Source organism: Pseudopipra pipra, chromosome 11 (genome assembly GCF_036250125.1).
Source record: "Pseudopipra pipra isolate bDixPip1 chromosome 11, bDixPip1.hap1, whole genome shotgun sequence".
NCBI classification, from domain to species: domain Eukaryota; kingdom Metazoa; phylum Chordata; class Aves; order Passeriformes; family Pipridae; genus Pseudopipra; species Pseudopipra pipra.
Window position 1 is genome coordinate 6,160,670 of NC_087559.1, and position 102,073 is coordinate 6,262,742.

Below are 102,073 nucleotides of genomic sequence, written 5' to 3' on the forward strand. Positions count from 1 at the left end.
CTGGCCTAACCTTCAAGGTGCATGGTTATGGATCCTCCAAAACAGAATAGGGAATGCTATTGTCCAGGGTAACCAGAACAAAGAGGCTCTGGCCAAGGGGGATGGGAGGCAGTAATGTAACTTCCAAATTTTTCTCCAAGAGGGCTAAAGAGCAGGAAGAATTCCTAGCTGAATTTAGCTCCTTTCTGGAGAAACACAGCTGTGAGGCTCAATGGTCTATGTTGTTTCCTCTAATCTAAGAGACAAATTACATCATAATGAAGTGTTTTTTTTCTTTTTTTAAATTTGGGTGGTAGGGGGCATAACGCATCTTGTGCCTCCTCAAACAGTGCTGCCTCCAGAACACAAGCTGGTAACAGATTCAACCTCATTATTTCTGTATGAGCTCTTCCATTACAGCGTGCCTTTCTGCCAAGCTGATGGAAACTGTCCCCAAAAGGCAATAGGAATGTAATCTTCCCGAGATATGACAGAAACAATCATTATGTATCCCTGCAACTTCCTATGGTTGCTCACATCTTGTGGGAGATGGAGAAGGCATGTGGAGAGAAATGAGTGTCACTGAAGACACGCAGAGCTTATATACAAATTCCAAAACATCCATCACTGCATCTGAGGACAAAGTTGTCCAGCTACTGCAATGATGGTGTGATGATGCCAGAGATTCATTCATGTGCCATGGCAAACTCTCAGAGAAGTCTGAGACATTTCCATCTACTTGCTTCCCCCTGTTTCTAATTAGTTATGGCACTGGCATAAAGCAGGATCTGTGTCAATTAAGCCTTCATCTGCTCTTCCTTATTGCCACATGAAGTCACAGTCCTTCATGGCATCCCAACTGTGTACTGTGGGAGTGATTAAGGGTGTCTCAAAGCAGAGGATAATACTTCAGGTACTGAATAAACAGAATAACTGTGGAGGAAAACAGGCCTTGTGTCACATACTGTTTCTAAGAACACGTGTTAGCAGAGGGAGATGAGTAGAGAAGTGGAGGAGAGGCTGATGTATCCATAGAAGAATTTGAAGAACAATCATGAGATTTTACACATGGCAGATGTCTAAGATATTTTGAGAGATTCTTCTCAGAGCCTCTAAGCCACAGCAGGGCCCTGCCACATATTTTGTTCTTCATATAATGATGCTGTGCCATTTGTATTGCGCTATTGATGCACTCCTGGGTGGTACCAGCGGGACAAGAAGTGTGGTTAATAGTTGGCTTCAAGGGCCAAACAGAAATATCAGCCTGCAGTTCAATCCCTAGCCAAGAACGAGGCACTCAAGCAAGGAAACAGACTTCTTTCCTAAACAAGGGATCAAAGTATGATGAAGCAGAGCAGCCAGATGAAGCAACAAGAGACAGTTTGGTAGTAACAGCCCATGGTAATCACAGAGGCAGCAACTGAGTCCCAATAAAAGTTGTCACAAGGTATCTTGCCACATTTCCAGTATGGATAAAGATCAAGCACAACAGTTAGGAAAAACTAGCTCTGACCTGTAAGTCAGTCCTTGCTTGCCAGATGCTTCCAAAGTCTAACTGCTCTGGTCATTCTGCAGTCATCTTCCTCTAATTGTTATATGGGATCTGGACCTTTGAGAACAGCCCTAACTTGTGCAACCCTCAGCTAAACTTGCCTTGAAAACCCTGCCAGGCAGAGACCACCCTTGCTGATGGCACCCTTCATCTGTGCTATAAAGTCTGGACAGTGAGCTATTAAATAAATACTCATCAGCTTTTTGAGGGGGCAACCTGCACTTACTCCATGTGGGTTTTTCCTTATCTGAGCCCACAGAAAGGTAGGGGTTGTTTTGGGTGGGGTAGGTTACCTTTGTTTGCCATGAAAGTCACTCAAAGTCATCAGCCATCAGCAAGGAAATACAAGCTTTAATCTGGAAACACTTTGGAGTCCATTAGTCTTATTAAGCAAGCTGGTGGCTCATTTTCCCACTTAACACTGAGGCAAGGAGTTGCAGTGAAATAAAGCATCTACTATTTTCCAGCTGCACCTGAAGTCTCTAACCCTTTCTAGAGGAGACTTGTCTAGAGTGAAGAAATAGTTTTGATTTAAAATATCCCTATCTGAAATAGAGGTTAAACTCCTCCTCCTCCAAGATTTCTAATTTTTTTTTCTATTATTGTCTGAGCAGGGGCAGGTGGCTCTGATTTTAGCTGCAGCTGGATTCCAGCTTCTTTGCTCCACTTGCATCATTTCATCTAACACATTCCTCTGGGGCTGCAAGAACTTCACGCTTCCATCTCAGCCTAGAGGTGAAAGCAAGGAGGAGAAGTTACACCATGTAATTACAGTTATTATGGCAGTTAATAGAGCTCCTCAGCATAAACACTGTTAGCACGAGTCACTGTCGGGAATAGCTGTGTCTCCAGCTCTGCTCTTGCTGTCGGAGGCTCGGCACAGATCTGAGTCCAAGCCCAGATCTGAAGAGCAAACCCTAGTACCTGCCAGCTCACTCATGGGGCCAAATCTCTCCCTGGGCTTGGGCAAACTTCTGGATTTTAGAGCTTGAGCACGATTAGAGAAGAATAATGCCGTGCTGAAATGTGTGATCCAAGCAGACGGAGCTCAGGCTTCAGGTCTACCAGCTTTCTTTTTGCACTTGGAGTCATTCCACTGCCTTGTCTTAAAAAAAAAAAAAAAAAAGAAAAGCTTTTAAACAATTGAGTGTAATCTCCAGGCTTGAGTACCACAGATTTACATTCAAACCCTCACTCTTACCATATATTTTTCTGATCTAAATGGCAGGGAGTATTCCAGTGCTAACAGTCCCCCTTCTCTCTCCCTCTTGTCTTGAAAATAAACTGCTGTCATGCTATTTTGATAGTCTACTTTTAAAAAGATAAATACACATTTATACAAAAGTTTTAAAACTATTTCTTTGAGGGAGAGGGGGAGAAGATCAGAGGTGACAAAGTTGTGACAGAACTTGGATTTAGTTAATTGGATCTAGCTATTTGCACCATCTTTTGCTAACTGCCTGTGCCAGTCTCAGGCTGGGAAAGCAATTTAACTCATTGCCTGTGAAAAATGAAATGACAGCAGCTACTCGAGTGAACTTTCACATTAAGGAAGCATGATCTGGTCTTGATCAAAGACTTTATGTTACTGGAGGACCAGAGTTCAAGCACTGGCCTCTAATTTTGAAGGAAGAAAAGGTTTATGTGTCATTGTAAGGCAAACTCTTCAGAGTTTAAGCCCAAGGTAAACTTTCATGTCAGCACTGTTAGTGACCCTATAGTGAAGCTTGACTTGATCATCTCTTCCTTTAATTCTCACTGTCATATGCTGCCTCCTGCTCAGCTGCATTGGCTTCACCCATTAAAGCAGTGAGAAATGATGTTATCATTAGTTGCTGCTGCTGGGTACTTTTGGATCACGTCACGCATCTTGCAGGTTGTTCCAACAAAACGAGCTCTGAGGAGCAGGGCTGGGATCCAAGAGAGACAGAGACCAGCTTTGGGTGGCAACAAGCCATAAAATTGTCCTTGCAGATCTGGTGTAACCAGATCAACTAACAAACCTCTGGAATGCTGATGCCATGGTTGATCTGGTCATACCAGAGAAACCATCTCTCGCAAGCCACATGCCAGGAACCAAATCATGCAACATGCCATGAGCAGCTAATACCAGAGACCACTGTTGCTATGTATGAAAGTGGCCATTCCTGTGCTGAATAATCTCTGCGATCTCACACACTGTCCCCAAAACACACCTGCTGTAAACTTTTTGGGCCTTTGGCACCATGATAATATTGATTGACACATCAATGCAACAGGGTGACAATATAAGGGATTGTAGCCATGGGCATCAGTCATTTTGCGAATCTCAGCATCACTGGTGTTGGGTAGAAAGCCATCATGAACATTATTAGGAGACAAACGTTGTTATAGAGGGATTTGTGGCCCTGCAGATAGAAACACCAGGCAGGAGTGAAGGAAAATTTTGAAATGCAAGGATGGTCAACATGAGCAAAGGTCCGTCCTTTTCTATTTCACTGCCTCCATCTCTTGCACCAGGAGATGTCAAACACATCCCTCCCAAAGCCTGACACCATTGCTACCGTCCTCCATGAAGAATTTCACCACTGCTGGGTTGCTCTGCAGCCTTACCACAGCTCTTCTTCAAGACTGGCTCTTGCTCTGAAAGCCAAGGCATCCCTGAAAGGTGATCCTGCAGATCCCGGATGGTTATTAAAAGTTATTTAGAAGGTCTAGCTTGCAAATCAAATTAGAGAGAGATACTTTTGCAGAAACCAGGGGTTAGAAACTCAGTTGATGTTGAAGAGGAAGGGTGCCCTGCACTCAGGGCTCCTGTGAGTTCCTGGCTGCACCCCAGGTGTGTGGGGTTGCCTAAGGTGAGTCATCTGGGGCTCCGTTTCCCCAGTTGTAGAGCAGGGATAATACTTCTGTTCTCACCTCAGTTTGTCTTCTCTGTTTAGATTTCAAGCTCCTCAGGGCTGTGTCTTGATACATGTATGTACAGTTCCTAGCTTAATAGAGTCATGATCCAAACTGAAGCCTCCAGGCACTCCTGGATATTATATCACTGCTAATTTCACAGGAGGTTGCAATCAAATTCCTGTATCGGGCAAAAAAAAAATCCCAGAAAGGAATAAAGCAAGCTATTAAAAACTGAGGAGCATTTTTGCTGAAGTGGAAATAATGGTACTTTGTCCCAAAATGTATAAAATATGTATTGCAATTAAATTCTCTATTGGCAAATTGCTCTACAATTAAAAAACACAGAAGCTTGAGTGAGGCAATTAGAATAATAGTAGAGTGTTAATTATAGCTTGATGGATTCTGCATGCTGTCAGCAATTACCTTCCAAGTGTGCACTTCTGAACTCACTCCAAATCCACAAAAAGACACCAACAGAATTAGAAATATCTTCCTTGTTGGCATGCCTTCGCCATTTTAAAATTTGTTTTCATAATACTTTTGTAAGCTATTTAATTAGATTTAATGAGGTTCAAGGAAGAAACATCCTCCATGCTGTACACAGACTTCTCTCCAGCACAGGAATTAGTTTGGGGAGGAGGGAGAGCACAACTGAGAGTAGTTTCTGCTTCTATCAACTGCCCTTATTTTCAATGCACGGAGATCTTGTGCAAATGCAAGGTGATTTGGCCCAGTTTCCAGAAGAGTTCCTTCTACATTTCTGTTTTACAAAGGTTATCTAAAGCTCTTGGATCTCTTTCTCCATGGGAAACTCCATGGCCATCCTCTTGCCTCTTGCCCTTGTATTAAAAAACATTAATGGTTAAAATTAATTTAAAAACTTCATTGTCAAATCTGAAAACACTGTAAAAGAACCAAAAGTTTATTATTTTTATGGTGTCTTCCCTACTGGGCAAGAGAAATCCTCTCCATAAAAGTGCCTTAGACTTTGGGTTTCCCACATTTAGGAAATAAAGAAGTATTTTTTAATTGGTGATTTATTTGTATAAGACCACAATATTTTCTATAATACATCTACTCTTCCTGCATCAGGACCCCTCCCCAAGGACAGGAACTCTTGCTATTACTTTGCAAAAAGCTTTCAAATAAATCAGGAGACTAAACATCAGCTATTCTCCTCTTCAGTTCTTGAAGGCTGAAGTAAGACCCTAAACCATAATAATATGAATATATTTTTAATCTCTCCCCTCTTTATAATCAAAAGCTTAAACCCCAAGTTTTACTTAGCCTTTGCAATGACTGAGTTTTCTGTTTGTCATCAGTCTCTGCAATCTGATATATTCAAAGCTGTCCCAAAAGCCAAATAGTTCTTGTGCAGGTGGCTGCCAGGAGTAAATAGAGAGGAACAGGAAACTGCTATGCCAGTAACAGCAGTAATGTATGGTTGAGATTCAGGTGAGGATGCTGAAATCACAGACTGTTCCTTCCTGGAGCAAGATCTTGCCCCATCAATAAACCCAGCTTCTACATTTCGTATCATGTCATCTTCCCAAGCTAAATCTTCCTCCTTCAGGATCTCCAGACTTCTTTCCCTCTTTCTGATTTCTCTTGGGTATGATTTGTGTATGTGCATCTTTTCAGCAGTGCCTGTTGCATATGGTGATCCCAGAAGCTGAAGTATCCAGGAGGCACCGGGGCCTCCCCACACTGCTTTTGTGTCCAGCAGAACACTTGACTGCTGTCTGTAGCAGGCAGCACTGTCAGATGAAGTTAACTGTTCCATTCATTAATTTGTAAGAAATCTACAAGAAAAGAAGGAGAACAGGCAGGGGGAGAGAATGTCCTCATCCAGAGTGGTAGCTTCCAAAAATATGTCCTCTCACACCTTCCATCCCATCATCAAGGTAGGATTTCATCACTGTGATCACTAATGCTGTGGTAGAGAAGGGCTTTGCAAGATTTTTTGCCCAGATTTGGGACTAAAGGCTGAAGCCCAGACCTTTTTAGCTGAATTCTTCATCCCTCTAAAGACTGGCCTGTCCATTCCTCTTCTCCCAGTTGATTATAATGTTTCAATGTGGTGCTCCTTCCTGCAGCAGGCTCCCACACATGGGTACGGAGAACAGATACATCTCTATCCTCCTCGTGAGACTTGTGAGGCTGCCAAAACTCTGTGACCTGCACAGGGAAGAGACACTTGAGGACTTTTGCAGCCCATGGGCCAAATGTAATTCATTTGGTTGTGCTTTCCAGCAAATCCAACATCACACCTGGGTTTTGGTTCAGCTGACCCCATCTGTTCTCTAGGTGACACCAGTCCAGGTTAGCTGCCTTTCAGGATCCAGTTTTGCTGCCTTTCAGAAGGAGGTACTTTCAGGAGCTTGGGTGCCACCTTGAACAACCAGGAATGCCATTCCTCTTGTGCAGGCTGTTTTGTGTGCAGAGACATGGGACTCTTGGCAGAGGAGCAGCACGATTAAAGCATCCTCTTGTGCAATGCCCTGACCTATTACAGAAAGGAAATAGAGCTCTGTCCCCACAATGAGCAGAAATCTGCAGCAGAAGGCTGGAAATCTAAGCAAAGCTAGTGGAAGCAGGATTGGGCCGTGATATGTGTTTCTCTCCATAAAATATCCCCTTTCTCCCCATTCAGCTCCTGGTGTAAGGGGTTAAACCACACTCCCACCCGCCCTCCAAGAGTGTCCTCCCCTAAATGCTGTGTCAGGCCACCTCCAAACTTGACCAAAGTCAGTTGGACGCTCTCCACTAAGCTCAGGAGCAGCCTCTAAAGTCAGTCTTTGGAGTGTATCGATGCTCTGAGATGAGCTGTGCCCGTAATGCTCTCGGTGCGGCTCTGGTGAGTCACACTTCGACCCGGGTGTGCTCCTTTTACATCTGCCGTGTGCTGGGCTTCCAAACGCAGCGGCACATTTGGGAAGTGCAGCCTCTTCTTAGGTTTGGTCTGCAACACGCGTGGATCATTGATCCACTCACGGATCGCGTGGACCGGAGGTCGTGGCAGGACACTCTACGGAGAGTGTGGCCCCACAGCCACTTCGCGGTGGCCAGAGAAGGGCTCGCGGGGGTGCAGGGAAGCCCCCATTCCCTGGTGTTCCAGTAGATTGCCCAAACCCCAGGGAAGGAGGTTTGTGTCCCGCGGGGAGGGCGCGGCGGGCGCGGCCCCTTTAAGAGGCACCGCGCGGGGGCGGCGCGTTCACACCTGGAGTGGCAAAGGGAGGCGGGCCCGGCGCCGCTGATTGACGGGCGGGGAGCACCAATGGGACGCCGCGGCGGCGAGCCCGGGGGGCTCCCGGCCAATGGTGACGCGCCGGGGGCCGCCCGGCAGCCAATGGGCGGGCGCGCGGGGGGCGGCGCGGATACATGTTGCGGTGTCGCCAACGTGGGTCCGCGGTGAGCGGCGCTCGGGGCGGGCGGGAGCGGCGGTACCGGGACACGGCGCGGCGGGCACGGCCAGCGCAGCGGGCACGGCCAGCGCCCGCCGACTGAAAGGAGGAGGAGGAGGAGGCGCTCCCCGCGGTGGGGGACGCGGACTGTGCCCGCCCGGCGGTGGATGCCGGTGAGCCGCGAGCGCCCCGCGGGGCTGGCGGGCGAGGCGATGGTGCGGGCGGCGGAGCGGCGCTGAGCGCTCCCGCCGCCGCCTCCTCGTCCTCCTCCTCCCGCCGCGGACGTTGCCCCGGTGCCGGATACAAAATGGCGCTGCCGTCACGGGCGGCGGCGGCGCTGCTGCTGCTGCTCCTGGGGCCGCTGGGCTCGGCCGGCGCCGGGAGCTGCCCCGCCGGCTGCTCCTGCGGCGGGGACACGCTGGGATGCGGCGGGCTGGCACTGCCCGCCCTGCCCCGGGACCTGCCCCGCTGGCCGCGGCACGTGTGAGTACCGAGGGGGCTCCGGGGAGAGGGGGCGAGCGGCGGGGGGGACCCGCGGGGACGAGATGTGTGGGCGGCCGAACCTGCGGTTGTTGGCGCGTTGTCAGCGACAGGAAAACTTCCCGCAGAAATCGCCGCAAAACTCCGGGTTGTTTGTTTGTTTGAGCGGAGCGGACCGCCTTTTGCGGGCGCGGAGCTGCACGGTGCGGGGCTCGGCCCGCGGTGCGCTGTCCCGTCTGGATCCCACCCGGGGTGATGGAGACGCCGGGAGCGATGCCGGTCCCGCGTAAAAGGTGGGAGCTCGGGGCTGCCCCGCCGCCCGCTCCCGTGCGGGGCTGGCGCTCCCTCTGCTCCGTGCGCGCGTCCCGGAGGAAGGAAAGCTGGGAGCGGGTTTGGTCTCTAACGATGGGATCTGCTGGAGATAACGGCCGGCGTGGGCTCCCGAATCCTTATTAGGACATCATCCATCCATCCATCCATCCCCGCTGTCCCGGGGCTGGGAGCGGGGCGCGCCCAGCATCGCGCAGGGGTGGCCGAATGCGGACCCCCAGGACCGGGGCCGCGCTCGCCCTTTTGGCCCTTCCGTGCTGCCAACTTTTTAGGGTGTGAATTTCGGGGGAGATCGAAACGGAGTTGTGGGCTGTTGGGGTGTTTCGATAAAATCCAGGTGTTTTTCAGTAAAAGCGGCCCTCCCCCAATACTTGTCCGTGTAGCGAGGTCATTACCCTGGAGTGTTTTGTGTGTCCTGGATGGCAGCAGAGCTTAGAGCCCCGCACCTGGGGGTTGGGGCAGCACTGTGGTGGGGTGGTTTTTATCCCCAGAAGGGTGTTTTAAGGGGCTCAGGTACGTGCCCAGGCACAGGAGCGGTCACTGCCACTTCCCGCTCCGACTGTGGGACCGCTGCTCTGGGCTGGTAAAAGCTGAAATACAACATGAGACACCTTGAAGCTCAAGAGATTCGGGGGGAAAGTGTGCTCAGGTTTGACAGCTCAAGCCGTTTGACAGTCCAGGAGGACTGAGAGTTAAGCGTGTATGCGCTCACGAACTTATAAAAATAAGTGCCCTCGACTATGAGCAAAACTTGGGGAAATAAGGATCCGGGAAGAGGAGAGGGAAAACAATGCTTATGTCATGCGGCCTTTCTGCTGTTTGAACAGATTTATAGATTATTGAATCTATAAAACCCCTGGTTGTAATAGATACTCCTCAGCTCTGCCAGGAGAAAGAACGGTCACTGAAGTGTTGCTGGAGATCATCCAGCTCCTTATTGAGAAGAATTATTAGAGGTTTGTCAGGTCCTCCTGGTGGTATTCACTTCTGGCTGCAGAAATGCCTTGTTTTACTTGAAATTATCAGGTGTCATACCGAGAGGAACATGTGGCCTCTGCATTAAAACCCTGACTCATCCCATTCACCTGTTGCCGAGTGCTCTGAAGGATCCTTCCCTCAGCCTTGGGCACCTTTCAGAGAGAGCTTTTAGTCTTGTCAGCGTAATTCCAGCATTCCCATGCACCTCTTAAAATAGGACAGCGTATCTTTGTTCGGGCAGGGAAATGCGTTAATAGCCCAGACAGAACAAATTTATTGTTGTGTGTTTTTTTTTCCCGGCGTGCTAATACCCAGGAGTGTCTTTTTTATATGGAACAGATTTTTGAGTGTCTTGTGTTCATTTTGAATTTTATTGGTGAAGTAATAGCACGTATAAATCTTCTGCTGCAGACCTGTGGGCTGTTGGTCGTTTAGCCACTTAAAATATGGTTTGTAACTCTGTTCTAAACTAGCCAAAGAATTGGTTAAAGTGATGGGTTTTGTATCTGAAAATGCAAAATTAAGGCTTTTTTCCTACTCCATAGCTAGTATAAAAAGCAGACGTTGAAGCTATTGTAAATACTCTTGTTCTTAAAGTAATACTGTTTCTAATTACTAAAATTACTTAAAATTCCTTATTTCAGTTTAGGAACCAAGATGAAGCACGTTTTTCATGCTTGGTGGGACCATAAATGCTGATTTTTGCGGGGTTGCTAACTCACTTTTTTAGTAGTTTAATATCCTCTATAAAAGCACCACGTGCTGGAGAAAAGTTACCTCTGCAACTATCTGCTGCTTTTTTTTTGTTTGGTTGGGTGTTTTTAACATGTCTTTTTAAAGAAACAGAAGGCAAACGTGAGGGTTTGCAGTGGTCCATGGCTGATGCACGAGTGTAGTGCAGGGAATGCGGGTTCCCCAGCCACAAGCTGGGTTGGGATGGGTGATGTTGGAGCTGTGCATCCCTCATCTCCATCACTTCTGGGCAGGCTGTGTCCCGCCGGAGGTGTCGGCTCCCCAGGGGGGATAAGCTCGGGCATGTTCGATCGCTAATGGGTGACGAGATAAATCCAGTTTCCAGTGACTGTGCTTTAACTTCATTAAAGCTCTATTGAACAATCCCTCCTTAGCAGTTTATCTTTATTCCTAACGAGTGCCACAATGCTGGGGCAGTGCTTGGAGTCGGTTTTCAGTGTGTTGGAGATAAAGCTTTTGTTTGTAGGGGTGGAAATGCTGCTCGGCACGCCGGGGAGGGTTCTGGAACAGACTTAATCACGCCGCGTATTTTGTCAACAGGACTATCAGTACCGAGGAAAAGCATTGGAACTTCTGGAAACTATTGTTATTTCTCTGTTGGCAGTAGAGCCTGTAGTTGTAATTTTTCTCCCAAGCTTTCAAAAGTAATAACTGATATGCAGAAGGGCTGCAGTCGCTTACAGTTAATGTAGTGTGGCATAGATGTGTGGGGTTTTTTATTTTGTTGTTCTGGGTTTTTTGGGTGGGTTTTTTTTTTGTTTGTTTTATTTTGGGTTTTTGGTGTTTGCTTTTTTTCCTTAAAAGCAACAGACGCCTCAACACCGTGTGTCAGTTATATAAGTGTGCTCGACTTGCTGAGGGCACGTTGCAACACCCTGCCATGATCCCTCCTGTCCTTGCACCAGCACCCAGCTGCTGCGACCTCTGCAGCTGGGAAAGGTCCATGGGGAACGTTGGGATAGTCAAACTGTGCTGGGCAGTTGCTGTGCCCAGGACTCCTTTGCGGTGCCTCACTTGGAAGATGCTGAAGGCGCTTCACATCTTTCATTGTTTAAGTCTGAAATTTGTTTCTGTGTTAGAGTGTAAAGGGTGGCATAAAGTGTAGGGCCAAGCTTAAGTAGAAAATGCTCATGCTCTGAAAAGCCAGGGCTCCAGCAGCATTGGGGACATGGCACATCCCCTGCATCCTCTGCTTCTGTCTCTCCGTGCATCTTAATTTTTGAGGGGTGACAGAAGATATTTCCTCTAGGCATCATGTATGTATGAGGGTTTTTCCTTCCTATGTAGTGATAAAGCAATAGTATTTTAGGTGAAGATTTTTGGGGCAGTGAGACTGCAGTTGGATAGCTAATTCATTGCTGGTATGGTCTGCAGGAAAGGAAGTTCTTATTTTAAACAGATGTATCGTGTATTTTTGACCCAAATGACTAGGGTGTGTTTTTTTGGATACTGAGCATCCGTGCATGGACCCTTCTGCCTCTGTGTCAGTGTGCATGTGCCTGGCATGTCTGGGAAAATGCAGAGTCCTCAAGTGCTCAGGAGAGCTGGGCTAAGAGCTGCTCTCTGTTTCCCAGGGTTTGACTATATGGATAAGTTGCCCCGAGGCACCAGCTGCATGGATGTTGGCTCTTTGCACGGTGCTGCTGCTCTCTGGAGAGATCCAGGCAAAGTGTCTGGATGCTTTTTAAAGTCCTGTGGGTGCCTGTCAGTAGTTTTAGGGCCTGGAAATGCATTTCAGCTAGAAGTCATTAGCAGACTCTTGCTGTGTTCAAGTGTATACATACAAAGAGATATTGTTAAAGGCAACGAAACTGAATGTTTGTGCTCAAAATTACCTATAAACTGATATTTCTTGCTAAACTGGGGTTTTAATGTGTCAGGTCTTGTTGCTTTGCTCTCACATGTTAGAAGGTAGAAGCGTACATGGTAAGGGGCTGTGCTGCTGCAGGTTGCATGGGACTTTTGGAGAAGGACATTAGTTGCTCTTGAGCTCTGGAATAACTCATTCTCCTGCAGATGCTGGAAGAGGAGGTGGTTGAGAAGACTCTTCTGCTGACAGTTGCCGGGAGAGGGGAGTGCTGCTGGCAGCACTTCTGCATGTCCTACTTCCAGGCCCGCTGAAATAATGGAACAAAGATTAAGTAATCGTCACCCTGGGCTCCTGGTGCCTGACCCTGTGCAGCTGCAGAGACCCCACTGAGTGTTTGAAGGATGGCTTGGGAGAGGGATGTGGATTGGTGCAGATGGCCGGTCCCCCTCCTTCCTCCTGGGGTAATAGTAGAAACCCAAAGAAACGCTGCAAAGGCAGTGGCTCCCTCCTGTGTGATGCTCCAGGGAGGATTTCCTGCTCAGGTGGGACAGTGCTGGGAGCTGGTGGTGCGTGTAAAAGAAATCCTGCTTGGCTTGCTATTCCACACTTGGATTTGGTGCTTCCTGGAGCATTGTCCTTGTCAGTGGCCCTGCTTGGGGGTAGTCTTCAGGCCCAGGGCTGCAGGATGGCTCTGCACCCTAAGGGATTGCAGTTCCTGCACTGGGGCTTGGCCCTGGTGGGTAACGGCAGAGCCTCTCCTTGCAAAGCAGTGCCTCTGCGGGCCTGCTGCTTAAGCACAAATAAACACATGTGCTTGCAAGTGAATCCACCCCTCCTGTGAGAACATGTGTTGGTGGATTCGCTGACCACCCTCAGCATGCCGCAGTATTTATCAGCTCTTCCAGGAGAGCCACAGTTAACAGCAAACCCTCTGCATCTGCTGTTCATCCTGGACCGAGCCCCAACCGGGGCAGAAATTGGCTCATCGGACTAGGATTAGAAATACACGTGAGATTTTTAACGAGGGATAAAATACCGGCACCAAGAAGCCTTTTTGGCTCTCGCTGAAGCCCCTGGCTTCAAGTGAAAGGCTCTAGGACCCCCTCAGCCTCCTCTGCATATTCCTCTCTCCTTTTGAGAAACTTCATGGCATTTAATCACTTCGAGACTTTTCCTCTCTACAGTGACTGCAATTTGAAACGCAGGGGTCCCATACAAAAGGAGCAAGTGCTCAATGGGCTGTGTTAATATTCAGTGCAGTTTACAATGGGTGCAGTTTGAAAAGGGGAGAATGGATGGTCTGGGAGCTGGGGGAGGAGGAGCTGCAGAGGAAAAATTCCCAGGGCAGGGGAACCAGCATCTCAGTGGGCAGCTGAAACACACCATCAATTGTTCTCTAGAAAAATCAACTATTTTATGTGTTAGGTACAGTTGAATATTTTTTCTTTGCTTTTGCAAAGTGCTCTACAGTTGTGTGGATGTAAGGTTTGGGCAGGAGAAAATTTTTTGCTTGGAGTTTAAGGAGCAAATGTGAGGTTCTTGTCCCTTTGGTTGATGGCATCAGGAAGCTAGAGAGGTGGTAAACTGATAGGTTTGGGAGCCCAGACACTTCAGCAAAGCACTTCAGGTGCTTAAATGCTTCCTTGAGCATGGGTAAGGTTTCAGTTCCCTGCTTAAGTTAAGGTGGTGTTGGAGTCTTGTCTCTGGGGATTTAGGCAGGTGCAGAAGCACTTTGCTGAGATGGGGCTTTAGTTGGTGTGAGCCTCACCTGGTGCAGGGAAGTCTGAGAGCACTGGAAGGATGTTCCCTGCGTGTAGCTTCAGAAGAGCCAGCTGGAAGGAAAGGTTAAAGGTGGCTTCATGTTGAGGCAATCCCCCAAGAATTCTCCGTGCTGGAGAAGTGCCTTCCTTACTCTGTGCTTGCACCTGGACTCATGAATATATGTGCATCTGCCACTGGCTCTGCGGGGCAGCTGGGAATTGCTGGGTGCCACCCTGGGCATGCCCCAGCAGTGCCTGTCTTTGGGTTCCGATTGCTTTGATCTCTTGAAGGGGAGTTAAAAGTTGTGTCTTGAAGTTTGAGCGGCTGCAAATTGGGATGATGGCTTTCATTCCTCGGTAGCCAGATCTGCTCAGAATTTGTGTATTTGCCCCTGATTTGTGTATTGTCCCTGACTGGTATGGCAGTGCACCCAGAAACTCTCAATTAGGGCTGCAGGGCTTTTAATTGATCTTGTTGCCTGCCCCGCCAGACACCTTGGATTGAGTTAGCTCAGCTCATCAGCTTTTAACATAATCATTTTGTGCTGCTAACCTAATCACCCGGTGTGACTCCCTTGTTTTGCAGTGTGGAGCTGGATGGGGTCATGTGCATGAGTGGAGTAGAGATAATTTAGACTAATGTTGCTGCGAAGAGCCATCTGTGAAAAATCCAGGCTTCAGGTTCATCAGCTCTGCAGGACCTGGGCTGTGCAGGAATTAGTACCTCATTCTGGGTGAGGGGATCCATTTAACATAGAATTGGCATCGGTGAATAATAGTAAATAAATAAAGCACCTTGGTCTGGGTTGTGGTTTCATGCAAACCTGGGCATCCCCTGTAGCTCTTTTCAGAAGTCACTTGCTGGGTTTTAGTGAAGAAACAAGCAGAGTGAGGCTCCAGAGTGTGCAGGAAGAAACTAAAGTGTGAATCAAACCTGTTTCCTGATATGTCAGCTATTAAATGATGTGCTCTGAGATATTTTTTTCCGCTATGCTTAGGGGCCTAAGTCAAGGACCGGGATGCCGTTGTGCTAATGCATCACATGAAATACCTATTATTGTTGTAGCTGAGTCATGCATTAATAGTTAACCAAGTCCTGTGCTGCAGCCCAAGTCCTTCAACCCCAGCCTCCTCCAGCTTCAGAGCAGGACCACAACATATGTAATATGTTATGCTCCCTCATTATGCTTTCAGCACGTTGTCTCTCAAGCCACAACCATATAATTTTGGAGATGTCTAGAAGCAGGCCCTGCTATTTTAGGGACACCTCTCAGGACCTGATGACGTGTCACATCCAATTCCAGGAGCATGGTTCACTTCCACGTGGTTGCATTTTCAGTTTGAGTTGGAACTGAAGGACAGGTCTCCAACTGTAGCCATCTGCTTGGCTTTTATTAATATGAACCGTGCTGGACGTGCAAGCAGGACAGTTGGTTCTTTGCATCTGTCATGGCAGTTTTGTAGTTCCCCACAGTGGCTTTGCATGGATTTCAGGAGGAACAGTATAGGAGACACTTAACAATTGAATAATTTTATGTGGAGCTACAGATTCTTTAAATGTATACTTCAGTGTCATGCACACATTTGCGTTTAAAAGTGCATTGGCTGCCTAAAGCTTTGTGTTGGAGCTGAAGTTCTATGTGCAAGAGAATGTCTTGGGGTTTTTTGGGGGGGAGGGTAGTCTTGATATTTCTGCCCATAATGAGGCAGTAACTTCTGTGAGTTTTCCTTCGGTGTCTTTTTTAGACCCACTGGGGCAGCCTCATTAATTTTTGAAGTTGGCAGAGGTGCAGTCTTAAATGTAATTCTTTTAAATCCTACTCAGCCGTACTTGGTTGTGTTGCAAATGTTTCTGCTTTGAAGGTGCCTGTTTTCAGATGAATCCTTTCAGATTAGAGAACACTCCGCTTGAGTTCAGTGGAAATTTGGCTGGGAAATCTTGAATTAAGATGTTTTTCCTAGATCACCTCCTTCAGCTTGCAGTTTTTTGCTCCCTGCAGGAAGGCACACAAACCCTCAGGTACAAGAAGGAAATGAGAAATTCAGAATGCCAAGTCAGGGTTGTGCTGCTTCCCACTTGCCCTCACACAGGGACATGGATCCATGTTCACCACTGACATCTCCCTCTGGTTGTCCAAAGCCTGTGATTTTGGGACGGACACTTGCCAGAATGGGACCCTGTTGCCTTTCAATGCTGTGTATATTCCTCTGCTCTGGAGAGTTGACCATCAACACCAGCTACTCACAAGCCTCTCCAAATACTGTCCTGCGAGTTCCAAACACATTTTGCCTAGCTGGTGTGCTGGGCTGTTTTATAACTGCACTTAAACTCTGTTTTAGCCTGCTGCATGCCAGTATAAACACAGGTTTTCTGTGTTATTTGTCATCTAAAAAATACTCCAAAAAAGTGATGGCTGGCCAGGTGGGGCAGTGCTTGGCTGATCCCCAGCACAGATGGGTACTGAGGTTGAGTTGATGGAAGATATTGGCATGGAGATGATGGGTTACTGGGCATTGTCTTGTAGTTGCATTTAAGGATGTGATGCTGGAGGTACCCTGGGTGAGTAGGCCCCCCATTGGGGCTCAGTGTGGGTGATGTCCTTGTAGGAGTGGGGTGGTGGGAGACTTTGTGGATGGGCAAGCTGCTCTGTGGGTTGTATCACGGGTAATAAAACGATGGTCATAGGAAACGGCCTGGCTGGAGGCCCTGTGAAAAATTGCCCCCTAAATGTGTTCCAGTTGTCCAAACACTGGTGCCTCTCCTTCCTCCGCTGTGTGTGGGGGGAGGCTGGGGCTTGCTCTCCCCACTGTCTGGGGAGCAGCCCTGGGCAGCCTGTGCTTGCTTTTTTGCTGAGTCTCGGTCAGCTGTGACCCACCCGGCTTCCAGAGCTGTGAAAAAGCTCCAGAAGCCTTTCTTTAGCACAGACCTAAAAAATATCCTTTAGCTGTCTGGACAGGATGAGCTCTCACGGCAGCAGCCCAGTCCATGAGCAGGCAACCCGAATTTGGTTCTTCCCCAGCACAAGGTGGTTGCTTTGAGTTGGAGCTGGAAAGTGCCCCAAGCCATGGGGTTTTCTCCTTTCTCACCAGGCTCTGCAGCCCCAGGGAGGTGTGAGGATGGGGAGTATGGCAGGATTGGGTTTGTGGCCCCTGTTAACAGTGAGCTCTGTCGTTTGCAGAGGATGAGGAGGTGTCTCTTGATGATCCTGGATGTTCCTCATCCTGTTCCCCTTCTCTCATGCCCAGTTACTTCATCGCTCCTGAACCTGTCTGGTGATGGCACAGGCATGGGCAGGGCAGAAATGCCGACTGCTGCTGACACAGGGCAGTTGGCTGGTATTAAAGCTCTTTGCTGCCTGTGGTCTGGCCTTGCTGGGGAGCCAGGAGAGCATCCTGTGCTCTGTTTGTCTGTGTAACTCACCACAAACCTTTGTCCCCTTCTGAACCAGGGGCAGAGTCACATCCACACTTGTATTTCATTTGTTTTGGCAAAATGGGGAGACTTCTCTTGCTTTAGGAGATTTAAACAGACCATATGATGTTTTATTTTGAAAGGTGTCATAATATTTTGCACTTTCCCTTTGCTAAACATGTTTTTGTGCTCTTCCTGTCTGTTAGTCTATAAACAACTCTGTTCCTCCTGTTTTCCTCCTTAAACAAGTCTTGTAAGTCAGAATTCTTGGCTTTCAAACACCTTTGGATTCTTTTGGATTAGGGCATGCATTCTGCATTAAATCAGTAAATAAAATAGTGTGTATTTCTAGACTTCCACGATTTGGAAGCATTTGTGAGAGTTGTGCCATCTTTATTGTTTCATGTGGTTGTAAACCTCTTGTATATCTTCCCTCCCCCTTTCCAACCTTTGTTAGTGAGATGGTGACCACTCAAAAGCTGTTGAGCTTGATTAAATTAAGGGGGTTGAATGACTCTCTTCATAAGAGTAGATGAATAAACCTTTACTGTTATAGTAGGTTAGAAAACAATAATAAAATAGGCAGACTCCACCTCTGCTGTGTGAGTGGGCAAGGAGAAGTGTTCTGCTTTGGGGGGAGGTCTGCAGTGCTGAGACTTTGCCCCTGGTTTCTGAGCGGTTCCATCTTGAGTGGTGTCACTTGGTTGCTTGTTGGACAAGGAGCTGGCAGCCTGTCCCTGCAGCCCACAGGGGTGTGTGTGGAACTCCATCAGCTCCTGCAGTTTCAGTAAATGAATCTATTTGTGGGGCTGAGTCCAGTTCCCCAGTGAAGTTGCTTGGCTTTTGACTCCTTGGTGAGCTGAACCTTTTCCAGGAGCTCCAGTTTGATCCTTGCTGACCTTACCAGCAGAGACATGTACTGGTCTTTGAGTTAATCTCTTTGGACAGAAACTTGTACAGATCTAACAGGATGTGTTTGGCTTATACTGTCTACTTAGAACAATTTTAGAGAACGGTTAGAGGATTTGTTCCTCCCTGGTTTAATAACCTCTGAGGCAGGTTTAGCTGTTTAGCCAGGTTTCCTGAGAAAGGAGGCTGTGCCATGGTGCATATGTCTGTTCTCTTCCCCCAGAGGTTTTGATGCTGTTGGCCAGCTTCACTTTAAGGAGTGAACTCAAATTTGGAATGCCTGCCTCTCCATAGGCAGCAGGCTGAAGAGGGTGGCTGTATCCCCACTGAGGGAAGGAAAGCAGTGTGAGATTATCCTGTATGAGACATCAAAGAATCTCTGTGGGGAGGAGTGGTACCATTAAACCATCCCTGCAGGAAAAGTGGATAATGGAAACCCAACTGTGAGACAGGGCTCTGCTGAGGGCTGTGCTTACCTTTGTTAGGAGGTATTCAGAGTCTTGCTGGGATGGTGCTGGCATTAGCTAACTTCATAGCTAGGAGCTGAGGGTTTAGTGCTGGGTTACTCCGTGCTTTGTTCCCCTGAGCAGGGCATGCTGTGGAAACAGCATCCAAATTCTGGCCTCTTTGGGGACCAACATGGTTTTCTGTATATAAAGCAGTGCCACCTGTGCAGTGGGGGGGTGTCTCAGCCAGAGAGCAGCAAGGCCTTGTGACTGCCACGGCCATAGCTAGGAATTGTTTTTGGTGATTTGCTGCTCTTCTGGAAGCAGTGTTTCCATGAAGAAGGTGCCTACATGGCCTTGATGAACAATGGGCTGTGGGTGGGGAGCAGCAGCCCTGGGTGTCTGCGTCTCCCTGGCATCACTGTGGCAGGGCAGGGATGCCTGCCTGGTGTTCCTTCCCACTCCAGCTACCCAAGGGATCTGGGCTTTATGGCAGCTGTGAGGAGAAGGCAGAGCTGGGCAGCATCCTTGGGAGATGCCAAATCTCAGCACAAGCTGTTTACTGTAGCTTTTCTCTCTCATGGCTCCTCGCACTTGTCTCAAGTGCTACCACTTTGTGGTCTGCTTCACGAGAGCCTGAGCTGTCCTTTCAGCTGGCAGGGACACTGGGACCGTGCTGCATCCCTCTGCGTGTCTCCTGGGCTCACTGCAGCTTCCAGGCTTTCCTTTAATTCAGACTGCACAAGCTTTTTCCCCACACCTTCCCTGCATGCTCCTGTTGCCCGCCCCATCCCGCTCAGCAGCCCCGGTGTGCACAGGCTGCTGGCTGGGCTCCGGGTCCTGCTATTTACTTTGTTTGCTTCACTCTCCAGCTGCAGATACTCGAGCCAGCTCAAAGGCGAGGGCTTGAAGCACCCTGTGTGCAAGTTGTAATGCCAGCATGGGGTGTGCTGGGGAATGGGCTGTGCGTGATTAAGCCGTTTAGACTTGTCATAGATTTCTTTTTTTTCAAGTCAAAACAACTACCTTTTGGGGGGGGCAGCTGAATGCTTTTGGGGCTGCATGCTAATTAGTGTTGCTCTGTTTATGAGAAACATGGTTAAAAGAAGGAGAATTCAGTGCAGAGTTATGGGCCTGCGCGTTTGGAAATGGAATGGGGAAGTTTCCCTGTCCAACAATTTCCAATTGCTTCCTCTATGGTTTCCTGAGTAATTCTGACCGCCGGTTATAAAACCATGAGTCTGCCTCACTGTTGCAGGGTGCTTCACCCTCCAAATCTCATTCTGGCTCACTGTCTCCCCAGGCTCCTCCCTCCCCTCCCTGTGGGCTTCCTGAGCTGGTGGCAGGAAAATTTCCAACCCCCCTTGGAAATTGGTTTCCTGACATGTCTGATACACAGTCACAGCGACAGCCTTCATGTGACTGGGGTGGGATTGGGAGTGAGCTGAAAGTGTGCATTGAAATGTTTTGGGGAGGTTATTGTCTCTCACAGCTGAAATGCCTTTTGATGGTTTTCCTGCTTTTTAGGTTTGAAATGCAGAATTCCTCTTGGTTTGTTTGGGTGGTTTTGGAGCCATCTGACTGTCAGCTGTGGAGGAGCAGAGCTGGTCCTTCTGGCACTCCCTGGTGTTGGGAGTGGGTTGCGGGATGCCTGTTTAGGTCTGGGTCCATGCAAGTCAAAGGCAGAGGACAAGCCAGGAAGGAGCCCTCCAGCACTGCTCCCTCTGCCAGGCTTTCAGGTGCTGGCTCCTGCACCATCCTCTGTGGCCACTTCCACTGAGGGCTTTTGAGACAAAGTGAGCCAATGCTGTGTGTCTAATATTTGATGGTGTTTTGGGGCAGTATGTGGCTGTTTGACCCGTGCCCAGCCTGCCACAGTGGTTGTTTTTCACCTTTGGTCTGTGTTTAGCCCAGTGCCATGACACTGGTGTTCTGCAGCCAAAAGCATCCCTTCAGCCCACATCTCATGGTGTCTGTGGGGACTCGTTGGGGAGCAGGGTGGGAATAAATGATGAGCTGATGTGGCAGGAGCTGGGCTGTGCTTTAGCAGCCAGCGGGAGACTTGGCTTGGGCAAGACCCCTCAGCCTGAAAATGGTCCTGTAACTAAAGCAGTGAAGATCTGTCTCACCTGATGTCAGCCTGTAAACATTAGGCTTTATGGATAAGCTAGAGGTCTAGTATTCTCAGTTTCATGGAATGCAATGGATGTTTCCAGAGAACAACTCAAGTATTGTCCCTAGAGCCATGCAAGCAGAAGACCAAGTGCATCCTTGGCCTTTGGTGCTTGTGGATAGGGAGGCACTGGGACATGGGTGGATCCTGTCTGTGGGGAAGAGACTCTGTCCAGAGGTTTTTCACAGCATGATCATCTTTGTAAAGGCCAAGAAAATTTGATCTGAAAGTCTGTTTCATTTATTCATTCCTGACTCCAGCCCTGCTTTGAGGGGAGCACATGGAGACCATCAGCCTTGCTAAGCACGCAGGCTGTCCTGGCACAGCCACCTTCCCCTCCTGGAAGAGAGTGTTCAGGGCAATATTTGAAATGCAGCAGAAAACCCACACTTCCTTCAGAGTTTTGACTCTTGCATTTTTCATCTTGGGCATGGTTTAAAGTTTTCTGCAGCATTCAAGGGAACGTTTTGGTTTTCCTTTGCCCACATGTCAGCATTCCTGAACAAAGCAGCCTCAAGATTTGTGGAGCAGATTCTTGAAATTCTGCAAGTGTTTTGAGCCAGAAGATGTTTCCAGAAAATGCTTGACCTAAGAAAGAGTTGGTAGGACTTGGGCATGGCTTGGGAAAAATGAATAAGGCATTTTTATCCCTCTTTAAATGAACATCATTCCAGTCAAAACCACCATCCCCAGCCTTGGAAGCTGCTGCACTCTGCCACCTTGTTGCTCTTAAACCACAGCTGTGCTTATTTGAATAAGCCAGATAAAAATGATAAACATTTTAAAACTGAGGTTTGCCCTTCTCTTGCACTAATTTCCCCAGTGGTCTTAATGTCATTTGAGGCTAGATCTGAAAAGGAGTTTAAGTACCTAAAAGTGGACTTAAAGAAAGGGGAATAAAGGGTGTATGACAGCTCATCTACCTGCAGGCACTAGAAACCTGCTTAAGGCTCCTGGGAACGTTCTGAGCATGTCCAGAGGTGATCCAGTCTCGGGGCCACCAGCACCCCATAGTTTGCACCCTGCAGCACCCATGTGTTGCTGTCCTGGTCTGTCATGGATGCTCCAAACATACATTGACAATGAGTTTCTGTGGAAGAGCTCAGGGGGAGGTGATGCTGCTTTTGCCCAGAATTATGGAAGTGGAAGCACTGCCTTTTCCTTGGGGCTGGGTGACCAGTGATGGCATTTTGAATGGGGAATGTGACAGCAAGCTTTGCCTGCTGTCTCCTTGTTCTGACTTAACTGTGCTGTTGCTGGGATTGGGGCTAATGCATTGGATGTCTCTTCTCATGAGCATTTAATTACAGACCATGAGCATGAGTGACTGGGAAGGGGCCGTGGAGTGTCACAGTATCCAAGGGGAGGAGGCAGGAAGGCTCCTGTGTCTGGGACCAGTGGCTCACATGCCTTATAACCTCATTTCTGAAGGTGAAATCCCAGAGCAGACCCATTGTTATTTTGACCCAATTATGGATTTTGTTTTGATTTTTTTTGTTTGGTTGGTTTTGTTTTGTTTCCTTTCTAGCACATTTATAGTGCTGGGGGATTGCAGTGTTAACATTTTCTCTTCAGAGAAGAGGCTTGACTTGAAGTGAAATCACTGATTGATTCCCTATTTTTTTTTTGTGCCCTCCCCCTTTTCCCCTTGAAGTCAAGAACCACTTCAAAGGCTCAGATGTGTTGGTGCCAGATGCCACGCAGCTATTGTGAGAAGAATTTGAAATATAATTGAAAACAAACCTTTGTTCAGCCAGGCAGATCTGGCTGTGGGCTTTCACTCACGACAGTGATGGGTGCTCAGCCTCTTCTGCTGGATTTAATGTCTACACACTTGTCATGGCAGATGAACTGCCCGTGAATTTACATCTGGTAAACGTTTGCAAAATCTGGAAAGTGCATATTTTAGGGAGGTTTTTTCCTACCTAGGAACCCGCACTGACGTTCCAAAGTTGCCAGCATATTTGTGGAATTCCTTGCAGTAATAAAACACATCAGATTGGTCTCGGCAGCCTGATTTTCAATAGGGATGCTCCAAGTCCAGGTTTCTCAGCTTGGCAAGCAGAGCTGTCCCGCTTCCTTTTAAGACTTGTCTCTTCTGTGGGATATAAGGATACTGTTTAATGCAATATCGAAAACATTTGTAAAAGCACAGATGATATAGATGTCAGCGCTCATTTTACTTGTACTTGCTGAGAAAGCAGAGGTTGGGGTAGGTTTGTAGTCCAGCTCAGTTCTCGTGGTGAAGTCCACGAGCCTGGAGGCTTCTGAAGGAGCCCAGCAAACCTTTGTACATAGCAACCCTTGCTTGCCTGGTGCTGAGTGTGGGCTGTTGTCTTCACACCCCATGGGATTCCATTTCCCGACGTGGTACGTGGTTGCAAGGTGCACAGTGTATTTGTGGTTCCTGTTTCTTGTAGTTCTTTCCTGCATAAATTTAGAAGAGTATACTAGATCTGACTTGGATCATAGAATTTGAGCTATTCCTGTGCACCTTAACCCAGAGTATTGCCCTGGGACTCGTGTACCACCCCACGTTCTGTGTTGTGCACGTGCCTGGCATGACCACCTGGACAGCACTTTGTCCCTCCTTGCTCCAGATACCTGGATTGGGCCCTCTTTTGTGCTGGGATAATGGTCTGAGACCTCTTAAAACAGTAGAGTGTGGTGGAGGTAACTGGCTCCCTTGTGGAGGTTACTCCTGCAGCCTAACGTGGACAAAGGGGTCCCTCTGACATTCAGTAGGTTCTTTAGCTGCTATTAGGTTGCTGGATTTGGTGTTTCTTGTCTTTTTAATTTGCCTCCCCTACCAAAAACACCAGCCTCACTGCCTATGGTTGTCTGTCTGTTGTTTATTATCTCTGCTACACTGTGGTTAGTGCTCACACATGATATTTCTTTGGTTTCAGTACAGACTGAGCGGGTTGTCCGCCACTGGATCCAAAAAATGTAAACTATTTATAAATGAAAAATACTCTCCAGTTTGAAACACAGTTTGAAAGTGCTGTGTTGTCCCCTCTCCCTCCAGCATGTGCACATTTGTCTGCTCTCCTGTAATCCCACTGATGTAAGTCCAGATTTGTAACAATTTATGGGACTGGGGGCCATCTGGAGAAATTTTCATGGGACCTTGTGCTCATGGGAGGAGAACACAAAGCAATAGTGATAAAAAAGTAATGGAAAAATGTTACTTGGCTGTGCTGCATTCGGCACAGATACAGGCCCAAACTGAGATAAACCTTCCTTCAGAGTTCAGGGATTCTTGATTTTGATTTTCCAGTTGGGCTCATCTCCATCATAAGCAACTTTTGGAAAAATTGGGACGAAAACTTATTACTGTGGCTTAAAATGACCTGGAACTACCAGAGTGCTTTTTTTAGTACTCCTTACAATTAAACTCTGTTTGTTCTGTTTTGAGCATGTACTTAGTTTTATATTGAACTAAGTGCCTATGTTTAGTCTCCTAGGGAAGAAAAATAAGACAGGATTTAATAATACATTATGGGAGGCTGAGGTAATTTTTCTGTGCGTGTTTGGAAAGCAGGGCAGGAGGTGATGCTGGGTGGGCCAGGAGGGGATAGGCTGGACCAGAGGCTGAAATGGTCAAGCCCAGGGGCAGGAGGAGACTGTGAAGGAAATACAGGGTGTTTAATAGAGGAGCTTGTTAGCCAGCAGCTGATGGGCTGTTTTTTGTAGAGAACTACAGGGAACTTGAACTGACTTGGTTTCCTGGTCGAAATGAGTGTTGCTCAGTGATGGAGCTGGTAGGAGTGAGGGGTGTGGGGAGTGGAGCCGTTCAGAAAGTGCTCCCAAAAGACCAGAAATTATTTTGATCTATGGTAACATGGTTTTCCATGCAACCACGATGATGGTAAATGAGGCAGGACTGTCCTGCTTCCTGCTCAAATCTGGAAGATTAGAGGATAGCTGAAAAAACAGGTGGGATTTTTTGGAAGACAGTTCACAGCTCCCATTGAACCATCATTCAAATGCAAATAGTGGAAACTTTCTCATCAGGGTTGAGGCAGCCTTTGCCATGTAGCTACAATTAGTCAGTCTGTAAATGGTGCAAAAATTCAGTAGTGTAACTGCTGCATCAAGAAGTAAAGCATGAGTGGAAATTCCGTATAGTTTCCAGGTTTTCTGTGGACACTAGTGGCATTGATGGTGATAATTCCTTGTTCTGTAAAACCCAATTGGTGGGAATATTGTTTTTTAATTTTGACTGTTTAGGAGCACCTAAACACATTTGCACTTCTGTCCTGCACAAGACAGCACTTGCTGGAAAAGGCTGTTGCAGCCTGGCTGGGCCTGTGGAATGAAGCCTTTAATGTACTGATTGCATATTAATGAACAGCCAGGCAGGCGGGACGGTGCCAAAAAGCAGCGAGTGAGAAAGCCAACAATATCAGCGCGAACTTTGCTCTCTAGAAAGTGTGAAGTGATGTTGGTGAAAGGAGTTTATTGCACAAGTGGAACACTGTGGTCCTCTTTGATGCCCAAATTTCTGTGCTAGTAAACCGAGGAAGAATAATTGGCTGGTGGAGCTCGGTGGGTTCCTGTTAACCCCTTCTGCACCCCTCGAAATGTTCCCCACTCTCCAGTGTGTTTTGGCGGTGTTGGGTGCTTGCTCTGAAGTGTTTGACATGCTGTGTCTGACGTATGGAGCTGTAACACCTCTCAGAACGCATGGGGTTACCATCCACATCTGGTTTGTATCACCTTCAGTGGGTTTTATTGCAGGCTGTAGTGCTCCATCTGCACCCTTTCCCTTGCCCAGTTCTGTCCTGCAATCTCAGCCTGGAAACAGCTACAAAATGGGCTAGTGTGTGAAATAATTAATATAATGGCTACTGATAGCAGTGTGCTTTGCCTGGTATTTGGCAGAAATTGGATATCTTGGCCCTTGCTTCTTCATTAGCCAGGTTTCCTAATCCCAAGCTCATTACCAAGTCCCTGGGATGTGGTGTTTTTTTCAGGGGAGGAACCGGCAGCCACTGTGTGGTGGTTTGTCAATCACCTTGATTATGTCTTTGTTCCGTGCTCTCTCCAGGAATGTGCAGCATTCAGCGTGGGGGCTTGGGTGCACTGTGCAGCCTGTGACTTTTCCATCAGGAACATTGGGAGTATTTCAGATGATCTCACAAATATTTTTGAAATTTTTGTATTGGCTCTGAGCCAATTTTTGCTTGTCTCTGATGCATAAAGTGGGTTTGAAAAAATGTTGTTTCTCCCTCTCCCCTCATTTAAACATTTCAGGAATGTCAAGTCTTGTCAACCTTAGCTTTGCTGGGGAAAAAAAAAAATCCCTTGAGGAGCTTGGGGGGTGTGTATTTTATATGTGATCCCAAAACCCTGAGGGGAAAGTACGTGAGGGAGGGAAAGAGCAGGTCATTAACAAAAGCTTCCTTTATCCCAGACTTTAATGAGGCATTGCCATTAAATAGTAGCAACCACACAAATTCAGCCAACCTGACTTGGTTCCCTAATGTTCAGCCCCTTGGTTTATCTTGTGCTCTCAGTTTGCTGGTTCCCTGCTATGGCCCTTGCAGGGATTTCAAAGGCAGGTAAACCCCAAATCTGTAACATAAACTTGTTTGGTAACACGGACAAGATTCCTCATGGAATTTTTCTCCTGCAGTTACTCATACTCTCCAGTAATCTGCATGAAAATGGGCCCAAGAAGTCTGGTTTCCTGACAATTTTTGTCCCTAGGGCTGACTAAGATTTTGATTTCTGCAGTGTTCCCATTATCTGTGTTGTGTTTTAGCATCACCCTCCTTCCCACACTGACTGTCCGTGGTGTATTTTGGGGGTGTGTGGGGCTGCCTCTTTGCCACAGCATTGGGACCAGGTGATCCCAAGCCAAGGGTGAGGGATGTGCATCTCTCTCCACTTCCTACCCCTTTTTTTGCATTCTTGCAGGAGCTCACTGACCCTTCCCAGCCCTCTGGTCTCGTCCTGGTTTTAGACTGTTTGCGATGAAGACATGTCCACAGCCTTGTCTTCTCTTGGGAGTGCAGCTGCAAGTCTCACCCATTCCTCAGTTTTTTGTGATAATGGGAGTGATTTGTTGCCTGTGGTGTATTTATCCTCATTTGGTGAAGTAAGGGAGATGGATGCTTGGGGTTTCACAGAGCCCATGTCCCGTTTCCTAGGCTGTTTTTCATGGAAGACTGCAGTGGATACCTGCCCCCCAGCTTTCCTTCTGGTTTGCCCAATGCAGGGGGGTCTGTGTTCTTTATCACCATCACCACCACCCCCCATGGATGCTTTTGGGGGGCTGTTGGAGGTGGTGGGGATCGTGCTGAGCTCTGAGCTGACAGTTCCACCTCAGCCCTGTGCCAGCTGCTCAGCTGGACTTTGGAGCCGAGCTCTGGATGGGGCAAGGGGAAATCCCAACGAAGGAGGAAATGTTTGTTTAATTCCTGACGTAGCACAAGGTTCAGAGTGAGCAGATTGTGAAACAGTGTGGATGGAGCAGGGAATTGCTTTGCCTGTGGTTTGCAGATAACACGTGTGGAGCAGGCAGCCGACGTGGGGCTGGGGAGAAAAAGACAGCGAGGTTTATTTGTTTGTGTGGTTTGTTTTTAATTTAAGTAACCTTCATAATTCTCCCTCTCTCTGAATAGTATGTGATTCCTTACTTATAAAGGCCTTCCCTTATTGTTTGGCCTGAAATACAGGCTGTGCTCCAGCTTTTACGATTGGGATTAATTTTTTAAGATGGGCACAGGCGGGGGGGCAGGCAGAGTGAGCCCCCCGTGTTTGCGTTTCCTCTGCTGTTGTGGAGCTTCAGCTTCTCTATGTTCCTAGCTGGGGCCTGCTGCCCTCGCAGCTCTGGTGCTATAAATGAGGCAGCAATGTGTTCCCAGCTGGAAAAGGGCCGGATAATTGCTCTGGGCAGGTTTATGGTGGGGAGGTGTGAAGTGCCTGCTGTCTGTCTGCCCCCCCTGGGAGTTTGTCTGCAGATGGGCTGGGAAGTCAGTGGCTGGGAAGGTGGTGTGGGAGAAGGGATGTTTCCTCACTGTGGGGTCAGGGGAGCTGGTTAGGGGAAAAAGCAGTGGTGTTAACTATTTCTGGAATCATGGAATCATAGAAATCCTAAAGGCTTGGGTCAGAAGGGACCTTAAGTCATCTAGTTCCAACCCCCCTGGCACGGGCAGGAAAACTCAGAGTTCCATCCATAGGATCATCCCTTCTCTGGAAGGATGCATGTCATGAGGTGTGGGGCTCTGGTGCCATTGCCCAGTGAGAGCACTCACTTGGAGAATCAAGCCACGCTGGGATTTCAGGGTGCATCTCTGAATTTCACACTGCATTTGACTTATTAAGGAGGGGGAAAAAAAAGTGTCCAAGGAGCCATTTGCAGACTTTTCATAAATATCCCACAGATTTCACAGCAAAGTGCAGAGACTATGGAAGTTGGTTGGGCATACCAGAAACTTTATGAAATAGTTGGATTTGATCAACACTTAATCACATTCAGGCTGCTTGGCTCAGTCTCACCCGCCCTCTCCCCATCCCAGAGGAGACAGGGGGGTGCAGGAGTTGGCTTTGTGCCCCTGCTGTCAACTGCATGTGTCTGTGAGGTGGGTGATGGCACATGAGGACATCTGTCAGTGCCCACGGTAAAATTTCACAGGTGTTTGGTGCCATAACAAGAGAGCAGTGGGGCTGCACCAGGTTTCTGATGTCCCTTCAGGTCTGGGGCTGTAAATGGAATGCTCTCTGCCCTCCTCCGCGGTGGTGTGTGAAGATTGCAGAGGGCTTTTGCAGGCAGCCTTGCAGAGCTTCTCTGAAGTGTCTGGTTCAGGTGCTATTGTGGTAAGGCTGTATTTGATGCTGTCCCATCTGTTGCTGATGCACAGGAGCTGCAGACAAGCCACCTCATTGCCTGCTGCTTCATTGGCCAAATTGGCCTGTTGGCGAGCGTAGGACAGTGGCAGCTGAAGGTGGAGGAATGGTCTCACTGAATACAATGCCCTTAGTTTTATTTGTCAATAAATATTTTGGGTGTATGCTGTCCTAAAACCCCTTGCTAATGCTTCCTGTTTGTCCTCACGTAAATGCCTTCCCTCCTTGCTCCTGGCTGTCCAGGCTTACAGTGTTTCCTTTGGTTCAGAGGAGCTCTGGCTCTGCAGACACACACACACGTTTACACACACACATTTCTCTTCACCCAAGTCCTTCGCAGCCTGGAGTTGCACTGCTCATGTGGGCCAGCATCCGGTTTAAAGCACAGGAGAGATACTTGTTTTGGTTCTTTGTGCTAAAAACCAGCTTGCTTTTCCTATAGAAGAACTAAACAGAAAACTTCAGACGTTTCCAGGTGTTTCCAGTCAATTTCATGAAGTTATTAGTAAATAGAAATGGAACACTTTCAGCAGCAGCAGCAACATTTCTAAAAAGTTTACCTACAAGTGGTTTATTGATTTAGCAAATAGGTGGATAACACAGGCCCGGAGGTGTATGATGGTTAATGTGTAACCATTAAATAGACTTATTTGGGCACTTTTTATGTGTTCTCATAGCAATTAAAGCTTATAAACCTGTGGAGAGTGTTTTTATGTGGAGTAAAATGAGAACCTTTATCCCAGAGAAGGTGTTCATGGAAAAGGTACGGTTTTATGTAATTGTGTTCATGTGACTTGACGTAAGCGTTGGGCTGCAGGAAAAGGAACAACCTAGAGCTAATTCCCAAGGCTGATTGCAGTATTCCTGTGTATTGGCTTTCCTCCCAGTGGCTGATTCAGTATATCGAATTGAGTGTCATTCCATGGGGGGGGCATTTTATTGTGAACCTCCCTTGCTCTAGACAGATTTTTTTGGCTCTCTCCCCTATGGGTGTGTGTTTTGTGTGTCTTGGAGCAACTTTGGTGGTGGTGTCAAGTTTGCTGAAAAAAAGAACCTGAAATGGTTTCCTGCTGGCTAATGTGTTGGAGCAGTAAATGTGTTCTGTAGCTCTTGAGAAGCTCTGTCCTGGTTAAAGCAATTAATTACACAGGACCCAAGCTTTGTGGGGATGTGGAAAAGCCTTGGTTTCTTCTCCTTACTGTTTTTCTTCCCCATATGGTGTATTTAATGGAAAGTGAAGACTGAGTGAGATGTTGGGGATTCAGTAGATGTGTGTATATGTATATTACATATATAAAAAGCTGTAGCTCCGCCTTTTTGACAGAAGGAAATGAAGTCTGAAACCCAGACTTGTTTCCGGTATTTGCAGCAGCACCTTCTCCACACTGGGGCGTGTGGATGTCGGGGGAGAGAGGACGGGAGGGCAGCCTGGCTCAGTTTGTGGAATTGTGATTGCAGAGTTCCAGGCAAATATTGACACCAGATTTCTTGGCAGACCTGCTGTTCTTGAGGTGCCTTGGGAGTATAAGATCCTTCACTGGCTCTTGCTGCTGCACAAAGCAGCCCCTCCTGGGGTGGTGGAGGTGGTGAGTAAAGGGAGGAAAGCTCAGTGAGTGTTAGTGGTGGAGCTGAGAAATCTGATGCTAAAGGGGGTTTCACGCACAAATACTTGTGGGATCACATTATGAGATTTCTAACAAATGGATGGATGGTCTGACAGATGTGGAGAGGGATGGGACACCTTTGATATGTCTGCAGTGCCACTCTGGTAGAGGTCCAAGTGCAGGGCATGCAGGCATCTGCTCTGCTCTTCTCTTTGCACCACATCTTATAAAAAAAAATTAAACCCAACTGCCAGGCACAGAAAGGGAAAATTGGAAAATGCTGTTTTCCATCAGCAGTTGGCTGCCTGGGCTTTATGCTGTGGCAAGGGTGAGCATGTGTGAGATAACCTGCTCTCTCTGCTGCAGTTCTAGAGGATACACCAGAGGATTGTTAACATCAGCCAGATACCCCTGCAGTACAGCTTTGTAGCATGGTCTGGACAAAAGGTTAAATCAGGCAGTCATTTGTGCAGCGTTATTTCCTATACAACACTCTGGAGAAAGTTCAGTATCACTTAGTTAACTTTTGCAGAGCCATTTCCTGTAGGTTTTGTTAGAGAAAAGCAAGATTATGTGTTTCCAGTTGCAGTAGAGTTATTTTCCCCTATAAAATGCACTGCAATTTATTTTTATGCAATTTTCATTGGTTCTCAGAAGACTTTGGAGGGGGGAGCTTGTGTGTTTGGAAGATCTGGAAAGATTTTTATTTCATACCTCACTTGCTGTGACAAATTGAGGAAAATGTGTTTTTGAATGTGGTGTTGCTGCAGTCTGGCCAGGCTGGGAACGGGGAGCGCTCCCGCAGTGCCGCGGTCGGTGGCCTGTCTGACCCAGGGTCCTGCCTCTGGCAGTGCCTCGTTTTAGGAAGGACTGAGAAGACTGTACAGCTCACAGCCAAGGTGTGACTTGCCTGAAGGAGAGAAAACTATCTGTTCTCTGTGGCTGCACAGTTGTGGTGACTTGCATGGGTGTTCCTTTGTCTCATCAGTCATGTGATGTGCTGTTACCCTCTGGTCTCCTCAGGCTTGTCCCCTTTCATCTCCCCCATGACTCCTCTTCTGGGGTGTCTTGGGTTCTCCATTGTGGTTCACCTCAGGATTTCTTCATCTTTTGCGTGTGAAGTGCTACCTTTGTTTTCCCCCATTGCTGTCTGTGCTTAGAGCAGCAATGCTTTCCATGAGCCCTAAGAATTCATTCTCTGACTCCCTTGAAATGGTGACACTGCTTATTATTCTCTTCATAGAGATTAATTTATCTACTCTCAAAAGGACATGGTTTGAGTTCTCTAAAGCAGTGAGTACACCTGTGGCCCTCCATGTGCAATAACAAACCCTGGGAGCACCTTTTGCATTCATGTTTTCCAAATAATTGCGTTTTGGAGCACGAGGCCTTGGTGTGAAGCCAAGGAGCCCTTGGCCCCGTGAGAGGTGCAGTGTGAGTAGTGAATGGTGAGCCCCTGGCACAGTGCCTGGGCTTGCAAGGACCACTCGGAAGAGGGAGAGGGTATTTCTGTTCCTGGCTGAACTGTAGTGTTAGCTTTTCTATTTTCAGGTGACCACCCATGTGGAGTTTCATTATGGGACTTTTTTTTTTTTTTTAATGTTTTTAGAGGCCATTAGGCAGTTTTAAGATGGGATCTACTTTGGATTATGCTCAAGTGAAGTGGGCTCAAAGAAAGAGGGAAGGATCTGTCTGCCTTTTAATATCTCCCTGCAGAATATGTTGTTTGATGCAACATCTGTTCAGATTAAGGGGTTCTCTGTCCTTTGAGCTGGGACTGGAGCTCCCCTGGCACATACAGATCTTCTGGTGGGCAGAAACTAAGATAGTTATAACAAAAAAAATCTGATCTCGAGTGCCAGGTGGAGCAGTATAATTCCAGTAATAACAGTTGAATGAAGAAGAAATTAGCTTATCCAAATACCTTCTGAATCCAGCAATTTTGTAAGGGTTCTTAATTGTTTCCCATAGCAAAAGAATAGGGTAATGTTCTCCTTTCCATCCCTTTAGAACATGGAAAGGATGAAAGTCTATAGAGGAGAGAGTTTGTTCTTTGATTTAACCTTCAACATCTACCTTCCCTTTGAATTAGCTGTGATGCTTTTAGCTGAGAAAATGTGCAAATCCGAGGGAGTTCACTGAATAATAAATCAAGGTGTCCATCCAGCAAAGTACATCATAGCCCTTTGAAGTAGATGAAAAAATACCTTCCTGATCTGAAGGATAATGGTGTGCTTGGCTTTGGCGCCTGACTGATGCTAATGCAGGGTTTGAGCTCAGCTCAAGTGACCCCCAAGACGGAGCGTGCGGAGCAGGAGCAAGTGTGGGCTCATGAGCAGCTGCTTCACCTGGAGCCCTATTTGCCCAGGACTCCTGAAAGGTTAAGAGACCTGAAGAGCAAAAAACTGCAGCCACTGCAAATAGTCATTGTCTTTAAATCCTGCAAAGTCCCGAGATATCAGACCTGGGAAGATTAAGCTCATTTGAAGCGCTTTCTAAAATTTTATTGGCTGGAACTCCTTTTGAGACTTTCTGCAGTCTGAGTTGCACTAATACAGAAGTCTGGCTTTGTTAAGTGCAAGGAGCTGCAAAATAGCACCAATAAAAACTGTAAAGCTCTCAAAGATTTTTAAAATAGTGCTTCTGTAAAAGACGTGACATTATATGTTGGGGCAGAGTGTAATAAAAATTTTTTACTAGCGCTCTTCACTACTCAGTCATAAGCTGTACAGCTGTCCCAAACTCTCCTGATAAAGGTTTTCTAGCTGTATATATCACTGTAATTGTGTTGCCTCATGCATATGTGCATGTGTACATGTTTGTGTTTATAACTGCCAATGTGTCTGTAAATTCACGTAGTGAAAGTCACCTACACGTTTAAGTTATTTAAGTGTGAATATATGTTTTGTGACATTCTGCTGTATATAAGAAACATGAAAGCTGGCACGTTATGGAAAGCAGCAATAGATTAAATTGTTGCCTCAGTAACTTTGTGGCATTTTTTTGGGCAGAGACTTGAGCTTCAGCTCCATCTCCTTTGACATCCTTGCTGGTGTCCTGCTGCTGTCCCAGTGGCAAAAACTAATGCAGGAGTTATGCCAAAAAAGTGTGAATGCTGTGATAAAGTGAGGGTAGAGGAAGCCATCTCTGCTGTTCTCGGGGCGTGTGCAGAGAAACAAGTTTATCGAGGAAAATAGCTTTGCTTAGGACCTAAAATAGGGAGTAAATTAACTTGAAAGTCTTTTCTGGCTTTTCATTGTCAAGTGAAAGATAGTTTCATGCTATATTGATTTACTTTGTTATGTGGCAAATGCATTATATATAGCTTGGCTTTTATTTCTCTTGATCTAGGTGGAAATGGTTTCTTTTAAATGCAGCCTTTCCATCTTGAAGGTCAATTAAACCAGGTTGGAGGTCAGATAAAATAAAAGGGACAGAACATTTGCTTCTTCTTGTATCTATTTCTGTAACGTTACCAGTGCATGTGGTTTTATTTCTAGCATTTTGTTCCTGGGGCTTCCTCTAAGACTGAACAAACTGAATCAGTTGGATGCAGTACAGCTTCCAATTTGGGGTTAGAAATGCATTAAATTGCTTGGTGCTTTGTTGGCAGTGTAGAAGTGCTTGGAATGGAAGTGCATTGTGATTGGACATTGATTACTTGAAAGGAAAGAGGGTGGATGCTTGTGTAAACCACACACCTCCAGCCAGGATGGCCACCTTAGGTTTTTTTAGCTTAAAATCTGCAGGTTTTTGCCCTTTAAAATGCTGTTCTTATTACAAAGAAGAACTATTTTTAAACTGGAAAGGGAGAGCTGTCTGCCATGTGTTTCTCACACCTCTGGGGGATTAGAGCTGGCCTGCAACAGGCAGCACTGCCAGCCATGGACTGCCACTGGACCAGGCAGGGCCAAGCCTCACTCACTGTGGGCTCTGCAAAGGGGTGATTCCAGGTGTGGGCTGAAACTTTTGTCATCAAGGCCTGGTGGTCTCCCATCCCAGTGTGCAGGGTGTGCACACATGGTGCTGCTGGTTAATTGCACCAAAGTCTTGTGCCTGGTTGTGTATTTACTAAATTAATATTTCTGATAAACAGTGGTGTTGGAGTAGTGGAAAAAATGTTGTTTTGGCTAGTTAAGCACTCTAAGCCTACCAGAAATGCTTGCAGACATGATTGAAACCACTTGGATCCCCAAGGAGAGCAGAACGCACTGCAATTCTGTCTTCTAGGAGAAAACTTATCTTAAAATATGGATTATTGAGTAATTGACCTTGGAAGCTTTCTAAAATCGTGGATACTTCTGAACAGTGTTCAAGGAATTTCTGAATTCTCCTTCTCTCTGTGCTCGACTTGTAACCCACAGCTGGATTGTGCAAAGTCATGTAGTGGGAGGGCTCAGTTGCCAGCACTCAGGCGTTGCTGTGGGTCTTCCCAAACATTTGAAAAAGCCAAAGGTTTAACATGGTTTATCTGCTGTGAGTACTTGTGAAAAATTGCACAACATTCAGATGAAAATATTTGCTTTGCAGAAGGAGCCATTTTTGAAACTGTAAATAGCACTTATTGCTTATTTATCAGTGTAGCTCTTGTTATTAGTTAAAGGAGGCTTAGCAGTTCTAAGGTAGACATGTATAGTAAATTATATAGTTGTTAATCTTCAATAAATTGGTTTAACATGTTGAATACACAGTGGGAAACATTAATTGAAAATGTTACTAAAGAAGTCATGGCCTTTTATTGATTTACTGAAGAGACACAATGGTGATGGAAGCAGGAGCAATTTGTTTTGTGTTTTGTTTATGAGCTGGGCTATCCAGCCATTGCTTCAGTGGTTTAAGACACAGAGTGCTTTTCCTTGTTGGATGCAAAATCACCAAAAAAAATTTTCTATCAAATTAGAGAAAGGTGAGTTTGCTTGTATGCAGTGGAGCAAACAGCTTGCAGGGGTTTGGTTTTAGGGTATGTCTTTCTCATGACAGTAGTCAGCACTTTAATTAAAGCAATAAACCCTATGGGTGTTTGGGGAGATGAAGGGTGGAGTTTTATTTGCGGGTTAAAAAAAACCTTCCACATCCTGCTTTTCCTTCCAGCTTCTTACCTGTCACAGGTGGTAAAGCAGGATTGCTTTATGTGAAATTAAATACAGTTATTTTTATTTAGATGTCCATGCCCCCTTTGAAATGTGTTTTTGCTTTGATGCAATCCTTGGAGCTGATGGCTCAGTGTGTTTTGGAGAGGATCAGTCTCCTTCAGGCAGTGCAGCTTAATAGGAGAGGCAAATAAAGTGAAAAATTGCTGCAATTAAATACTGCCTGCTCTAACCCTTGCAGGATCCCCTATTCCCTACACACAATACTGCCTTTGACTGGGCTGCCTTGTCGGGAGCAGAGGAACGTGCAATCCTGACGGGAGGGTTTGTAGCCTCAGTGACTGTGGGCTGTGCCTGCTCATGGTGTTCTTTTCAGAGGCAGAGAAAGCGTTGTTGAATACCTGGTCATTCCTGCTTCCTTTGCCCTGCCATCTTCTGTTGGTTTGAGTCCCAAACTCGCTGCTGGGAAGGGCTGTCAGTGTCCCCAGGAAAGAGAAGGGCTGTAAATGCCATGAGCACTGCTGGGTTAGCGGGGGTACATTGCAGGTACAAGGGCTCACAGTCCTCCCTCTGCCACTGAGACCATTGGGTGACTTTGAAATCACTTCACTTCTTGAAATCTCACTTTACTCTTTTTGGAACGTGGAGCAGTTGAAATACTGGGAAAACTCTCAGTGAGTGGGCTGGAATCAAGCCCCCTCATGTCTCTTCTGATGTTGCAGAGGGATAGCAAAAGGTCCATAAACACCTGAGTTACCCAAGTGCTTTGTACATATGTTGTGGAGTATTTGCATATATGTATGATTATGTAGATTAAGTTGAATATAATTTTTCTGTCTTAAAATAGGGGTGTTCAAAGGAGATGATATTCCAAGAAAAAGAAAAAAAGCAGACAAGAACTCCCGTTTTGCTAAGGTTATTAAAATAGGAGGAAACGAGATCCTAGGTTTTGTCAAAACACATTTGTGTAAATCAAACAGGGCCTAAAATAAGGTGACACTGCCCTGTTGAAAGAGACAAACAAGGCTGTAAAAGTTCCTTGGTGCAGATGTGGAAGCCCCAGCAGCAGTGTAGTGTTACCCAGTGCTCCTGCGAAGAACTCCTGCCTTTCCTTAGACACCAGGAGTGTGGTTGCTCTCCTGTGCTGCCTGTTGGAGCCTGGGAGTCGACAATAATGGAAATATTTACATTTACAGCCTTGTGTGAACAGACCAGCTGTGGTGGGTGCTCACCAGGCTTATATGTGCAGGCACCTCTACGTGCCAGAAGTGTGGTCTGTGCGTGGTGAAAGAGCTGTGAGCACAGAGTGACAGAGCAAGGAGAAGGGACAGGGCTCAAAATGTACCCCAGAAAATTACTTAAAGGTAAGATAATTCCTGAATTCCTTGAGCCATATCAACCACATGCTAAATTAAATTGTAGTGTGGCATAATGCTTCTCAGTGATGTGGTTTTAATTAGTATTCTTTGCATTAATGGCCCCATGCCTCTGCTGGAATCGGCGTGGTACCGATTCTTTGGGGATCATGCTGCAGGAATTTCCTTTAGACGGTATCGTTGGTCATGACTGAGAGTGATTCATGGTGCAGTTTTCTTGGTGTCTGGATGACCTCTCAAAGTTTGTCTTCACTGTCAAATTAGCTCATATTATGGCTTGAGGGTTGCCCTTAAGTTGACTCCCTTCTGCACATAAAGCCCCTTATATGAGCAGGCTATTAACCCAAGCTAATATGATGCTGCTGCTGCTAATTTGAACAAGGACATAAGTAAAGCCTGAGTGAGCACATTTGCTGAGCTGCTAACAGAACCTCTCAGTGGTGGGGCACAGCTTCACCCTCGTGGGTGCCCTGTGTCTTCCCTGTGTCTGTAGAGCCTCCTTCTCTCCAAAGCACTTAGAGCAGCCATCTGGGACATTCTCCTCTGTGGTGCCCGGTGTTTTGTTGCTCTTCCCTCCTTTTGGGAGGTAACTGATGCTTGGTGTGGGATATTTCCGTGCTCCATTTCAAGAGTCTCTTGTAAGCTGGATGCTTTGCCCAGGCAGGCAGCACACTGTAGTCAGGGTACACTGTAAAAGAAATCACAAGGGGCTCAGTTTGGGGTGGAGTGGTTGGAAAGATGCCTGACTGAAAAGGACCTGGGAGTGCTGGTCAGCAGCCGCTGAACATGAGCCAGTGTGTGCCCAGTGGCCAAGAAGGCCAGTGGCATCCTGTGGCCAGCAGGACCAGGGCAGCAGTGATTGCCCCCTGTGCTGGGCACTGGTGAGGCTGCACTTCAAATCTGGGGTTTGGTTTTGGGCTTCTCACTACAAGACACACACTGAGGTGTGTGTGTCCAGGAATGTGTCCAGGGAAAATACAGTGGAGTTGGGGAAGGGTCTGGAGCACAAGTACGATGAGGAGCAACTGAGGAAGCTGGGGTTCCTTAGCCTGGAGAAAAGGAGGCTCAGGGGAGACCTTATCCTCTCTGCAGCTACCTGGTGGGAGGGTGTAGCCAGGTGGGGGTTGTTCTCTTCTCCCAGATAAGAAGCAATAGGGCAAGAGGAAATGACCGAGAGGTTTAGGTTGGATATAAAATCGTTTTCACTTGGAAGATGGTCAGGCATTGCAACAGGCTGCCCAGGGAAGTGGTGGAATCACCATCCCTACAAATGCTCAAAAAACATGTGGATGTGGCAACTGGGGATGTGGTTTACTGGTGGATGTGGTAGTGCTGGGTAAATGGACTCGATGATCTTGGAGGTCTTTTCCAACCTCAGCAGTTCTGTGATTCCAGGTATTGCTCAGCAGTGAGTGGGAGATCATGCTTGAGGCTGAACTGCAAGACACAGTGTGGATGCAGAGCCCTTCAGTGCAAAACATGTATTATTTCTGCTCTGTATCCTTCCTGGGGAAGGAACTGTGGGCCTGTTATGCTGCATTTGGGAGCAGTAAAATGGGAGGTGAGGGTGATGAAGGAAGAAAGGGGTGTAAGGATCTGGAGGTTTATATCAGTTTAGCAGGTGGATTCAAAGGAAACCCAGGAATGGTTGTGGTGGGCTGGGTGAGAGATTTCTCCAAGTCGAGGCTTTGACTTCTGGCAGTGCATCAGCCACTTCAAAGGAACCTGCAAGAAATCCTCCAGAAGGTAATTAAGGGCTGCATGTCTGGTATGTGAAAGCTCTTCCTGACTCTCATCACTGTGATGGCAACTCCATTTAGTGGTGATTCGTTTTAGGGAGAACTGAAAAATTCCCATTTCAGGGAATTGCTGTGCAGTGCAGATGTGAGCAGCTGGCACTAGAGGCAGGAGCTGTTTGGCTGCTCTTGTCTCATGAGAATAGAATTTGGACTTGTCCTGTGCACAAGAGTAAAAACTGGACTAAAGCTGCTTTTTTCTGCCTGACAGTCCATACAACTGCCTGCATCCATGAATCTCTTTGATCACTTAATGCTTCAGCTTGTGAGGACTCTGCCATCTCTGGCACCTTCCAAGCTTGTCTAAGAGAAATTTTGAGCGTGCTTTCTTCCCTGCACAGCTGTACACTTCTAGCATGGGCAACGTGCTCCCACTCTTTTTCCACCCCCTGGCCCTCATCCCCGGCTAATTCAGCTGCAGCCATGCTTTTCATACCCAATCAAGTGTGCATGGGGCCTCCGTTCCAGCGCTGTAAAGCCATCTACAAACATGTGGGAAGAGGATGGTGCCTATTCAGTAAGCTGCAGACTAGGCAGCTATCTTTCGACGGATGAGCCAGAGGAATTTCTGTCGCAGGGCTCAATTGTTCTGGGCTCTCGGCTCCCTTTTGTGCAGGAGCAATGAAAAGTTGTGTTATGACAATGGTTGACAAAGTGTTTAAATGAAAGCCACAGTTGGCAGTGGCAGAATTTCAAGCCATCCTCTTTTTCTTCAATGCCTGTCATCAAAAGGTGCAGAAGCGCTTTTGACATAATCTTCTGCACTGACAGATAAATGGTTTTGACGTAAGGGTCGGAAACCTTCACCTCTCTGAACAGAATTCAGCCATCGTCGTGGTGAGCAGAGACCAGGAGCCACATATGTCTCTATTCCTTTGTCTAGGGAGACAGCCACCTCTGTTCTCTAAAGAGAGGTGGCTTTCCTTTGCACTGGTCAGGTTCCCAAAGCAGAGCCAAAACCTGTTCATGAACTCCCAGTCTGCCCTGCACTTTGGCCAAGGAGTTAGGATTGGCATCTCATGGTTCAGAGAACTGTCTGATGCTTCCTCACTGGCAAGCAGGACTCTTTCTGTGACAGCATTATTACTTTTAGGAGGTGGTTTGAAGGCAGGCTACATATCTGGTTATTTAACAAGGCTTTCTTTTCAGTCTCTGCAGTGCTCAGTGATCCACAGTGCCAGTTTCTTAATGCCAGCTGAAGGCAAACATTGCTTTCTTATTTAGAGACTGGAATGGCTGAATAGACAGAACAGGGGCCTTCCCATATTGATTTAGCAGGCTCTCAGTTCCTGTTCATGGGCATCTTACTGACAAAAGGGGAAACCCCTGCATTGTTGGATTAGCCAATACAAGGAAGAATTGAAGTATGTAATGGATAAATAATATGCAGAGCACTTCTCATGCCATTAAGTCAGAATAAAGTTAAAAATCCCCCACAAACTCTCCCAGTTCAGTAGAAGCTGATCTGAAAAAAATCCAGCTGAATGTTAAGGGCCACTCAAGTTGTTGCTCTGCTTTATCTTCTCTGCCAGCTGCAGAAACTTCTGACCTTTGTAGGATGCTTCCCTGAACTCACAGCCCAGGCTCTTGTCCCAGATTTCTATTGGTTGAGTTCTGTTTTCTTTCCATAGTTGCCTTGGAGGGATCAAAATATCCTCCCATGAGTAATTCAGCAGAAACATGTACCCATGCAGAGGAGCAGGCAGAGCTCTGGGCAGTCTGTGTGGGTATGCCCACGTTTGGGCTCAGCTTAACCCTGTGTTAGGTGCCAGGAAATGGGCAGGACACACACCAAAGACATGGACTCTTGGGACTGGCATAAAACACTGTAGATGATGCTTTATAAACTGCCACTTTGAAGAGATGCCCAGGACGTGAGATAGCTCAGATGGTTTAGAGGAGTGCTGATTTGGGAAAGGCTTTGGGTGTTGATGGCTCTTTCTTTGAAGAAGACATTTTGGAATACTGATGGCAGAAGCATTTGTTCAGTGATACATTGGGTACTGCGTGGCATCATCCCAAGGGGCTCCTCAAGAAGGAATGCATTCTGTGCTACGGGAGAGCAGTAAATGTGACAGCTTTCAGCAGTGGGACAGCTGTGCCCCCAGGCTTGGCATCTCCACTCAGCTTGGAGAGACCAAACTGGTGGGAATGTTACGGCCCCTGCAGTGCTTCATGCACTGCTGTACATTTGGGACCCACGCTTGGGGTGGGGGAGCATCATGTGCACCCATGACCTCAAGTTTTGAGTTCCCTTCTTTATTTGCATTACTGGAGCCCAACCAAGACTGAGGCCTCATTTCATCAGCATCGGGCAAACCAAGACAATACCTACCTCAATTTTATTTACAGTCTAAATAGACAAGACAGACAAAGGGTGGCTGTGGAAACAAAAGCTCCAGAGAGGTGATGTGACATGACCCGGTCACACAGCAGGAGATTAAGAGAGCCAGGAATAGACGGAGGTTTCCTGACTTCCAATGATCTATCTATTGGAGCACGTTAATTCTTTCTCTCACTTAAATGCTGTGACTTGCATGCCAAATAGTGCCTAGTGAGGGAATCTGAGTTCTGGGAAACACATCCTTTGATTGCTAATGCTTAAGGCTAGAAATTCTTGGGTATTTTAATTTAAGTTTTAAAGTAAAGCTAGTGTGAGAAATTCAGTAAACTTTATTTTGGCATATCTGTGTAATTTCAAGTCTCCTGCTTATTTTGTACTGATTGTATTTCTAGCTTGCATTTCCCCACTGATTTTGGAGCAGTGTATTGTATGTTTGGTGAGGATAGGTGGTGGTCGGGGTGGGTAGAACAGGGAGAACTGAAGACTTGGGCGTACAAGAAGTCGGAGTTCACCTGCATTTCTGCAGCAACCATTGAAAATTTTGTTGCTGAAGCAATGAAATACGGCTGTGCTGTCTGAAGAGCCAGCTACTTGTGCAGTGACTTGGGTTTTCAAACATCTTGAATGGCAGCAACAATAATCAGAAAGTCATTTTGGATGATGTTAAACTGTGGCCGTGAAATCCCTCAATTTACGAAGACCTTTGTTTTTTTCACTTGTGAACTTCTGAGGTTCATATCAGTGTCACTCAGTTCTTGAGCTCTGGCTAAGCCAGGGATCTGGTCCTTTTGACAAATGTAGGGATGATCAGTTTGGTGCTTTTGATTCTCGGGGGTTTTTTTTTCTTCATAAAATAGCCCCTTAGCCTATTACAGAGGAATGTGTTGAGGAGAAATACATAACCTTAAGAAATGCAATGGTTGGCTGCAGTAAAGGCATAGAAATACATGAAAACAGATGGATTCATGCACGGTCATGTCCACAGTTGTATTTCCCTCTTACAGTTTGTCACTAGTATTCTATGTCGGCTTGGTCTTTATTGTGTTGAGCCTATGGGACGTTACTTGTTGCATTTTCTCTTTTGCCTGTGGATCAAGCAAGGACAAGCTCCAACCTGATCTTGCTGTGTGGTTTTAAAAAAAAAAAGTAGTAATGTAATCTGTGGGCAAATTGCACTTTAATTCGTAATTGTGCTATGAATATGGACTTGGCTTTCAAACGCACTCCGAGTTTAAACTGCAGTTTGACTTTTATTTAGATAAATGCCTTTGAGTTCATAGTGAAATGGATATCTGCTGTAGGCTGGTATTGATTTAAAGGTCTCTTGAGTGTTTTAAAAGACAGTAGGGGCTTACAGGACAGCATATTTTAAACCGAGATGCTTGGTTAGGTTTTACACTCCCATATAGCTTCAGTTCTAGATTCTGTTAAGAGCCAGCCTGTGTTGTTGATTTGTAGAGCCTTCTTCCACAGCAGCTGTTGGCAAAAAATTGAACATTTCGGGCAAGATGCAAGGAGCTGGCTGCTCTGAAATGGGGAACAGCATGATCATGAGAGCTATCAAATGATTCCTTTGTGCTGGGGAATGCTTTGAGGATTTCCCATAAATGCATTATAAGAGGGCAGGTGATCAATATCTGCTTTTTAGCTTGAAGGGGGTGTTGATCGCTTTGTGCTAATCATGTGGAGTTGTTAAGCTTTGTAGTCTTTCAAGTCTTGGTTATTTGTAAGGTTGCTGTGGGCCCAAGTTTTTCTTTGCATTCCCACAGAGTGCAGTGGGTTGGCACGAGTGGTTCAAGCAGGTGGTTTCCATCAATGCTGTTCTGCCCTTTTTTTGTGTGCCTCAGTTCTTGTGTCATGTAGCTTGGGTTCAGTAGGTGCCTCAGTGACTTAGGTCCTGTTTACCTGTTTGGGTTCCAGACCTGCTTGTATTCTGTGGGCCCAGTTTTAAAGCAAGGAAAAACACAAACCAGGGAAGATTGGCTGGTTTTCTAGTCAGACTGGCTTGGTTGTTTGAATAAGCAACTCAGTGTTTGAAGGCTTATCTAAAATCAGGCCATGGATCTTTTGGGTTGTGTTCAGAGGTGCAGTAAGAGGGTGTAACCTCCCTGCAGAGGAGACAGGAGGGATGAATTTTACCCACGGTAATATCCTAGAGCAGGGTGTGGAGCAGAGTAAAATTAAAGAAGGTCCCCCTCACAATTTCCTTACAATTCACTGTGGTTGCTTTTCTGCTACCACCCATCAATTTGCCTCCTCCCTCTTTAGATTACACTCTCACAGAAACATGCCAGCACTGCACAGATCACTTAATTACCACTTGTTACTTTCTGCATCATTAGTCACTAAGTCTTAATTGATCTGTGTTATCCTGGTTAGTCCCTGGCTGCAGGTTTGACCTGTCTTGTGTAGTGTGCTTGTCTTGGAGGGAAGACTCTGCTGTTCAGCTTGTGGTGCTAAAACAGAGTGTGGCAAAGCTCTTGCTTGTGGTTTTTAGAGTTGGTACTTTATTTGCATTATTTTGGCTGTTTGCTGGCCCTAGCAATCCTTGCAGTGTGTTCCTTCCCAAAGCATGGTGAGCTCTGGATGTGTTTCCAATCAGGGATGTCCTGTGAGATGGGTCTGCTCTACCACTGGTCTGTTTTCAGATAATTGAGCACAACCCATTTGCTGTCCATCAGTGAAGTGCTAGAATGTGATTGAGATTTGGGCTGTTGGGTAGCTGGAAGGTGTTGGTTGAGGTTGTTGAGAACCAAAGCATGTACTGCTGCAGGGCTGAAAGCTGTATTCACTGGTTAGAAAAACATTTACTGATATACTAATAATATAACCTTGTTAGAAAATGTAGTAAGTGTGTAAGCATCTATATGTGCACATTTTGTGTGTAACACACAGTGGTATGAAAAAATACTCCATGTGAATATAGCTATAAAATATTTAGTGGACAGTTTGTTGATTGTTTCAGTTCAGACTTTAATTTGTCAGGAAATATCCTATTCATCTGTGATTAGTTTTGTGGTTGTGAATAACCAATAGTAAAATAATAAATGTAATTGTGTAATACGAAGACAAATTAAAACCACACTAATCTAATGCAAAGGAGGGAAAAGCTTGGGGAGAGATAGATAATATTTCTGTCATGGAACTAAACTCAGTCTTGTATTCAGCAGGAAAGTGCTGCTCTGCCATTTAAGTTCTCTCTTTTAAAAAAACCCAAACCCTCCCAGTGTAGTCCAGGATAATTAAGATGACTGTGTTTTGCTGAGCAGGGGAACTGCAGTTTGCTGATCCCACTGTCTTTTATTTTAACAGAAACCTGAGCTACAACAAGTTGACAGAGATTGATCCTTCTGCCTTTGCAGAGCTGTCGAACCTGCAGGAAGTGTAAGTATTCCTTCAAATGTTTTAATTGTATTTTGCCAGGGCAGCTTGTGGGCCACAGGGAAATTTTATCTCGTTTCCTAAGACAGCACCTTCCTTTAGCTAACTTGAATGAGGTCCGACTTGGTGTGGAGGGTGTTTTTTTTCTCCATATTGTACCTGTCCTGTTTTGTTTTTTTTTACTAATCAATTAGCAGAACACAACATTCCAATTAAAACAGCAGAACTGTTATTGGAAATCATTGGAGTTTGCCTCCCTCAGTCTTGTGCAATGCTCCCAGGGAGCAGTTCAGCCAACACACCTGAACATACACACAAAGCTCCTTGCTGAAAGGATAACCCTGAAGCAAGGCAGAACAGCCTGGATTGTGATACCTGATGCCAACCTAGCCCAAATCTCCCAGGAAACAAAGGTGTAGTGTAGTGGATAACAAAGCACTTAACTGTGTCTCCTCCTTTCTCAGACATTTGTACTCCTTTTGGAACCAGAACAAATTCTGTTTGAAGTCTGCCAGGAGAGGCTAGAACAGCAGAGCTGTCTTCTGCTCCAGTGGGGAAGAGAAGGAGCTGGTGAAGGTCTCAGTGGCTCTGCCAGACCCCCCTTGCTGGCAAAATAAACTTTTTTGGGGGGGAATCGCAGGATTTCCAAGCTCCTGATCTGTGTAGAGGCTCAGCAGTTACACTCACAGTCAGCCATTCACAGGGATTCCTGGAGCTCCGATTTTGGGTTTGGAAAAACGAAAGTGACTGAAATTGCAGGCGGTGGGTTGAGGTAATGAGCTCGTGTTTGACTGGTGAATCGCTGGCATACTTGAGGTTTGGGCTCTGTTTGAAGAGCTACTGATGCCTCATGGGAAACTGAAAAAACATTTCCTTTCAGAAACAATACTGTGCTCTGTTTGTATCGTGCATTTTCTCTTGTCATCTGTCAGTTTTCATTAAGTTTTGGCTCTGGGGCTCAAAGAGGGGCCAGATCCTGTGATTCTCAAATTGGCAGAAGGTGGAACTCTGCCTGACTGATGCCAGATTGGAGTATGGGGATTATTGTAGCATCTCTCCCCTGACCTGATTGCCCCTGGCTCCCCTGCTTACACTAATAGTAGGGACTTGCTAGGAATCATGACTAAGTTAGGAATATGCATCAGGAGTGACTGCAGTGCTCTGAAATCAGTTCCTCATGATCATCCTCAGAGAGAAAGTGATGCAGGTCAGCAAAACGCTGCCTAAAGGATCTGTTTTCTCAGCTTCTCTTTAAACTGTGGAAAACTTTAAATTACTCTGGGCTTAAAGAAGAGAATTGCAGCCCTGATCCCATGAGACTTTTGAATTATCTTAACATGACTGTGGCTTAGCAATAGCTTTTATTCGTGGAAGTGCCTGAAGGCATGTGACTTCAGGGGAATGGGGTGAGAAATGTGCATGGCTGCTGATTCCTCGGGGAGGGAACTCCCTTGTGCAAAGTGCTGCACGTGTGGAGGGCAGGACAAGCCCTGCACTGAACAGTTAGACACTATAAAAAGGTGTCAGGGTTTTGGGGGAGGTAATGCAGCCCACAAAGTAATGGTGAAGATGGGAGCTGCTTGCTGTGTCAGAAAGGCAGGGTTAGGGAGCAGGGAGAGAGCATAGGACTGAGTAGGAGGGAAAGGGAGCAGTCAGAAATGGGAGACTGGAAGGGAGGCAGAGGTCTGGAGCAGAGCCTGGAAGGCAGGCTCTGGAAAGTGTGAGGGAGAAGCTCTATTAAAAGCCCTATCTACCAATCTTGGTTGCTTTTCAATAACAGCTAAACCACAGACCACTGAAATAAACTTCATTTCACAAGGAGAACCACATCTGTATTGCCAGAGCATCTCCTTTCTGAGGGTTTTTTTAAGCACTTTACAAACATTCATGAAATAAGCATCATGCTGTGGCATGTCTTGAGAACAAGTCAGTGTTTTGCTGTGCATGCTGCGCTGGGCAAACCAAGGCACCCTCAGGGAAAGAGATTGCCCCAAATAATAGATGCATTGATAAGACCTGAAACCTCCCATGATGCTTCAAACATGGTGTCTGTGGTTCCTGAGCATTACATGAGGCTTAAAACTCTGTGTGTGTCTCTCTATGTGAATAATTAGTGTGATGTATTTTGAAAACATCTTGCTTTCCCCTGATTTTAAGAAAATGTCTGCAGACCAAAGGATTTAAACTTTATAGCTTATCTTGGATGCTCTGTTGTGCTTTACTGAGATTGTGATAAAGTAATAGCAGAACTTACCCTACACTTTTTCCTTTCCCTGGGTTTAGGCAGTTGTTTGTGTGGTTTGTTTTGGTGGCCTTTTTGTGGTTTGAGCAGCTTTTCTTTCCTTTAAAGCTTTAAGTCTGTGTGGGATGAAATTTAGTGTCTCAAAGTGGCACGAAACACTGTGATCCCACATGCTCTGAAATAAGTGGTGGAAGCTCAGGGGGTGTGCTGGGGTGGAATGTTACTTTCCTTCAGGATGCCTGTGCTTTCTCTCATCTCTTTTGGTGGCTTCCTCTAATGACAATCCCTGGGGTCCATCCATTCTTGTACCTTGTTTGGAAGGGTGGGATGGAGGGTGCTGCTTTGGGGGTAGGCCCTGTGGTCCTTTCTGGGGTTTCCTCAGGTCATATGGATCATGGGATCCACAAAAGTGATGGTTGCGTGGCTCTGCGATTTTCCAGCCTCATTTGTAACAAAGAAGGTAGTAGCTGTGCTAAAATTCCTCTCCAAACAACTCACCTTTTATTTTCTAAAGTGCCTTTTACTGAAAGCTCTGGAGAGCTGTGCTATTTTTGAGCAGGCTCCATTTCAGCTTGACACCATCCTGGCAACTGGACTGTAAATATTTTATACGGGTGGCCCCCCCCCCTCCTCTGCCTCAGCATCCAGAGGCAGCGGGTTTGTGTCATCAAAGGCAAGGGCTGGGGAAGAGAAAGGAGACTGAAAGTTTAAATTCGTTGAGCCTGGCTGTTCTGGTTTGAGGTTTTTTTCCTCTTTTTTTTTTTTTTCTTTTTCATTCCTTTACATGGGAGAAGGGGAAGATGAGTGGGAAATCCCAGGCAAATACTGAACTTGGCTGTCTCCTCTATGTCAGCAACTGGTGCCTGTGAGCCAAGAGAGAAAACGAGGTGGGAGAACCACTTCTGACTGACTCCTGACATGACAGGAGGCTGATATATGAATATCACACTTATGTCAGAGGAGGCTTTACCAGTTGTTAGACACTGGTTGGTGTTGGAGCTGCTTAGCCAGACTTGACCCAGGCTAGCAGGGGGTGGGCCTAGTTATCCTCCTTCTCCCATGGCTTTTCAAAAGATGCTCAGTTAGATGTTAATGAAGACATGGCACAAATAAGCATTTTAATGCTCTGTCCAGCTTGCTCTGTAGCTTTGGAAGCTCTAGACCTTGCTGTAATATGAGCAAGAGTGATCTTTTAGTTGCAGAGTGGAGCTCCTTGCTGAACTGCAATGCATCTGGCTGGCTTTTTTTCCCTTACATTTTAAGGCATGGGCATAATGTCAGAGGCAGAGCTGAGGCTGAGGAAAGCTTTTATCCCAGCAGTGCCTGGAACAACTCGTGAAATCAAATATCTTGCCTCCTCTTGGAGGAGCCAGAAGGGAAGCTCTGGGATGCATGTACCACTGCCCTCTCCCACCTGCCAAAAGTAGTTTGAAAGGAAAGAAGAAAAAAAAAAAACCCAGCAACATAATTTAGGATTGCCCCAACGCCTGCCTGTGGCTTAGCACACCTGGGCTGTGCAGCTACAGGGTGCTCTGCTTCTTGCACTCAGACTGTGATCTTTCCAAGATTCCCCGAGGAAGGGGAGCAGTTTGAAGGCCACCAGTGGCTGATGGATGGGATCAGAGGTGGGTGGGGGTCCTGGGGAGCCCCCGTGTGCCTCCCACCTCAGCCTGGCTGGGGCTTGGCTTTAATGGCTTCAGCATGTGGTGGTGAGGGGGGAGCAGGCAACGTGGCTGAGAAATTAGGTAATTTTCAAGCAGCCAGACAAGCGACTGTTACAGTAATTAATTGACTAATTCACCATACAAACAAGGGCTCTTTAAACCAAGGAAGAGCCGGTCACATGGCAAGGATCTGTTTTCAGTCAGAAAAACACTTCAAACATTAGGCCATTGAAGGGGACGTTTTTTGTGCTGGCGTTTGCAGGAGTGGGAGGTCTGTGATTCCCCTGGGGGGCTGCACTGTGGTCCCCAGCCGGATGCAGCAGGTCCCCTGTTTTTGGTGGCATTACTGTGGCCAGCACCACTGTTTTGTATGTGTGCTGCTGGCTTTGTGGGGAAATCCCTGTGGGATTTCCAGAGGTTTTCCTGGTGTGGAGAGGATGCCTGAGGCTGGCACTCTCTTGTGCTCCCAGGCCCTGACCTGGCATGGAGGGACAAGTGAGGTTTGCTGCTTGGGGAAGGGGTTAAATCCATGTCCTGAGGCAGTGGGACCCATGGCTGTAGGTGCCAACAGTGTCTTGTCTCAGGCTTGCCTCTGTCATGACTGGAAACTTGGGCAGATGGAGGGCTGTGGCACAATGCCTTCCTCAGTGGCCCTTTAAGGGAGTGGGTGGAAGGGGGGGGGAAAAGCCTTGATCTTATAAAGACACTACTGTGGGACCGGTGGTGGTGGCTCTCATGCATTAAAGAATAAGGTGGGACCATCAGAGCCCCAGACAAATGTCATTTCTGCCCAAATATCAGTGTTCCTGGAGATGTGGGGGGCTGGATAAGGGAGTGCCATGGCCATCCCCTGCTCCCATAGGCCTGGTCACAGGCTGCTTGCTTTAGCCATTCATTTCTCTTTGTTGCAGGCGCCTGGACAACAACGAGCTGACCACCATTCCCTCCCTGGGATCTGCTGCTTCCAGCGTCCGCTTCCTCCACCTGTAAGTCACTGCAGCCTCCTCCAGCTTTGGGCTCTCTGTGGGTGGGTTTAGCTGCCTCTGAGGGTTTCCTGTGTGTCATCCTCATTGCTGCTGAGTCTAGATTTCATTAATGGGCTGTTGGCACCTTAATTAAGAAATCTCACCTGGAGTAGCATGATTAGCATGAGGTTGGACCCAGCTAATGTTGTTCATATGGTCAGTGGTAACTTACATCAGTAAACTCCACATGTTGGTTGCATATTGAATAAAACTTTTATTTTCTTCATCTGCCTTTGGGTTTCAACCATTATGTCACACTTGTGCTATTAAAGGAGTATATAATTTTACCTTTTCTTTATTGTTCTTTTTTTCTCCCTGGTCCTGTTCTGATCATTTCTTCTTTTCTCTTAAAACCAGAGACTGTTCACATCCTCATCTTTCATTCCAGACCTGTTTTTATGGTCTCTTTCAGGTCTTTTTTTTTTTTATTATTTTTCTTTTGAGAGAACAGTGGTTGTAAAGCTAGGTTCCAGCAGAAGGTTTGAAGTTCCTCACTTTGGTGTAGATGACCACAGAAGCGTTAGACACCTGAGAGCCCTTGTGTATCTTCCACAAGGATCTTGGATTGATGGTGCTGCTGAAGGGAATAAAAACATTATAATATCAAACTATTTAATACCTTAAGAGTGTGGATTTCTAAAATTATTTTTGCATGTGTCTGCTTGTAATGCACACCGAGAAGGAATTTTGCTGAGGTGTGCATGATACCTCCCAAGTTCCTGGGAAGGGGAAGTGTTCATAGCTAATGGGGACTTCAGCAAAGTGCTAGAACTGTTTGAGTGATGGCTTCCAGCCTGCAGTGTACACCTGCAGGCAGGTATCCATATTTACCATGGATTTGCTACTTTTTGTAGTGGAAAATACCTGTCACCATACGACCAGGTGATTGGCTTCTCATGCTCAAACTACTCTGACTTACTCTGAGACAGCCTTGATCTGCTGACTAAAAGTACATTCCTGTCACTTAAATCAAGGACAGAATTGAGTGAACTGGCACTCTTCCTGCTCTTCCATTAGGCAGTGTTAAAATATGCAAAACAGAACAACTCCCTCACTGCCTTAATTCAGTTTAAGGATCTTCGCTTCAAACTGGTGTCCATATCTCACTCCTGGCATGAAGTGAGTTTAGCTTTTGTTGGAGATACGGTGCCTTTGATGTGGTTCTTGGGAATACCATGTTCCTGCAGGGCTTACCAAGAGCCAAAGTGCTCCATCAGTGCTGGATCCAACAAGCATCTCTGTTGGATGCATAAATAACCACTTCACCTCCTGGGCGCAGGGGAGGGTTGTGTCTCTGCAGTTATCGGGCCTGTCAAATGTCACATGGAGTTGGTGTGAAACCATCTTGTTTGATTTCTGCCCCTTGCCACTGCCTCTCCCTGCTTCTGTGACCACAGGTGCAGTCTGGGTGCATGGTCTGGGGGCTGCAGGGCAGGGTGGTGCCTCCCCTGACACGGGAAGGCATCTGCCTGCTACTTGATCTGAGCTCACCAGGCTGCTGCATAACCCTGTGTGTTGTGCATCGGGATTCAAAAAAGAGCTCCAGAAATCTGATTTATGGGTGGAAAGCTTGCATAGAATTTGCCATTCAGGATATAGTTCTAGGCCCCCCCAAGATCGACTTTTCTTTCTCATGAAGTCTATAAATGATCTGAGTCTCACAAGCCCCTGTTGTTATTTTTGCTATTAATTTAACCCTTGGCAAGGGACCAAATTGCTGGAGCTTTGGGTTTTTTATTCTTGAAATGAAATGAGTAGTTTGGAAGGGAGGAATAATCACTGGTGGAAGGCAGTAGATTTACAGCTCCTCTGAAATTTCAGAGTGGTGCAGAGGGAAGGGGAAGGTACAAAGCCAAGTGATAAAAGGACGGTATTCTAAACAGACCTGCTTAGTATCACTTTCCAGAAATCTGCATTGCTCTTCTCAGCTGCTACACATAAATAACTCTGATAGTGGGATTTGTAATGCTGCTGTCATACCTCTGCAAGAAGGATCTCTTTGTTTAGCTTGTTTCAGAGAATGCCACTTTTTTTTCTCCCTTGCATTTCCTTTTAATTTTTATCAGAGATAAAAATAACTTGAAAGATGTTTTAAAGTACCTGCTTCAATCGATGTTGCTGACTAACTCACATTGGAATGATTTGCTGAGGAAGTGAAGCTTTCTCCATCGTTGGGAGTCTTTAAATCAATTGGATAGCTTCCTAAAAGATGGTCCTTCAATTCAACTCCAAGTTAATGGGCTTGATTTGCAAATTGGTGGGTAAAGTTATTTAGCCTTGTGTGATGTAAGAAATCAGATTATATGGTCATACTGGTTTCTCCTGGCCTTCAAATGTGTGAAGTAATAATTGGGGAGGCTGCCAAACCAAACCCAGAGTGAAGACTCATAATGAAGACTTGTGTACTGAGAAACTGGTTTATGTTTGAGTGTATAGTGTTACAGTGTATTCTTACTGCTGAAGAAAAATAAATACATTTCCTTTTTTTTCAGTGTTTAGAAATGTGTGAAGTGTGTTTACCTCACAAACCTCTGAAGTCGGTTTTGTATATTGCATGTGGTTAAGGATTTCCAAAGGGCTGTTAATGTATTATAAAAGCAAGGGTTGTATATTTGTCACTCAAAACAGTCCTTTTGAATGAGTTACTTCATCTCTTACTCTTCTTAAACAGGGGAAGAGACTTTTTCTCCTTTAGGATATGTGGGAAAGAATTCTACCATACTGCCAAACTCACATTTTCCATAAAGATTTTCTTTAATGAGCTTTACTTTACATTCCCTGCTTTTGGGTTTTTCATACCTGTCTCCATCACCCAAAACTTGCTTGACCCCACATGTGTGTGGACCCTGGGCCACTTGAGTATTTATGTGAGAATCTGTTGCAGAGAGAATTCTCAAAGCTTTCTGCAAGTGTTTGGATGTTCTAGGCTGCAGATGGACACAGACATAACATATGTATCAAAAATGCTTTGCCCTAATAGACTGCCATGAAGTTTAGTTCAGTTTAATTATTCCTCGAAGAGTCGGTTTGTTTGCCTTGCACGTTGAAAATGCTGCCAAAGTCGTTCATCTCAACAAGAGCAAACATAAGGGACTTGATAAAGCTTTTAATAGAACAGAAGGGAAAAATAATCTATGTATGAGTTACCAAATAAAGACAGACATTAAATGCAAACATCTGTTAGTGCAAACAAAAGCCAGGAAATTCAGCTGGGAGGGGGAGAGACTGAATCTGGATTCATTCCGAAATTACATCGGAATAGCTGAGAGGAGAACCTTGCCTGAAATTCCCACAGCATTTGTAATTTAGCTGCAGTTCCTAGACTTGGACATTTGGGAGTTGATGGCAGGATGTTTTCACTGACATGCTCTTGGCTGAAGGTTTCCCATCTGAATGCAGCAAGAGTGTGTTAACTCTGTAGGCTCTCGAGGAGACTCTGTTACCTGATCTGGTGAGGAGGGGGGGAGGATGGAAGAAATTACCTATTTGCAGCAGAAATTAGTCTGTTTATCTCTAACTTCCTTGCTAACTTGGCCTGGAAGGACTCTTAGCCTTGCCTGCATGCCAAGTAAGAGGAGGACCTGAGCTACAATCAACCCTGTTACTATGAATTTCCTACAAACCCCTGAGCTCAGCCCTTACTCTGGGCCTTTCTCTGTTGCTTTGTCTACCTGCATGTGGCTAAATGCATCCTGGAAGGTTTTGGGGATGTTTGCACAGGATGATGGAGGTTGGATCCTTGTCCTCTGCCCTGGTTCCAAGGTGGCCAGCCTGGTTCAGGCAGCATCCTCTGACTCAGGCTCGCCAGCACAGGCTGTTGGGCAGCTGTAGAGCTCAGCCTGCTAACCAGACCTCTGGAGCAAGCATGGTAAACAGAGCACACTGTGCCACATCCTTAGCTGGCTAGGAATTAAGGAAGTTAACAGATTAAACACTTAAAAATAACTTTCTTTTGCTGGAAGTCTTTTAAGCCCCCAACCATTCAGGAACAAAGGGGATGGTGAGCCACAACAGTCAACTGTGTGTTAGCAACACCCAAAGCTGTCTGAGATGCTTTGGCCCCATCATCTTGTTCTGAATAAGCACAGATAACAAGGAAGTCAGAGAAGGGATTTTTGGAGCAAAAGAGTGTGAAATAGGATTAGCTGATTCACAAGAAGTGAATCAGTGACACTGCAGTGTATTTACTGGGGAAAGCGAAATCAATAGGACTACTCTGCTGCCAAACTGAGCAGAAAAGTCTCTTGAAGAAAATCAATCTTCTTTACAGACTCATTAATGTAAAGATCAATTCACATTAAACTGTGATTAAACAGAGGGCTAATAGGGGAAAGGTAAGTGATCTACTGTGCCACAGGCAAAATATATCATGTAAAATTTGAAAACGAAATACATGGAGAATTGGAAGATGGGAGTGGCAGGGAACATACGAGGGCTTCTTGTAAGGACTAGTAAGCTCAGATGCTGATTGGGGCAGCATGGTCCTCATGGAAAGAAGGGTACTCTATGGTATTCCATCTGGATGTCAGGAGTAAGATAAGTCAAAGACTGCAGCCAGTAATTTCTGCATTGAAGTCATTGCCATTTGACTTGCATGGTTTCTTGGAGAGCTTTTCCTCCAACTGTTGGGGACTTTATTATTTTTTTTTTAATGGCCAGTCTTCGCGAGCGAAGATTTTGGGAAAGGTCATTAACCCTTCCAGCCTGCGCAGTGGATTTTTTTTTTTTTTTTTAGGTGAGACACAGCGTGCGCTGAACTGAGCCCACCCTTTAGTCCTGAGGTTCATCTGCCGGGGCCGAGCAAAGCTTGGACAGTGGCAGTGAGGTCCCCAGGATGTAGGTTTGTTTAGAGTGACCTTCTCTTAGGTGGATTGCCTACCAAGGCTGACGAGCTCCACCTGCCCAGGGGGCCGGGAATCGAACCCGGGTCCCAGTGGTGAGAGTCAGGCACTCTAACCACTAGACCACCAGAGGCCCCACTGGGGACTTTATTATAGTTCTGGTTAAATTAGTCACATAGTTAGTAACATGACCCTTGTTTCTTGTCTGACTTTGATTTTCTTTGTATCTCATTAGACCTTTGTACTAGATGAGAGTTGACTGGTTTTTGCCCTAATATGGCAGAATCAGGATCATGCTATTGATCTTACTCCTGGAGCTCATCCTTTCAAAGTATAAGGCTTGGAAAAGCAGCTGTTACTTCAATGCTGCTTGCACTATTTCACTCATGTTTGCAGAGACTCTTTCTGAAGACCCATATAGTCATTAGATTCTTTGAGCTGCTGTTTTCCTTCCACCCAAGACAGACGTGTATTTCGGCGTGAGCTGAAACAATGCAAGCAGTTGTTGTGCTCTGCTGATACAGGTGGATCTTGCAAGTAAGACTTTCCTTCTGCAGGCTTTCTCAGGATCTGTTGATGTTGAGATGTGTGACTTCAGTTCATCTTTGCTTTTCAAGTTAAGATGATGAAGACTTGCTTGAGCATCAGAACAGCAGCTCCAGTTCTGCCCATGGCAGCCTTTCCTGGTGATCTCAGAGGAAAGAGCTCAAAACTGCTGCATCTGTGCTGTTTATAGATCACAGCTGAAGCCTGAGCTGGTCTCTACACGATTTGTGAGCTCACTTTGTGTTCCCAGCTAGGCCAGAGTAAAAACTTCTGTGTAGGTGCTGTTGATAGTTGGGAAGTTTGGCTTAAATGAGGAACGGAGGTTTGAGCTGACACCATAGTACAGACATAGCCTTGGAGGCCATTTGTGGCCTGGGATCCTGCTGTGCTAATTGCTATACAAACACAACAACTGTCTTGACCCCCAAGAGATTTAATCTGCAAGTCATCTTTGCTGGAGTTAAAAAGGGATGATCTAACAATTAGAAATAAGGAGACTGCTCTGTTAATTCCATCTGGGTCGCAGCAAGAGGTTTTGTGCTCATAAGCACAAAATCCAGATGACTCAGACGCAGCCGTGTGCGGGGTCTGGTTGAAGTCAGCAGGCTCTGATTTTGTGCAGGACGTGCCTTGGGCAGCTCAGAAAACCACGCTGACTGATTACTGGCACAAAGAAAACTCTCTTGGAACTAATGAAAGTGATACATGCAGGTTGTAGATACATAACTGGGAGCAGATTCACCCCCACCTCCTGTTTGCATTGCTTATGGGGTGTAATGTCTGCAGGGGCCAGTCCTCCAGTGTTTACTCAGACAATACCCCTTGGAGCTGGGAGAGAGGGTTGTTTTCTGAGGGTTTGGTCCACAGTATAGGCTACACTACTGAGCTTCTATTTTTGAATGTGAATGTACTGACATGGAAAGGGGAAATAGAGTAAATGCTGGCAGTCAGGCTGTTCAGTGTGCAGCAAAGATACTCTGAAACCCACCTCTCCTGGTTGTTTTGCTCAGAGTTTGTAATAAGGCTGTGGTGTGTAAAAGTCTGCAAATATTTGAGGCCAAAGACTGCAGGAGCCTTTCCCAGTGGAGGAAATTCTCATTAATCATGTGCTCCCAGTCACCAGAAGAGATGCTGTTTTGACTTCTCTTTTGGGCTGTTGGAACTGTTCTAATCATTTGCATGTCCTCTTTGAGCCTTTAGATATAATATGAGCACATGGAAATGGCAAAGGATCTGAGGCTATTCCAGGGAAATGAGTAATCATTTCTTCTAGAAAAGCAACAGCAGTACAGCACTTAATTATCAGACTCAACAAAAGAGCATCAGAAAGTAATCTGGGCACTTATAGAGGAGTGCAAAAATTGTCCAGAAGAAAAAGATAGTGGAAGTTGGTGGCAGCTCATGGAATAGCAGTTACCCCTTGAGGATAAGCATTTTGTGCAGCTGTGGCAGCTTCTTCTGTGAGTAGAGAATTGCTTTGAGCTGGGTCAGGTCTGCTCTGGTATCTGTGTGCTGCTTAGCACATGGCTGGACTCATATTTGTCTGGAGGAAGGAAAGGACACAAGTGGTCTTGTGGGAGAGAGCACAAGGTTAGGAGTTGGAATACTAGAACAGGATCTTTTTGTGTGTGACCCACATATTCATTACACCCCAAGAACAAGTAGATTCCTTTTGGGTGGGTCTGCTTCCTGTGAGCTGAAGAGGATCTACCTCAGGGCAGATGTAACTCATGAATGTAAAGCATCTCCTGATGCGTTTTCCAGGGGCAGGTACATATTATGTGCAATGAAAAAGATGGTTACCAAGTTCTGTCCCTCTACAGATCAAGCCCAGATTAGTTGTTAGGGTCATTTGCAGCCATGATCTTTTGTTAAGGTCAGTATGAAAAATAGCCTCATATTTGAGCCTTAGAATAGGCCAAACTCTACTATTAATATCTGTGGTAGAGTGACTGTCTCATTTAATGGCATATGGCAAATAAAGCACATGTCTACAAAAGCAATTCCTTTGTTAGTCTTCACAGACTGAGCAGATTTCAAATATAAATAACTTGCTGAGTTGAAAGTTTCTTTAGCATGTTGGAGTTTCCTGCCTAAAAACTGCTAGTAATGGATATTTAGTTTGCTCAGAGGTGAGTAAAAGCAAAGCTGAAGCTACAAGAAAAGCAAGTTAACATAGAAGTTTTCTCTATGAAAGCTTGGGAGGTTCAGTTTTATAATTGAATTTAACTAAAGTAACTAAAATTGCACAAAATCAGGAATCTATCAGTATGTTTTTATGCTTCCTTCCCCATTGAGATTGCCCAGGTAGAATGACAGCTGGCAGTGAGGACTGTCTTGATTGTTAGACCAGTGGTGCTTGCTCAGAGCATCAAATAGATGCACAGAAAGAATAGGGTGGGGGTAAAATTGTGAATTTTATTTTTAAGTAGGGTGGCATAAAGCACTTTCAAAATACATCCATTTTGTTACCCTTCGAGCACCCTGGAAGGCTTGAGAATGGGCAGTGTGGTTTAGTTCCTTTGCATATAAGAAGGCTCAAACTGCTCTCATTTTACAAACTGGGCTTTGCACCACATCAGTTTTGCAATTTACTTTATCCTCTCTACTACTCTTAACACTTCCATCATGGCTTCCATGGCACCATTAGAAATAGTGTAGGGTAAAAAGCATTAGTGTAAACAGTATTCACTAAAATGTGATCCTGCTGTGTGCAGGTTGGAAAAAATTAGCAGAAGAGGTCTATAGAAAGCTCATTTTTACATGAATAAAAGCTGGCTATGTGCTGGATTTCCTGTTATTTGTAACCCATGTCAAATCCCCCAATTAATTGCAGAGGTGAACAATAGAGATCGTGTCAGAAGTTATTATCTTCCTGTTGCAAAACCAGCCCTGCTGGGGGTGTGCAGCGTGGAGAATGTGATTGCTGGTTAAGGTAGACAAGAGAGTGATCTGTCATACCTTTAATGAAGTGATCACTGAAGAGGCCACCCTCCCTTCACAGTGTGTGCATAACTCTTGCTTGTTAACAGGAATTCCACGTGAATATTGATTGGGAATAAGTGGTTGGGTGAGTACATGTTCTGCCTGTCAAACCATTTAATGTTCAATTGCACGTGGGGGAAAACAGCAAAGGCAGCTGGAAAGTGAAACAGGAGCACAGGGTGAAAAGACAACTGTTAGTGGTGGGATATGAGCAGAGAAAAATGAATTGAGGAGAGGGGTAGAAAAAGAATCTATAAATGGCTCATTTTTAGACTTAAAATAGCATCTCCAGTCCATTATACTGCAGGTCACACATTGCATGGAAGCAGTTGCTGAAGTGCAGTCAGGTCAAGGCATTGGACTTTCTGTAATCCTTGGTGCCTTGGAAAAGGAACAGTTTTGGTGGTCTTACTGAAAACTTTTTTACCCTCTGGATTGTTTTATTGAGAGAGCTGTCATCTTTTTCAAAATAAGAGGAACTGAAGAAGTAAGTGGTCTTATTAAAGAAGCTTGAAGAACTTATTGGCTCAGTGGTGGTGAATGCTTACCACTGACTTTACAATATCTCCTCCAGGAAAGCTTGAACAGAGAGTGTTTTACACCAGCCTGGCTTAGCACAGTAGCAGTTCTACTCCAGAGCTCAAATTTTCAGTTCCCTGGATCTTTTGGCACCTGGTTCTGGAGTTTCTAAAGCACCCTTCCTACTTGACAGGCTTTATTAATAACAGGGTGTCTAGACTTGTTAAGAGCAGCTATTTTCTTCGCTAGCTTGACCATTGCTTTTCCACACAGGAGCTGCTCCTTCTTGCAGGCTGAGCAGTGTGAGCAGAGCTCAGTGGAGTCTGCCCAGAGGCAATCCCAGTTCCGGTGACCTTGCTGACAGGACAGATAAGCCCTTTCAACAGAGCACAAGTGTGTGTCATGTTGGAACAGACTAACCCGCCAGCCTATCTGCATCTCTCTCAAGTGTTAACAGGAGTTTGACTGGCCAGTCAAAAATGTGTTTCTTCAATTGCTGCCTTCTTCCAGGAGCAAGTCTTTTAGCAGCTTCTGCTGCAAGTTCAATGAGACTGATGGTCTGGAGAGTAGATATATTCAAGTGTGTTGTCCTTTATTTACCTCCCTTAGCATCAGCGCTCCTGTGTAGTTAAATCCATGTGGTTTTGTTGTGTTCCTGTCAAAGGTAGGAAAAGCCCCTGTGTCACGTCACAGCTCAGAGGCACAGACAGTGCCTATCAAGAAGTCTGCTTGCAGTTGCAATTTGGATTAATGTTGCAGTATTGTGGGCAGAGCCATCACACTTGGGTTGCACTTCAATTTCTTCTCTGCCTGTGTATTTTCCCCTCCTCACTCCTGTGGAGAGACAAAAGCAAAACAAAACCACCCACAAAACGCATGCACTCGCTAGGCTGTGGTGGATCTTCTTTGATCGTTTATTACACAAAGAGAAACTAAAACCAGTATCAGGATTTAAGGATAAAAGTGCCTCCATGCCTTGTGCTTTTGGACCTTCTTGGTTGTCAAATGAAAATGCCATCCTTGTTGATTAAAAGCACACAACTCGCTTGCAATGAAAATGAAAGAGGGCTGCTGTTTCTGCCTGGGAGTGGGACAGGATTACTGCTCTACATCTGGGCTGGATCTGATTTTTAGTGTCTGTTCTTCCTTATCACAAACCTGCCTCACCTTTGAGGCCGTTGATAAGAGTGGGAGGGCTTGGGCTGCAGCCCTGACATGAGTGCTGTGCAAGTGTGGGGCTGTGGAGAGCAGGAACTCCTCAGAGCAGCAAACTGGTGGGGGTGCAGCTGGCCTCTTTCTTGGCTTCAAGGAGTGGCTTATGCATTTAATTTGTGATAGAAAATTGAGTTTGGCTGGCATGTATCAGCAGCAGAAGAAAGCCCTTAAGTTAAAAGTGCAAGAGGGAAAGCCAGTGGCAGTGTAAGAGAGTAGCAGACTGAAGATATAAGCTGCAGAACATGGAAACATTGACCTGACTGTCATCTGCCAGCAACTGTGAATGACCCCTTTCAAATATTGATGCAGCCCTTCCTTCAAAGAGGCTCTGCTGAGCCCACGACCCCATTCAGGCAGCTGGTGCAGAGCCATGTGGTTTCCTGCATTCTTGTATGAAAACTGCTGTTTACCTTATATGACTCCCCTTCTTTTTATTCCCATAGGACAATTCTTGTCCTTAGCAGAGTTCACCACTCAGAAGAGCCTCTCCTCTCCTTTGCAGCCCTTCTCAGTGCTTGCTCCAGACTGAGGTCAGGGAATGTGAGAAGTGACAGGAGCCATGGTGTGGACTGAGAGCTGGAGAAGGGGGTGAGGGACTAGCACATCTATGAGTGCTTGCAGACTGGCTGTTTCAAAACCAGCACTGATGTGCTCAGTGGCTTAGAGCTCCTCTCCCTCCCTTGTGCCAGAGAAGTGGCCAAACTGCATTTCAGATTGGGCTAAAGATACCTGGCCCCAACCCTCACAGGTGCATCATCCACTGAGGGATGCACTCAGTGGCTTTGAAGACAATCACTGATGAGATGGTTTGAGGTAGAGCTGCACACAGGGCCATGAGGTTGTGCTCTGGTATTGAGTTCATAAAAGTTCAGGGAAGCTCCTTACAGGGAAGCTGTGCCAGACAATGAAAGATGCTTTGCACAGCCTGTCTAATGGATCTGTGCCCTTTGTGAATACATCATTTAAAAAGCTGCTGCAGAGCACAGTCTTGATGAAACATCCAGTGTAACCAGAAGAGAGCTGGTCCTCTTAGAACCACCCAGCTGCTGATGGGGGTACTGTGCCTGTAACAGAGACTGTCTTGTCTTCAAGAATCTTAATTTGCTTTGATGTCATAGCAGGTTGTGTAATCTGCTGAAGAGATAAGACAGCTTCTGTTTTAAAGATGACTAACTTCTAATCCTGCCTGTCCCACACATTTTGCTCTCCTAATGGAATGAAATTCTGAAGGCTTTGGAACTTGTGTATTGCAAAAAATATCCAACATCGTTTGGTGGCAAGTCAAGATCCAGTGAGAGTAAATGGAGATCAAAGTGAGGGAGAGATGTTTTAAAAACTACATGGCTTACTTCAGTGGATCTAACACACAGCATAAGGTCATATAAGAGTCAGATAGTTTTACATAAACAGTGCTAGTGCAGAATTATTCAAAGAGAATATGTATCTCAGTGGATGTGGTGGGTTTGGTTACATTAGGAGAAAGGCTTTCTTTCATGCTGTTCATACTGAACCCAACAACACCCCTTACTGATCATCAGATCCAGGCCCTTGCTTATGTCCAGTTGGTATGAAAGTCTCTAAAGAGTACGCTTGATCTCCACCTCTTATCCATGTGGCTACCTTATGAAAGAGCTGTGAGAGTGTGCCTGGCAGGAGGATGACATCTGCCCATGGTTGGGTACCCAGGGTTCAGGGATGCTCCGAGGCCACACTTGAACTGCTCCAAGGTCAGCGGTTGCAATCTGTCAATGTGAGAGGCAGATGAGCTCGGTCCTGTGAGTGACCACAGAGAAGCCTTTAATAGACAGTGAAAACAGAGCCCTTGGGTCACACTGGTCTCACATGAATAGTCCTGTTGACTGCAGTGGAACTATTTGCGTGAGTAATAGTTTGCTTGTGGGAATAGAGAGTTCATAGCACAGCCCTTTGCAGGTGGCCACTGCTCCCGGGCCCAAAGGGGTGAATTAGCAAATCTCATCTCCCAGGCTGCTTTCTGCCTCCAAACATCCATGACCTGGAACAGAGATGTAGTCACTTCACTGTGAAAGGTTGCATTTTTTCCACCCCCTCCTCCTTCAAAAAAAACCAACAAAACTCACATTGTTTTTTGAACCCCCTGTCTTGTCCCAGCTGCATGGGGGTTTATGCTTCTCCATCCTCTAAACCACAAAACAGGGTGAGAACGTGACCTGATAAATAAAGCCCCCGACATATACTTGTTTTGAGGCTGATGTACAGCAGATGAAGAGATGTCTGCCCTAGTTTGATATAGTTGGAGTAGTTCCCTCAGCTTGTTCTTGCGTTACTGTTATATATGATGTGAATTGGAAAACTGTAAAACAGTTATGGATTTTGTTCACTGTGTCTTGGAAGGGCCTTTTTTTGAAGGAATACTAAGGAGAGGGAAGATCCCGGCATACGGTCTCGGGCAGAGCATGTAAACCTTTAAGGGAAAGTTTGGATATCTGTAAAAAATTGTACAAGTGGGGATTTTTTTGTGGTTTGGGTTTGTTTTTTTTTTTTTTTTTTTTTGTGGCTGACCCTAAAATGCAGTGGCTGCCTGGCCTGCCACTGCTCTGCTCTCGTTGTGCGTGCAGCCAGCACCTGAACAAACAGAGCTGTATCTGCCACAGCCTGGGAATCCGCCAGGATTCCTCAGGGAAGGAGTGATTCAGAGCATCTGAGAAAAGTGGGGGCTGCTGCCATACATCCTTGCTTCCTGCCCAGACAATAACCCATGCAGCCTTACCCTGAAAGGACAGTGGTGCTGTTCCCATAAGAAATACAGCACATGTTGTGTTGGATAAAAATACAAATTCTTGTAATGGTCCAGAATCTTGTGCCTCGTGGATTATTGTGGAGAGGCTGATGTGACAGTGCAGAGTGTTAGACAGTGTCAGTGGGGCTTTCCGGAGCAGTTGGGAAGTGTGAGGGCTCATGCACTTTGGAAAGTTCAGATTTTCTGGGATGGTCTCTTGTGAAGAAATAGAGGATGATGTGCCACAGACTTCCAGCATGTCACCTGCATGTGTTTACTTCACCTTCTACTGCAGGCAGAGCTTCAGCACTGCAAGGTAGATATTTCACAAGTTACAGTAAAGAAGAAAAATCTTTCTGAAATAGAAGTCTTTGGAAGTAAAAAAAAATATCTATGAGTAGATGTTAAAATCACATAAGAAGCTCTGCATTGATAAAATGTTTGAACTTTGAGCCAAAGCTGATGTTCAGGTCCTGATGATGTTCTTCTCTTTCCTTCTTTCCATACATTAATAAAAACCACTTAGGAGATCTTCAGTTATTGACTGTAATAAGGTGACCAGGAAAAGCGGAAACATTTGTGTTGTTGCTGTTGTAAACACAAATTCATCTTCCAGATTATCAGCTACCCTTCTTGCTTGACAGGAAAATTGCTTAGGCATTGCACTCTACTCTGAAACCACGATTTTATTTGTTATTTTGTGTAGCAAGTGATGGGCTAAAATCAGATGGCAGATCATCTCAGGTGAAAGTTTAGGAGCACATGTCTTCAATATTCTTCAGTGCTTCTAGGAGGATCAGTACTGGATCTCCATCTTCTCAGAGTTGAGGAGAAGGAAGGCAGGTAGTTCCAGGCATCGTTTAGTCACACTGTATGTGATCCCTCTCCTGTTACAATGCCTTTGATCTCCCTCTCTTTGCGTGGCCAGTCTCTGAAGCCAAACCTTGCCTGTCCTTCAGTAGCAAACCCTGTTACTCTTTCTGGCTCCAGCATTTAGTTTCTTCAATACTTTCCCAGTATGGAAATATTAACCAAACCCTGAACTTTTAAAAGTTCTCTCTTTCTAGCCTTGTGATCTCCCTCTTTTGCTAATTTTGAAAATGTGCTGCCATATTAATAGAACCCTCCCCGAGGTGCGGAGCCTCTCGTTTGAAGCTCGGTTTTATTTTTGATGCCTGTAACAGGTGCTGGTTTAATAGGTTTGCTGTATTACAGCTTTCCCTTTTTTCTGGTGAGCCCAGCCAGATCTGTAAGCTGACACTACATGAAGGCCAAGCATGTGACTTCTCCCTGCCTTTAGCCTCGCTTCACACCGAACATTTGCACTGCAGACTCCCAGCAGCTTAGGCAGCCTTAATTCAAGCTTTGTCTAAACCAGGAGGTTTTGTATTTAAATCAGTCCAAGCAAAGCCCCTCGTACATTCCCATCTGAGGGTCTGCTTGCTTTGATTTTCCGCTGTCAGCTTTCGAATGGGCAGCTGCTGGGGGGGGTGAACGTGGCTCAAACAACAAAGGAGTGTGTTTGCACTGCTCTCTGCATCGATTTCACACAAGGAGTTTGAAGCCACGGTCTAAATTAAACTGATTAGTGTTCTCCATAGGACGGGCTCGCTGCAAAGACGAAGGTGAATTCTTCTCCTATTAGATCTAGTGGAAAATGTTTCACAGCCTGTTTATCAAATAAATATTCACAAAGACGCTTCGAATGAGGAAACCCACTGGGATTAAAGTGTAACTTTACCTCTAAAATACAAGCTGAGATTCCTGGAAGTGCTGCAAGCCTTTGACTTTGCGCCACCTGTTATTTTCCTGCCACCCCCTTCGGCTCCCTCCCGACTCAGAGCAAACCCAAACACGCTTTGGCTTCCCTGGAACATTCTGCTTGTTTTTCTCAGCCCGGAGGAGCAGAAAGTGCGCGTTTGCTTCCTGATGTCCTTTTGGGCTTGGTTCAGCAGAGAGCTGGCTGAGGTTAATCCAGAACTCCTGTAATCCTGAGGAATCTCTTCAGGAGCAGTGCAAAGTGCAGGGGCTAAGAGGCTGCACTCCCTCGGGGTATTGAGCCTGGGTGCAGGCAGGTTAAGCTGAGGGGCTGGAGGCTGACTCCCCCCAGCATCCCTCTCTCCCTCTGCAGCTGGGGCTGATCTGAAGGTGAAGCAGTTCCTGAACAAGTGCCATATGTGCAGACCTCGGAGTTTGAAAGTAATCCATTGCTGACTCTGAGTTACCTTAGCTTGGCACAGAGATGTTACAGTTCAAGGCCTGTGTTAGCTGCAGATGAGGTGTCTGTGGGAATGACGTTGGGTATGAACTGGGAAGTTCAACTGTTTTTCCCAGATCCTCCCATATTCATAAACAAACCCAAATGGGCTCCTTAGTTCTTATGATTTCTTTTTCACTTGAGCTGCTTTGACTCCAGATTTTTAGTCCTCAGCAAAGGCAGTTCTGCACTATCCTAGCAGGGTAGTCCTTTTCTACACACATTGGTAAACCAGAGGTAGAGAAGGGTTAAGGAACTTGCCCAAGGCAGATGAGTTGGTGCCAGAGCTGGGAATAGAAACTAAGAGACTTGGCTGCTGCTCCAGGCTCTAGTTGCACAATCTCACATTGAAGCCCTGTCATCGTATACTCTTGAGGTAACACTGGCTGAAGTGAGGCAGGGAAAGCTGTTTCCAGACTGTGATACCTAAGGAGTGAGGAGAGGAAAAGACACCTGGAGGCAAATTGGTTGTGCAATTATTTGTGCTTTACTGCCTGGTTTCGGCAGTTGGTACTAAAATCTGATCTGTCACCTTTGAAGCCAACCAAGTGTAAACTAAGGAGTTAGTTGGGAAAAATCCAGCCCTTTTCCAGTCAGTGATAAAGAGAAGAGGCAAAGTCTTAACATCACTGGTCTTTTTTTTTCTGTAAAACACCCTTGTGATGAGCTGGGGAACAAAGGCGGGAGAGCTGAAGGGATCCAAGTAATAACAGGAAGGGTTAAATCACATTTGGGCTCTTACCAAAAGAATGAAAAATAAATTGTAATCAAGCTAGTAAAAGGTTTGGGCAATGTTGCCTTCATATCACATGCTGTGTATAGGAAAAGTCAGCCGGGCTGGCTTTGTTTGAAGTGCAGTGCTTTGAGAGGGTGCAGTGCTTTGCAGCGAACTGTCTGACATTCCCCAGCTGGGACTGGGACTGGCCCGAAATGGTGTTTGGAGCTGAGAGTTACATTTGGAGTCAGCCCATGTTTGAAGGAGACAGGGAGAGGGAGAGAAAGGAGCCTGTTTTTTTCCTGTGTAAAATAGCGCATCCATCTCATCTGCCAGCTACAGCACATGAAAGCAAGAGGCAAACAGACAGAAGTCACCTGGAAACTGCTAACATGGCTCAAACAAAATTTCTTTCCTGTCCTTTTCTTCCTTTCTTGAAGTCTGTCTTCTGGGATGGGCTGGGAGATCTGGCAGGCGGGCAGATTGGATATATGTTGAGCAACCGAAGCACAGAAATATTAATACTCCAAAAAAATAACATTGGCTTCTGAAGAGCACTTCATGTCCAAATTCACTCTGTGCTCTCAGTCCCTTGCAGACTTAACTGCCCTGTGCAGAGATTGTCAGGTGATTTATAGATTCTCCAAGTTCGTTTGTACAAGCCTTCATTTCCTGTTAATTTACAGCCAGATTCATCTCAGCCATCACAGCCTAGATGAGATCAGAGCTGAACTCACAGCCCCTGCTTCAGGAGAGCTCAGGGTTTGCTTTCAGTTATGTCTGCGTTGAGGTGCTTTCCTGAATCAGGCACACACACATTTAATGGACTCTCTTCTTTTGAGGAGGAAAAGAAAACTGAAATTTTTGAACTTGCCGATTCTATTAATTGAGTTAATTGAAAAAAAAAACCAAAAAAACAGCTAGTCCTTGGGGGGAAAAAGTTCCCTTTGCCTCCATGTGTTTAGTTAATGGAGATGACAAAATTCTGGCTATAGTGATTTTTCTTGTATTTTAGTCTCTGTATAGTATAAATTCACCAGACCTTCTTTCTCCTAGGTGCATGAATGTGAAAATTCACTCTTTATTTCTAGCTGTAAGTGCATATTGGTCATTTGGATAGCAGCCATGTCATTGTCTTTTATACAGTTTGTAGTTGTAGAGACCTGTGTGCCTGTAACCCGTGGAATAACCAGGTTTGGAGACATAAATTATGGCTTTCCTTTGATTTTTCTTGACACTTTGTGTCATTTAGCAGCATACTGCTATAGTGATGTAAGATTTGTCCTTAATGTGTTGTGAGCCTGCACTGAATTAAGTATCATTAAAACTCTTCAATCAAAGCAGCATTTCTGTGCCTGTTTCCTCAGTGCGGAGGGAGGGTCATGTGCTGGCTGTTTAAAGGGTGAGTCTCCAAAAAGCAAATTGTTCTGGGGTTGCAGATTTTATCCTCTTCCTGTTGCAGACACCAGCAAATGTGGTGGTGAAACAATCTGGTTTTAATAACAGAGAGGGTAAAGGAGCAGATCGTGGTGTGGGGAGCGGGTCCTTTGCCACGTGCTGTTGGCATTTTCTGTTGAAGGAGGGAGGTTTGCTTTGAAAGGGGCTTGTCTGAACCTCTGGGAGAGCCTGAAGTTGGGGTGAGGCTGGAGAAGACAGGCTCCTAGACAGCTGTCAGCTTCAGTGCCTGGAAGGCTGTAGTTGGTCATCCTTCAGTTTTCTGTTTCAAAGAGCTGGAGAGAGTGTCAGGAGAACTGGGACTTGCATTCAGGAGTTCTTTCACTGGCTGCTGTCTCCTCCTCTGGTTACCCAGTAGGTAGCTGGATGGATTAAGGCTTGGGACTTGTCTGAACTCTCTCTGCTATCTCTTATTATTCAGCAAGTTCCCAAGTGTCAGGTGAGCGTCTCTGTTTGGAGAGTCTCACTCACAGCCTTGCCAGTAATAGCAGTGACTGGTCTAAATTCACATCAGGCGTGTGCTCTACTTCTTGTGACTAATGCACAGTGTATTTTTTTTAATTGATTACTGTTCCCTCTGCTGATTCAGGCCAGGAAGGAGTCAGAGGAAAGGGGATTTTTTGTTAGACCTTGTTGAGCACAGATGAGGTTTAAAGGTATTTAACTGTTTGGTGGCTGTGGAGACACAACTTGTACCTTCTCCAAAGAAAAATCTTAGATCAAATTCTTTAGGCTGTACTGCAGCAATCACAGGTGATCAGTGCAGGGTTTGATCCTGTGGTCAGTGCTTGGGCACGCGTGACACTGCAGAGTTGTCCTGATGGTACAGTGGGACAAAAGTAGCAAAAGATGAGGAAATGCTTGCAAGAATGTTTGCAAATCCTGTTACAGTATTTCTGTCTGTTACAAATCATTATAACATAGTGCAAAACTGGGAATTTTCAGAAGAATCCTTAGGAATTAAGGATGTTTTACATTACAATGTTTTGCAACTTTTGTTGAGATTGTATTTACTTCTCTGCTTCCTTCTCTGTAAGTCCCATCCTCTGTGAATAACATTGGCAGCATTCCTCGCCTGCGGGATTAAAATTCAGCCATGTAGTCCTTACGTGTAACAAATCCATTTTGGAAGTGTAGGCCTGTAGAAGAATGAGCCCAGATGACTGGAAGAAGAACTGATGAGTGGAGTCAATAGTTCTGCAAAGGGGAAAAGTGTTATGCCATAGCAGAAAAAGTGTTCTAAAGCCTTCAGATACCTGTGAGCTGGTCTCTGGCCAGAGGAGCAACGTGGGGATTAGGGAATGTCTCTCTGGGATGGGTTTCTCCTCCAGCAGCTGTTGAAGAAGCACCATAACTGAGTGTACGAACTCAGGGCCAGCCTGGGGACCTGCAGCAGCCTCGAGTGTTCTTTCTGTTTTTCTAAGAGCACTAAATAGTTTCTGTTTCTCCTCCTGACTTTTTCAGGCATCACAACAGGATCCGCAGCATTGAACCAAGTCAACTGCAGCCCTACGTTACCCTGGAAACGTTGGACCTGAGTTTCAATGACATCACGGAAATCCGAAACGGCTGCTTTCCACAGGGACTTCACATAAAGGAGCTGTGAGTTTTTCTTGTTGGGAACAGCTTTTGTTGAGTTACCCCAGCAGAGGAAAGGGCCTCAAACCTTTAAAAAAAAGAAGTAATGAATATAAGAAGTATGGGATTATTTGTCAGGATTTTAAGTGCAAAGGAGAATTAAAAGTCAGCACACTGTCCCTACTGCCATGTTATTTTTTCAATGCTGTCTTTTTGACTTCTGATGTATCTCTAAAGAATGCAGATTATTACAGTGTTGCAGAGAAAAGGTATCCTGCATCCTTCAAATGTGGATGTCTTTACATCTGCAAACCACCTACAAGCCAGCAGAACTGTTCATGTCTCTTCCCCTGTGGGAAGTCTGTATGCTGTTTCCCAGATCAACCCATGTGCATCTGGAAGGGTGGAGGGAGAACAACTATTTTGTCATTAAAGTGGCTACTAAAAGAACAGAAATGTCTTGTTAGTTATTAGAAGAAAGCTGGGAATTAAGTGGAGTAACACCCTCCCTATAGAGATGTTTGACTATTCAGAGAAACATAAAATAATCTGTATTTTGGTACCTTTGAAGCACTGCAGGCAAATAACCTGCCTGCATTAAAGTTTACGTTAAAAGTTTCTGGTGCTGGTTGTAAGAGGGTATCAGAGAGTGGTGTTGTGGCTTTTGTTTGCCTGTTGTCCTGTAAAAACAGCCTCTCTGGCTAAGATTGGGATCCAAGTAAGAAAGAGCCCTGGGACACATACTGAGGGGAAAATAGGGAATGAATAGAATCATCCTACACTGGAATATTCTCCAGTTTTTGGCTTCCACTCCTGACTGCCTTGCTCTAAAGTAGGAGGGTATCAAGGAGCTCTTGGAAAGCGCCCAGGGATTCTCCACATTCATCACAGGCTCTGTGCTCTTTGTGCACCCAGAAATCCAACTGGTTTGAAGCCATCGCTGTAATTTCACCAGCCTGTCTCGAGACCAACTAAATGCTGATAAAAGGAGATTTCTGACAGAACTGTTCATTTTTCTGCTGTGATTTATTGCAGCTACCTGGGGAGCAACAGAATCAGCACCCTGGAGCCTGGTGCTTTTGATAGTCTGTCACGGTCCCTGCTAACACTTCGTCTGAGTAAAAACAGGATCACTCAGCTTCCTGTCAAGGCGTTCAGGCTACCCAGGCTAATACAACTGTGAGTAGAAATGTCCACTTTAATTAAGCTCAGCCTCACTTTATGGAGACAAAATGTCCCTGAGGATATACACACCAAATGTCACCCTTCCTCATCTACTATTGTAAAATGTAGAATACACTATGCAGCAGTCCCCTGCCAGCACCTAGTAAAATATGTTGGGAGAAAGTCCTTTTTGTCTTGTAACTCTTGGCTTTTCAGGCCACTTTTTGGATCAACTGGGAAGGGAGGGATGCTGCAGCAGACATCAGCATCTTGTGCACTTGGCAGAGCAAGACAAATCCATTCCCTTGCAAGCTGCTGATGTCTGTGGTGCGAGAGAGGTTTGGAAGATGTTTCTATTGCGAGTGACAGAGCTCAGATACCATGTTAGTTTTTCAAGACCACACAGGTATCTTTATGTGGCAATAAAAATGCAATCAGGAAAGGCTGTTAAACTGTGCAGTGATATTTGGGCAGAGAAAATAGCACTCGAGGTGAGTTAACACACACGTCGTTGTCCTGTTTGCGTGGGGACACACAGACATCTGCAGCTATAAACGTGCTCTGTGTGTAAAAAAGTAGCACTAATTGTTTAGCTTTTCCCTTCTGCTGCTGTTGGAGAAATGTGCCCAGCCTGAGGCTTGTTGCAATCTTTCCATCAAATTTGATAGGCAAAAGGTCAGCCTCTGTCTGTTAACATAAAATCCACACAAGCTGTTGGAACTCACACCTCTAAATGGCAGGGAAAGATCCTTAAGCCGTGGTGTGCCCAAGGAATGTATGTGCATTTGTGCTGGCATGCATGCAGAATTTACAGCAAGTTTGGGGTTGAACAGGGTGACATAACAGCAGATGCACCTTAAAAGTCTGTTGTCTCTCCTTTGGAAGTTACTGTCCGTTGAGTGAGAGCTTGTAATCCCCTCTGTTCGACTGCATTATGTGCAAAACTGTAATAGAAACAATTCACTCTGTTTAGGAACACAGTTTGCACTGAAAGTTGGAGTAATTGGTACTCTTAATGACAGCCTCACAGCTGGTTGTTTAACCCTGTGGATAAACATGAATGAATTGCAAGTTATACAGATTGATGTGTTGTAGAATTTGTGTACTTTTTCTGGCAAAACCTATTTCACTAATAGCCCAGGAAGTGCGGTACGACAAGGGACTTTAAGTCTGCAAAATCTTAATTGCTTAGTTGACTTTAATTACACTCAACTTGAGTGCAAGTTGAACATTGTTTTTTTTAGACAGTTGAAAAGTAAGCTAAAAGTTTCTATGGCTTCCTCATCTTTTCCAAAACAAGTTCTGATGTTGTAACTTACACGATTTTTCTCAACACAGACAGTGACTGGGGAACTACCCTTAGATTAGTCTTGTATGTGTGGGAAAGTATCCATTGTAAAAGCTCTCATTTCAGCTTTAGTGCATTGGGTTGAGGTTTTCCACTGACTTTATGTAACTGGCTTTTCACCTGGTATGTCTGAGTCAAGCAATCTGTAAGACTGTTTGATATAGACTGGTAAAGTGTGCTGTGATTGTGTTCATATTGCTATTCAGGAAAAAAAAGGTAGTCCCAAAATTTAGGAATTCTTCCCCACCCAGGGAAAAGAAAAAGAAATTTAATGAACCAAGTTGCAGATCTCTATACACGAAATACTAACATTGCCTTGTTATTGGAAACAACTTGTTTCACTCTTTATTAGTTTCTTATAGTAGAAAAAAAAAAGGGAAATTTGTCAGGGAAACTGAAAGCTTTCCTTTCAAACTTGGCCATAAAGTTTCCTCTTGAGCCCACAGCTCTTGGGGCACCTCACCTGCATTTTTCAGAGCACATTTTTACTGGGCAATTACGAGTCCTGTAAGAACAATGGGTTGTAAGAGGAATAATGCTGATGTTTGGCTGTACTGGTTCAAATGGTGTCTGCGCTTGAGACAAGATGAAATGTGAAAATCGATGAAAAGGATCAATGGCTTAAAAGAAATGCAGAGAAAAGAGGGATGAAGAGGAATTGCTGCAGTCTGTTATTCCTCTATAGTGGAAGTCTATCCCAGGGTGAGTTTATTTAAGCAATCACACCCAGCTGACTTCTCTGGATAGATCTGGGATTGAAAGTTTCCGGTGCGTTTCTGCTGTCTCCCGGGAACGGTTGACAGAGGAGTTGTTGGCATTGCTGTCCCCATTGTGTGCTGCACAGATGACTTCGTGAGAAAGGACTGGGGTTTAATAAACTTGTATGGCCTTGGTGATTTTAGGGAGCTGAACCGGAATCGCATCCGCCTGATTGAAGGCCTGACGTTCCAGGGACTGGACAGCTTGGAAGTCCTGAAGCTCCAGCGCAACAACATAAGCAAATTGACTGATGGAGCTTTCTGGGGTCTAGCCAAGATGCAAGTTCTGTAAGTTTGAGAGAGGGGTTCTTTTCCCTTAAACAGACAGGAATTTACCTGCTTTCATGTCCTTCTCCGCATTTTAGCAAGGACTCCCCAGAGACCTGTGAGCACCTGTGCCAGTCCTCATGCTTCCTCCTATGTCCTGCATGCCCAGAGCTTTGCCATGCTGCAGCAGTTTCTGTTTAGTTGACCCACAGTTTATTAATAAAGCTCATTGCTTTACCAGGTGTTCAGTCAAAAAAATCCTGTTGCTTGTGAGTTTTCCTTCGAAAGTTTGACAGTTTGAACATTCTGTACGATCTCAATTGGTCTTTGAATAAAAGCTTGTCTGGTTTCTGCACATTTGTTTTCGCTGACACGTGGGAACTCTTGTGTTGCAGACATGATTATTCCACCTCATGGCATACCTAGAAACCAAACTACCCTATCCTGGTGATGCTTTCTTTCCATACCGGGGAACAAGTTGATTAGTCATTGCAGAGAAATGCCTGAAGCTTCCAACATGCTTGGCTTTCAGGTGTGTTTGCAAGGTCACAAGGCAGCATGTTTCTGGATGCTGCTGTCACACAACTGGCACTCTGCAAATATAAACTTGATTGGGATGCTTTGAACCCAGTTTACTTGCAGTGGAGCTTATGTCTGCAGTCACAGCTCCTTCTGGGCATTTCCTTTGCGTTGTCCTTGAATTTCCTTCTATCTTTCATTTGACGAGAAATGCCCACACATGCATGTATCCACATAGGTGTGTAGAAAGCAGTGTAGGAATGGCTAAAATTCCAGTTCTTGGCAGAAGTTCTCCAGCGTTTGGCCAGTGCTGCTTATCTGTCAATTCCTTCTGATTTTTCTCCACAGCCACCTGGAGTATAACAGCCTGACAGAAGTAAACAGTGGTTCTCTCTATGGCCTCTCCTCTCTGCACCAGCTTCACCTCAGTAACAACTCCATATCCCGCATCAACCCCGATGGCTGGAGCTTCTGCCAGAAGCTGCATGAGCTGTAAGTTGGTTTCTGTTGTGTTGTGTAATCTTGGCATGAAAGGGGAGTAAGGAATTTTCCCAATCACAAGGCTTACAGCTCCCACTGTATCAACCTGTAGAAATGCAGGAGCTGCAGCCTCTCCTAAGTGATGCCCTTGTTATTTATGATGTTATGACCTTCAGAGCACCTGATTAAAATATGTTTACACAAGAAACAAAGACTAGAACCCACTAAAAGTACACAGTGCCAAAAGACCTGGAGAGTTTGTGAGCTGTGGCTTGCCAATGCTTTTAGCTAGAGAGTTACAAGACATGTAACTTGCCATATAATGACTGTACAGCCTGGAGGAAGCTTTGCTTTATCCTGTGTATTTACAAAGAACAATCGTGTTTTTAACCAGCAGAGATTTGGCCCTTTAAAGGCAGTTCTCCTGTTTACACTTTACCCCTTCCTGTAGGGTTCAGTTGTTGAAAAGTAAATACATTGGCTTTGCTCTCCTGAGGTTTCCAGCTGTGAATACAGCATGTTTGATAAATGAAAGAAAGCCTTGCTGCTGAGGACAGCCCCACAAGGGTGTCTTTTGGGCTTGTGGCACTGCTTAATGCCTTTTTGAAGAGGCACACATGGACTTGCAGTATTTACAGAAGTAGCTGTCATCCCCTCGGTGGGACTGTGGAAAGATTCACTTTTTTCTCTGGAGAGCTTGACACATGTGGTTAGTGGGACTGTAATTCATTCTGCTTGGTGCTCAGAAATGTTAAACATTGTTAGGGATTCTCCTGTCCACCGCAAAGAGCACGGTAAAGCAGCTTCCTGCTGCCAGAGGCCTCACTCTGGACTCATATTAGAGGTTGGTGTCTGCCCACCCAGCTGTGAGCCCCTAGACTTCTGGGCTGTGGATTCAGAGATAGGTGGACACGACACATGTAATTCCTTTAAGTTTAGAATTAACATATTAACCCTGTGATCAGCTGTTTAACCCAAATTATTCATTCGGATGTGGGTTATTTTGGGGGGTGCAAGGAAATACTTTATTTTTTGTTTTAGTTAAATATATTTGTGACTGTTTAATTACCTAATTTTTCAAGTTGCTGTGAAACTGCCCATGCCTAAAGGGCTCCTTTGCTTGGCCCAGGGCTAATGTCAGAACTCTTTTAGGGAAAGCTATACTTGTCTTTTCTGCCTGACACTGTCCTGCAAACCCCCAAGATTTAGACTGGAGGTTGCATGCCATGCTGAGTCCTTTTTTTGTCAGTTATGGGTTGGGATCTCATCCAACCAGCAATGCTAATGGTGAGCTCTCCTGGCTTAGGGGCCATCCTCTGCACTAACTGCAGAAACCCAGTGCAGGACTCCCTTGTGCTGGTGCAGGATGGGGTAGATTTGGAAATGTGAGGTGGTGGGAGCCACTGGGGTGTGCTCGGCCTGACAAACAGGATTGTGCTGGAGTGTGAGGCCAGAGATGACAGTGACTGAGATGTGAAAGGCGATTATGTGGGTGTTAGCACACATCCCTGCAAAATATTACAAGCTCTTGCAGGTGTTGCCTTAAGGGCAAGGCTGCTGCAGGGAGCCATCAGATCTCCTCACTGAAACTCCCACAGCTGGAGTATTTGTAGAGTATTTGCAGGAGAGGTCTGCTCTGGAATTGAAGGGTGAGGAAAGGAAGCCATGGATACATCCGGACTGACTCGTACACTTCATTAAATGTGAACATTTTGTTCCTGATTGAAAGATCCTTGCTTGTCTCCACTATTGCTAAATCTCCTGGGTTTCAGTTACCAGAAAACACTGTGTGTGGTTGTACAGGGAATGAATTTCAATTCTAAGGAAGGAGTTGGTCGTCTGAAGAAGAAGTTGTCTCTCATTCAGTTGCTAGGACAAAATGTGACCCCAAGGCTGTGGTCTGATGTGAAAGCTAACAAGGAAAGAAAGCTCTTGCCTTGTTATGAGCATGAGAAAGGGCTGATTGTACTCACCAGTCAGGTGCTAGAACACCAGCATCATGGAAAAACCCACAGTGGGAGCATAGGATTTCACCAGAGGTAAATGATGACTTGGCTGCTGGGTCTTTCCTTTCACTTTTTACCCGTAGTTTGGTCAATGGGAATGAAGTGTTGTCAGATGTACCTAGTCCAGAACTGGCTGGCAGCAGGACACTGCTGCACAGCAGGACACTGCTGAAGAGGGAAACCTGCTGTTTTGCAAATTGGCCTGTCCCATGGCAGGAAGCAAAACCCTGGAATGTTGAAGAAGCCACTGCCAGGTGCGATAGCTCCTGAAACCTTCCACGTGATTGCATCATTAGGAGAGTCTCTAAGTACTGCTGTGCCTGTCCATCTTGAGGTGACAGCACAATTGCCAGAGAGAGCGTGCCTTCACCAGTTGTGGCAGAGCTCTTCTGTGTAGAATCAAAAGGAACTATTTATTTTCTCAGCCAGGTTTAGGATTGCTTTTGAACACTATTTTTATTTTTTTACAGCCAAATTCTTTAATCGCAGGTGAGGACATAATTTTGACCAGATGCCAGTTCTTCATAACTAACACTACAACTTCTTTAGGAATGAAAGTATGTTGTCCCATACCTTCAAACTCATTAATCTTTGCTGAACTTTTTCAGAGCTTGCCCTCTGCCCACTCACACAGCAGCTAAAAGATAGACTGCACTTTTGCCAAGTAAATGACACTCTCAGGGCTTTAGAGTATGTGTCTGTTTTGACTTAGGTTTTGGCTTTGCAGTGAGTTTCATGCAAGCTCTAGACACATTTTTAAGCAAACTCATTAACAGGCAGTACTAGAAGAGGAATTTGGAGGTTTGGAACTCAGTGAGGTTTTTTTTCTTGTTGTCTGTACAGTGAAGGATTTCAGTGCTTGTTCAAAGCTGCATAACTCCACTCTTTGAAAGGTTGAGCAGCCCAAACCATCATATTCTTTGAAGTGACATGTGGTCCCAGGTCTCTAAAGTATTTCCAAAAATCCAATGCCTGCTTCTATCCTGAGAGGTCCCTCATTTGCAATCCAAGCTGGCCTTCCACAGCAGCAATACCGTGGCTTTACTGCTGCACAGAAGGTGGTTGCATAGTGTGAGAGGTGACTGCAGTGGCTTGTAGCTTCCCATGGCCTGCCCTTGATGTCACATCTCCAAAGCCTCATCTGCACCTTGCTGGGAGAGAAAAGCAGCTTTCTTCCTACCAGCTTCCAAACTGCGACAGGAGTAGTGCTTAAAAAAAAATCTCCCAAACCAGAGGTAATACGGGCAAAGGGGAAGAGATAGCTGGAAAACTAGGAAAAAACCACCAACCCTCCAGCATGAGCATCTTGTAAGTGGAGAGGATTTCAAGCAGACTGTGTGCTCCTTGACAAAGGGGAGCAGGAGGGAAGGTGGCTGGTTTACAGCAGATCCCTCCTTCCTGTGCATGAAAGGAAGCTTTCAATTGCCTGGTGGTGAAATGCTCTTGGATCTGGGCTGGGGTGGAGGCACCCACACCCAGACGCCTGGGGCTCGCTGGGCACCAGTGCAGAATGATAAGACACATCCTGAGTACAGAAGTCTGGACCCTGCCAAGAGCGCGTGTGAACTTCAAACTGCGTGTGTTTGACGTCTCTTTCCACCTCTGAGGGCGCAGGGAAGGAGGGACTGCTTTTTCCTGTAGGCCTCGGAGAGAATCCAAATGGGAGTGATGAGAATTAAACACAACCATCTGAGTGTTTCCTGTACCTGTGGGGACTGAGGGGACGGTGCTCCCAGACTCTCACCCAGCCATACAGGAGCAGGAGTAGCTCATCCGTGCTGTAGCTGACTCTCTGTGTGTGTGTGTGTGCGTGTGCGTGTTGGCTTGTTGCTCTCAGTCACATCCAGGGGAGCCTCTCTCTGTAGCCTACACAAGAAAACTTTCCCATGGCTGGGTACCAACTGTCTCTTGCTCCCGTAAGTCATCTAGGCTTCCCCACAGGTATCTTGTAGGATATTTACAGGCTGCAGTCTTATTTCCTAATCCAGCTGTTATGTATCCACCCAGTACATCACCTCCTACAAGCTGGTTGTGGGAGGCAGGCACTGGTTGGCACAGAGGAGTTTGGAAAATACCAGATGGATTGACAAGGGCTGTTGTGGTTTTTTTCCTCAGAATACTCTCCTACAACAACCTGACCAGGCTGGATGAGGGAAGCTTGGCAGACCTCGGGGGACTGCACGTGCTGCGGCTGAGCCACAATTCCATCAACCACATTGCAGAAGGTGCTTTCAAGGGACTCAAAAACCTCCGTGTCCTGTAAGTTGCTCCCAGCTTTTGCCAGCTAACACCCATCTTCCCTCCACAGTTGTGTTCTGCTTTGCAGGTGCTTTGGGTGCCCGTGTCCTCAGTGTCAAACTCCCCTACACACTGCTGCGTTGTCTTCTGTGTTTGCTGCGTTATTCAACTTCAGTGAACTTGTATTTTTTTGTTTAAGAGCGTTTAGGAGAATTGCAGTCAGACAGCTCAGCGTTGTAGAGTGTTTTCAGAGTAGAGAGCTCTGGAGTGAAATTATGGGAACATAGGACAGGATCCTGAATCTAGCCCAGATGACCAAAAATCCCTGAGGTCTCATTCATGCAGCTAATAGCAGAATTTCTCTTGCTATCATGTTGACTTTAACTGAAATTCTTAGAAAATGTTAGTTTCTGTTGGGTCTCTGTGCACTCAGTACAGCACTGAAAACTTGAATATCCACTTAAATGTGGTATTGAGCACATTTGTTATTTTTTTTTAAATTGAATATTAAATATAAAATTAAGGGCTAAGATGGTGTTAAGTAAAAAACAGTGGCAAAACAAAGAAATTTAGAGGTTGGGCTTGGGATCTTATTATACCAGAAGTGTAACAACACATGAAGGCTTCACCCAGTCTTTGATTCAATCTTAGGAATAAGAAGCTGCTGCAGGTACCATGAAAGTAACCAGAAGTCTTTATCTTTAATGCAGACTATCAAAGGAAGAGTTTTACGTGCCCTCATATTGAATTGCAGAGTGATCCATCCAGCAATGGCTGTGGCCATTTAACACAAACTTTTATTTTAAAGTAACTGACACAACATAATACCTGGAAATGTGACACTGGAAATGACCTTGCTAATCCAAATAGCATTTTCTAAGATTGTAGGACTAGCAGAGAACATTAGACAGGTCAGTGTGAACCTCCTCTGGGATCCCAGCTCTAGCATTGTCCCACTGTGCACTGTTAACCCAAGAGCTGTGTTAGATTGAAGTACATCTGGGCTTGTCTTATGAACATCAGAAGATGGGGAATCCTGCTCTAATTGTCCATTCCTGAAGCTGTGTTGTCTCTGTCTCCTTGTTGGTACCTGCAGGGCTGCTGGCTGCTCTCCTCTCTCTGGGAGCTGCAGGCTCAGCACCTTCGTCTGGCACATCACAAAGTTCTCACAGTCCACATTACAGCACCAGCCACACTCTCAGGCTGGTTGGGTTCACAACACTGATTTAATTCTTCCTTCAAAAGAAAAAAACACACTTTGATACTTTTATTCCTCTTCAGAAGCCCATTGTGGCCTAAGTCATTAAAAGGAAATGGGAACAGAGAGGTCTTCCGTCTTTACAGTACTTTTTTGCATCTTACTCTTTCCTTTATTGAAAGTTCATAGTGAAGGGAGTGACTGGAAAGTGAGTTTGAGTTTTGTTTGCTTTTTTTAAACTTAAGCCAAAGCCTTTCAGCCACTGGGCATTCAGAAAGGGACCTCTCTGAGGCAGCTGTCAAGACCGGAACTAAAGGTTTCCAAAGAAAAATGGAGGGGAAGGGGAGCTGGTAGTTCTCTTTGCTCTGCAGTGAATGTGGAGCCTCTTTTATGTCCCGGGCAGAGGGGGGAGGCGGAGAGGGAGTGTGTGAGCGAGCTCTAATTTAATAAAGAGAAAGGCCTATTGGGTCCTGCACCTGGTGAAAAAGAGCCGAGCATGCTTTAATTATGGGCTATTGTTGGGGAGCCTTTGGTGGGTGTGAAACTGCTGAAATGTGGAGCTATTCAAATAGAGGTCAGGCCCGGAGACCTCAGAGCACAATGATTAACAAGGCTGCGAGCATTCAAGCTCAGCCAGCCAGAAAGAATAGGAAATTGGCAACAGGGGCTGGGAGAGGAGTTGGAATACAAAGAGAGCTGGGCCAAAATACCCCACTCTTTTTTTTTCTCCCTCTCTCTATTTTCACTCATTTGTTAAAAAGGTTTTTATTCCTTCTTTCTAACACTAAACCTTTGAGTTGCCTTTGGATGAACAAGCAATACCATTTTCTTTCCCTTTTTCAAGAAAACACAATGTGTGGCAGTCAATTAATAAAAGTGTGTGTCAGGGCTCCTACAGGCTGTTCCCACTTGTCTGTCTCTGCCATGGGAAAGGGTTTGCAGCTCCAAAGACCAGTAGCCCGTGGTGAAACTGAAGAGGAGAAATGTCTGAGAAGGGATTTTCCCTTACAAAACAAACAGAACAGTGGACACTGGCTTGGCAACCATAGGGAAGATGTAGAAACTCAGCTATAGGAGGATGTATTTGCTCTTGTCCCACTCGAATAGTGCTGGAAATGCCATCACATCAAAGCATCTCTCCTGGATTTGTCCCTTGTGCCACCACAGCATTATGTGTGCTCACACCCCATGGGGATGTTGAGATTTTATCCACCCACAGATCACTCTGACATCCACAGTGCTGCTGGCTAAGGCCGGAGTTCCCTAGGGACAGGAGATTCAGGTCTCAGGCTGAAGCCAGCTGAGAAGCAGGAACTGTGGCTTTTGGCCATCTCCCTTAATGTCTTTAGTTTTTACACCAAAGCCGAGAAAGGAGCAAAGACTGCAGCCAGCTGAGGCACTGGGAGCAAAAACCTCAGCTCCATCTCAGCTGAGAACCATGCCCTTACTAAAACTGTTCTTTTCATTTTTAAATTTCTTTTCCCTTCTTGAAAGTTACTGTGTATTGGTGCTGCAGAACCCAGAAGCTGCACTGTGTGAAGTGTTGCAAAATGCAGGGGGGATTGTTTTTTCTTTTTTGGTCTTAATATTTTTTTATCTGGAAATGTTCTGATAATAATCTTCAAAAGGTGCAAAAGGAGTACCTGAGAGTTCGGGGGTTATCTGGATGGTGAAGTTTGCTTTGGTGTTGGATTTTGCCAGGTTTTAAATCAGAGTGATGTAACAAAACCAACAAAGCCTATTTGGTTTTTCTTTCTTTTTACTTAACGTTAGAAATGATGAATTTCTGTCTGTGTTGCTGGGTATTCATTGCTAGCTGGAATTAAAGCTAGGAGGGAAGGATTTTTAAACAGACTGTTTAAACAGCTTTTGTGGATCTCTGTGTTTGTTCTCTGTGCTTGTTTTTCTTCAGAGCTCTTTGACTCTTGTAATTGATGGTCAATTTGAAAGCCAAAAGAAGCTAACTCTGAAAAAGGAATTCTTACTTGTTTTATTGTTTTGTTTTTTTTTTTTTAATGTGGTTATGCAGAGAGTTAGGCTGGTATAGAGATGCTGGTGCTTTCCTTTGTTGAGTTTTCAAGTTCGTTGCCAGAAAAAATGCAGCTTTGTAGCAAATACACCAAATCATCTTGCTAAGATGCAGCTATAGACAAATACATGTATGCACTGGGATAGCCAAAGCGTAGCATTTAAGGACAGCTGTTTATTTCAGTTTAGTTTTGACACTTTATTTTCATTTTCCTCCTTCTCTTTGGATGCACAAAACTAGGAAAGGACTGAAGCTGCTTGTTAAAGAGTATCTGTCTGCTCCTGTTGCTGTCTCAGAGGGTTTCAGCTAGGAATAAGCCAGGAGTATTTTTGGAATGAACCATCCCAGAATGGGTCAGTGCAGGAGAAGAGATTAGTAATGCTTTGCTGCAGGACTCTGCATTTTCTGATAACCACCAGGAGAAAATGGGAAGGTCTCATGTGGCATTCTCCAACTTTCTTCCATTTGTTTGTGACAATGAGACTGGGACTAAGATGCTGATTCTAGGCTTTCTCTTGTCCTTTCCCCAGGGAACTGGACCACAATGACATCTCAGGCACAATAGAAGATACCAATGGAGCCTTCACAGGCCTGGAAAACCTGAACAAGCTGTAAGTATCCCTGGGTTTGAATTCTGCAAATTCAAAAGGGGTGAGTCTGTCCCCTCTGATGCAGCCTTTCCTCCCTTTGGAACAAGATAATCAACAGAAAATCTGAGATGTGATAGTTTTGCAGGCTCACTGCAAGAGTGCAAATGACATTTCTAAGGAGGTACGAGGCAATTATTTCCTTTTAAAGTGGTGAACAGACGGTGCCACATACTGTAGTTCAGAGGCATAGGAGAGAGAAGTTTAAGTTGTTTCATTTGTAAAATTCAGCACAACTGTTCCTCACTTCTAAAAGCAAACAAACAACAAAAAGGACCCCTTGCAATCTTCAGCCAAGCATTGATTGATGCAGCAAATAACAATAAACAGAAGAGAAAAATCACCCCACTTCCTGTAACAACAGAGGATTGAAACAGGATTCGTTTCTGTGGGATACTCTGTCTGAGAGTGATCTTTTGGGCTTGCTTCCATGTGCAGCGACAATAAAAGGCACCATGGGGCACAGGCTCTTGAAGAGATAAAAAGAAACCCAAGGCAAGCATGCGCCTTGCAAATGTTTATGGCTTGCTCGGCCTTCGCAGGGATTTTCACATTGCTCAGTGCAAGTTCCTATTCCATTTGAAATGGGCCATATAAATCAGCCCTGTCAGAGCAGCCTCTGATGGCTTGTGACAAATCAAGAGTCTCTAATCATTACCTCTTGCCTTTGTTGAAGTTCTCAGCACCCCCCCATCCCGCTGTCTCTGATGCTGGGATGGCACAGCCAGAGGTGCAGTAAAAGTACCTCGATGGATAGCAGATGGCTGGAATGAATCCTGGCAGGCGGGATATTGTCATGCTCTCATTAGAGGCTCCTCAGGGAGTGGGACGAGCCGTGGCAGGATTTGTGGGGATGTAATGCTTAGAGAAGGAGAATTTGAAATCACAGACAGAGGTGGCATTTGATCGTTCCTGAGGGGAGTCACTGGGTCCAGGGAGAGGGGAGACCAAGTTGTAGCTGCAAGTAAAGTGAGGCAGAGGAGGATTTAAGGATGGGGGGAGCCAGGCAGGGAAGTAGAAGTAGTGTGTGGGATAGAGAGACCAGTAGGAATTTCTGTGCACGTGGAGTCGGGAAATCTTCCCGCAAGTTGCTACAAAAAAGACAGAGGAGCAGATGTGGTGGGTGGAAGAGTCCTTGGCTGCTTGAGTGAAGTTTTTGGTTTGACTGAGGAAACCAGTGAAACCATGTGAGCAGTTAGAACGGTAATGGGGGCAGAGACTTTGTCTAGTGGAATTTGCAGGCTGCAGGGATTGTGAGTCTATAGTGCTGCTTTGACAAGGGAGGAGAAGGTGGAGGAAAGGAGTGGACAGAGAGAGAGCGCGAGAGAGCTGTCCTGGTGGGACATCCACTGTAGGGCATCTCTCCAACATGGCATGGGAGCAAAAGTAGTGGTCCCATGTGATTGGGATATGTTAGAATTGCTGGATGCAGCAGATAACAGGAGAGAGGTGAAAAAGCCGGAGGAGACAGCATTGACGGAAAGAGTTCAGCAAAAGGATTCACTCAGCAGCCAAGAACAGTGAGCCCTGATGAGCTTTGGGGGTCAGGCAGAGGCCAGGAGGTACAGCAGGGAGCGGGAGGAGAAAGGAAGGGAGCAGGGGCAGCCTGTGGGATTGTGTGTTGGGAGCTCTGGGCAGAGGAGCTGTCACTCCCCTGTGAAGTAGCCGTGGCCTGATCAGATGTTTATCATCTGGCACAAGGAACCCCTTCAAAAGATGGCTGGTTTGGGCTGCCAGTAGCAAAGGATGCAGTGGGGGCTTGTGCAAAACTAAGGAAGTTGGGTTTGCGTCTTTCTTTGCATTGCTGACCTGTGTCTTTCATTGCACACGGACCTGGGCCAGCTCTGAGTGTGGTAGAACACAGGGAAGGACATGTGCAGGGAAATCTGGGGGGGGACTGCAGTACATTTCATAGCTTGCAAGACCACTTTTGTTGAGTTGGTTTTGGGCAGGCAGGAATGGTTTGAGTACCTAACAGAACAAACCTACTGTGGGACAGACAGCTTGCTGGGATCACTCTTTGTCATCCAGAGTGTAAGGCTAGAAAACCCCTCAGAATATGAGATTATTTTATTTCTTGAGGCATTTCGAGGATACTTGGGAGTGGCCACTTTTAAAAGGATCTCCTCAGAACTGTTTTAGCTCATCAGCACATAAATCTCTAACTGGTGATTTCTAAGGCTGAAGTGAGTATCAGGATTTTTTCCCAAATAAAAGATCAGCCTTTACAGCAAACATTTCACTGTGTGATTTAGGGCCTGTGTTTAAACCGTCAACCGGCTTTAAATGCATTAGCATACAAAAAATAAATGGGCACTTCAGAGGAGACCTTCCAATGAATTAATAATCACCTCAGCTCTGTGGAGATTGCCTTAAAAGCCGTTCCCCTTTGATCTGGCACAGATTAGCCTCTGAAAGGATTTAGCACAGAGAGGGTTGTTCGCTGACATGAAGGTGTTAAACAGAGATGGGGAGGCCAGTCACTTTAGCCTTCTCTGAATTATATATGAAGCTCTCCAGGATGGAGAGCACAGGCCTAAATTAAAATGTTGTTTCAAGAACGGGAGTTGAGAAGCACCGAAGCATAAAAAGCATCGATGGAATCACTGGGGAACAAACGAGGTTCCTAATTACTCAAGCTGCTAAATGTAACCGGTTTTTTGATGGCTCACTCAGCGACTGAGATCTTCCTGCAGGTGTACAACTGGCAGGAGGAGAAAATACTGCTTTCTAATGAATTGCGTGCCTGGCATGTAATTACACTTGAGCAATCACGGGGAGAGCTGTGCCCGGCTCTGCCGGTGGAGGAGCGCTCAGGGATGGCTGTGAGCTGGCTAATTGTGAGCTGCATCCAGCTGCCTTCACATTCCAGCCTGCCACAGCCCTTTGAAGGGGGCTGCTGGGTTCAAACCATTTCAGATTTGGAGAAGTGCACAGCTGAAATTCGCAAGGTGTGACTGAGTTTCAGGAGTTCCCCGAGGCCTGGCTTTGTTAGGTGTGTTATGTGTTTCTCATGTGCAGCCATAAATTTGTATGAACCTACACAAGTACACAATACATTGTGTATTCCCATCTCCAGATCTCTGCCCAGATAGGTAAACAGATATCATCAGTAGCTCCAATTTTCAAAATCCAAAATCTACTATAAACAATCAATAGAAATCTCCAATTATCAAACCCAAGCTCAACTTAATTTTTTCAACAACAGATGCCCATCTAATTTTCATAGAATCATTAAGGCTGGAAAGGTGATCAAGTCCAACTGTCAACCCAGCACCACCACCATGTTTGCCATTAAACCATGTCCTCAAGTGCAATGTCCACATGTTTGTAGAACACTTCAGGGATGATGACTCTGCCACTTCCCTGGACAGTCTGTTCCAATGCTTTACAGCCTTTTCTGTGAATAATTTTTTCCTGATATCTAATCTAAACATTCCCTGGCACAACTTGAGGCCAATTCCTCTTATCCTTATTACCCTTATCATGTCCTCATAACACCCTTATTTAGGAATAGGGCTCCAAAAATCAGTGCATGGAAAAACAGATGCAGCCATATGACCAGTGTTTGCATATAGTAAATTATTTACTATATTAATCCTTCTAATGGATTTTTCAAAGTCTTCATTAATGCAGCATCCCTTTTACCAAGGATGGTGCACATGATTGCACACATCTTTTGGTGCCGGGGGTATTTCATCCAGAGCAAACAGCCACGTGCACTTGGATGCAATGGAGAGGACCTCTGATAACCTTGGGTTTGGTGCTCTAACAAGGAGCTCAGTAAAGCTCACTGTAGATATTTAGAATTATTCCATCAATAAAGTAGGTTGCAGATAGGTCACACCCTATATTGAAGGAAAACTCTTGAAGGAAAAGTCAAAATCTAAGGCAGCACTAGATGTGCCAGTTTTTTCCTGAGGTGAGGACTTGTATTGAACACCATGTGATGCAGATGGTGATAAAAGATGCACCTGGAGGATAAACCTTAGAGTGAGCTTGGGGAAGGAAAGCAGTTCCTAATTAATGACAGTGATTGATGTTTTATTAAAACAGGTGAGGGACTGTCCATTTGGCACAAACCCTGCCCCTGCCCTATCGCCACCGGTCAATATTTATAGAGAACTGTTACTTTGGAGGTGGCAGCTGGGCTGGGATCTCTCCAGCTGGCTGTTGCCCACTGATAGTCCCTCTCGTGCTGCTGCTGATTCAGAGGAATGCTCTCTGGTCACAGAGGCAAGCAAGCACGTTCCTCGGCTCTGGACATGACCTTTTCTACTTTTTGCCCCTTGAAATTACCCCTTGGCTATGATTTGTTGCATTATATTATTTTGCAGTTGCATTTGTAATGAGCCAAGGAAGGAAGCAGCAGTCCCTGCAGTCAGCTGCTGTGTAAATGGACAGTCAAGGGCCAGCCCTCAGTCTTGTGTGCAAAAGGTCCTTCAGGCCAAGCAGTGAATAAATCACCACTCTTTTCCTGTCTGGGAAGAAGTTAGAAATGAAAAGTGTTTCAGGGAGAGACCAATATCTTGTTAAACTGTCATTGCACTTAATCCTGTCCTCAGTCAGCCTGCAAAGAATAGAGGGGACCTTCTGTTACTCAGCAAGCTGGTTTCCAAGCGCGGGAGCAAACCTGCCTTTTTACGTGATATGGCACATTCCCTTCTGCGCTGTCATCACTATTAAATTCAAATACAGATAAAAGGATTTAATTTCAGGAGCAGGAAAGCGACTGTGCTCCAGCCCTCTTAATCTCTGTGCAGTTCAGATTTCGCGGGACTTGCACTGAGAGCCTGTATCAGATAAAGCCACACTAATTGTGTTCCTTCTTTTTGTGCCTCCCTTCTCCCCGTTTTCTTTCTGTTTATCTGGCACTGGATGTTTGGAAACTACAGAACTCTGTTTGGAAACAAGATCAAGTCGGTGGCCAAGAAAGCGTTCTCAGGATTGGAGGCCCTGGAGCACCTGTGAGTAACCCACCATGCCTCAGAGCTTGGGAAGGGGGGTCTGCCAAAAGTAGCTGCTTGAGAGATCTGCTAGCAATTTAATAGTGTCTTTGTAAACTGAGAAGCCAGTCCATTTGTGGGGGCCACCTGCTTCCTTCTCATTATAAGTCCGCCTCAACTTTGGCCTTTTTTTGTGCCAGGAACAAAGTTATAGAACATATGGCAAATCTGCATGCTCTTTAATTTTTTGATTTGTTCTTGGATAAGTATCGCCTTGACTTGCACATTGCCGCTTTGCAGGCTGTTACCAATGAAAATACACTGTTTCAGATGTAGTCCTCTCTCCTCCTCCCTTGCCCCAACTTCCTTCTAAATCCAGGCCCTGGCAGTGGTGCATGTTGCAGATGACTGCTGACAATCCAGGCACTGAACACCTCCATTCAGCACAACCGCCTTAGAGCCACTTGCAACAAGCACATTTTGGCTGCCTCTGTGATTTTTTTCTGTATCCCAAGGCTGATGACTCCAGCAGAGATTCATGAATAACCTCCTTTCTGGATTAAGACAGTTAAAGTGTATGTGACTGTGCTCTATTTGTTTTATTGGCTGTTGAGTGTATGAAATGCTGTGGCCATCAAGAGCACACTGAAGGGTTGGAGCTGCCTGACTGGGGCTACGTTCCCAAATAAAGGTGCCCTTAATGATCTACTGAGATTTTCCTCTTCAAGCAGTGATTGCCCACCCTGCATGTCACTTAGTAAACTTCAGCCCTAAATCTGACACTGTGCTTTTTCAGAGAGCAAATAAATCTTTTATTTAGCAATAGTTATGAGTGAAGCTTTTAAGAATCTCTTCTTTTGGAAACATTGTGATTTTTTTGCAAAGTCAACAGTATTCTCTCCAAGTCCCTTTCAATAACTCCTCAGATGTTGCTCAATGCAAGTATTTGCTTTCCTTATGTTTGCTGAAGGTCCAATTTGGTATGACATTCCTGACTATCTTTGGTTATCAAGGGGGCTGAGGAATTTCTGAGCTTTGGATGATGGAGGTAGCTGAGACTGAGAAAGCATAGTGAGAAGATGGGGTAGGGAATGGCTTAGTGATTTATTCCTGTAATCTTTATTGACTGACTGTTGTTCAGGAATACTTAATCAAAATCAAGGTGTTCTGAGGAACATTTCTATGAGCTGCAAGTGCATTTGGCCTTAAGAAGCAGCTACCAAATCAACTGCTACTGTCCCAGTCATAGCATCCCTTTTGTTCACGTTGCCTGTGGTTGTGCCTGCAGGAACCTGGGGGACAATGCCATCCGCTCCATCCAAGCCGACGCCTTTGCCAAGATGAAGAGCCTGCGTCAGCTGTAAGTGATTGCCCTGCACACACCACTCAGGGGGCAGGGACCTTCCTTGCCCTGGACGTGAGCAGTAGCACGGGTGTTGTCTGCATTTCCACTCATTTATTTCCCCCTCCCCTCTATCCTCCTCTGAGGGGTATTTTTACACATGAGTAGCTGTCACGGGAACATCTTGCATTTAATAGTGAGTGAAATTAGATCATTGGGACAGGTTCTTCCAGCAGCTTTGCATCTGTGCAATTATTCCTGTCTGCTCAGGAAGTCCAGCCCTGGTCCTGTTAGCTGGCTATCCTCCTCATGCTGCCAAAGATTTAATTCCCAATGGCTCATCTGCTCCCTTGCCGTGCCTGTGTTTAGGGTTCACACACAGGACTGATATTTCAGTGATAAGCACCATTTGAACTGCATCCACTTGTCATCCAGCCTTTTGGTGTAAAAATACGGATGTGTTATCAGAGCTGCTGCTTGTGCTCCAGGCCGGGGCTCTGCACTGTTATCAGATACTGTTTCCAGTCTTGCCTGGTTTCCTTTTCTCCTCTTCTGCATAAATATTTAATCCATTGTCAGTGCATTGCTACACTCTGGAGTAGTGCAGTGTCTGTGGAACACAAAATCACTTATTTGGTATTTGGTCAGGTACAGGTTCTTCTTCCTGACATTGGAAATGAGAATCAGATGGTCACTGTTAGCAGTGACATTTAATACCAGTGACTGGGAATGAGTAAGATAAACGCTGCATGTCTGTTGTGTATTTAACCACCTTATCTTTTGCACTGGCTCTTGGAACAAAATTGAGGTGAAAGATTGATCTTATTAGGGAAGAATTAGTGAGATCCCAGATACTGTGAAGGAATGTTTATACTGTGGAGAAGTTCAGATAGAGGACATATACATGCAGAATGCATTATGCTGAAGGGTCCCTGTGACCTGTCCCAACTAGCCAGTAGGATTTATCCCATAATGCCACAATTTGGCCCAGAATATTAAAAAACACGTTAATCCTGAGGCTCCCATTTTCTTTGCTCCTTTTTTCACAGCTCTTTTCCTAACAGAAGGTGCTAAGTTACTGTTTTGATCATAGAATCATAGAATTCTCCAGTGGTTTGGTTTGGAAAGGACCTTAAAAATCGTCTAGTTCCAAGCCCCTGCCATGGGTGGTGCTGGTGGGGTTTGGAACTCAGGATTTCTCAGCATCTCAGGATGCTGAGAAATGTTTTCGTGTTTTGCTTTCCAAACTAGTGACTGTTCCTCTTGGGTTTACACAAATACCTTTCGTCACTCCTCTTCCACTGCTTCTGTTAATCAGTAAACACAACTCCAGCTACACCTCTTATCCCTGGTGATGCCAGTGTGTGAATATGCACCTTATGGAAGGCAGAGCCTCTCCATTTACTGCCCTAGGGTTGGCCACAGAGGGAACTCAAGGCCTTTACAGTGGGAGTTGGGCATCCTCTCACTGTTTAGCAGTTAAGTCCTGAATTTGTTCCCACCAAAGATGCTCAAACCACAGAGGCAGAGGAGGAATGTGTGTGATAATGAGAGATGAGAGAGGGCAAGACAGGCCTGTTGCCTTTTGCCTCTGTTGCACCGCTCTGTTGTAGATGATCTGCCTCAGCTTGTATCCCTTAAGCCAGGGATGACTTTGCTTATCTGTTCCTGGGGATCACTCTGGAAGGTGGTTAATAAATACAACGTGCTAGAGTGTCACTGTAGTACAGGAGTGGGTTGCTCTATGTGGAGATGAAATGCTGTTTAAATGTGTCATGTATTTAACATCTTTAGTGCCTCGAGGACATTCCTGCAGGCCTTTTTTCCCTTCCACCCATGCTGGGGGGGCGGGAGGAATGTGTCTGACATGAAAGGGCTGTGAGCCTTCCAGCCTTCTCTCCGTGTAGGACTCACAGCAGGCTGCTGTTGGTTTTGTTTCCCTGCAGCCACATTAACAGCGACAGCTTCCTCTGCGACTGCCAGCTGAAGTGGCTGCCCCAGTGGTTAGTGGAGAAGGAGCTGCAGTCCTTTGTGGTGGCCACCTGTGCCCATCCTGAGTCACTGAAAAGCAAGAGCATTTTTGCCATCCTGCCAGAAAGTTTTGTGTGTGGTAAGTCTCGCCTGCGTGTTTTGAGGTTGTATGAAGGGTAGGACTCACTTGGGAAACATTTTCTTTTGACAACCAGCATGTTATTACGAGACGGTTTCTGTTTTGTTTTGTTATTCAGTGGGATCAAAGGAAGCCCAAGCCTGCATTTTAAAAATTTGTCATTGGCTACAATTTATTTCCCACCAAAACCACACAGTGCATTGCTTGAACCGAGTGTATTCCTTGCAGGGCTCCCTGAGTGTTAAATCAAAAGGGACTAATGCCTGTTCCACTTCCAGATGGGGCTGCACAGAGACTTGCTCAGTCCTCTCAGTTTGATACTATCAAGACTGCGGCTGTAATTTTTTCCTCTCTGCAGTGTTCTGACCTGCTTCTGTGGCTTTGTGTTCTTCACGTATCTTTTCTCCCTCTTGGAAATAGCAAAGAGTTAAAAAGCAGAGGAGAATCTCCATCACAGCTGATTTTTTGGACCAGTAAGGCCCACCCAAATACTGCAGTTGACTCTGCACCTGAGCTGTGGTTGCAAAGCAGCTTTACTTAATATCCAGCACACACAAACATCTGCTACCTCTCTCATGAAGAAATTTAAATGATCAGAGGAGGCCAAATTGATGCTGCTCATGCACTCAGCTTTTGTGGAAAAGAAAGGCCTGGTTTGGGAGCCAAACTTTGTGCATTGGAGCCAACCAGTGTGGATCCTGGGTGGAGCTGCAAATGGGTGTTTGAAGGAAAAATGAGCTTTTGCAAACACTGTTTAAATAAGCTGAATGCATGACTTGCATTGAACACTGAGTGGACACTTTGTTCCAGCTGTGGTCCCATGTCCCTCCTGATCCCCCAGTGGCAGGACTCTGCCTAGGTGGCCTCTGTCTGAGCAGGCTGGGAGGCTTGCTGTGCTCATCTGGAAAAAGAGATCCTGAAGGCTCCATCCCCACAGCAACATCACAAAGCAAAGACAGCTTTGCTTCCCAGTGCCTGCCAAGTCCTCCAGGCACTAGTATACTCCTGGTTCCAGAGGCCTGGCTGTTTAATTAAACCTTAGTCAAATATTAAATTACACCATTTGTAGAAATCTAATAAATGAATCTGCTTGGACCCTTGCTAAAACCAACAGTCTTCAGGGCACAGAGAGAGTGTGTGAAGCTTTCCACCCCAGGCAGGTGACAGAGGCAAATACAGCTGTTTCTGCTCTGACAGCACAGGCTGTGTAGAGTCATAGAATCCTTCAGGTTGGAAAAGACCTGCAAGAACATTGAGTCCAGCCATCAACCTACTAGTGCCAAGCCCACCTCTAAACCACATCCCTGAGTGCCACATCTATGTGTCTTTTAAATACCTCCAGGGATGGTGACTCTGCCATTTCCCTGGGCAGCCTGTTCTGGTGCTTGACAACCCTTTCAGTGAAGAAATCTTTCCTATTAGCTAATATAAGCCTCCCCTGGCACAACTTGAGGCAATTTCCTCTTGTTCTGTTGCTTTTTACCTGGGGGAAGAGACCAATTCCCACCTCACTACAACCTCTTGTGGGCATTTTTCCCTAGAGGTGGCATTTGCAGCCCTCTAAGTGCCCTCCTGCTCTCCCGTCCTGCTTCACACTAATGCAAACCTGGAGGTGAAGTTGTAAGTTCAGTCGTGCTCTTCATGCATGAGTTGTACAAGGAAGGATATTTTCTGTAGACCATAGTGTCTTTCTCAGGTTCAGCTACATTGGTGAAGGAGCTGGGCATTTTGTAGGTGTCTGACAGCCCACTGGTGACAGAAGGACCCAGAGGAAAAACAGTCCCACCTAAACCAGCCCCTCAGTGGAGTTGTGCACTACAGAGCCAGCCTTGACGCTGCAGTGCATGTACAACAGTGGGTATAAAAGCAGATGTGCAATAATAACTTCCATTTATGCACTGTTCAGTTTCTCATTGCATCTCTTGGCTTGCTGAAGTCTTCCCTCATAGTCCAGCACTAACCACTCCTGCTGTTTTCCCACAGATGATTTCCCCAAGCCACAGATCATCATCCAGCCCGAGACCACAGTGGCAGTCCTTGGGAAGGACATCAGGTTCACCTGCCTGGCCGCCAGCAGCAGCAGCTCCCCCATGATGTTTGCCTGGAAGAAGGACAATGAGATGCTGCACAACGCCGAGATCGAGAACTTTGCCCACGTGCGGGCGAAGGACGGGGAGGTGATGGAGTGCACCACCATCCTGCACCTCCGGCACGTCACCTTCGCGCACGAGGGGCGGTACCAGTGCATCATCACCAACCACTTCGGCTCCACCTACTCCAACAAGGCCCGGCTCACTGTTAATGGTGAGTGGGAAGCTGCTTTCTTGTTCCTTTTCTCAGCCTGAGCTGGTACACAGTACAGTTCCTTGGGACTCATTTCTGGCAGGTGGTTATTCCCGAGGGTCCATTCCTGATGGTGGGGAGCTCTTAATCTCTTCACAGCAGCTGCCTGTAGCTCAGTGGATGGTGAGAAGTGCCCTGTGAGGAGCACAGACCAGGTTTGGGATGGCTGCCACCCAGCCAAGCACTTCAGCACATTCTTAACAGCTTTAGCTGCATCTCTTTGGCTGTTCAGGTAGAGTCTTTGCTCACTAAAATGGCCCAATGAAAATGAAAATAGCCAATGGAAATGAAAATACAAAAGGATACAAGGAAGAGGGATGTCGTGATTGGAAGTTCTCTGTAGGAAAGATAATAGCTTTTTTTTTCCAGGATAATCACCAAAGAAAATTAGTTTTGATCCCAGCTCTACTGATCTGAGCGGGGCTGGTCATGGTCTCTGCAGACAGGTGTGTTCTCTAGGAACACAGGGTTAGTCCTCAGCAGTTCAGAGATATCGTGCAGAAGCACAGTGCCCGTGGGTAATTGTCACATTAATCCTCGCTGGAAAGGAAAACAGAACCGCGCAGGATATGGTGTTTTCCCCATGGGATTGCTCATCCCTTTTCTTGTTTTCCTTTATGTCAGTGTTGCCCTCGTTTATCAAAACTCCCCATGACATCACGAGCCGGACGGGGACGACGGCGCGGCTGGAGTGCGCGGCAGAGGGACACCCCACGCCGCAGATCGCCTGGCAGAAGGACGGCGGCACCGACTTCCCCGCGGCCCGGGAGCGCCGCATGCACGTCATGCCCGACGACGACGTCTTCTTCATCACGGACGTGAAGATCGAGGACATGGGTGTCTACAGCTGCACGGCACAGAACTCTGCGGGCTCCGTGCTCGCCAACGCCACCCTGACTGTCCTGGGTAAGCCGGGGCCCCTGGTGCCCAAGTGGCCTGGAAGTGGGAGTTGGGAGAGATGGCTGTTCAAGTGCTCTGCCAGTTGCAGATACAGAAAAGAGACAGAGTCCGTGCTCTGTCTTATTTCATTCTTTTGCACTCTAGTTAACTAATGAAATTAATTAAGAGAAGGAGCAATAAAGTCACATTTCCTCTCCTGCCGAGGGAGCCTCTCCAACCAGCCTGTTTGCTGTTTGCAAAATCCTTCAAAAGGAAATCACCCTCCATTTCTCTTGTCCTACGAAATAATTTATGTCAACTGTTGACCCTTGTCCTCAGGGGTTCCTTTTTGGGAAGACTAACACCAACTGGTTATGGGAAATGAGGCCTCGGTTGTGGTTGTTGGATCTGTTGTGGTTTGCAGCTGCCATGCTCCTGGGCACGTGCCTGCCTCGTGCACTGCTATGTCTGCAGGAACATCAGGAATGTTGAGTGCGGTCTAATCTGTTGCTACACCGTCCCCAAGAACTAATTTCTGTGTTTGTTCTCCTGCAGAGACACCATCCTTGGTTCATCCCTTGGAAGATCATGTGGTGTCTGTGGGTGAGACCGTGGCTCTCCAGTGCAAAGCCACGGGGAGCCCCCCGCCCCGCATCACCTGGCTGAAAGGTGACCAGCCCCTGGTCGTGACAGAAAGGCACCACTTCACCTCTGGCAACCAGCTGCTGATTGTTAGGAATGTTGTCTTGGAGGATGCTGGGAAGTACACCTGTGAGATGTCCAACACCCTGGGGACGGAGCGTGCGCACAGCCACGTGAGCATCCTGCAGTCCCTGGGCTGCAGGAAGGACCGGACCACGGTGGGGATCATCACCATCGCTGTGGTGTGCAGCATCGTGCTCACCTCCCTGGTCTGGGTCTGCATCATCTACCAAACCAGGAAGAAGAGTGAAGAATACAGTGTCACCAACACAGGTAGCTCCAGTCTCCTGCTGAGGCTTCCTCTGACCTTTTGTGCTGTCAAATGTCCCACTGAGGGTGAATCACCTGTCAGGGAGCCACACAGCCACACTGGAGCAGCAGTTGTCTTATGTCCGTGGTTCTCTTGGCACACAGAGCTGGAACCAGCTTTCACTTGCTGCTGAAGCATGTTCAGAGCTGCATTTCTCCCCTTGGCTTCCTCTTCAGGAAGGTCTTTTCCACTTGGCAGTAGTTCCAGCCATTGCTTTGCAACTTTGATTTTGCATGACCATAAATGATAACTCTTGAGACAGTCTGGATTATGTCCATGATGCTGAGAACCTGTCTTACTTCTTGGGAATTTATATTTTCAAAGACTTCAATTTCAAAACTTGAAAAATTAGATTTTGAAGGTGGAATCCCTTTTTCCATGTTGGCTGTAAGAGCTGTTGTAGTCCTGCTGATGTGGGATATCTGTTACTTTTTAAAGGAAGAAGTAATATTTATTTCTTCCTCCTGATATGAAGAAGGGATAATTTGGTGCTGAAATTATGTGTTGCAGTGGCAATAAAGTCTCCTGCTTTCAATATTATGCAGCCTCTGAACAGAACAGAAGTATGGAAGAACCAGCCTAAGACTTTCCCACCCTGCTGGGATTTGCAGCCTTCCTATATTTTGCTTAGCTTTATATAGAGTATAACAGGATTTTAAAGACATAGTCTACGTAGGAAGTCTTGGATACGCTAACAGCAGTGTGATGTATCAATGGGGTTCTTTTTTAACTACTTTTTTCAGGCCTCAAAATTTAGGGCTTTATGCCTGGTGTAATAGAGTTTCACTTGGTTTTGTGTGACAGGGGAAACTGAAATTGCCTTGTAGAAAATGGAGAGAGCCAAGGACAGCCAAGGGGCTTAAGACTTACTTGCCTGCTTAAGTGAATCTATGACCCTGTTCTCCAGAATCCTTTTACTCCTAACTTCAGGAGACAGAGGACTTGAGTCAAAGAAGGGACTCTGATTTTCAGGGGAAAGGAAAGGATTTACTTGTCCTGAAGAAACAGTTCTACTCCACCTACCTTGTATTGACCATGCCAAATGCAAAGACTCCAAGTGCCTTTATCAGCACTCTCTCACACAGCTTTTAAGCTTTTAAAAACCAGGAGTAGGGCTTCTGAAGGGAGAAGAGAACTTAGACAGCTCCGTTTCCATGGCATCTACAGAAAACACCAGTTCTAGATTTGGTCCCAAATTTCTCTTGAAAACATGATTTTATATGCCTCTGAAAATCTTACTGGGAACTGACATTTCTCTGCCCCCACTGCTCTAGATGAGACTATTGTGCCTCCAGACGTGCCGAGCTACTTGTCCTCCCAGGGGACTCTGTCGGAGCGGCAGGACGTGGCCATCAGAGTGGACACCCAGCAACCCAACGGGCACATCGACAGCAACGGTGAGAAAGGGTTTAGCTGTTTCTTCTGCTGTGCTGTATCTGCACTTGAAATGGGGAGGTAGAAATTGCAGCCCAAAATACTTGTGAGTTATCTGAGAGATCTTCATAATGCAGTTCCCTGGCTCCTGCACTTATGCAGAGCAGGGATGTCTTTGACTTCACAGAACTCTCCTCTCCTCTCCCAGGAATAAGTGTTCCTGCAAGCAGGCTGCCTCAGAAACTGCTCAGTCAGACCCTAAGGACTATTTTTGGATTAGTTTTTTGGCATCAGGTTTACCCATAGTTAGGCTCTACTAGAAAATACATTAACATGGCCTGTCCCTGCCTTCAGGCTTAGAAATTAAATGTTGGGGTTTTACAGTATTTAAACACGTTAGGGAGGAGAAGTTAAGCGTTCTGAACTGAGATTCCCCTGAGATTGTACAGGATTTATTCTGTTAAACGTTATCTGAAAATTATCTATTATCTCCACTGCTATTTTTTCTCCCTTCTACAGTAGAAATAAGACTAACAAGTCATTTAACTGGGAGCAGATGGATGTACTCTTTAACCAGCTGGTTCGTTTGTTACAGGTATGTGTCAGACTGATGCTGGAAGGTGTCCAGATGTTGAAGCTCCCGCTGTAGGTTGCAGACAGCCCAAGCTGTGTATCAGCTATAATAAAGACACTTGGAAAACTGAAGACATGGCTGATGGAATGCTTGTTCCAGATAAGACAGGTACAAAACCCATTAATCTGGGAAGGCATTTCGTGTTTGTATAGATCAGAAAGCCCTCATAGTCAGGCAGAATGAACACGAGAAATTTTTACTTTCAGAGAAAAAAAAGCCCAGAATGATTCTCAGGTGCGAGCACAGTAAATTTACTTTTTTCTGCTTGCTTTGATCCTCTCTCAAGCTTGGATATTTGGAATTTGAGGAACCATCAGAAAGAGACAGACTAAAGCTCACGATCACCATTCCTTGCAGCTAGCTGATGGGAATTCTGATTTGAAATATTCCTAAAATGTGAGAGCGCTTTCAAACTGAAGGTGTTAAATTTTTTCACACTCTTTGAAAGAGGCTGTCGACTTCAAAGCTCAGCCTCATTTTAATTTATTTATTTTCAAAATCTAAAGGTTGTTTTGGGCACTACACCTGCCTCTGCTCTTTGCCAATTTCTTGGGTGTTACGCTCGTACTTTTCTATTTTTAGGATGTGTTTTCTGTTCTCTTGCTGTATTGTAACAGCCACACAAAAAGAGCCAGGGAAACAAATTTTCTCTCCAGAAGAAATTGTAAAGTTTAATAACGGAAAGTTGTTGAGTGCACTAAGGAAATTAACTTTCAACATATAGCAACTCCTTCCTGCTTGCAACTGCTTTGATTTCAGCTCATCTGTTGTTCCCACTAACAGTAATAGCATATCTGAGATAACAGTGTGAGATGTTGGTGATCCCTGTAAAGGACCAGTACAAAAATGAGAAAGGTAAACTTGGTATTTTAAAGCAGGTAGAGGAAAGTTCCACTTTGCATTTCTACCCTGACTAGAAAGCTTGGGAAAGGAAATAAATGCACAAGTTGTTTTTTTTTCCTTAAAAGGTCACAAATTCTTTGAAGTAAAAAACCCCAACCAGCTAAGCCTATTAGTTGAAACTACCTTTAGTGATGGTGGCTACAGAGTTCTGAAAAGCAGGTGTGTGGCAGCCCTGTGTAAAAACGGGAAGTGTCCACGTTACTTAGTGAGAGATTCCCACACCAAACTAAACAGAGCTGCCCTTTCCAGGGCAGCTCCAGTGCTGACCACTTGTGTGCTCCAGTGCTGACCACTTCCAGCTGCTCATCTTGGTTTGTTGCTGTTTTCCCTTCCTCCCCCAAAGGCTACGGGCTGCCCGTGGTGTGCACGGACTGCAGCAGCAGCACGGACAGCATGAACGTCCACATTTACCCCAGGGACTCCGAGTACTACCCCGAGAGCCTTAAGACTGTGGATAACCCCCATCCCAACACACTGAGCAGCAAGGAACGGAATAGGAAGAGGGGTGCAGGCACCAGCCTTCTTCATCCTCAGCCCTGCAACGGGATTGCCAGCGGCAAGAGGGTGGAAACAGACGGGACCCTCTACCCCAGCAACCACGACAGAATAAGGCCTGTGAGCTCGGCCAGCCCGCTGCTTGCAGACACACACGGTACGTTCTCCCCTGGGCTCGATTCTGCTCCTCACATGCACTGTCGGGGTTAGAGCAGAGCCCTGCGTGCTCCCATCAGCCTTTTTAACTGAGTCAGGGGTGTGAATGATAGCAGCAGGGGTGGTTTTATCATAGAATAGAATTATAGAGTCATTAAGGCTGGAAAAGACCTCCAAGGTCATGGAGGATGAGTGCTGGCAGGCTGAGCATCAGCTAACCCTGCTGTCCTTTGGGTTTTTGCAGGCTCTTCACAGGCAGCAGCAAAACCTTCAGAGCTTAACAACCTTAATTTGGTGAGAGCTTCACCAGCAGGAGGGTCATTAAAGCAACTGAATGTGCTTCCCGAGATGCCCCCAGCACTACTGGATCTGCAGAGTGCAGCAGAGGTGGAGCAGGTCCTGCTGCCCAGCGGAGCCCAGCCCTGTGACTCCGCTCACGAGCCGAAGCCACCGACCAGGTCACCGGACTGAGAGCACAGACTGACAGTGCAAATTAATACACTATTATTTTTTTTTAATTTTTTTTTTTTTTTGCACAGAGTATATAGGCTACTTACTTCTACCTCGAATCTCGAACTGATGACCTGTCAAAGGCAACTGACTGAGGTATGAGAAACAAGCTTGTATGGGGAACAAACTCCTGTTCGAGCGTCATCTGATTGTACATAGTTTAAAACTTCCCTGAGAAGTATGAAGTGTTCAAAAGTCAACTTGCATATGAAGCACATAAATGCAAGGGATTATTGTGTAAAGAGAAAAGTATTTGATACAATTGTACATAAGAGTTTTCATATATAAATATATATATATATATCTTTTACAGAGGCTATTTTAATCTTTAGTGCATGGAAAACTGAGTGAAATTTTACAATTTTGGCAATATTGTTTTCAGTATCGGATTGCTGTTAAACTTTGTGAGAGAAATAATTCTGGTGCCTTAAATGCATAAACAGAACTTTAAAAAGCCAGACTATTCCAAAGGGACTGTCCTCTTTTCAATGGAAGATCCTTTACATCGAGTACACCTGGGTTGGGGCAATCCCAGGTACAGGTTGGGCAGAGAAGTGACCAAGAGCAGCCCTATGGAGAGAGACTTGTATTGGTGGATGAGAGGCTGGACACGAGCCAGCCACGTGCATGTGCATGATTCTAAATATCAATTGGGTTACTTAGCACAAATTTCCTTCCCCTTTGAAATTTATTGCACTTAACACATTTAAACAGAGATCTTCAACTGTTTCAAATGAAGTTTATAAGGAAAAAAAGCAATGGGAAATTACATAGCAACCTGATATTTTCCTGTTGCTGGAAGAACTTAAATTCCTTTATTTTTCAAAACTGCATAAAAATTAGTATTTGAACTGTGACTCTGTGAGATGTTAGAGTGGACCACACAAGAGGCACTAAAAAACTCAGCAACAGTGTGGAGCCCCAAAACAACCAGAGGAAAAGGCTGTCATGGCTAGGAAGCAGTCGTTACCAAAATAAATAACTTGTGCAGTAAACCAGGGGTGGTCTCACACAGTGCACCTTTCAAAAACATCATCACAGAAGGTGTTACCTGCCACGTGAGCTGTCACAGCACTGATCACCACAACACTCACTCCCAGAGGATCCAGCTTTACCTGCGTGAGGTGCCTGTAATGATCCAGCCTTGCCCTGCTTAGAGGGAATAACCCGTGCCAGTATAATGCATATTAACACCCAAAAAATACATCTGTTCTGGAGGGGGTTGGAAACCATAGAGCTGTTTTGTCAACAAAACTAAATCGCACTCCTAAGGGGACAGCTGTACCATTAATTCATCCGATGCTTTTTTTCCCTGCAACACAATATTACACTTTGTTAGTTGAACACCATTGGCCCCATCTGCAGCCAGACTCTGTATTATGAAAATATCACCTTCAAGTGAGTTATGCTGCCTCGTGTAGCAATTCTGGGCTAGTCAGAAATACACTCATTAGAAGGAGAACCATGCATTTATGGTTGAATAGACTGTTAAATGGCAATGTCCCAAATATTTTTTATGTGGTCTTTTAAGTTCATCCATTAATGGGGGGGGATAAAGAAATACCCACCTCAGTCAAACAGATCTTTGTCACTTCTGACTTCACTGTGACGCTTTTTATTTATCAAGGGGCTGCCTTCTGTTGGCATCATTACCTGTGGATGGAGGACTCCCAGTTCTTTGTGATTTGAGTTCTGCTAATATGAGGTTGCTAAAACTCTGGTGATGACTACTTTCAGGGAAGGTGTATTAGGTTGGTTTGTTACTTTTTTCTTTAGGAGCAACTCAAATGCCAGTTCCACTGAGGGTGAGTCTGGTGGGAATCCACCTTTGCCAGGCCTGGGGCGCAAAACAAGCACCAGAGGCAAGGGCAGAAACACTTAATTTTCAGTTCAGATTTATCACTTAGGGACCTGCTTGAGTGCTGCCACACCTGTGGGCTTCCAGGGATGCAAGGTGCCCCTTGGTGTTATTAGAAGCTGGTCCTGCCCAGCCTTACCTTGAGGGAAGGACCTCACCTCTGTGCCCAGCAGCTGCTGAGAGTGTCAGTGCAGAGCAGCAGCTGCCCCTGGATGAATCGAGGCGTAATTCAGCCAGTACCTGTCTGTACCAGTTCCTGACTATTGACACGTTTGCACTTTGAGACAGGTGGTGAATTATGTTGAGTGCCAAGTTTATTCAAAGCAGAGGAAATGGATGTTAGAAAATTATAAACCGAGCATAGTTTTTTCCCTTTACTGAAGGGAAAAGTGCTCCAGAACCGACTCATGGAGCCAGGGACACGGGGAAGATGGGAATGATACAATGGATTCATTTTGCTGGCAGAAAAGTCATCACCATTGCGGATACAAAAGCATATTTGCCACGTTAACATTTGAAAATAATGTTTCTGAATAAAGTTAACTGCCTAATGTTATGACTTCCACTAAATATGTGAATTTGCTGCTTCTAAGAGGCAATGTGAAAGAGGAAGTATTACTTTTGTGTACAAAGTTATTTATTTATTAGAAAATTTGGTACAATGTTGTACATTGAAAAACATGTAAGATATTGAAGTGTCTAACAAATGGCATTGAAGTGTCTTTAATAAAGGTTCATTTATAATATTACAGCTGTTTTGTTGAGAGTGAGCTTTTGGGAGTTTCAGTTGAAAATGAAATAAAATTCTAATCCATTGCTATACTCTTTACTGTCTTTCTCTGGTGAAAATGCAAACTAACTGCCAATGTACCCACTCCTGAAATTGGATCATGAGATACTGTGGAACAGCGTGAGGCTCTGGCAGCCTGGTGTGTGGATGGGGTGGAATTTGGGGGCTGGATTGAAAGACAGAATAAAGAACTCATAAGAAATAGATTTCCAGTGTATCAGCTTGCTTTAGTATCTGGCAAATCCCCCTTATCTTGGCACTGAGAACAGAACAGATGAGGGGGGGGTGAGTGTGTGTGTAAGTAAAAACAGGGCCAGGACAGCACCAGGCCCAGCTGCAGCTGTGAACACCTCTGGTGTTCCCAAACCCAAACCCCAACCCCACCCTGGATGGAAATTCCAGCGGCAACTTTGGAGATAAGCCTGAATTCCTGCTTAAACTAAAAATCTCAATTCAGTTTCTGTATATTTAAAAAAAAGTAATAAAAGTATTTCCTCCTCTGAATTATAACTTTGGGTATAAGGCAGGTTGTCTCAGACTACTCGAAGTCCCTTAACACATGTAAGAGTTAATTTTTTTTAAAATGGAAAAGAAAGAGCCTTTAGGAGGCTGGTGCCTGGTCTGAGATTCACGTGTTATCCCGCTTTATTCCAGTAATGGGCTAAAATTAATTTTTTAAATTTTGCTAAACTTGAAAAAAAAACATTGCTAAAACTCGAGGCAAAGGGAAAAAAACCCCACATTTTTAGGTCTGTTCCCCCCCTCCCCCCCCCATAGTCCCGAAACTAAAAATGTCTTTTCCATAAGGATTAGAAAAATTGGTACATACAGAACAGCCCTGGCCATCTGCTGGGGCTCTCACTTGCCTGGTACTGTTCCTGGGAACCTTTGGCCTTCCCACAGTGATCTGGGATGCGGAGCTGGTCCATCAGCACAGTAGAACAGGAAGCACTGGGGTTGCATCTCCTCCCACCATTAGGCTGGCTAAAACAATTTGGCTAGTTGTTTGGCTTATGTTGGGGTTTTTTGTAAATTAAAAAAAAATCCAGAATGGTGATGAAAAAAAACTGATTACGCAATGTTAAACAAAAACAACAAAAAAATGCATCGTGGACCCGACGACTCACTAAAGATGATTATTTACAGCGCAAGTAATGAAATGCATCGACTGCACTGCTAACGCCTTCACCATGTTTAAAGAGCAAATATAAGTTAGATTTTGAGACAGAGTAATAAATCTTCTCCTTCCCCCAGCCCCTAAATTTGGCTCTGTTATATATATAGAACATCATAAAAGAGAGACAACCTCCAAGTGGCAGGAACAGCTACACCGAGCCTTGGTAACGGGTAGCGTTAACAACCAGCCAATATGGGACTTGGCTGAAATTCCCCATTTTAATTGAAGATTATTTTTAAGAATTAAGTCCTTTGTTGTGTATGTTTTACTTGTCTGCCAATTATTTTCTAAGTTTTTGGCCTCTAAAAAGTCATTGCTATGTCATGGGATGACAGCCTTAGTCATGCTGGGCCAGGTCGCATGTGCTCCCTGGTCATGCACTAACCTGGTTTGGCATTTGTTCCTCCACCTACCTGTATAACATCCTCATGAGGCAAACAGTCTCAAATTCCAGCACTCCAGGGGAACACATCATCCCTGGCACCTCTGTGCTGGGATGACCAGGAGGGAGTGTGCACAGAGCAGGCAGGCAGTGGCACCAGGACAAGCCCGATGCCTGTCCTGCTCACCCAGCACGGCTCAGCCCACACATGCCAGCTCCCACCTGCTCGTCCCCTGTATGAGGAGCTTCCCAGCACCATGGCCAAGCCCAGGGCAAGGTGTGAGACATCACTGCCTGTCCCAGCCCCGTCACCCACCGTCACCCACCGCGCTGGCGCAGCCCAAGGAGGGGCCTTTTGGTGCTGCCGCAGCCCCTTGGCTTTGTCCACCCA

General features: G+C 45.7%; 1 protein-coding gene and 1 long non-coding RNA gene across 2 annotated transcripts; one reads left to right on the top strand and one right to left on the bottom strand.

Annotated features, from left to right (window-relative positions):
- The first annotated feature begins 7,825 nt into the window (after positions 1-7,825).
- LRIG1 (leucine rich repeats and immunoglobulin like domains 1) lies at positions 7,826-100,155 on the top strand. Its single transcript, XM_064667248.1, has 19 exons — positions 7,826-8,301; positions 44,249-44,320; positions 49,135-49,209; positions 68,004-68,141; positions 69,153-69,296; positions 71,532-71,675; positions 72,522-72,665; positions 76,775-76,918; positions 80,655-80,735; positions 85,667-85,738; positions 87,006-87,077; positions 89,006-89,169; positions 91,153-91,473; positions 92,137-92,418; positions 92,947-93,366; positions 94,678-94,800; positions 95,373-95,519; positions 96,658-96,966; positions 97,210-100,155. Exons 1-19 carry the CDS (start codon positions 8,126-8,128, stop codon positions 97,434-97,436), a joined length of 3,255 nt encoding a protein of 1,084 aa, XP_064523318.1. The 5' UTR covers positions 7,826-8,125; the 3' UTR covers positions 97,437-100,155.
- Positions 67,410-68,010, bottom strand: LOC135420170 (uncharacterized). The gene is made up of 2 exons (XR_010433406.1): positions 67,796-68,010; positions 67,410-67,678 (listed from the first exon to the last, which is right to left on the bottom strand). It is a non-coding gene; the product is annotated as an uncharacterized LOC135420170 (long non-coding RNA).
- Positions 100,156-102,073: the final 1,918 nt, after the last annotated feature.

Excerpts from the sequence above, each read along its gene's own strand:
- LRIG1 (XM_064667248.1), top strand. The coding sequence starts at position 8,126 with ATGGCGCTGCCGTCACGGGCGGCGGCGGCGCTGCTGCTGCTGCTCCTG. Across the intron at positions 8,302-44,248 it reads CCCCGCTGGCCGCGGCACGT|AAACCTGAGCTACAACAAGT; the intron begins GTGAGTACCGAG and ends TTATTTTAACAG. Across the intron at positions 87,078-89,005 it reads ATGAAGAGCCTGCGTCAGCT|CCACATTAACAGCGACAGCT; the intron begins GTAAGTGATTGC and ends GTTTCCCTGCAG.